At 40.8% G+C, this 144179-nt stretch overlaps 2 protein-coding genes across 3 annotated transcripts; both read right to left on the bottom strand.

The window, feature by feature from the left end:
• Positions 1-13862: 13862 nt before the first annotated feature.
• Positions 13863-88633, bottom strand: MSH2 (mutS homolog 2; the record flags this gene model as incomplete). Of its 2 annotated transcripts, XM_079721353.1 has the most annotated exons (16): positions 13863-14033; positions 15854-16029; positions 18048-18295; positions 19542-19746; positions 20855-21100; positions 24400-24497; positions 26907-27057; positions 28512-28635; positions 42796-42905; positions 61742-61941; positions 74029-74162; positions 74856-75005; positions 77305-77451; positions 78695-78973; positions 81892-82046; positions 88420-88633. In XM_079721353.1, 16 exons carry the CDS (start codon positions 88628-88630, stop codon positions 13863-13865), a joined length of 2805 nt encoding a protein of 934 aa, XP_079577479.1. The 2 variants fall into 2 exon arrangements, with proteins under 2 accessions (XP_079577479.1, XP_079577478.1); XM_079721352.1 differs by lacking the exon at positions 74856-75005 and having other exon boundaries at positions 88420-88630.
• An 11351-nt stretch (positions 88634-99984) lies between these two features.
• On the bottom strand, positions 99985-110842 carry EPCAM (epithelial cell adhesion molecule; the record flags this gene model as incomplete). Its single annotated transcript, XM_079720654.1, has 9 exons — positions 99985-100325; positions 101100-101144; positions 103079-103279; positions 104465-104566; positions 105605-105668; positions 106697-106762; positions 107915-108155; positions 108438-108545; positions 110767-110842. The coding sequence occupies 9 exons, from the start codon at positions 110840-110842 to the stop codon at positions 100284-100286; spliced, it is 945 nt and encodes a 314-aa protein (XP_079576780.1). The 3' UTR covers positions 99985-100283.
• Between the last annotated feature and the right edge of the window lie 33337 nt (positions 110843-144179).

Here is a 144179-nt window from a genome sequence, read left to right on the forward strand (position 1 = left end):
CATTCATTGTGCTTCAGCACAAAGAGATCCCCTTCTCCTCAGAGGCCTTTGTGGTAATGAGAACCAGACGCCCCTCTGAGCAGATAAAGGCCAGACCAGGGCGACTGGTGGAGTGAAGGCTGCAGTGTCGCCCCCTCAGCCAGGAGCTGGCCACCCCCATGCAAGGCGCGGAGCTGCCACATCACTGTTCCTGTTCCTTCCGCTTTCTCCCCTTCCCCCACCCCTCCCCTCCCCCTCCCCTCCCCTCCCCTCCCCCTCCCCTCCCTCTCTCCAGCGGCCATGTTAGCGGCAGCTGACACTTATTGAGGGCTCGCCAGGAGCCAGACGCTGTGCTCCGCTTTTCCCGAGTCATGTCCCTTCTGATCCTCGAAAGCCTCCAAAAAGAAGTGTGTGGACATGTGCCCTTTTCTTCAGCCCAGCACCCCTTCTTCACTTCCTTGCATCATGGTACTGCCCCCCATTTCCTCCAAGAAGCCCCACCCCCATGCTGCATGGTTCTGGGGGGCTGCCCTGGTAGCCTTTGCCTCACATCAAGGTGATTGAAATCCTTCCTGGGACTTTACATGTGGACCCTAAAGAGAGAGGCCCTCTTTTCTCTGGGTTGAGAGCTGTAAGGGTATGACCCTGTTGCTGTTTGCTGGTGGCCATGTCCTCCCCGTCACATGAAGGAACCTGAGGACGAGGCCAACACCCAGACAGGCAGGGATGAGGGAGGGAGGGAGGCCAGCTGGCACTGCTCCAGTTCCCAGCAGCTCCGACCCCAGATGTCTCTTTTTGTATAAATTGGTATAGGTTGGCTTTCTCTCACCTGAAAGCAAAAAAGTTCTGATTATTCGTAGATAAGTATATTAGATAAATTCTATTATTATCCTCAATTTAAAGCTGTGGAAGATGAGGTTAAGGTTCTGAGGTCCAGAGGCAGAGCAAAGATTTTTGCATGAATATATTTCATTCTAAATGAGTGCCCAATGTGGCCATACGCTGGATGCTGTGCAAATACAACAGTGGAGAAAGGGTTGTTCTTCTCTTAGAACAGCCTAAGGAAGAGGTGCAGTCACATGTTACTGATACAACCCCACTTTATTCAAATCCACGTATGCAAAGCCATATTTACGGTCTGCATGATGCTGCAAAACAACTCATAGCAGAGTTGCCCTAAACAGTGGATGCCTCAATAATTCACAGAAGCACGAGTCTCTTATGTCTCTTTTGAGGCCCATTAGGAGTTGGCTGTCATGGGTTTTCACTCTGGCTCAGAATGAAATCTGTGCATGAATCATCCAGGGACCCTTTGGTCACCAGCAACAGAAACTGCACTCAAAGTAACTTAGCCAAAAGGGAATTGGTTGGCTTGGTGACTCAGAGCCCAGGGGTGGAGCTGCCCTCAGAAACCCCAGGGACCACAACAACATGGTCAGCCTGCTTTTGCACCTTTCCCCCACCAACATCTAAGAGCTCTCCTCTCTCTGGATGTTGATTCAATTTTTCCTGCTGCTGCTGGGCTCCATGTGATGATGGCTGGGTGGGTGAGGGAAGATGAAGGGAGGGGAGGGGCACGCCCATAGACAGTTATGGGTAAGCAACATCCCAAACCATCTTGGAGGAAGGAGAGCTTCTCCTTCCCCAAATCTGTGTATAAACTCTAGTAGGAAGCTTGGCTCATTGGCCCACCTCTGTGGCCAGGAAAATGGGCCCTGTGACTGGCAGCCCCTTTTGAACTACATAGAGGGGCTTCACCAAGAAAGGTGGGGAGGGAAGGGATGGTGAACAGACAAAACATCAGACATCACCTCACTGTCAAAGTGGATTAGAGTTTGTGGAAGGCTCAGTGGAGGACGTCCAGTCCAGCCTCCCCGCAACAACACCCTGGGTTGGGGGCACACAGCTGCTTACCATCTCCATTCCTGGCAATTCCACTTCATACCACCTGTGTGGCCTTGGTTCCTTGGTTTCCTCATATCTAAATCCAGCATTTGAACTTGGCAGAGTTGTCTGAAGACCCTCCCAACGTTGATCATCCAAGGACTGTCACAGCAACAATACATGAAGCCCTCCTGGGAAAGGGATCCCTGCCACAGCCTGAGCCCCAAACTGTGCAGGAGCTGGTACTGAAGTAGCTAAAGCGGGGGGCTGGCCAAAGCCAGGACCAAAGGCCAGCCCTCGCAAAGATCAGGAAGCAGCTGGGCTTGGCATCGCTGGAAGATCAAATTGCTTGTGGGTGAGGAAGAACTGGCATCAGACTGTTGGAAGTTGTGAAGGTGCTCCAGGAACTCGGGCCTCAGTCTGCCTGGACTACTGGGGAGAATGTGGGGCCGGGATGGCAGGGATCTGGAAGCTCCAGGAAGGAACCAGAGAGAGTAAAAGCTACATGTATAGAGGAAGCAACTCAGCTTCAGGCCAAGGAGGTTGGGCCTCTTCTTACTTGGCTGTTGTGCTGCCAGGGCCCAGGTGGGAAGTACAGAGAACATCTTCAAGCTAGTAAGAGGCCGAGTCCCCAGGGCTCCCAGGGGATGGTGACCTGAGTTGTCACCTGGGACCTCTGGTGACCACAGAATCTGGGCAGGAGTCACCATTGGACTAGCTCCAGGGGAGATTGTGATGCTTCCATGTCCCTCGCTAGGTAGACAGAATTGCCCACCAACCCCTGAGACTCAGAGAAAGGGCTGCCTTTAAAACCTGTGAAGCCAGTTGAGAATAGGAGTCGACTTCACATAAGGAGGAACCAAGAGATAGATGTGGGTTGATTCCAAGTGGTCTGAGAGACAATATCATTAAGAGAGCCACAAAAATCTACTGAGAAAAGTCAGAAGAAAGCAGAAATGGCCTCAAAACACCCTTGGAGGTGACCCTACAGCCTCCGTCAGCAAGACTGTGGGAAGGAAGGAGTCTGGCCAATGACTGTAGGTCCTGAAATGCCCACTCTGCCCTGGAGCCTGCCCGCCACTGAGTGTCCTTGAAGCATGATGGCTTCCCCAAAAGGAAGATGGCACTTCCAGCGCTGCCCTTTAGAAAAAGGACACAACTCCGAGAAAAATGAAACTATTCTTTTTTCCAGCTCATTTATTTTCTGGCTTGTCAGTTCTCACACCAAGGGGAAAACTGGGAGAGTAGGGGAGAGAAAAGGATCATCTTAGCAAGTATTACGGTCTCTGGAAAGTCTGCAAACAAGGTACAAGTATAGCAATTACCACTTAGACCTGGTGCTCAAAAATCAGTTCAGGTTCATTATTTCCAACTAAGTTAATCAATCCCAAGAGGAGGGGAGGAGAGAAACAATTTCTGAATACACAAAAATTTATCATCCATTTCTCTTTTACTTAATGACCCTGTGTGAAGTGGCTCCACCTGGAACTCAGTGTCTGATTGAGAAGCTCTGTGGTCAGAGGTGCTGGAGGGTCAGGAGGCTCACCCTCCAGGACAGCTCTGCCACCAACCAGCCATGAGATCATCGGCACATCACCCGCCCTCTGCATCCTGTGGAGGGTCATCTTGTTCCACCTGTGCCAATGTTCAAGTGCTCCACTACCCTTCACGACAGCACAGAGGGAGAAGTATCTGCATGGGGCCACATTAGAGTCCCTGCTCCATGGTATCAGTGACCCAAGTCCCCAGGGAGCTCATGCTCTGTGCACAAGTCTTTCCTAAGAAACTACTCCATGCCTGCTGTGCTGAGGTCCTGAGTTTTTAGCTTAGTTGAGTTCAGTGGAAACAGGATTACAGAACAGAGTGGAGTCCAAAGAAGCTATTATTCGGGAAAGAGAAGGAAAGAACAGAAGCCAAGACACGCTTTGAGAAAAAACAAATTAAATAACAGTAAAAAATTAACATTTAGACAGGGTGGGGCTTTGAAGATGGTAGGCTGAAGAGGAAAGAAACATCATCATCCCAAAGCACCAAATCCTTGCCATTCCCAAAACACACTTTTCAAAATGAGTTTGGTCCAACTGCCCCCTATGAGGTAGGGAGGACAGCCAAGACTCCATTTCCTGGCTTTCTCTGTGTGGACACATGACTTAATTCTGGCCAAGAAGATGTAAATGGAAGCAATGTGTACAATGTCCATGATTCCTTAAAGCTAGGAAGAGCATCCTTACACATTCCTCCTTCCTGCTGCCTGAAATGTGGGTGCACTGGATGGAGCCCCAGCAGTCACCTTGGGCCATGAGGGGACCTTGGGAAGAGAAGCCAAGCACAGTAGAGACACAAGCTTCAAGAATCAGGGTCCCTGATGCTCATAGAGCCACCTTACCTAGTCTTCCTCCCTCCAGATTTCTTTCACATGAAAGAAAAATAACTTCCACCCTAATCTACTCATGTCTGATGATCTTTGTCGAGTCACTTATCTTCTCTACACCTCAGCTTCCTCATTTCTAAAATGAATAGTATTTACCTAATAGGTTGAGAATAAACTGGGTGCCAGACACATAGCTATTATTACATCTTATTGAAGCTACTATTTTTAAGAGCTTTATTGATATATAAACTTACATACCAGTTTGCCTGTGTATTCAACTCAGCATACTTATAGAGTTCTTCAATTATTACCATGATCTAATTTTAGAACATTTTTATCATCCCCTAAAGAAAGCTTGTACCATTATCAGTCACTCCCCATTTCTGCCTCTGCCTCCCCAGTCCTAGGTATGTTTTGTTTTTAATAGTAAATTCTCTTTAGTCACAATTGTAAGGGTGCTTGAAGATATTTTGTAATATTAGATAGTCCTTGATTTAAGATAAGACAGTCATTTTCAATTTAATATTGATTTTATCAAAGCAATATAGTTTTAAAAGATCAAATTGGAGCATCATGAGGTTTATAGTAAAAAATACCAGTCCCCCCTCTCAATGCTGCCCTGCTCACTTTCAGCTTAGAATCCTCTAGCATTTATCTCCATATTTTTAACATGCTTATACTACTATTTCTTTATTTTACAATTTTAGACATTACCTTACAGAAAGAGTGGCAGATTTATTCTCTTACACCCTTCATCCCAAATATAGTTTGTTTTACTATTTTTCTTAAATCACTTCTCGGTGAGTAAAATTCATAGTTAGGATAGGCAGTGTACTATCATGATACAGTTTTGATATTCCTGGAGTTAATAATCCTGCCCCCTTTCTTCTTTATTGCTCTTCCTTTGCAGCTATTATTAACTCACCCCCACGCTCCCCTCACTGCACTCAAACACGGCAGGTCCACTCGTCCCATTTCTTCCTCGAGTCCATCCTTCTGGGGATTCCCGTCCTCGACCTGGTTGCTTTACGGACTTACTTCAAGCTACTATTTTTCAATCTTGAAAGTTACTTCAGTCATAGCCAGTTCTGAAGGCAACAGCCTGCTTTATCTCATCCCCATTGCCCCCAAAACCTAGACTTAAGCTCATGGAGCTGAAAGAGGCTTGGAAGTGCCACTTTGGTCTGACCGCCTTGCCTTTCTTTCCCTTCTCAGGTAACCAGACTCCCCCATTCTATTTGCTTGGAATTCACTGGACCGTTTTTCTCCATGTCTGATTCTAGTGAAAGGGCCACCAAAAGGGTTTCAGGAAAAAGCATTATCAATGAATATTTCTAGGCCTCAACATACTTGGATGCTAAGATCACAGCTAAAAATGATAAAAATAAAGCAGCAAAGTGCTCTGTTGCTGATTAGAGAATTACGAGCTAGATTACTGACATGGCACTTTGAGGAGAGCGGGTATCACCTCAGGGTGGCTCTTTGGATGCTGGCTTAGACTAACTGCAACCAAGGCTTAAGCCCTTTTATAGTACCTATGAAAGAATCATTTGTTTTTAGGTTAGGGCATTCACCTTAACCCTACTATTCCCTGTACTCTGTACCTGCCTGGCCCTGAAGGTGTGGCATTTGAGAACTCTAACAACCCAAGCCCCTTAAATTACAGAAGAGGGGCAATCCAAGGAGGGGCAGTTTCTAGTCACACAGCTAAGTGGCCAAGCAAGGGCTAATCCAATTCAAGCAGCCTTCCTGACGCACCACATTGCTGCTCACTTTAACTCACCCATATCTTGACCTGTGCAGGCTTACTCAGCACTTTACTCACTAGGCACGAATTCAGAGCACAGCGGTGGAGAAAACCTCCGGGGTTATTCCCCACAGGCTGGATAAAACTTTCCTGGCTCAAGAGAGAACATACATAACACCTCCAAGTTAAGTGATCCGAATATCTGAGTGTGCCAGATGCGGTGTCCTGCTCCAAACACTGTTGACATTTAATTCCATCTCCTCATTTTGCAAGCTTCTGGCTGACTGTCTCTCTTCTCATTTAAACATAATCCTTTGTCCAAACGTTTCAATGTAATCCCTTGGCCAGATGTTGGCATTTGGTGACTGGTGAACTTCTGAAAGAATGCAGCTGCTTAGCTCCTGTTTCCTTTGGGGTATCAAGCCCCAGAGAGCAGCCATGTAGTTGCCATGAGCCAGATGGGCGGCAGGGCCCCAGGTGGATGCCTCTTGCTGTGTCCACAGCCCCGAGAGAAGCTTTCCACAGGAGAACCAGCTTCCACAAGAGAACAGAAATAGTACTTCTTAATGTCTGCACCACACCTCCCGTCTTCCTTAACTCCTGTTGCACTGCCGACATCACTCATTTGACACTAAATAATATTTAGAAAGATTAAATTTGTCACATGCGCATCTCAGATTCCTAACAATATTTTAAGCCTTTAAATGGAAAGAAAAAAGGTACGGATTTTGGAGACACACTGCTTGGGGTTCAGGCCCCAGCTCTGCCACTTACTGGCTGGGTGCCTGGGGCAAGTTACCCAACCTCTGAGCCTCAACGTTCTCATCTGTGAAGCGCAGGTAATAGAAGTACCCACCTTTCAGTATTGCTGAAGAGGACGAGTCTTTTGAGGAGCCCAGCACAGCACCTTGCCATTTGCAGATATTCACAAAGTATTTAATGTTGCCAAATTGTGCATCTACTTTGTAATATTAAGGATTCAATGTGTAAAGTCATTTTCATGATGGATTTGGCTGAGCCAAACAATGTTTAGCAATAAAACATCACATTAGAATTGATAATAAACATGAAGTCCTAATCATTATGTGAAGAAAAAATTGATAAAACACATCTTGCTAGATGGGCAATGCACCATAAAATTTCAGATTAGTGGCTGAACTGAAAGTAGTTGCATTGCCTTAATTAGATTTAACTATACTTAATGTGGTTTTAAAACATATCAAGATTATTCATAAAATTAAACTGACTGCTAATTCTAACAGATAAGTGTCAACAAAATTCTAGGAAATAAATGCAATAGTAATATTGTGATATTACAGGTTAATCCCTATGGTTTCATTTACTGGTTGATTCTGAACACTGAGGAATTCACTGCCATTGGTCTTTTGCTAGAATAAGAAATTGTCCACTGACAGAATTATCCTTTCTTCTAAATTTAACAATTTTAGGGAGTTTATAATTTTATCTCTTTGAGGTGAAGCAAAGGCAGCAGCAGTCTGGTCTTCTATTTACCAAGTCTAGAAATAGGATGGGAATGGTCCAGTGAAGGCCACCCAGCATCCAGTATCATTCATGCCACTGCTGAGTTCCCCACATAGCTGGATGAAAGATGTGTGTGGGCACTTGTTTGGACAAACCACACGCCAAGGCAAAAATATGCTAACATACATTGAATTTGGATCATGTTCTGAATGTGGTCTGACACAGGAAACACTGTTGCTTCCAGGACCGTGGGAAAGCTGCTGTGTCAAAGGCAAGGCGAGGGCTCCCCATTTTCCTCCTCAAAGAACAGGAGGCATTGCTACCTGCAATGAGACAGTGTCTGCAAGGGACTACTTCCTCTGGATACCCTGGCTCTGTACCACAATGTTCACAGATACCTGAAAGCTGGCCAAATAGGTAAATTCTGGAGCAGAATAATAAGAGAAAGCAGTGGCTCTGTCTATCAAGGGAAGCAGAGTGGGGAGAACATCAGGCAGGAAACTATTATTTTAAGTTGGGCTCCACTTCCAGTTTTAGTCGGAAAATATGTGCAGCATTCTGGGCACTTTCATCATCTCTCCCGGCCACACCCTATCTCCTTATCCCAAACACACTGACCGACCCTAGGACGGCAATAATAGAGATTTCCTTTGTATATGAAAATTCTCTTTACTCATTTGTTCTTCCCCATAAGCTGATTAACATGGTTTAATTTATTTCAGACCAGGCACTGGTTTTCCTTCTGACTATTCTGCACACCATCTTAATCAACAGAATATAACTAACAAGCTTAAAGAACCGCTCAGCACTGAATCAGCAGCTCATACCATATGCTGTGGGTAAAAACATACTTCCCAAAAAAGCTAAATGCAGAAAGACTAAGGATAGAAGATGCATTTAATACTCATGAAGTCTAACAGGATGTGCTTAGTATGTGGAACACTGAGATTTTACAGGGAAAAAGTTATTCTTTAAATATATCCTAAAACATCTTCCTTCTGTTCTAATTTTTACCCTCAAAAGAGTATTTTAAGGAAAAATATCTAACTACAAAAACAATTGCATCTTGGATGGATTCTTAGTGCTAACTTTTTTAAAATGCAAAAAAGCCATGTATTTTCTCAGAAACATGGTTATGTGGCCAAAAGATTTCATGGTAACAGTATGGTTGAGTTCTAAATCTTGGATAATATTTATAGATTCAGCTTTATTCTGGTATTATCCAAGTTCGTGTTTGAGTGGAGAAGGAAAACCAAGCCACACTGCAATTAGAGTTTTAAAACGCAACTTGTCTTTTGACAGGTCAGAAATTAGTTTATCTTTTGTTTTATATCTACCATTCCAAACTGGTTGCTTCATTAGCATATTCATGTAATAAGCACAGCTTAAGTCTGAAACATCTTAAACAACAGGTCTATTATGTTTTTTTCACTTTCAAAAACATCTTAGAACTAAACATTAAGTCTCTTTTAGAGAAATGAAAGCAGCCTGATTTATCAGAGCTTGAGAGACTACATGTTTTCTTAGAATCAACACCTCCCCGCCTCCATTTCTCGTAGCCCTAACAACTAAAACCATGGGCTGATCTCCATTTTATACATGCTTTTGTACAGCAATCTAAAACCACGCGCTCATAGCTAACCAGGGGATAAAATATTTCACTGGAATTTTAAAATTGCCTTTTTGAATTATATAAAAAAGTCTTCCGCTTATAAGCAGCTACATGATTTTGTTAAACCAATAAAAATGTCCACATTTAAATTTTTTCTCTGTTAAGTCTGCCTTCTACCCAAGCATTTGCTAGCCAGAAAAGAAAAGCTGATGTATCTTACTCTAAATCATCAACGATGAAAAAGAGCGTGGTAAATGAAGATGAGCATTTTAAAGGGCTTATTGGCATTAAATTTTCATCTGTTCTCATACCAAACTAAGCGCTTAACACATAATTGCAGAGTTTAGCAATAATCATAAAGCAAGCACCTGCATAACCACCACTCAGGTCAATAACCAGAATGCTGTAGCACCCCAGAAGCCCTCTAAAAGCCCCTCCCTGTCAGCACCGCCAACCACTCTCCCAACTTACATAGTCAAGTTCTTGCTTTTCTTTATCGTCTCACCCCCATGAATGCACCATTAAACAGTATTTTACCTATTCTTCAACTTCATATGATTGGGAGAAAAATGGTATTATTTGTTGTCTGTCATTTCTTTTGCTTACTGCTTTTAAGATTCCATCTATGTTATTCTGTGTAGTTATAGTTTGTTTTCATAGCTGGGTTGTTTCCAGTTTGGGTCTACCACAAATATTCTTGTATACCATCATTGTACAGTGTGTATACGTATCTCCACAGTATGCACCTAGGAGCAAAATTGCTGGGTCATATGTCTGTTTTCAACTTTACGAGGTAATTATTCTCACCAGCAGTGTTGTGCCACATCAACAAATACCACCAATAGTTGGTATTGTCACATTTTAAAAGACTGTCAATCTGATGGGGAGGGCAGAGTCAGGAGGGTGTAACCCAGAATAGTTTTCATTTTCATTTTTCTGACTGGTGATTGAAGACCTTTTCATGTGTATGGATCATTTATATTTCCTCTTGGGTAAAGTGCCTGAACTTCTTTTAAAACAAGTTTTGTTGGAGAAAAGGGAACTCTTCCCTACACTGTTGGTGGGAATGTAAATTGGTGCAACCATTAAGGAAAACAGTATGGAGATTCCTTAAAAAGCTAAAAATAGAGTTGCCATATGATCCAGCAATCCCACTCCTGGGCATATATCCAGAGAAAACTATAATTCAAAAAGATACATGCACTCCAATGTTCATAGCAGCACTACTTACAAGCGCCAAGACATGGAAACAACCTAAATGTCCAATGACAGATGAATGGATAAAGGTGTTGTATAGACAATGGAATATTACCTAACCATAAAAAAGAAATAATGTCATTTGCAGCAATATGGATGGACCTAGAGATTATCATACTAAGTGAAGTCAGACAGAGAAAGACAAATATCATATATCACTTACATGTAAAATCTAAAATATGATACAAATGAAATTATTTACAAAACAGAAACAGACTCATAGACACAGAAAACAAACTTACGGTTACCAAAGGGGAAAGGGGATGGGGGAGGGATAAATTAGGAGTTTGGGATTAGCAGATACAAACTACTGTATATAAAATAGGGCTTCCCTGGTGGCGCAGTGGTTGAGAGTCCGCCTGCCGATGCAGGGGACATGGGTTCGTGCCCCGATCTGGGAAGATCCCGCATGCCGCGGAGCGGCTAGGCCCGTGAGCCATGGCCGCTGAGCCTGCTCATCCGGAGCCTGTGCTCTGCAAGGGGAGAGGCCACAACAGTGAGAGGCCCATGTACAGTAAAAAAATAAAATAAAATAAAATACACAAACAACAAGCCCCCTACTGTATAGCACAGGGAACTAAACTCAATATCCTGTAATAAACCATAATGGAAAAGAATATGAAACAGAATATATATATATAAAACTCAATCACTTTGCTGTATACTAGAAACTAACACATTATAAATCAACTATACTTCAATAAAAATTTTAAAATTAAAAAGAAGTTTGAAATATAATTTACATTGTACAGTGTACCCATTTAAAGTGTATGCTTCAATGGTTTTTAGGTATATTCACAGATATGTGCAACCATCACCAATTTTAGAACATTTTCATCTGAAGAAGAAACCCCATATCCTTTAGCTATCACCTCCCTAGCCATCCATGCCCTGCCTGCCAGCCCTATGCTAATCTACGTTGTTTCTATACCTTTTCCTATTCTGGACTTTCACAAGAATGGAGTTACATATTATGTAGGCTCTTGTGCCTGGCTTCTTCACTAATATTTCCAAGGCTCATCCTAGCTTTAGCATGTATCAGTCCTTCATTCCTTTTACGGCCAATTAATAGTCCATTGTATATGGCTTCCCTGGTGGCACAGTGGTTAAGAATCCGCCTGCCAATGCAGGGGACATGGGTTCAAGCCCTGGTCCGGGAAGATCCGACATGTTGCGGAGCAACTAAGCCCGGGTGCCACAACTAAGAAGTCCTCGTGCCTAAGAGCCCGTGCTCCCAACAAGAGAAGCCACCACAATGAGAAGCCCGCACACTGCAATGAAGAGTAGCCCCTGCTCACCGCAACTAGAGAAAGCTCACGTGCAGCAACAAAGACCCAACGCAGCCATACATACATACATAAATAAAATTAAAAAAACGATAGTCCATTGTATGGATATTCTATATTTTGTACATCCATTCATTAATCCACTGATGGACATTTGGATCGTTTCTACTTCTTAGCTATTATAAATAATTCTGCTGGGACTTCTCTGGTGGCGCAGTGGTTAAGAATCCACCTGCCAATGCAGGCGACGCGGGTTCGAGCCCTGCTCCGGGAAGATCCCACATGACATGGAGCAACTAAACCCGTGCGCCACAACTACTGAGCCTGCGCTCTAGAGCCCATGTGCCACAACTACTGAAGCCTGCATGGCTAGAGCCCATGCTCCACAACAAGAGAAGCCACTGCAATGAGAAGCCCGCCCACCACAACAGAGTAGCCCCTGCTCGCTGCAACTAGAGAAAGCCCGCGCACAGCAACAAAGACCCAACACAGCCAAAAAGAAAAATTAATTAATTAAAAATATAACAATTCTGCTATAAACATTTGTGCATAAGTTTTTGTGTAAACATGTTTCTCTTGGATATATATCTAGGAATGGAAATACTGGGTCATCTGGTAACTCTTATGTTTAACTGAGGAAATGCCAGACCGTTTTCCAAAAGTGACTGCAGTTTTCATAGCAGTGTAGGAGAGTTCCAATTTCTCCACATCCTCAATACTGGTTTATCTGATTTGATTTTAGTATCCTAATGGGTGTGAAGCAGTAGCTCACTGTGGTTTTTATGTGCATTTCCCTGATAACATCTTGCATCTTTTCATTTGCCTATTGGCTATTTGCGTATCTTCCTTAGAAAATTATTCAGATCCTTTGCCTTTTAACTGGGTTGTCTTTTTGTTAATGAGTTGTATTAAGAATCGTGTCTGTTTAGTGATTTTTATAGTTCTTTCTATATCATAGATATAAGTTCTTTGATATTTTATGTGATACCAATATGTTCTCCCATTATGGATCTACAGTTGACCCTTGACCAACACCGGTCTGAACTCTGTGGGTCGATTTATACTTGGATTTTTTTCAATACATACTGCAACACTACATGATCCACTGTTGTTTGAATCTATAGATGCAGAGCTGTGGATATGAAGGGACTGTAAAGTTATATGTGGATTTTCGACTGCACAGGGGGTCAGTGCCCCAGACTGCTCGCTGTTCAAGGGTCAACTGTACTCTTAGAACTTTGTGATGCCTTTTTATGAAAATAAGTTCCTAATTTCAATATTGCTAAGTGTGTCAAACGTTATGGATGGTGTTTGTGACTTAAGAACTATCTTTCCCAAAGCCAACTTCATATTTCCTATATTTTTATAGTCATAAAAGTATTTCCCTATTTTATTTTCTACAGGACTACAAACACTAAAATCTTGGTAGTGTTGCTTTGTACATTTAGGTAAAAAATTCACTGGAGTTGATTTTTCTATACGATATGGAATAGGGATCCAATCTCGTTTTGTTCCTATATGAATACCCTATCATCCCATCACCATTTATTAAAAAGGCTATCCTTTTCCTTCCATATTCAGCAGGACCAGCCACTACACTCTTAACCTCTCCATCTCCCTGTAAAATAAAAGTAGACTAAATCAGCGTTCGCAATCTGAAAGATTTTGTTAAAACACAGATTTCTAAATCTCATTACAAACTGGGGGTGGGAGAATGGCAGATGGGCTGGAGGATCACACTAGGACCCTGGATTTATAATAAGTTCCTTGACTAACGCATATGCAGCCAACCTGGCTCGTGCCAACAGATGGACACTGTGGGGAAATCACTGGAAATGGGTTCCACGCTTCCTTCTAGCTTTAAGATCCCTTACTTTTTTACAAAGTCTCTGGGCTACTTGTTTCTTCCATACCATTCGGGAATATGTGTAAAAGTCTTATCACAAAGAAATACAACACATATCAAATTCTAAAAACTACGTGATTTTATTTATAAAATTCAACATATTGCCTACTATTGCCCATGTCCATTTAAGTATTCCTCAGTTACAGCTCTCATTTTTCAAAATAAAGATCTTTGAAAATATACTCAGGTAGAGCAAAGTATACTAAATATTTTATTAACTTGATATCCCATGGACATCAATTGCTAACACTATGGAAAAAGGGTTAATATAGAACAGTACAAAAGCATTACAGACAATAGCTTATCAATACTATCTTCATTCCATTAGTGGAATTTACTCATGTAGTTACCTTTATTCTTGAAATTATTTCATTTACAAAATGATTATTCTTTGCTATCACCTCAGCTTTCAGCTGTTTTAACTTCATTATGATGTTTTCTTCTGACATTTCAGTAAAGGGCACTTGCTTCACCTTGGATAAAAACTCTTGAATAATTTTTTCACCTTGCTGAAAAACATGTGAACGTTTCATTAGTCTTTAAAATGACTTTTCTAAAAGTCACATTAAATAGTAATGAATTGTCCCATTATAATTTCAATCTAAACACTCCACCCAATATTTAAACAACATTCTTTAAGTTTTAAGTGTGCACCATCTAGAATTTATACCAAAGGCCTTAGTTGACTGTATTTCTTCATAGCAAGTCATTAAAAGGATATTTATAAATATATTTTCAGCTGCTAATGCCAAAGAAACTGAATATTTTAGTAGTTCCCAAATCCCTCAGCTTTTATAACTGATATGTAAACTTAACCTTCTGGGGGGAAAAGAACTCAAGGTTTACAAATACTATAAGGTATAAACAGTCACTGAAAATTTAATACTCATACACACATGGGATGTTTCTTCTTTGTTTATTTTACTGCCTAGTTATCGCCATTCTAAAGAACGTGGTTATTACTTGCTATGTGACCCGTGGGCTAATTCCTTAACACACATTCCTCATCCGTAAAATGGGGACAATAATATTACCAACCACAGAGGGCTGTTGTGAGAATTAAAGAGTTAAAGAGTATAAAGTGCTAAGAACAGTGCCTGGCAAAGGATATAATGTTTATTACTGCATGTGAAGCTGAACTGAAAAGTCTGCTTTTTACCAGGGAGCCAGTTAGTAATATGTACCTTAGAGGTGAAAGTAGATAATCCAAATGATAAGATAGAGAAGAAACACATCTCTATTAAATAACAAGTGCCTCTTTTTCCCAAAAAATAAAATCTAGATTGAGTAACATCGATAATTCTGTGTTATATGTCTCCCTTAGCTTAAAATTTTTAAAAAATTCATTGTAATTAATATTATCAAAAGTATATGACTTCTATTCTAATTGGGGATCATTTACATAAAGGAGCCTACCTAATCCTGGATCATGGATAGCTGTGGGGCTGATACCAAGACCGTTTCATATCCAGGATGGCAACCTTCCCTACTTAAAACTATTAACAAGTTATAATACATATCTCCTGCTTGTATAGGTACAACAGATAAAACCTTATCTTTTAAGCCCCAAAACCATACTCATCATCTATTATTGTAACATCATCTATCCTTCAAGTAAGAACAACAAAAAATTCACCAGGTAAATGCTAACAATGTGACAAGAAGTTGTCACAATGCATAATCACAGTAAATGCTGCCAGGACCTAGATGTAAATTAAGATTCTTTTATTTTTGTTATTACAGAAAACTAATAATCCTTTAATTTTTAAAAAATTCACTGGGCATATGCTTATACCTTTCTGTGTGAACATCTAAATTTCACCCACCACTCAGAAGGCCTAACTTAAGATCCACTGCTCCCACAAGAACTGAAACATCCTGCCCACAGAGAGCTTTCCTGAGTAAACATTTGTCATAATTCTCCATGACATGCTCACTATTACTACCTCCCTGACTAGTTTCTAAACAACTGGAGGGCAGGAACTGTGTTCATTTCTTCATCATCTTAGCTAAGCACTGAGTAAATATGTAATTTAACTGAACTCGATCTATTTGTTTACAAGTAATCAAAGATGTGCATGGACCTCTATAACTCCTTTGAATTATGTATTTTAACCTACACTAATATTCCTATCCTCCTACTTTTGAAATCTGGTACTTGAAGTGCTATCTTTCAATTGTGCAGATGCGTGCAGTGGTGAAACCGAAATGATACAGATGGATTCTTTACCGTGCAAAGAAATGTAAGTGGAAACCAATAATGAATGATCAATAAGTAAACATTAGAATCATATAGGAAAAAAATAACTACAAAAATAATTTGACAAACCTCTCTTTCCAGATAGCACCTCTTTGCTGCTGGTTCCATTTCATCATATTCCTGTGGTTTACCAATATTCTGAAACTCCTCTAGTTCCAGGGCTTTTTGTTTAGCACACTCTATTACATGCCTGGGGAAATTAGCAAGCTCGGCAACGTGAATCCCAAAACTCTGATCACAGACACCTGTAAGAAATTTGAGGAGTGTGAGGGGCAGCGTAGGAAGACAGCAATTTATGCAAATGGAACTTACTTTCTCACTTTGTCATTAGGAAACTTAATTTTGTATTATTTCAAATACATTAGCCAAATGTTTCAGAGTAACTTAAAGAAATTTTAATTAAGCCTCCAGTGAAAAGTGATTATGACTTGGCACAGTGCTGTATTTTATCCTCGACAAATGTAGTAGGAAAAATAAAAATAGCAGAGAAAAGCCTTGACAGATAGTCCTCAAAAGCCTAGACAAATATCTGAATCGGAAGAAAAATTAATCAACACAATATCTCTGAGGTTTTCGCATTTCATGAGGGAGGAACTAAAGTACTGTGGAAAAAAAAAGATAAATGTAAAGTATCACTAATTAGGAGGAGTATTTAATTCAAAATGTATTTCAAATGACAATGAAATTTTTGACCCAAATCTAGTCTAGTAAATTTTTAGACTAGGTATGTTAACTTCACCCACATTTGCAGAAAATAAACTGACTTAAGACGTTCCTTCCAAATGTTAAATACCAGTGATGCTCACAGTGTTATCATGGAGCTCCCATTTTCGCCTCAACCGTAAATTTTCCTTTAGCCTAGTTATGTATCCCATGCATTCTGGAGCTGGATATTTTGCACAGCTTAGAGAAACAAAAATAAAATAGAAGCAAGTGTTTGATAAACATCCACAGTGAAGGAGGAACCTGTTCCTATCTTCTCCAAACTTCACCTCGTCTTTTTTAATACTTTGAACCCATTTCTTTTTTTTTTTTTTTTTTTTTGCGGTACGCGGGCCTCTCACTGTTGTGACCTCTCCCGTTGTGGAGCACAGGCTCCGGACGCACAGGCTCAGCGGCCATGGCCCATGGGCCCAGCCGCTCCGCGGCATGTGGGATCCTCCCGGACCAGGGCACGAACCTGTGCCCCCCGCATTGGCAGGCGGACTCTCAACCACTGCGCCACCAGGGAAGCCCTGAACCCATTTCTTTATCACACAAAACACCTTTTAAAAGCAAAACCTCAACTTCATGCTAAATGCCATGTCCAACCAAGAGTATCTATATTCTCTATCAACAACAACAATGCAAACAGTAACTCAGAAGGATTCCTAAGAAGCATTAGCAACAAAGAATCAAAAATAATCTCATTTATGTGCAACCAACTGATGCAGAAAAATGTATTCATGGAAAATCAGAGAGCCATCTGAAAAAGCTATTCTGATGATTGGTGAAATGTTAAAGCAATAAAAACTTTACAGTATGTTAATCTTATCAACGCAGTCATCTGATGAGCTGCCAGGTCCACTAATGACAAACTTTTCTCAAAGGATGAAATGCCAACAAATAAGTCATTCCTTACTTGATAACTACTAAAAATTTCAAGGTTTCTGGAAACCCCAGCTTTAAATGAACCTGTTATATAACACATTCTTAAAAATATAATCAGATAATTATGACAATTAAACAGTAACAGCTAGAGCCTCAGAACTTCAAAGCTTATTGTTACTATCAAGTAGCTAATTTGACAAGAAAACATGCTGTCATGGGAGGTAGAACAAAACCCCTGTGACGATGTTCCAAAGTGCAGATCATTCTTTCTGTGACCTTTTTAAAATGACTGGTTCTACTGTGACACACAGAAATATAGATAGGGCTTCCCTGGTGGCGCAGTGGTTGAGAGTCCGGGTTCGTGCCCCAGTCTGGGAAGATCCCACATGCCGCGGAGCGGCTGGGCCCGTGAGCCATGGCCGCTGAGCCTGCGCATCTGGAGCCTGTGTTCCGCAACGGGAGAGGCCACAACAGTGAGAGGCCCGTGTACCGCCAAAAAAAAAAAAAAGAAATGTAGATAACATACCACGTCCCTGTCCCCAGACTGTAAATTAAGAGGTAAATGTGTTCTGTAAAAACATCAGTAATTCATCCTAATGCAGAATAAGGCAATTACTAATGATTCCAAGGATAGGAACACCTAATTTACAGTACACCAGTGGTATGCACTCACCTTTCTTCACCTGATAAAGCATAGTTAAGGTCTCTTCAGTAGTTAGTGCTGTGACATGTAGATTATTAACAGTTGGTATCTGATTGGCCAAGGCAGTAAGTTCATGAAAATGGGTTGCAAACATGCAAAAAGCACGGATCCTTGTTGCAATGTACTCTGATATAGCCCATGCTAACCCAAATCCGTCATAGGTAGAGGTTCCTCTTCCCAATTCATCTATGATTATTAAAGAATCTTTGGTTGCAGACCTGAAACACATAATTACATGAAAATTTCCCATGATATAGCATGTGGTAATGCAAACAACAAAATTAAGGCAATACAACGGGAAAGATGTGCCACAAATGTAACAGATTATCTTAATATATACAAAAATTCAATAAGGTCAATGAAAAGCACTAAATTTCAGTAAGAAAATGGGCATGGACATGAACAAACAATTGACATAAAAGGAAACAAATGGTGAATAAATATTTTTTAAATTACCAATCTCATTAGCTGTAATCTAAGAATTTCCAAATAAAGCAGCTATCATTCATTTCTTAACAATGAAATCAGTCAAGATTAAAAAAAATAATACCACAAGAAGATGGGACAAGGGTGTGGTGACACGAACACTCACATACACGGCTGGTGGTCATGTGAATCTGTGTGCCTGCCACAGCCCTACCAACACCAGATATTAGCATTTTATTTTCTCTTTAACCAAGTGAAAGGAGGGGAACTTTTTTTTTAATTAGAGAATTTGACAGTTCTTCATGTGCTTATTGGTCATTTCTTTCCTTCTCCATGAAATGCCACTGACACCTTTTGCTTATTTCTTTAATTTTTTAAGTTATGCATATTAACTTATTGACTAATTACTGAACATTTGTATTGCTTTTATAATTCCCCACAAACGATAATCAAAGCATAATTTATTAAGGAGCTACTACTATATGCAAAGTACTTTAGAAGACTCCAAGAAATAGAAGGCATAGCCTCCCTGTCTTCAAAGAAGCTCCTAAAAATGAAATAAAGACAAGAGATTTCATAAACTCTAAAATTAAAAGCTAATAAATTACAGGCATGTCAAAGAGTTAGAAGAAACACCCATGACCTTCGGCACATGTGACAAGGAAAGTCATCAGAGAAGTAGAATTTCTGTCATTACGGGCCTATAAAGATTAGAAAGGACTTGCTTGGGTAAACAGCAGGGAAGGACCATTCCGGGTAGCGTGAACAGCGTAAGCAAAAGCATGGCAGTGGGGAGATTCATAAGGTGAACAACTACCAGAAACCTTAAGAAGACAACATTAAAAATCAAAGAAGCTTTCCACAACTATCGCCAATCACCCTTTTAAGATAATATAAAGTGCATAAAGCTCACAGGAAAACTATTAAACTAGATAAAAGATCACAGATGTTTTATAGATGAACCTGCAAATTTACTTTTCAAAGGACAGAGACATCCATATCCATTTCCATTTTCAGGAGACTGGGAAATGAACTCACCTGAGAATAGAAGCAGTTTCTAACATTTCAGCCATGAATGTGGAGACTCCTTTCAACTGACTGTCACCAGCCCCTACCCGGGCCAAGATGCAGTCCACCATGGACACTTCTGCTGACTCACATGGCACAAAACACCCAATCTGGGCCATGAGAACTACCACCCCAGTCTGGCGAATATATGTTGATTTACCTCCCATGTTGGGACCTACAAAACATGATATCAACAAGCAAGATTATTAACTTATTTGTGCTACTAATAAATTAAATATTACTCCTAAATTGCACATTGGTTACTAATTACCTAGGTCATGTGATATGACATACAAGAAGCAGACCACAGGCTGCCCAAAGGCATGAACAAAGTTCCTGCCTTATACTAGTCCCTGAAACGATGCTATTTTCTCTTCAGACAAACCTATGCTGTACCCTTCTTCAAGAGGACTCATGAAAAATATATCTTACCTATAATTTGACTATGGTCTAGAAAGAACATACAGACCACTTCCCCACAGCTCACAAAGCTGCCTGCAGGATAATTTTATGACATTCAGAAAAGCAGTACAGGCCTAACTGATTAATTAACTAAACACTGTAATTCATTAATAAATGCATCTATCAGAGAATGAATCAGTATGATCAAATCCTTCAAATCAAGTAAATTCCACACTAAAACCCAAAGACATGACCCTACTTTTGGAAAATGTGCAATTTACCAATTAATGGTGTTAGATTATATGAACAAGTTGAAAATCCATTTGGGGAAATAAAATACAATCACTGACTGCTTCCCAAACACATTTGCCCAAAGACTCCTATCATCCCTGCACCCTAACACTTTTATTTTCTAGAATCTCGTTAAGATCTCTCAAAACCCTTTAGTTTGAGACAAGCTACCTTAGTCTATACACAAGTCTACTTTTTTCGAGTTTCACATGACTATAGTATCATGTCTTTTAAAGAATTGCTACCCTAAGCTGAGGTCATTCCAGCACCAAATTCTGCTTGACTTTCAATGACCTCACTATTGAAAGGTTTGGCCCAAAGGTAAGCTTGGAGGATGAAGAGATGTTCATTTTTAAATGCACTGAACTCCTGGAACAGGGGTTTCATTCTGTTCACATATCTTCATTCATTCGTTCATTCGTTCATTCATTCATTCACATATTATTAATATACTACTAACTAGAATGAACAATGTTCTTTTCCTAACATCAAGGACTAGGATTTTCTTCATCAACTTAAAATATATTTCCACTCCAACATAATAAATGGGAAAAATGACCCGCAAAAAGCCCATAAACTAAGTTTTTTACCAGTAATGATGTGGAACATCTGTTTATCTTTTTCAAAGTGAACATCATTAGGAATAAATGCAACTTCATCTTGAACTTCAACACAAGCATGTCTGGATGCTTTCAGTATAATTCTCCCTTGTCCTTTCTCCAAAATGACCGGCCGTACATATGGAACAGGTGCTCCATTGGACACATGAGCAAAGCTGACAACAGCATCTAGCTGAGCTAACACATCATTTAGTGTCTGCATCGGTTCTACATAGCCTATATAAAAACAGAAAAGGTACACAGGAATATTGGATAAGAAAAAATACATATAAGTAGCTGTAAGAGTAAATTCAACCCTCCTCCATTTGGGAATTCAAAAACCATTTCCTAGTTTATATAATTTTTAAAAACTAACAGAGGTTTGCCATAACTAAACATGAAAGGAACACCTAAAACTTAACATGAGGTTAAAATGTGTTGTCACATTTTCCCTTACTATGAACAGATTTCAAAAATAGAGTATGATGCCCTCCCTTACCAAGATCCATTAAAATATAAAAGTGCATAGCTGCCTGGACTTCCCTGGTGGTGCAGTGGTTAGGAAGCCGCCTGCCAATGCTGGGACACCATTCAATCCCTGGTCCAGGAAGATCCCACATGCAACAGAGCAACTAAGCCCATGTTCCACAACTACGGAAGGCGGCGTGCCTAGAGCCCATGCTCTACAACAAGAGAAGCCACCACAACGAGAAGGCTGCACACTGCAACGAAGAGTAGCCCCCAGCTCACGGCAACTAGAGAAACCCGCACGCAGCAAAAGTTAACATCACCAATGATACGGCAAAAGACATCATGTGCCCCTTAATATGAATCCACAGACAACGGTAACGTCTGTGTATTCCAGACAAAACTGTATCACCTGAAAACAATCATGAGCAAACATCAGACAAACTCAAACTGAGAAATGTTCTACAAAATAAATGGACTGTTCTCAAAAAAAAAAAAGAGTGCATAGCTGCTTATATAAGGAAATGAGGTAGGTTAAAAAAAAAAGCTAACAAGAAAAAGCTTCTATGGAAAAGCTTTCATGATATATTGATAAGGTAAGAAAAGCAGGGTGCAGAGATATGTGAAGCACATTTCCAAATTTTAAGAGTCTGAAACCAGGATGGCATTTCACAATTATCCTAAGAAACCTGCAAACACAAGGTAATAAGATATAATGTGACTGTCAAGATTGTTACTTGAGGTTTTTTTCCCATGCAGTTAAATTTTAGCATAAATTTAGTTCCATAATTGTCTCTTAAAACACTTTCAACAAGATTCCACTCCGCTAGAGCAGTAAAACTAAAAGCTATTACATACATTAAACAGTCCCTGACACATGCTAGGCAAAGCATGATTAGGCAACAAAAATGGTCAAAATTTTCAGAATAGATTCTAAAATTTTAATAGGTCGGAGGGGCTGGTATAATAGACACATGGGTCACACGGAACTATCACATGGACATCAATGTGTCAAAAGCTTCAAAAGACAATCAAGAGAACACTGTTTAATTTTAGAAAAATACAACATTATGAGTTTAATCAAATGGCAGAAAATCTGACTAATCTCTGATTCCCTTGTTCCCCATAAAAGTGATAAAATATTTTTTGAAAATAAAAATTAACTTATGAATGGCCCAAAACAAATAATTCTTACTGTTTCACCACTTTTAAATTTATTCCTGTTTTACCTAACATATTAAAAAAAAGGGGGGGGGGAGAGTTCATCATACTACCGTACCATATAGCAATAGGAACCTGTGAGAATTACTTAAATATTAGTGGAGTACTTACATAATTACTTTAACTCATAAAATTTCTAACATACCAACAAGAATAGGTTTATAATAAAAGAAAACCAAAAGCCTCTTAATCAAGAGTCTATATTTGGTATCTCACAACACCTGGCTCTTCAGAGCATCACCTTTTCTGGTTTAAGAGCAAGATAATTACAAAAATGATCTATTACATTTTTAATAAAGATAGTTTATAATGTGTATATTAGACCAAGAAGAGGTTTCATTTAAATTCAAGGTGACTCCAAATACAAAACCTTCAATTTATTTATTTATTTATTTATTTATTTATTTATTTATTTATTTATTTTTCGGTACGCGGGCTTCTCACTGCTGTGGCCTCTCCCGTTGCGGAGCACAGGCTCCGGACACGCAGGCTCAGCGGCCATGGCTCACGGGCCCAGCCGCTCCGCGGCATGCGGGATCCTCCCAGACCGGGGCACGAACCCGCGTCCCCTGCATCGGCAGGCGGACTCGCAACCACTGCGCCACCAGGGAAGCCCAAAAACCTTCAATTTAAATGTTAAAATCTAGCAGCTTTAACCTACTAGGTACTTAATGAATAGTAGTTAATATTATTTTGGGGGAAGACTCCCAGTTTGAATATATGTAGTGTTTTTTAGGGTCCTTACAAATGCAATCTAGGCTAGGAACTTAATTCAACTAGAAGATTACCATGCTACAGCAATCTGATACCACCAAGCAAAAATGTAATCTTTACGAATCTCATTCATCTCAACACAAATATATAAAGTATACTAAAACCCTTTAAAAGTTTTATGTTTCTTTCTGATTTACTATAAAAATTCATAATAGTAAAACAATTTACAGAATTATACATGCTTATACTTTTTAAATGACTTACTACCCCTAAATAATCCAGCACACATAACCTGAGAACAAGGACATTTTCCTACTTAATCACTATACACACCCAAGAAATGTGACACCAATACCATATTATCTCATATTAAACTTTGCCAATTTGTCCCAATAGTGTCCTTTATAGCTAGTCCCCAATTCCAACCCCTAGTACTGGATCCAATCAAGGATCATCCTCTGCCTTTGACTGTTCTGTCACTTTAAGTATCCTTTTATCTGGAACAGAACCTGCCCATTCCTTCTTTGCTTCCATGACACTGACATTTTTAAAGAGTGCAGGCGTTAAAAAGTATGTCCCACAATCTAAATTTATCCAATTTTTTTTCTTCTTGTTACTATTCAGGTTAAACAATTTTTTTCTTTTTTTTTTTTTTTCTTTTTGAGGTACGCGGGCCTCTCACTGTTGTGGCCTCTCCCGTTGCGAAGCACAGGCTCCGGATGCGCAGGCTCAGCGGCCATGGCTCACGGACCCAGCCGCTCCGCGGCATGTGGGATCTTCCCGGACCGGGGCACGAACCCGTGTCCCCTGCATCGGCAGGCGGACTCTCAACCACTGCGCCACCAGGGAAGCCCCAGGTTAAACATTTTTTTCAACAGAGATATTGCAGGTTCAGTTCCAGACCACCGCAATAAAGGGAATATCAGAATAAAGCAACACACAAATGTTCTGGTTTCACAGTGCACATAAAAGTTACGTTTACACTATACTGTAGTCTATAAGTGTGCAATAACAAAAAAGTATATACCTTAAATTAAAAAATACTTTATTGCTAAAAAATGCTAACCATCATTTGACAAGGTAGGGTTGCCACAAACCTTCAACATTTAATGTATTGGTTCTATTAAATTTACCTGAAGAAATATTGACAATTTCTTTAACAATGGCATCCTGGGCTTCCTCATATTCGGTTTTATTTTTGGTATACTCTTCATTGAGAGAAGATAATTTACTGCAAATCAAGATAATGGTATTATTAAAAATATTAAAACATCTACTGGAGATAATGTGCACTATATAAAATATATCCAGAGTATTATCCTATAAAGCATCAAAACAATTAAAATCGAAATATCAGTAGAAAATGGGCAACTCATTAGATTAGGGGCGGATGTGGCTGGAATTCAGTGTATTAACATTTATGCTGTTTGGAATGGCCCACTGGCACCAATAGTATTCTTGCTATAACAATTATTCCCTTGAGTAAAATTCTGGTCTGTGACCTTTTCTAAAATATTTAAATGGAACCTAAAAAATAAAACAAATGAATGTATACAGCAAAACAGAAACAGACACAGATACAGAAAACAAGCTAGTGGTTACCAGTGGGGAGAGGGGGAAATTAGGGATATAGGATTAAGAGATAGAAACTACTACGTATAAAATAGATAAGGCAACAAGGATATATTGTGCAGCACAGGGAATTACAGCCATTATCTCATAATAACTTTTAATGGAGTATAAACTATAAAAATACTGAATCACTACGCTGTATTCCTGAAACTAATATAATATTGTAAATGAGCTATACTTCGATTAAAAAATAAATAACACACACACACCCACACAGTTTCTCTCATCACTGTAGGAAACGGTCTTTGATACTGAAAGTTGTCGAAGTAAGGTAAATGTTTTGAAAACAATCTTACTGAGCAATTTGAAGAGTAAATGAAAATTAAAGGTTGAAATAAAAATTGCTGGAGATGAGAATAGAGAAAAGATATTCACTGGTATCAAAGGAAGGGAATGAAATTAAAAACAAAAAGACAAGATGAGGGGGTCACAGAGGATACGAGAAAGAGGGGGAAGTACTTATCAGAAGGAGAGTATTAGTCAATCAAGGCAATAATTGTGAACATGATGCAACCAGCCAATGCCATAACATGCATATACAGCTCGAGAACAGTACATTGGCACAAAAAGACTATGAAACAGGCAACTGGAAAGAATTAAAGGAAGAAAAGAAAGAAGCAAAGACATTATAAAAGTGAGACTGCTGTGTGACGGGAAGAGCTGACAGAGAGAAAAGAAGAGGTGGACAGGAATCAGATTGTACAGGTTATAGTAAAGATTTAACATTTTTCTGGATGACAGACACTGGAGGTTTTTAAAGACAATTATATGATCTGAGTCAGATCCACAGCAAGCAATCTGTTGACAACAAGCAATGAATGAATGAACGAATGAATTTTTCACAACTTTTGGAACCACTGTGGTCAGTTCAAACTTTATATATATTTTGGCTTAGATAAGACAGAAATTTTGAGGTGTTATAATCATCTTCCAGTCACCCAGTGGTTAGTTATAACATATATAAATTTCTTGAATCAGGGATATAGTGTGATTGAGAAGCAGCAACTAATAAATTTGGCAACAGAAGATCCAGGTTTGAGTATCTATTGTTACTAGCTGTCCAATCCTGGGGAACTGGAGTTTCAGTTTCTCCATCTAAAAAGTGAGAGAACTGTAACCTGTCCTATTTATCTCAGAGAGTTGTTATGAGAAACAAACTAAACAGACCGACTGTTCTCATTACTAGGTTGTCTGAACACCTAGAATAATGTCTACATATAACAGATACTCAAAACACTTACTAAATAAATGGATAAAAGAGGATCATATATACAAAAGTTAGCTGTAAATACTAAGAATATTCAGGAGGGTGGGAGTAAGGCTGGCCATAAGTTCTAGAACAATACAGAAGAGAAAGGATAAATGCCCTCACTCTACCAGTCACAGAAGATTTATTTTTAAATAATTCTTTTTTCACCCATGAATAATCTGCCTCAGGAACTTCCGAACATCAGCAAGAGAAAACGCAGAAAAAAACTGGTAAGGTTTTTTAACATGGAACGCATTTTCTTTCTTTTTAAAGCTGTTGTCTAATGAATGGCCTTATTAAGGCTGGTAGACATCTCCCTAAACTAAATGATACATCCAACTGATATACCAGAATTTAATTGATCAAGAATAACAAAGTTTTCTCAGAAAAAATAAATGTGAAAATAACAGAGATATGAAGGGGAACTAACTCTAATAGATATGGAAACATAAAATAAATGTAATATAATGCATTTCACACTGATAAAAGGATGGTAAGAGACATACATGAAAGAATAATCTTAAAAATAGACCCAAAGTGCCATTTCAGTCAATGAGGAAAAAATGAATTATTTAACAAGTGGTGTTGGGATATCTGACCAACCTCTTGTAAGGGAAAAAAAAGCTTCAATCTTATCTTATGCCTTATATCAATTAACAATAAATACGGTAAAACTTCCTTATCATAGAACATTCACATTTCATCAGAGAATAGTTTCATGGGACTAGTAAAGACTTAATTTAACATAGGCTTACAAACCTGTTGGTAAATTTAACACCATTCTTCTGGATATCTACTGTACTGAAATTTTTATTATTACGAAGGACTTTTTCTTCCTTGCATGTTACGCGAAAATAATATCCAAATTGTGTGCTGGAATCCAGTTTTATCTGTCTGCCAGGATCCAAGCCTTCATGATCAGGAAAAAAACAAAAAGTATGTCATAGATATCTACAGCCATTTTCAACGTAAGTGTTTAAAATACTTAAATCTAAATAGTGAAAAATACACTTTTATTACATGACAGCATACCGGAAATTATTAATATTATCCAACTGGGAAAGATGCACATCCTACTTCACTCAAAAAACTACATGAAAATATTTAAATCCCCTTATTAATGTTAGCTTCTGATGTGGAGGCCTTTCTAGGTAAACCCAACCAAGGCTGCAGAGCACCAGCAGTGGGTAGCGCACACGTTCTAAGATGCTGTGGGCATGAGGGTAGGTAAGAAATGGTCATTGTCCTTGAGAAGTTCTGCTGAGCGTCCTCTAGTTAACCAAAGCATTTCTCTGGAACTAATATAGAGTGTAATTAAAGAAAACAAATATACTTTCCAAACAAAAACGTGAGACTCTGACAATGAAGCCCTAGAAAAATTAGGACATATACTTTGTGTTAAGTGTAGGAAGCTTCACAAAACAAGCAATGATCAATCAGCTAGACTTTATGCACCTAAGATTTTTGAGTTTTTATGTTTGTCCTGTCCTCATAATCTCATTCATCATTGTGATCTTTAGACCCTAAACCAGAAGAGAGAGATAGCATCTACAAACTTATTTGCTAAAGCATGACTATGGAATGTCAGAAGCAGCAAACAACTAAAGACAGACGTCACTTGACCAGGGAGCAAAGAGACATAGAGAGAACATGGAGAGATCTATGAAATGAGGAGGGTAAATTTCAGTATCCTTCAAGGCAAAGAGTCTTAAATCTAGGATCTAGTTCATATAAGGACTCTCCAAGGAAATTTGTAAAAAATTTTATATATGTTGATATGGGCATATACAAGAGTATTACTGCTCTGAGGGCTCTTCTGATATGCTAAGATTTATCTGCTCAACATACATGTGAGAGATGCTCAGAACAAAGAGGTTTATAAATTCAGAGCAAAAGAGAACAAAACAGTGTGAGACTTATTAGGGAACTGATAATCTAGAGAATTTAAATCTAGTAATTTTTTTAAGTTGACATTAATGAAGTGCTTGGGAACCCCAAAGGCAAATCAATGAACTGTTCCTAGTAGAATTAGGCTTATAGAGGTGGTGACATTTAAAACAGGTCTTATTTAAAAGACATGATGCAAGGGCATGTAGGATGATTTGTCTGGCAGGAACGTGGGGTCATCCTGGGATTAGGGAAATTAGTAAGAGAAGAATCTGAAGGGGAGGCCAGGCTCCAGATGTAAAGAACCCTGTATGTAAACTTTATGTGACTGTAATTTTATTCAGTAGAAAAGGGGGCTGGCACTTTAAACAAGGAAGTGGCATGATCAATTGTGTCTTCTAGGAAAGCAATTCTGGCTCCAGTGTGGACACTATGTAGACAAAAGAATTATTCAAACCTCCAAGAACCCATTCTTACCTAGATCTCTAGCTGCACTCATTAATGTTGACTGCATCTTCTTTTCTAAGTCATCCATTATTTCTCTTAATTCACTCAAGTTAGGATCAAATGAAGGTTTTACAAGGAATTCATGGTTTTCCACCTAGAGACAGAACAAAGAGTAGCTAAATTTTATCAATGATGGGTAAAGATGGAAGTCATGAAAGTATTTTTCTTATTTAATTTAAAATTCACTAATGTTTTGAGTTAAATGATTCACTATCCATAAGTTATTCAGTCACAACTATAAGGAGTTTGTATACATTAACAGATATAAAGAGCTCTGTTTATTAGGAGCTTAGATCTCTAGATATAGAAAAATTATTCATATGAAACATAGTGCTGATGATAATTTTGTCCCTAACAGTATTCATTATTTTTATTTATATTTTTCCCTAAGCAATGTTTAAAGACTGTAACAGAATGTGTAGTTTTTGCCCAAATCAAGGATCCATCTTAGGAATCTCGAAAAGTTAGACCTTGAAATCCCTTTTTGAAACAAAACGACTAAAACTTGAACAGACAAAATTATGAAAGAATATTTTTTAAAAAGAATTAATCCTATCCTTATAGACATTAAGAACTATTGAAAAGACCTAATTTTATGTAAAAATATGAGTCAGTTTTCTAAAACAAGATTTTTAAAAATTCAGTAAGTGAGATTGATATAAATTCCTCCCATTACTATCCACTTAATCAGAGCACACCTTCTTCACATACCAAAATTGAACACCACAATAAGGAAATAAAATCACAATACAGAAAGCTAGCAAAAAAGAGAATAAAACGTTTATCAAATAACTTTCTCAATTTAAACCAACACAAGATTTAATTATATAATATACTAAAATTTTAAATAAACCTAATTTTTTAAAAGGCAAAAGATTTATAAAAATAGCTTTGCAAAATATAAAAATGTAAAGGTTGACATTTTCTTTTATAAAACAGCACTTGTTTGCATGTATGAGAAAAACATCAAGTCATTAAATGAGCAGGCATAAAAACACACAACTCACAGATGAGAAAATAAGTAGTAAACTAAAGCCACAGAAAACTGCTAAAGCTCCATAATAATAAAACACATGAATTTTTTTTTTTTTTTTTTTTTTTTTGCGTTATGCAGGCCTCTCACTGTTGTGGCCTCTCCCGTTGCGGAGCACAGGCTCCAGATGCGCAGGCTCAGCGGCCATGGCTCACGGGCACAGCCGTTCTGCGGCATGTGGAATCTTCCCGGACCGGGGCACGAACCCATGTCCCCTGCATCGGCAGGCGAACTCTCAACCACTGCGTCACCAGGGAAGCCCAAAACACATGAATATTTAAGCAACCTTAAGGTATTATTCTATAGCTATTTTTTTTTTAAGAAAAAGGAAAAAACCTATCACGAAATACTAATGAGGCTATAGTGAAATTAGTATACTCATTCATTTCTGGTGAGAATCTAAGTTGTTATAACCTTTAAAAAAGAGAAAGCAATATGAGACAAGACTCAGAGATATCTGTTATACTCTGACATAGCAATTCTACTCCTGGGAATTCAATCTAAGGAAATAATGCAACAGAAGCAAACAACACAGGGATGAATAAAATCTCTACAGATTTATCTGTTACAACAAGACCTGGAAATAACAGAACATCACAATATTTGCACAATCGTACATCACTAGAATATTATACAGTTATTTAAACGAACAATGAAGATGATCTAGAAACAAGGACCAAGACTTATGATAATCCAAGGAAAAAAATAATGTTACAATGGTGGATTGACAGTGTTACAGCAGAACTGCCTTCTTCCAATGAAACTTAAAGAGAAGTGAGGCTGAGCCAGGCTTAGTTCTCATCCTCACTCCCACCTTCCAGAAATTCTCTGGTGAGTCAACAAAACCCTGAGAAATCTCACTAATAATCCCAACCCGGAGAGTAGAAAGTTGAGGGGTGCCCTTACATTTTCCTTCTGCAGATGGGGGAATACTATTCTGAAAATGCTGCTGGGAGACCCCAGTGAAGCAAGGGAAAGTGATGACTGAACTCTTAGTAAACACTCTTAGGCCACACACCAAATGGAGTATCCTTCAGTAATGCCTTACTCCTCCCAAACAATGGATAAGAAAATATACCACCCAACTAAGTGATCTAACCTAGAACTGAGGTATTCTAACAAACACCATACAATGACCTCTACGAGTTATCTTTCAGATTATCACCCACCTAGCTCCAGAAACACACACACCCATTACACCAGCCTACACAAAGGAAATGGAACAAAATAAACCCAGGCTTAGAACTCCAAAACGGGATAATGTAATCAAGAAACATGATAAAAAGAATAAAGGGAAGTTAGATCCTAGCAATATCATTAAAATACAAATAAATACAACATAACAAAGAAGAGAGATACCGTCGAATCAAATTACCTGTACTGACATAGTAGAAAAGACTTGATATAATCAGAGAGAATTCACATGAAAGAGATTAAAGTAATTAGAGAGGAGAAAATAAGTATGGAAGATACTAGAAATCTTCAAAAACAAAAGCAAAAACTCCACTATCCTAGAAATACTAGATAAAATATTATAAGCACTTTTTCAAATAAATGTATAGTTGAGTTAGGGAAAACTATGTCTGAGCTCCTGCAAAGTGGAGAGTCCCCAGCATAGAGCAAGGCCGGGGGACCATGTTAAAAACCTACTTCATGAGATATGGTAACAATTAGGGAAACCTGCCTCTATCAGCCTGGGCCCCTGGAAAAGGGAAGGCGGGGGCAGAATCTCCTCTCTGACAATATGTGACTAAAAGCCAGCCTTTACTATATATAAAATAGATAACTAATAAGAACCTACTGTCTGGCACAGGAAACTCTACTCAGTACTCTGTAATGACCTATATGGGAAAAGAACCTAACAAAGAGTGGATATATGTATATGTATAACTGATTCACTTTGCTCTACAGCAGAAACTAACACAACACTGGAAATCAACTATATTCCAATAAAAATTAATTTTAAATAAATAAATAAATAAAAGCCTGCCTTCACTGGGGTTGGGATTTCAAAAGTCTGCTGTATGTCTTAGCAGTGAAAAAGGCTGCTGGGTGTGGCCATTTCCGTTATCCCCTCCTTCTACAGTGACAGAACTGACAATTTTTCATGAGACAAGTAGCTACTAAGAACAAAGACTACATTTTCCAGCTTCGCTTGAAGCTGGTGTGGGCATGTAACTAAATTCTGACCAATAGAATGTGAGCAGGAATGATGTGTACCATTTCCAGAATGTGTCCTCCTCTTCCCCTTTAGTCCTCTCCCATTGGCTGGAATAAAGATAAGGTAGTAAGCCATCCTAGACCTTGAAGATGAAGGCAACACCCTAAGGATGCTAGAGAAGTAAAGGAGGAGACAGGGTGCAGAGACAGTGGGGCTGCCCTGCCAGCCCTGTGCTGCTATGCCCACACTGTCGTGATAGAAAATGAAACCCCTATTCCTGTTTAAGCCACTGTTATTTATTTATTTGAGGTTTCTTTTTCAACAGCTAAATCTCTGCCCTAACAAATGTAGAAAGCTACAGGCTGAGAAATTAACTTAAATGTGTTACTGGGTTAATTACATTTGTAGGGTATCAGGCAAAAAGCAAAAGCAAATTTTATCTGAGAGGATGTATGATTTGCACAGAAGGAACCCAGATAAATGAGACTTCATAATCTAAACATACGTAACAGACAAGGAAACAAGCCACCACGAGTAAGAGAGTCAAAAAAAAAAAAAGGTAAGACTCAGCAGAAAGAAGACACGGAGCAGATTTAAATCCAAGAAATTTTAGAGATGGAATATTAAGAATGGGAATGGAATAAATGAGCAAAGAACAAGATACTACTTAAAAAAAAAAAAGACTAGGCAGACTTAGAAATGAACCAAACAACTTCTATAAATGAAAAATATAATCATTAAAAAAAAAAACAAAACCCGGGCTTCCCTGGTCGGGCAGTGGTTAAGAATCCGCCTGCCAATGCAGGGGAAATGGGTTCGAGCCCTGGCCCAGGAACATCCCACATGCCGCGGAGCAACTAAGCCCGTGCGCCACAACTACTGAGCCTGTGCTCTAGAGCCTGCACCACAACTACTGAGCCCACGTGCCGCAACTAGTGAAGCCCACCTGCCTAGAGCCCATGCTCTGCAACGAGAAGCCACCACAATGAGAAGCCTGTGCACCGCAATGAAGAGTAGTCCCTGCTCGTCACAACTAGAGAAAGTCTGCGCGCAGCAACAAAGACCCAAGACAGCCAAAAATAAATATAAATAAAATAAATAAATTTATTTTTAAAAAACCCAATGGGATTGTTAAACAACATATTAGAGCTGAAGAATTAGACCATCTGAAATAATCACAAAGAGAGAAGCACAGACACATGGCAGAAAAAGAATGCAAAAGTCTAACACATGTCTAATCATAGCTTTAGAAAAAAAGAGTAAAGAAACACAATAGTCAAAGAGATAATGACTAATAATTTTCAGTTCTCTTATTAAGAAAACACAGCAGGGCTTCCCTGTTGGCGCAGTGGTTGAGAGTCTGCCTGCCAATGCAGGGGACATGGGTTCGTGCCCCGGTCCGGGAGGATCCCGTGTGCCGCGGAGTGGCTGGGCCCGTAAGCCATGGCCACTGGGCCTGTGCGTCTGGAGCCTGTGCTCCGCAACGGGAGAGGCGGCAATAGTGAGAGGCCCACGTACCGCAAAGAAAAAAAAAAAAGAAAACACAGCAAATCCAAATAGGAAAAATAAAAAAGAAATCCACTTTTGGACCCAGTGTAGTAAAAGGAACCAATATCTGGGATCAAAACTTGTAAACAACAATAGTGCAAGCCAACAGACAATGCAACACAACCTTACAGGTACTAAGGAAAAGCAGCTATCAATATGGAATTGTACACTCAGATAAAATATCCTTCAAGAACAAGGGTGACACCAAGCGGGGGAAAGTGGGGGTTCGGGGGTGGGATGAATTGGGAGATTGGGATTGACATATATACACTAATATGTATAAAATAGATAGCTAATAAGAACCTGCTGTATAGCACAGGCAATTCTACTTCACTCCACTGTACAGTAGAAACTAACACAACATTGTAAAAACAACTATACCCCAATAAAAAAAAGAACAAGGGTGAAATACAGACATTTTCCAACAAACAAAATCTGACTAACAGACTCCCCTCCACCAATAAAGGAACTCCTAAAGAATATCCAGGAAGAAGAAATGAACAGCAAAGAAAATGGTAAGCATATGGGCAAATCTTAACACTGACTATAGAGAAATCTAAGGGGTATAAAAAATAGAACTAAATTATCAGCCAGTAATGAAGAAATATAATCTGATCTAAGGTATTCTAAGGTCCTAGTGTTCTGGGGGAGAAGTAAGAAGATGCTGATAATGTTTTTGACTTTGATGAGTTATGTATACACATTTTTAAAAAAAATTTGTGAAGAACTTCAAACCAGTGCATGTGTGATAGGATACAGGAGGAGCATAAGAAGAGGGAAAATGGGTATTTTTAAAACCCAATCAACATAAAATTAAGAAAGAACAGGTAAGGGGAACCAGGAACGATAAGAATCACAAAATAATTTGGTAGAAATAAATCCAAATTACCACTTTGAAAAAAGAGATTATCAAATTAAACTTTTTTTTTTTTTTTTTGGCTGCTTTGGGTCTTCATTGCTGCGCGCAGGCTTTCTCTAGTTGCGGCGAGCTGGGCCACTCTTCGATGCCGTGCACAGGCTTCTCACTGCACTGGCTTCTCTTGTTGCAGAGCACAGGCTCCAGGCATGCAGGCTTCAGCAGTTGTGGCTCATGGGCCTAGTTGCCCCACGGCATGTGGGATCTTCCCACACCAGGGATTGAACCCACTGCCAGGCAGATTCTTAACCAATGCACCACCAGAGAAGTCCCTATCAAATTAAAATTTTTTAAAAAATTTTATTTATTTTATTTATTTATTTTGGCTGTGTTGGGTCTTTGTTGCTGCCGCGGGCCCCCTCCAGTTGCAGCAAGCGGGGGCTACTCCTTGCTGAGGTGCACAGGCATCTCACCACAGTGGCCCCTCTTGTTGCGGCGTGCGGGCTTCAGTAGTTGTGGCATGCGGGCTCAGTAGTTGTGGCTCGTGGGCTCTAGAGTACAGGCTCAGCAGTCGTGGCACACGGGCTTAGTTGCTCCACGGCACGTGGGATCCTCCCGGATCAGGGCTTGAACCGGTGTCCCCCGCATTGGCAGGCGGATTCTCAACCACTGTGCCACCAGGGAGGCCCTCAAATTAAATTTTAAAATAAATAAAATCCTGCTATAAGTTTTACCTAAACCAAAAAAACTCACAAAGGATGGGAAAAGATATACCATGTGAAAAACAAAAAAGAAGGACTCTGGCACTGCTTTCTTATTATCAGACAAAATAAATCTGAGGCAAAAAGCATTACATAATAATAGCATTACTATTATTTAAATACCCCTAAGAATGATAAAGGTTCAATTGCCCACACATACACAAAAAATGACAGCTCTGTGCCTTGAAAACATATGAAGCAAAAATGTACTGAATTTATGAAGACATCCACATTTCTCTCAGTAACTCAGCAGATTAAAATTAGCAAGTATCCAGACAATGTGAACAAAACAACTAAAGCTTTATCTAATGGACATATAGAGAACTCTGCAACCAAAATTAGGGAGCACTCATAATCCACACACACGGAGAATTTTTATGAAACTGACACATACCAAGCTTGGAAATTTAAAAACTTACTTCTAAACAAATGACAACCAAAGAACAAATAAATGATAATGGAATAAAGGACTTAAAACTAAGTAAGAAATTGTACCTCTCAAATCGTACAGGATTCAGTCAGCTAAAACAACACATTGAAAGAAAAGTATAATCTTAAGTGCTTACTAAAAAAGAAAAGGCTGGAAAAATAGTGAACGCTCAACTAAAGAGGCTGAAAAGAGACCAAAAATAGATGAAATATATATGTAAGAATGGAAATTAATGGGAAAAAAAAAAACCAAAGATACAAAAGAGGATTTTAAAGGTCGATTTAGACAAGTTGATCTCTAAAAAACAGACAAACTATGGAAAGGAAGAAGTGTCAAGGGAGGCACAAACAAATTATATTAAAAATAAACAAGAAATCTATCTGCAAATACAGCAGTCCTTTTAAAAATAATAAGCAATCACTATGAACAACTTTTAGCAACTGGAAAACTCAGAAATATATATCTACTAGAAATATATTCAGAATATAAATAGAACACTTACAACTCAACAACAGAAAGACAACACAATTTCAAAATGAGCAAAGGATCTGAAGAGACATTTCTCCAAAGATATAAAATGATCAACAGGGACTTCCCTGGTGGCACAGTGGTTAAGAATCCTCCTGCCAATGCAGGGGACACGGGTTCGAGCCCTGGTCCGGGAAGATCCCACATGCCGCGGAGCAACCAAGCCCGTGCGCCACAACTACTGAGCCTGCGCTGTAGAGCCTGCGAGCCACAACTACTGAGCCCGCGTGCTGCAACTACTGAAGCCCATGCACCTAGAGCCCATGCTCCACAAGAGAAGCCACAGCAATAAGAAGCCCATGCACCACAACAAAGAGTAGCCCCCGCTCGCCACAACTAGAGAAAACCCGTGCACAGCAACGAAAACCCAACGCAGCCAAAAAGCAATCAATAAAATTTAAAAATAAAATAAAATGATCAACAAATATATGAAAAGATACTTATCATTAGACACCAGGGAAATGCAAATCAAAACCACAATCAAATACAACTTTATACCAACTAGGATGGCTATTAAAACAATAAAACAAACAAAAACCACAGAAAATAACAAGTATTAGCAAGAATGTGGAGAAACTGGAATCCTCATATATTGCTGGTGGGAATGATAAATGGTGCAGGGACTATGGAAAACAGTTTAGTGATTCCTCAAAAAGTTAAACATAAAATTACCATATGACTCAGCAATTTCACTCCTAGGTATATACCTAAAAGAACTGAACAAATACTTGTACATGACTGTTCAAAGCAGTACTATTCATAATAGCCAAAAAGTAGAAACAACCTTTAAGTCTATCAACAACTGACTAGATAAACAAAATGTAGTATATACATATAATGGAATATTATTGAGTCATAAAAGAAGCCAGTCACGAAAGGTCACATATTGTATGATTCCATTTATAAAAAATGTCAAGAATTGGCAAGTCCATAGAGATGAAAAGTAGATTAGTGGTTGCCAGCATCTAGGGAAATTGGGAAAAGTAAGTAACTGCTAATGGATATGGGTTTTCTTTTGGTGGTAATGAAAATATTTTAGAACTAACTGGTAGTGGTTGCACAACAGTGTAAATGTACTAAATACCAATGAATAACACACTTTAAATTGGTTAATTTTATGTAAATTCCCCTCCAAAAAATGTAATCATTGGAAACAAAAAAAAGGAAAAATATATTTATGGATAGAAAGACTCAATGTTGAGAGGGAGGAGATATGGGGATATATGTATGTGTATAGCTGATCCACTTTGTTATAAAGCAGAAACTAACACAACATTGTAAAGCAATTACACTCCAATAAAGATGTTAAATTAATTAATTAATTAATTTTTAAAAAGACTCAATGTTGTAATGATATTGATTCTCCCCTAAGTTAATCATTAAATTAAATTAAATGCAATCAAAATACTTAAGACAATATTATTTATAAAGTTTAGAAATAACCAATAGCACATATTAATCAAATATGATGAAAATATTAATATTAATGAAATGCATGAAAATTATAATAAACACCAATTTCAGGATAGCATGTAATTCTGTGGAGGGATGTATGCAAACAGGACTTTATAGTGTGCACACAAATGTTGATTATATTAGTATGACAAGTATTTTATAATCAAAATTTTAAACTTTTAAATACCTCAAAACAGAGGAAAGTGGATGGAGAAACTAACAGGAGAAAGAATGTGGATAGAAAGAAGGGGAAAGGAAGGAAAAGGGGTGGGAAGAGAGAAGGAAAGAAAAAGAGGTCAAGGCCCAGAGGGGGCCAGACAGAGGAAAGGGGGAAGGTGAAAGTGGAAAAAGATAAGGGGTGAAGGAAAGGGAACAGGAATGAAGAATTCTTCAGGCATCCAGGCAGAGCAGATTACCTGGAATGAGGGGATGGGGAGGCAGGTGGGAGGACAGGGCGGTAGTAAATCAAAGTGATAACAGACATTTCATTAACACTGAATGTCAGAAGATAGTGGCGCATCACTCTCAAAGTTTAGGAAAGCTGCAACTGTAATAATGAAGATTTGCTCGAGAATAAAGCTAAAAGACAGATATGCTTATCAAGCATAAAATAATTCAAGGACTATAATATCCATCAACCTTTCTTTTTAAAAAACCCAAAACACCTGAAAAACAGATCTAGCCAAATAAAAGTGGAATCAAGCATTTTAAAGCCAGGAATGAAGAAGCCATGGTAAAAGGACATGGTAAGCACTGAATCCATTTACATATAAACATGAACATTAAACAGCCTGGAAATTGGAATTAAGGCTACAGATATGTTGCGCATATTTTAGACCTGGCCAGTGTAAAAATATAACTATTAATAAATACCAAGAGGTATGAAGGGAGTTCTACAGAAGCACATACAAGAGTGGTTAACTGCTCAACTTTCAGAGCAGGTAATTAATACTCCAAAATTGAAACATGTCCTTCAAAGAAATCTCCAATCTCCTCATATTTTTCCTAATGTGAGTTTCTTTAACCTATGTTTTAGATTATTTTCCCTCTCTTATGATGAAAAATTATTCATTTGAAGTTCAACAATTCCCTCCCATAATTTTTTTTTTCTGTTACACTGAAAACCATTAGGTTGGATCCTTTTTAAATTAGAAGTTATGTCTATAGTATGAACTCATTTCTCTATCTATGCATCTGTCTGTACATAACCATAAAAAGACCATTAGCTGTGTCTCAATGGAGGCACTACTAGGATTTTGAGTGGGACAATACTTTATTGTAAGGGACTAAAACATAAAATTTCAACATCTGTCCTCTAAACCTTCAATACTGCCCATACTTGAGAAAAGACTAAATGTTAGTAACAGTTATTTCTGGGTGGTAGATGTGGAGGATATTTTTAACTACCATCTCTCTACCTTTCTGCATTGTGTGAATGCTATTTTATATAGGTATCAGTTTTACAAAAACAGTGTTTTGTTTTTTATAGGACAACTATAAGAAAAAATGTCAACACTTTGACAGAATTCTAGATGGAAGAATATGAATACTTCCATTTTTTGTATCTCTTTTTCATTTCCAAGTACAAAAACTTTAAAGTATTTATATTTAATTTAAAGTTATAGTTAATTTAAAGTTATAAAGTATCTTTATAACTTACATATACTTATACAGTAATGATATATGAAATATATATATATTGTATGAGGATTATTCAATTGTGGCTTTTTAAAAACTATTTCAGGGGCTTCCCTGGTGGCGCAGTGGTTGAGAGTCCGCCTGCCGATGCAGGGGACACGGGTTCATGCCCCGGTCCGGGAGGATCCCACGTGCCGCAGAGCGGCTGGGCCCGTGAGCCATGGCTGCTGAGCCTGCGCGTCCAGAGCCTGTGCTCTGCAATGGGAGAGGCCGCAGCAGTGAGAGGCCCGTGTACCACAAAAAAAAAAAAAAAACTATTTCAATTTCTTCTGTCCCAGTATTTAATAAAAATTTATCTAAAGTCATTACTTTTCCAATAGTAGATGAAATATCAATAATAAGTGTATCTGAAAACTAAGATTCAAAGATATAATGGTCCAAATACATATAGAAAGGTTTAAAAATTTAATACATCTCACTGAATCACCCAATAAACAAATATTGTTTACATTTTTGTGAAAAATCATTGGTTTTTTTGAACCCTGTCTTGGGGTAGTTTTGCTCTACATTTACTTCAAAAATGGAAAACCTTTCTATAAGAAAGTAGCCACAAAAAACACCCAACACATTTATATAAAAAGCTAAGCCTAGGAAAAAACAAAAATTAACCCAACCACTCATATAAATGACTGCTCCTCTCATCACATGAATTCCTAAGTGCACAGGTAGAAAATATTAAATCATACATGAAACGATTGATATCCTCTTGAGGTTTTCTCAAAGTGGTTCTGAATCACGTGATTGAAATGCCTAAATTCACTACAAATATCTACAATGACAGTGAAGGGTTGAATTCACCTCATAACTTGAGCTAAGTTTAAAAGTTTGTAACTGAGAATAAAGACAGAATCTTAGGACACTCCTGGTGGTCTTAAAACAGTTATTTCCCTACTTCTCCCTTCCCAGTAGTGCTCTTATACTTTGTGTATCTCCAACTAGAGAAATAACCTACCCCTTGTACCTTAGGCCAAACATCACATTCTATTTCTCTGGCCACAATCATTGCTTAAATAGTCCCATCAAGGCAAACTTCAGGACTCTTTCTTGGAATATGGCATGAACTGCTCCTGGCAGGTAGCCATCCTAGAGCCAAAAGAGGAACCAGCCTTAGGTCAAAATTTAAATCACAAAAAAATAGAAGAGATCAAGAAACTAGGTCCTTTGGATGGCCTTACAGAGCTGCTGAATAAAGCAACTCTAAATAAAGCCTACCGTATCTCTAGACTTAAAATTTCATGAGCCAAGGTGTACTGAGAGTTTAGATTACCTGCAAAAATAAAGAGTCCTAATTGATATTAAGTTTAACCACAAGTAATCTACTCATGTCACTGTGGCATAAAAATTATATTGAGATGAAAGCATGAGAGTAGACTTTGTTTCTGAACTCTCTTATCTACCTAAAAGCAGAGCCTCCCCAAAGAACTCAATTGTCGTTAAGTCCTTTCCCAGGGAGTTTCACAACCAGGCAAGTCAAAACTATCATGTCTTCCATCTGTTCTCCAAAGAGCTCATTTATCTTTCCTAAAAGCCATTTGTTTTCCAATAAGTGCCTTTTCTCCCACTCCCCTTCCCCTAATATTCCCAAATTCTAACAGCTTCCTTGAGTCACATTTTTCTGTTACTCATAACAGCTTCCTTGAGTCACATTTTCTGTGTTCTCTTGCTAAATTTTTTTTTTGGTCAGTTTAATTACCAGTCCCCCAAACAATGAACCTAAGAAAGGAGAAGAAAAGTTTTCTTTCCCTACAAAGTGAACTACTTAATACTGTACTTTCAGATTTAAAAACTGGGGCTTGTTGTATCTAAAGTGACAGCAATGAAATTAGGACAAATGACCTCTTCTTCTGCAGTCTATATCCAACCAATTATTGCACTGCTTACCTTCGCAATCCACTCTTCCCAGACATTTATAAAATCTTATAATGCTCTAATCCCATAGCATCATTCAAGAATTAACACTGACTACTATTTTACAGTCACAGCAAATTCTAGTTTAACAGATATGTGTCAAGTATTTCAGATCAAAGTAAAAATCCTTAACCCACAATAAGGATAATACAATGAGAAAAGCACACCAGGCCGTTAACATTGTTCATCTGAAAAGAGGGAAAGAGAAATATCAAGGACAGTTATTTTTGACTCTGTATTTCTTTCCATCATTTCGTTTCCCTTGTTCTAATACTATGTGCTCCATTTATAAGTAGAAATGCACCAAATAAAGAAAAACACTTTAAAAATGTATATCATGGTATTTTAAATATCTTTCTGGAAAACTACCCACAAGCACACTAACCTACAAGCAAATGAAAAAAACTGCCCTATCACTGACAAAATATTACCAGAAAAGCATTTATACCTACACACACAGAAGACACACACACACAAACACACACACTCACACATTCATGTGCTTCTAAAATCCAAAGATTTTAAACAGGTGGATACTGCTGCCCCCTTCTTCCCAACAGGTGAGGATGTGGCCTTACCTGTGACTGGGCAGAGTTGGATATTTGTAAACATTCCTTTAAATGAAAGCAAGTAAATGTGTAGCTCTTGATGGTTAAAAAAAACTCTGACTAAAATAGAGGTGGGAAAGCAAGAATTGAACTTTTCCATGTCATTACACCTATTTACACACTTGAAGGAACCCAGAGGCCAGGCAAAGCTCTGATGAAATGCTGCAGTTGATTTTGCCCTTTGTGGCCAGCTTTATTAGAAACTTCTAAGTTGCTATCTCCATGCCTTAATATTGTGGGTCTCAAACTTAATCATGTATCAGAATCACCTGGTGGGCTTGTTAAAACAGATTGCTGGGCTCCCAATGATCTAGAAGTTGGGCACCTAAAATCAATCCACTAACAGCAATATTACAAAGGAAACAAGAGCTAAAACACAAGTTTTCCTAAACAAAGGATGAACGATGCAAGTTTTCTGACTGCTTAACCTACAAGTAAATGGAAAAGATTGCCCTATCACTGACAAATTACCAGAAAAGAGCATTTATACCTACACGCGTGCACATGCACACACACACACACACACACACGTAACTCTAAAATCCAAAGAGCACAGAGTAAACGAGGTTTAATTTCTTTAAATCTCAGTTAATGATCCAGTAAAAACAAAATAAATCAACATCATATATGGCAAATGTTAACTCCACTTAATCCAGTTATTAAGAAGAATGCAAAGAATCTAACTATTCTTTAATAAGAATAATGTAAGCACATATTTCCTGCATGATTATGTTTAACAGGAAAGTTAGTGTGTAGAAAATTTCAAAGTATTAGTATTTAGAGTCATGGTTAACTTTTTAGTATACTCCTACTCAGGAGATACACCCATACTCTAACCTCCTCCCCCAAAGACCTTCCCTACGTGGAAAATAAAACAAGAGAAGCTGACTTCTCTTACGTTCTATGTTTACCTCTATACCCTTCCCTTTTCCAGTGACTATAACTTTCCTTCTTTCTTGGAATTAAAACAAAACTCAGCTGGCATATGTGAAATCTTTTATTTATGAAATTTCCTTTAACCAGGCCACTTATGCCCAATATTCACTTCCTCAGTTAATCTTTCTTAATTTTCGTCCACCGAAATGATTGTTATTTTAAAAAAAGTTTAAAAACCTTTTCCCATCACTTAATCTTACATCCACTGTCTCAAAGGTGCCTTACAAAAGTGCCAAAATTAAATATTAAAAAGAGAAATCTGCAAAGTTTTCTGATGTGCCTTTGCTTTCCAAAACTATTCTGCCGCTTGTTTTAAAGAGTATATTGCATACCTGATCCATATCTAAAGTTGTTTCTATCATTTCCTGAAACTTGGAGAAATCAGAACGAAGATCAATAAGAGGAGTCATAAAAACTGCCAACAACAATGCCTGATGTTTTCCTAAAAGAAAGCAAAAAGTAAATAAATAAATAGGTCCTATATTAAAAATACAAAACTACAAATCATGAAAATTTGCGATAATGAGCAGCCTTTGATCCCAAAAGCACAAACTGTATAGCAGATCTCTGAAGTTACTACTCACTCAGGTATCTTAATTCAAATGTGTTTAGTACTTATATAGTAAGGGAGATGATCTGGCACTCTAATAAAACACTGCCTGCCCTGCATGTCTGCTAATCTCCTTCAGAAGAGGTACTATAGATGCAGAAACATGACATTAATTACAACCAAATGAATAGCGTTTCTTTTAGATTTAATAACCCAAAGTTGAAGTCATTAAAATAAAATATCTAACTTACCTTATAAATCCCTAATTTCCATTAATAATACAGTGTTCCAATTAACAGAGGTTAAATCAAGCCACAAGTGAATGGAACTTCACTTGATGCTGTTTAAGAGCACATGCTGGGGAATTATGTAAGGAGAAGTAAGTGAAGCAACAGAGTCTGTAGTGTGAAAGGCATGAGTAGAGAGACCTGGAAGCCAATCCCTGCTCTGGTATCTACTGGCTCTGTGATCTGGAGCCTCCTTTTCCTTGTCTATTACAATGGGAGTAATAATAACAGCTACCTAGAAGGTGAATAAATAAGACAACTATGCTTAGTATATATACAGTAGTTGACACAATAGAAGCTCAGCAATAGTTACCACGCATTATTATTGGTTATAACACAAGGATTTTCTTCTGATCTCCAATAAATTCCCTTAGGAGAACGCTGCAAGTGATCTCTAGCATACTGCATTTCACTCCAAAGCAATAATTCCCAACATTTTCCAGAAGTATTGGTAGCTCTTGATTGAGAAAATGATGAAAACGTTATGATGGCAGTCAGTAAAACTACTGTGAGAATTCATATTTTATTATTAATCATAACAGCATCTAGACATATTTAGAAAATAGTACATATGTGTGAAACATTATTTAGACAGTCTATAAACAACACTTTGCCCACATAATGTTTGTTGTGCTACAATGCCTGGTTCTTTATTCTGAATTAGCTCATATGCTATTGGTAAAGAGGAGAATGATGGCAGCAAAACATGGTGGTGGCACTGGTTCACAAATGATTTTTCCCCCAGCCCATTAATGTTTTGAAGAGATCAAGGGAAAGCTTTCACACAATTAAAAGTAAGCTTAGCAACATACGAAGACCTCAGAGTGGCTGGCTTAATGAACATTATACTTTCCACTATGTTAAGATATGTGGAAAGGCTGAGTATAGATGAAGAGTACAAAAACATTTGCCACTGTTTAAAAAGAAATTTTTTATTTAACTGAATTCTACATACCCTGGTTCAGAATTTTAACTTTGTTGAAACTGACATTTGAAGCAAATGACCTCAAAGGGCACCTCAAAGGAGGAAATAAGCCCCAGACTTTAAAGCTGCAAAGTGTCACTTGATGCTGGCTACAAATGCAATGGAGATTTACACAGGCGATTGTTTCTATTAAAGGTTGTTAATGCTTTTGTTATTAATCACTTAAAATTTTTCATATATTTTGAGGTCTACCTTATCTCTATTTTTTTCTGTAAGTTCTGTTTTCTAGCACATGACTTTGAAGAAGGTAAGGTTTTCCAAGAAAACACAAGTAGTATTATTACAGAAGTACCTGTATAAACTCCAGAACATGTCCTCTAGCCCCTCACACACAAAGGTCCACCTTGCTGCAGCTCTTCTAAGAGTTAAAGTCCCTTCCTCTGCTCACTTGTTCCATATCCTGCAAAGCCTTCACTAGCATCTTGAATTCCTTCCCCTACTTGTAATTTGTACTGAGCCCCAGTTGGCAATTTCCAACTGGGTTTTTTTTTCCCCCAATTGGTTATGGTTTTAATTAAAAATAACAGCTCTATTGAGATATAAATCATATACCAAACAATTCTCCATTTTAAAGTGTACGATTCAATGGTTTTTAGTATATTCACAGATTTGTGCAACCATTGCCACAATCAATTTTCAAACTCTGTCACTGCCCTCAAAATAAACAAGGAACCCTGTACCCATTAGCAGTAACTTACAATTTCCTTCCAACCTCCTGCCATTCCTCCAAGCCTAGGCAATCACTAAGCTACCTTCTGAATCTATAAATTTTCCTATTCTGGTCTTTTTATATAAATGGATCACATTATATTGTGACGGCTTTTTTTCACTTAGCATAATGTTTTCAAGGTTCATCCATGTTGTATCATGCATCAGTACTTCATTACTTTTGACTGAGGAACAATATTCCATTGTATGGATATGCCACATTTTATTTATTCATTCATCAATTGATGGGCACCATTGGGGTTTTTTTTTTAATCATTTCTGGTTTATTTCTAGTAACAAAATAACATACTTTTCAGTACGATTGTTTTTAATTACAGAAGTACAGAAACTAAAATAAAATCTTAATAACACTATTACCTAAAAATATGGAACATTTCACGAATTTGCGTGTCATCCTTGCGCAGGGGCCATGCTAATCTTCTCTGTATCGTTCCAATTTTAGTGTATGTGCTGCCAAAGCGAACATCACCATTGGGTTTTGATAAACTCCATCTTCCACTAGTTACCACAACCTAAAAAGCCTTACATGATCTATCCCAGGGTCTTAAACAAAGGTCCATAGATCCTTGAATTCAAGGTAGTACATAAACAAAGAAGTAAATCCCATCTTCATTTTCTCTAACCTCTAACTGGAATCAAGCATTTTCTTCCATTGTTAATGTAAGTAATAAACCACAGTAGTATCATCAGTACTTGTGTCTTTGTCATCAATTAAAATTCCAGATATATTTTCATATCATATTATAGTTTTTTGGAGATAACTTTTAACATTTAAACTCATTAGTTCAAAATTAAAGAAGTTCAAACTTCACTCAGATCATGTTATTTAATGCATTAATAAAAAGGACTTATTTCTCAAGAATTTCTTTTATATTTTGATAAGTGTATTTCAATATAATTGGCTCCCTATTTAACTCTATGTGTTTCATTTTACGCATTTAAAAACACTATTCTGACAAGTGGTTCATAGGCTTTATTAGAAGCCAAAAGGGTCCACAGCACGAAAAATGTTAAGAACCTTGGATAGGCCTCACCTCTCTGGCCTCACCTCCTAACAAGCGCCCTTATTCTCTATCTCTATGCTTGACAACCCTAGCTTCCCTTCACTCCTTCAACAAGTCAAGCTATAGGTACTTATACTAGCTGGCCCCACTAGCCTCCCCTAGATCTTAACAGTGAGCTCTTTGTCATCATTTGAGATTCACCTGAGACAGGAATTCCATAGAGAGGCCATCCTTGACCACCATATTCAGCATCTTCCTGGCCCAGCCAAGTCACTCTGTCACATCAAAATATTATGCTTTCTTTGTTGTACTTACTACTCTTTGAAATTCTTGCTCATTTATTTCTCTCTCTCTACCCTTCCACTGTTACTGAACCTCCATAAGAAGAGGGACCTTATCTGTCATATCTACCATTGTAGCTCCCAGAACAATGCCTGGCACAAAGTAGGCAATGGATAACTCTATGCTGAATGAATGACTTTATGAAGGGAGCAAGGGACTAATGAAGCAACCAATCACTGGTCATTAGTTCTGATACACACAACAGTCACCTAGGAAAAATACAAAAGATCACACCGGGAAATAACTGTTAAGCTGCTTCTTCTTTTTTTTTTTTAATAATTTTTATTTTTTGGCCTTGGCATGCAGGATCTTAGCTCCCTGACCACGGATTGAACCTGCGTCCCCTGCAGTGGAAGCACAGAGTCTTAACCACTGGACTGCCAGGGAAGTCCCTGTTACCTCCTTAAATGCATCAAAATGTGGAATATCTAAGCAATCAAATTCAATAATTTCTCTAAGAACTCCAGATTCATTGTCAGCCCCTAAAGATTCATTTAAACTCGCTGAAGATTTCATTTTTGAGGATGCTGCTGAATACTCAATGGAGAAAAGACAATCTTCTTCAATAAACAGTGCTGGGAAGATTGGATATTCACATGTAAAAGAATGAAACTAGACCCTTATCTTGCACCACTTAAAAAAATTAACTTGAAATGGATTAAATACTTAAATTTGTTAAGACCTGAAAACATGAAACTCCTAGAAGAAAACATGGGGGAGGGACTTCCCTGGTGGTCCAGTAGTTAAGAATCCACCTTCCAACGCAGGCGACATGGGTTCGATCCCTGGTGGGGGAACTAAGATCCCACATGCCGCAGGGCAACTAAGCCTGTGTGCTCTAGAGCCCACGTGCCGCAACAAAGAACCCACGCACCGCAATGAAAGATCCCACATGCCACAACAAAGATGCTGCATGACACAACTAAGACCCAACACAGCCAAATAAATAAATAAATATTTTTTAAGAAAAAAGAAAACATGGGGGAGAAGCTCCTTGACATGGGTCTTGGCAATAATTTTTTGGATATAATACCCAAAGCACAAGTAATAAAATTAAAAATAAACGAGTGGGACTACATCAAACCAAAAAGCTTCTGCACAGCAAAAGAAACAATTAACAAAGTGAAAAGCCAACCTATGGAAGGGGAGAAAATATTTGCAAAACATTTATCTGATAAGGCACTAATACCCAAAATAGATAAAAAACTAACACCACAACTCAATAGCAAAGAAACTCCAATTAATCCAATTTAAAAACGGACAAAAGACATTTTTCTAAAGAAGATATATGAATGGCCAACAGGTACATGAAGAGATGAAATGCAAATCAAAAACACAATGAGATAACACTTCATGCCTATTAGAATGGTCATCATCAAAGAGACAAGAGAACAAATGCTGGTGAGGATGTAGAGAAAAGGGAACACTTGAGCCTCTTGGTGAGACTGTAAACTGGTACAGCCACTATAGAAAACTGTATATGGAGGATCCTCAAAAAATTAAAAATAGAACTGCCATATGATCCAGAAATTCCACTCCTGGGAATATAACCAAAGAAACCCAAAACACTAACTGGAAAAGGTATCTGCACCTCCCATGTTCACAGCAGCATTATTCACAATAGCCAAGATATGGAAACAACCTAAGTATCCATCGATGGATAAAGGGATAAAGAAAATGTGGGGCTTCCCTGGTGGCGCAGTGGTTGAGAGTCCGCCTGCCGATGCAGGGGACACGGGTTCGTGCCCCGGACCGGGAGGATCCCACATGCCGCGGAGCGGCTGGGCCCGTGAGCCATGCCTGCTGGGGCTGCGTGTCCGGAGCTGTGCTCCGCAATGGGAGAGGCCACAACAGTGAGAGGCCTGCGTACCGCAAAAAAAAAAAAAAAAAAGAAAGAAAATGTGGCATGTGCACAGACACACACACAAAATGGAATATTATTCAGCCATTAAAAAAAAAAAAAGGAAATACCACCGTTTACAACAACATGAATGGACCTGGAGGGCATTATGCTAAGTGAAATAAGTCAGAGAAAGACAAACACTTTATTTTTTTAAAAATAAATTTATTTATTTATTTAATTTGGACTGTGTTGGGTCTTCATTGCTGCACGTGGGCTTTCTCCAGTTGCGGTGAGCAGGGGCTACTCTTTTTTTTTTTTTTTTTGCGGTATGCGGGCCTCTCACTGTGTTGGGGCCTCTCCCATTGCAGAGCACAGGCTCCGGATGCGCAGGCTCAGCGGCCATGGCTCACGGGCCCAGCCGCTCCGCGGCATGTGGGATCTTCCCGGCCGGGGCACGAACCCGTGTCCCCTGCATCGGCAGGCGGACTCTCAACCACTGCGCCACCAGGGAAGCCCAGGGGCTACTCTTTGTTGTGGTGTGCAGGCTTCTCATTGCAGTGGCTTCTCTTGTTGCAGAGCACGGGCTCTAGGCGTGTGGGCTTCAGTGGTTGTGGCCCCGGGCTCAGTTAGTTGTGGCTTGCAGGCTCTAGAGCACAGGCTCGGTAGTTGTGGTGCTTGGGCTTAGTTGCTCCACGGCATGTGGGATCTTCCCGGACCAGGGCTCGTACCCATGTCCCCTGCACTGGCAGACGGATTCTTAACCACTGCACCACCAGGGAAGTCCAGAAAGATAAATACTTTATGATCTCACTTATACATGAAATCTTAAAACAACAACAAAAACAACTCATAGTTAAAGGGATCAGATTTGTGGCTGGGAGGGGAAGGGGATTGGAGGAAGGTGGTCAAAAGCTACAAACTTCTAGTTACAAGATAAATAAGCACTAAGGATATAATGTACAGCATGACGGCTACAGTTAACACTGCTGTATGATACGTATGAAAACTCTTAAGAGAGTAAGTAAATCCTCAGAATTCTCATCACAAGGAAAAATTTTAAAAGAATGCTGCTATGTGCCTCAGAAACTGCTGCAATGTTTAGGTCAACAAGCATAAGTACTTACACTTCTGTAACAACCCAAAGCATAATTTAATCACTATCAAACACTTCATCATCATTTACTATGATAAAAATTATAACAAATTTCAGGATAAACTGAAAGCCCATAAGTCTATCAAGAGTAAGTGGTTCAGGGACTTCCCTGGTGGTCCAGTGGTTAAGAATCCACCTTCCAGGGCTTCCCTGGTGGTGCAGTGGTTGAGAGTCCACCTGCCGATGCAGGGGACACGGGTTCGTGCCCCGGTCCGGGAAGATCCCACATGCCGTGGAGCGACTGGGCCCGTGAGCCATGGCCACTGAGCCTGCGCGTCCGGAGCCTATGCTCCACAACGGGAGAGGCCACAACAGTGAGAGGCCACAACAGTGAGAGGCCCGTGTACTGCAAAAAAAAAAAAAAAAAAGAATCCGCCTTCCAATGCAGGGGACGCAGGTTTGATCCCTTGTCAGGGAACTACGATCCCACATGCTGTGGGGTAACTGAGCACATGAGCCACAACTACCGAGCTCATGCGCCACAGCTACTGAGGCTGCATGCCACAACTAGAGAGAAGCCCATGCACCGCAAGGAAATATCCCGCATGCCGCAATGAAGACTCCGCGTGCAGCAACTAATACCTGATGCAGCCAAAAATAAATAAATAAATAAATATTTAAATACTAAAAAAAAAAAAAGTTAAGTGGTTCATTAAATATACTCCTGGAATGATGCCCAGGCCAGCTTTAAATCTAAGCCTTAACTGGTATATTAATACCAGTTTCGGGACTTGTTTTCTCCATCTTGCCTATGTTCATGCCACTTAATCATAGATTGAGAGAAATACTATGGAGGCTAACCTTAGTGAATTTAGAAAGGTTAATTTTCAGGGGAACTCCCTGGCGGTCCAGTGGTTAGGGCTCAGCACTTTCACTGCTGGGGCCCGGGTTCTATCGCTGGTCAGGGAACTAGGAGCCTGCAAGTCGCACGGCTACTTGTCAAGTGGCAAAAACACCAATGAAAACCACTTTGGCATGTGCACTGCCCCCAAATAAAATGTTGCACTTTCTTGAAATACCACTTTAGAATTCTCCTTTTATGACATCTATCAAAATTATACTTTTGTGTGATTATTTGTCTAATGTCTGTTTCCCTCGCATGCTATAAGGGCAGAGACTGTTTTGGGGTCCTATCACAGCCTCAGCAGCTAGCAGTGTCAGGAACACAGTGAGTACTCCAAGTGTTTGCTAAACCTTCTCGCTGTTTCTGCTTCTCCCTTATCTTCCCTAACAACCTCTGGATACCAGTCCTTTGTTATGATGTAAGCAATGAATTAATCAATTTTTGCTAACATACCTTTATTAGTATAGACACTAAAGTAAAATAAAGAACACCGTAAGCTTTCAGGACCTCTTAAATAACAATGGTAAGACAAAGCATCTTGAACCCCTAGCATAACCATTCATCACTAAGTACTTTCCTATTCTTTTACTGCTTTTCAGTTTCCTTTCTGACACATTCTCTCTCCTACACTACGTGGTATTTTCTCATTCTCCCAAAAGAAGTTTCTGAAGGCCTATTACATGTCAGAAGTTCGGCTGGAATACTTGTTCCCTGGGGACATACCGTACACTCAGGTGTCAGGGAGAGATGACACAGTCATTAAACTAATTACAAAGAAGGATGGCAAGTATAATGACAGGGGAATACAGGGTGCTTTGGAAACACATGACCAGGACAGGAGTGTACTCAAATGTAGGAACAAGGTAGGTCTACCCAAAGAAATGACTTTGAAGGTGAAAATCTAAAGATGAAGACAACAAAGCCAGGTGAGACAGGAAGAGATAAATGTCTGACTCTAAAGGAACAGCACATACAAAGGCCAAAGAGTATGCAGTATATGTGAGATCCAGAGGATGTTCAAGTTCACTTGAACAGATGCAAAAAACAAATGCAGTTTGTTTTTTCAAATTGCAGACTTTTCTCCATCATAGATTTAATAAATCTTAGCGTTTTTCAGTGAAAAAATTGAAAAATGTCCAAGTACACTGTATTGTTGTTTCAGTTTTACATATTATTTCAGTTTATACAATTTATTATAAAATTATTTCAGTTTTTATATATACCGTGTATACATGTTGTTAAAAACAAGACACCAGGCCCCAAATGGAGTCGCTTATGCTAAGCCCCATGTCACCAAATCGAGGCTTACCTTAACTACAGTTTCGGCTCTCCCAGAAATGGAAGCTTAAACCAGCCAATCAGGAATCACCTGATCAGCACCAGTTAGGTAATACACCTGACAGACCCTTACAATCCCCTAAAGGAAAGTAACCTTACAATAACCAACCCGCTTTTTATAACTTCCTTGTTTCAGCTCCCTTCTGCCTATGAAAGTCTTTCATTTTGTACAGCTCTTGAGAGCTCCTTTCTATCTCCTGGATGGGATGCTGCCCAATTCATGAATTGTTCAATAAAGCCAATAAGATCTTTAAAATTCACTCAGTTGAATTTTGTTTTTTAACACTGCATAGACACACCCATGGGTATGCACTAAGTCAAATGAAAATATATATCTTACTGTGAGACATGGTCAAAAAAGTCTGAGAAACACTGGCAATGAGTCCTAGGAGGGAAAGGATAGACAGAGAGATAGGCAGAGGCAACAATTTATGAGGGGCCTGTCAAACCCCAGTCTTGTCTCTGCCCTTACAGCATGTGAGGGAAACAGACATTAGACAAGTAATCACACAAAAATATAAGGCAGTGAAATATAAGGGCAGTAAATATATAAAGGCAGTGAAAAACCCCTGAAGGGTTAACAACACATTTATATTTTTATTTATAAATATATTTACATATTGAGAAAGACAGTTGGCTGAAGCAAAGAGAAAGGATTAGAAAGAGCCAAGACAAGAGATAGTAAAAGCATTAGGAGGCTGACAGTAGTTCAGGTAAGAAATGCTATAGCCTGGACTAGGGTGCTGGCAGTGGGATGGAAAGGTGTCCGAGGTGAAGAATATATATGATGCGATACCAATAGGACTTAGTGACTAAGTGAATGCAAAGAGGGAGAGGAAACAGTTAAGGCTGATTCCCAAGGCTTAGACCACTGGGTAGATAATGGGGCCATTTGCTGAGAGAGAGAACACCAAAAGCAGAGTTTAGAAGGAGGAATTCAGAGTAGACTTTGAAACATAGGCCCATATGAGAAATCCTCAGTCAGAATTCCCATTCAGTGATAATCAGGTAGTCCGACCAGCAATGGTCCACTTTAGTCAGACCATGACTTCCCTAGCTCATCAGAATATCAGCCCACCATTCTGCCTCAATATCTGTAACCTGACGGGCCCCTCCAGGCACGAGCTTGCAATGCCCGGTCTTATTCACCACAGGCAGACACCAACCACACCACAGGCCCCCAACTTCCCACCACGAGAAGACTTTCCCAGATCTGTGTCTGGCAAAGTTGAGGTTGCTGGGTAAATTGGCTGTAATTGCACCTAAATTATTGATACTCACTGGTAAACGTCTTCTCTCTCAAATCATTTACATTTTATTTAATGTAACTGAGAAGTAACTGGAAACAGCTGGCAAAATAATTAAGGAAAAGACACTAAGATTTTCTAATCAAGTTAAATGAGCAAGTAACACTAAAATCAAAATGAACTATAGGAGAGTTCTGGGTAACAGACATGAGGTGCCTCCCTACACGTGCCCTCCCGACACTAACTCAGGTCCAAGGCCTACCACTAGTCACAAATCTGCTGAATCAGACTTTCCAAATAGAATATGACCGGAAAAACCAACCTAAAGTCTAAATTAATTATCAAGTTAGTATTAACATCCTTGTTCTAGTAAATTTTTTTTTTTTTTTTTTGCGGTACGCAGGCCTCTCACTGCTGTGGCCTCTCCCGTTGCGGAGCACAGGCTCCAGACGCGCAGGCCCAGCGGCCATGGCTCACGGGCCCAGCCGCTCCACAGCATGTGGGATCCTCCCAGACCAGGGCACGAACCCGTGTCCCCTGCATCGGCAGGCGGACTCTCAACCACTGCGCCACCAGGGAAGCCCGAAACTCATGTCTTTTTATTATCCGCAGTGGGAGAGGCCACAACAGTGAGAGGCCCGCATACCGCAAAAAAAAAAAAAAAAAAAAAAAAAAAAAGACATGAGTTTCAATTAACAAAGATTTAAAAATTTATTCTATGCCCATGTTCCCTTGACTAATTTAACGTAATTTCCTTCTATTATTAACTCCAACCTAGAAGTTTTATGAAGTACAATTAAATTTTATCTGACCCTTTAAATATATTTATGAAATGGATTTAAAAATTCATGTAAGTGGCAAAAAGCCTAGCAAGATGCTGCTAATGAAAGTTTACAGTATTCACACAAATATGAGGCTGGAGCCAAAACATTACCAAATTAGCAAAGAAGCCAACAGTTGAAGTGCAGTCAATCATGGTAAAAGATCAAAATAATTCAATCGCTCTAAATAACAACCTTTAGCACAAGGGCATCTCTGTTATTCCTCCACCACCAACAGCCGCCCTATAGTTTTGGTCTCTTATCCTCCCTCATGGCCCCTGCCCTCTCTTCCTTTTCAGATTCTCGGGTCACGTCACCCCTTTTGTTGAGCACAGCCACCTGTTTCCATTCCTTCATTTGCAGGTAATACTTTCCCTGACAATATACCTCATTTTCCTTTCTTACTATTGTCATTTTGACAAAACAGTAATTTTCTTTCCTATGCTGACTTTCTCTTCTGATTCCACTGATTAGTTATGAGTATCATTTTATACCATGCTAGTCTCTGTGAGATAACAGAAAGTGTACTGGTCTCTGCTCCTGGTTCCTGACACAGAGTTCCTAAAACGCTTGTAATTTCCTAAGTGACCAGAGTACTAGGAGCATCTCTTGTTCTAATAAGGTGACCCGAGATGAGCTCTTGAATGGGGGCTGGTCACCAGAAAGACCAGCCATGATTAGGAGCTTGGAATTTTTAGTTCTACCCCCCACTCCGCCGTCATCCAGAGAGGGGAAATTGATCAAGCGTACGTGAGGAAGCTTCCTAAAACCCCAGTAGTGGTGGCGGGGGGCATGTTCCGTTCAGAGAGCTTTCAGGAGGGCAAACACATCCACCAGAAAGGTGACACAACTCAACTCTATAGGACAGAAGCTCCTGTGCTCAGGAGCCCCCCACACTTGTCATATCTCTTCATCTGGCTGTTCATCTGCATCCTTTATCAATAAACTGTTAAGTGTAAGTTAAGTGTTTCCCTGAGTTTAGTGAGCTGTTTTAGCAAATTGATTAAACCCAAGAAGGGGGTCATTGGGATCTCCTCTGTAACTGGTTGGTCAGAAGTACAGGTAATACCTGGGCTTGAGACTGGGTAGAGAGGCTGCAGGGCACCAGGCTTGTGGGATTGAACCCTTAACCTATGGGATCTGATGCTATCTCCAGGGAGACAGTGTCACAACTGAGTTAAACTGCAGAACACCCAGTTAGTGTCACAGGAAATCACTTGTTGTGGGGCGAAACCTCCACACATTTGGCGACCGGAAGTGTAACTGATGAAGTTTCTGAGTGTTGTGCCTTGACCTCTTTTATCTCGTAAACTAGTTTTTATTGCAGTTTTGCATAGGGATGCATATGTTTCATTATAACAGAACTGGCTGTATGCAAAAGTGTAAAAGAATATATTGGTGGGATAAAAATGTTCTAATTGTACATTTAATAAATAAATAATACTGATTTTACAATAGTAAAAATAGTACTAATTGTTGGTTGCCATAATTTAACCTCTATGACTTGACACTAACTGGGTAAGTCAATTATACTTCCATGAAAAAATAAATAAAATTAAGAAAAGAAATAAAAAACAAAAGAATTTAAAGGGCAGTTTTACACATGTTAAATTAAATTAAATGTATAGGAAATACAAAAATACTACAATAAATAATGCATTTTACCTCACAAAAGACATTAAGTTTGCTTGTGGAGGTGGACTTCCAAAAGGCTGCAGCTTGTAAGTTACTGTGAAATGGTGAGTCCTCTGAAGTGCAGTGCAAAGCTGTAACACCACATGCAAATGAGTGTGGCTCATGAACACACGGTGGATGTTTGAGGTGTGTGTCTGTGTACATTTTGTGTATGCCTACACTGCTCAGTTCAGCTGGGTGCAATTTTCTGCATTCACCCAGTGTTTCCCATGGGCAAAATGTGCATAAGCAACACAAAATTCACATTATGCTCAAATTGTTTCCTAATATATGAACTACATTAGAACAAGTCTTGCTTGTCAAAGAAAGTGTTAAGCTTAACTGACCTTCTATAATTTTGCTTAAAGAATGAAACAACATAAAGCAAAATATTAATAATGATTACCTCTGGATGGTAGAATAATTACTACAAAGAGTTTACCTTGCTTTTATAAACTGATAAAGATGAAATTTAAAGAAAATATCTCCAAAATACAAAATCCAACCAGATCTTAAATTGCAGCTTTATAGGCTAAAGTTTAAAAAGTGCTACATTAGTAAAGCAGATTCCTTTTCAGAAATGCCAAATTGCTTTCATATTCTTATCTTCTATTTAGAACGAAACTGAGCAATCAGGTTAAAAGGGGGCATTATTGGGGCTTCCCTGGCGGCGCAGTGGTTGAGAGTACCCCTGCTGATGCAGGGGACACGGGTTCGTGCCCCGGTCCGGGAAGATCCCACATGCCACGGAGCGGCTGGGCCCGTGAGCCATGGCCGCTGAGCCTGTGCGTCCGGAGCCTATGCTCCGCAATGGGAGAGGCCACAACAGTGAGAGGCCCGTGCACCGCAAAAAAAAAAGGGGGGGGGGATTATTATTAGACTAACTTACTATGTTATTTAGGGTTAAAAAGCAATGGAGATAAGCAGAAGGTGCTATGGAAACCAGAAAACTGCATGAGGAGGGCAGAGAAAGCTTCACAGAAAGGGTGATATTTGAGCTCAATCTTAAATATTAGTAGGGTTCCATCACATGGACAAGGTAGTAAAGGGCATTTAAGACAAAGGAAAAACATGGCGAAAAGCACAAAAAATGAGAGCAGTCTGGAGAACCAGCACAGTGAGGAGAAGAGTAGGTGAGGGAGTATAAGGGAGGCTGACTGAGAAGTAGCAGCCAGCCAGGCACAGGAATGGGTCTTCTTCTGGTAGGTTATGGGAAGCAAATTAATGTGTTCATAACCAAAAGGGAAGAAATGATATGATCAGACGTGCTAAGAAAGATTACTATGGGTTCATTGAGGAGGATGCAATGACCAGGGGAGGGAAAATAGCACATGTAAGGTTTTTAAATATACTGAAACAGAAAAGGATGATTACTTGGATGTGGGCAGAAGGAAGGGTTACATACCTCAGTGTGATAGCTGTTACAATATAATTCATCAACAGAATCTAGATACTTAGAGTTGTTTTAAGCACTATCAGAAATATGCTCCAAATGCAGAATACCATTGTTTTAGGTTGTGCCTCAATTTTTTAAAACAATTTTATTGAACTATAATTTACAATGTTCTGTTAATTTCTGTTATATAGCAAAATGATTCAGTTACACATATATATTCTTTTTCATATTCTTTTGCATTATGGTTTATCACAGGATATTGAATATAGTTCCCTTTGCCATACAGTAGGACCTCATTTTTTATCCATTCTATATATAATAGATTGCATCTGCTAACCCCAAACTCCCAATCCTTCCCTCCCCGACCCCCTTCCCCCTTGGCAACCAAAAGTCTGTTCTCTATGTCTATGAGTCTGTTTCTGTTTTGTAGATAGGTTCATTTACGTCGTAGTTTAGATTCCATATATAAATGATATTATATGGTATTTGTCTTTCTCTTTCTGACTTACTTCGCTTAGTTTGATAAACTCTGGATCCATCCATGTTGCTGCAAATGTGTGTCTCAACTTTTCAATTTTAAAAGATATGAGGAATAAGGGAGGCCAAGTACATTTTTCAAATAGCCTTTTTTTTTAAACAGGAGAAAGATAATTTAGAGTAGAGCTTTTATCTCTCAATGCAAATCTACTTTCTAAACTGTTGCTGCCCTCTGCTGTCTCTGAATTTACTTTTTTTCATTTTTTTTCCAGTAATAACATTAAAATAACATTAAACCTAGAGTTAATCAAAACCAAAACATCACAGGATAGCAGAATACACTCAATTTCTAGTAATATACAAACATATTTTTTTAAACTTTTAATGATTTTACTTTTAAGGAGAGTGCATCTGGCTTTTCCTCATAAATTAGCCTCAGTTTTGACTTTCTCCATGAAGTCAGTAGGCTAAGGAGCTATGCTGAACTCTGCAAAATGCCATTTTAAACTCAAGAGAGGCACATGAAAAGATGCTCAACATCGCTAATCATCAGAAAAATGCAAATCAAAACCACAATGAGACATCACCTCACACCTGTCAGAATGGCTATCATTAAAAAGACCACAAATAAGAAATTGTTGGCAAGGATGTAGAAAAAAGGGAACCCTCATAAACTGTTGGTGGGAGTGTAAACTGGTGCAGCCACTGTGAAAAACAGTATGCAAAAAAAAATAACTAAACATAGAACTACCATATGATCCAGCAATTCCACTCCTGGGTATATATCCGAAGAAAATGAAAACACTAATTCAAAAAGATACACAAATCCCAATATTCCTATCAGCATTATTTACAATTGCCAAGATATGGAAGGAACCTGTGTCCATCAACAGATTAATGGGCAAAGAAGGGGGGGTGGGGTGTGTGTGTGTGTGTGTGTGTGTGTGTGTGTGTGTGTGAATGGAATATTACTCAGCCGTAAAAAAAAAAGGATGAAATTTTGCCATTTCCAACAACATGGATGGACCTGGAAGGTATGATGCTTAATGAAGTCAGACAGAGAAAGCCAAATACTGTATGTTATCATTTATATGCGGAATCTAAAAAATAAAACAAACAAATGAATATAATAAAACAAACAGATGCACAGATATAGAGAACAAGCTAATGGTTACCAGTGGGGAGAGAGAAGCGGGGAGGGGCAACATAGGGGTAGGGGATTAAGAGGTACAAACTACTATGGGTAAAATAAGTTACAAGGATATATTGTACAGCATAGGGAATATAGCCAATATTTTATAATAACTTTAAATGGAGTATAATCTATAAAAATACTGAATCACTATGTTGTACACCTGAAACTAATATTGTAAATCAACTCGAGAGATTAGTTAGGTTCCCAGTGACTAGGATACACCTAGATTCTCCAATGTTCCATGTTATTGAAAGAAAATACATAGCTCTTAGCACCACGGAACTTGGAACAGTCTTCCTCCTTTAATATTTTCTAGGCTGGGTGATTTCAAATACCTTAACTGGACATCAGTTATCAAACTGACAATGTAAAGCATTTGATTTACATAATGTTATGATATCTCACAGGTCTATATGTGATGATGTCTAATGTTATGATATCTCACAGGTCTTATATTAAGTGTATCACTGAAAAAGTAGGGAATTACTGACTTGTTGAAAACTCTCAAGTACATTAATCCACACATATGCAGAGAGGTTCATGAAGAGAGCCAAGCCTTTCAAATCCAATTCCTAACTTCCATGCTTATTTCAGGGAATAAGAAAGATTCCCCAGAGAATATGCAGAGCAATATTTCTTACCTTTTTTTTTGGGGGGGTGGTTTACAGATACTTTCAAATATCTGATGAAACTTGCAGATCCTTTACCCCTCCAAAAATACAAATACACAAAATTTTGCATTAAATCTCAGGATACTTTCAAGAACTCATTCAAAACTCCCAGGTTTAAAGTTTCAGGTATTGAGTGAAAAGGGGGCCAAAAATAGAACTGGGGGTTGTGGGGTGGGCGTGGGGTGACTACACTGAAGAGGATGGCAAAAAATAGAAGGATCCAGCAATTCCAGTTCTGGGTATATATCTAAAGGAAACAAAATCATTATCTCGAAGAAATATCTGCACCCCCCACGTTCACTGCAGCATCATTTACAACAGCCAAGACACGGAAACACCCTAAGTGTCCACCAGCAAAGGAATGGATAAAGAAACTGTGATACATATGTACAACGGAGTATCCTTCAACCATAAAGAAAGAAATCCTGCCATCTGCAACAACATGGATGGACCTTGAGGGCATTATGTCAAGTGAAAAGAGTGAGACAGGGAAAGTCAAATACTTTGTGATCTCACTTATATGTGGAACCTAATAAAACCAAACTCATAAACACAGAACAGACTGGTGGTTGCGAGAGGCAGGGGGTGGAGGAAATGGGTGAAGGTGGTCAAAAGGTACAAATTTCAAGTTATAAGATTTAAGTCCTGGCAAGGTAATGTACAACATGGTGACTGTAATTAAAAAACAAAAACTAAAACTGTATTGTATATTCGAAAAGCTGCTAAGAGATTAGACCTTAAAAGGTCTCTTCATAAGAAAAAAAAAACTACGTGAGGTGACGATGTTAACTAAACTTATTGTGGTGATCATTTACGTAGTATATATATACATATTAAATCGTGTTGTACACCTAAATTTATACAATGTTATATGTCAATTATTTCTCAATAAAACTGGGAGGAAAAAAAGCCTGTCACACTCACCAGTGAAACCTAGTAAGATAAGGACTGGACCGTGTTCACTGAATTCAGCAACAAGTAAGTCACTTAGCAAATGCCATTTCAGTACAGTGGTCAGGGCTGAAGCCAGTGGAGTGAATGGAATATGGAAATGTAGGCTTTCAGAAACTTCACTGAGTATAAGTACAAGAGGAGGACACAGGGACAAGGATGGCTTTTTTACCTCATGAGGGAAGAGATGTGAGACAAATGTTTAAAACAGCTGATGTTAAGTGGTAAGAGTAAATTGTTTAGAGAGCCTATCTCCATGATTACACCCTGATTACATCCCTAACACCAGTCAATCCCCTTGTGCTTCCAACTGATCCTGCTGGAATGAGGCCAGAGGAGACAGAGTCAGAAAATCGTAGCAGTAGAAGATATTCATTTACAGGATGAGGAAATTGAGGCACAAAGGAGGGAAATTAAGCCACACTAAAGAAATGTGAAACAGAAAAGATTAAAGACCCATTTTCTTTAATTCCACTTTGGTGGAACTAAATTCTACGGCATTTAAGCCTCATCAGTCTGAGGAGCCTTGATTAGAACAGGAATACCTTTTATACAGTGGTACTCTGAAACGATAAGCAGTTAGCTATTCTTTTACACTCTGTTAGATAAACAAGAGGAAAGGTTACCATAAAATTTAAATTAAATCTATACTTATTTTGTACCAGTAATCATAGTTTTTTTTAAGTCTGCCTACAGAAAAAATCATAAAGCTTTCTCATAATATTGAAAGGTTTGTTTTCCATAGTTCTAAGAGATGTTGATTTTTAACTCTGAAACTTAAAATGCTTTATGTATTAGACATATAACTTTGTACTTACTAAAATATTTGTTGTAGAAACTTATGTTCACTTAAAGTTAAAAACTATGCTTGTAAGAGCAAGTTGATTTTATCCACCAATACTATATTGATTAACTAATATATGACTTTGCTTACTTTACTGTAGTAACTTCCCTCTGACTTCAGCTGTTACCACCAAGACCTTCTGTCTTAACTTTCTTTCATAGGTGTACTGGAAACATTAATTCCCGCAGGCCTGGAATTAGCCTCCGGTGTTTTCTTAAAGTTCCTGCACGGCGATGGTCAAGGCATGAAACATACTAATTGTGTTGTTTTGTAATCTCTAGTCCTAGGAGATTCAAGGTGGTTCATTCAGCTTAGCACCATGTAATGGATGATTTGCACCTGCTCTCACTGAGGCCCCAAGAGGGCTCTGCTGCAGAAACTAGTTACAGAACAGGAATACGCCCACAAGACCAGCAAAATATTAAGAAGCCCAGCAATACAGTTTTAGGCTCCCTGGTTCCAGGGTGTTCTGCATACAATAATGGTCCCTGATCTGAGAAGGTGCACCTCACCAAGGACCTTTTTATAGGTACCTGCACCTGACCTCCCTGGCCCCCTTGCTGTGACAGCCTTTGGCTGTGATGCATTATCCTTACTTTAGTGCAGCTGCTAGACTGTATCCTTTTCCCGTAATAAACCATATGTTTGTAAGCACTGTCATTTCGGGTCCTGTGAGTCAAACCCTGTTCAACTGCCACTGTTAGTGCAAGACACCTATTAATAAACCTCGTAATCCTAATATTCATTTCTAAAAAACAAAAATTCTAAATTGTCTCATGACTTCTGGCTTCTGTGATACAGCCAGAGGGCAATACAAACCTATTAAGAGAACTTAAAGACGAGTCACTAGAACCAACTTTAAAAGGACAGAACATTTGCTAAGTATATTGAGAGTGAAGGAAAACAAAAACAAAATCATTTTATTACCTTCATATTTTTCCAGAGCCTGAATAACATTAGGGAGTTGATTTATACCCTGATAGAGTCGGTAACAATCTTGTAAGTTTGCTGCTTGTCTTTGAAATTTCTTGGCAAGTCGGTTAAGATCTGGAAATCGACGAAGTAAATCTTCTTGTAAACTCTGCCTCAATTCTGCATCTTCTACAAAAGCTTCTACTAAATTTAATCTGAAATAAATTATACTAGAATTAATCTTAAATATTTTAGTATGAAACTAAAATTTGTCAACTAGGTGCATGTCTCAACTCAAAAACTCCATGTAAGAAGCTTGAATCTATTCTGAAATGTTAGTTTTTTATAGAGGATGGAAAGCTCCATAACACTGTGATGTAAGCAGTTTGTGATTAGTTAATAACCAAATTAATGTTTAGTTAAGTAGTATCATATGATACTGAAATATACCCAATTTTGTTTGCCTTTCACCAAATTGACATTTCTTAAATAGAGGAATCTCATTATTGGGATTGTTGATATTGACACATTACTGCACATGGAAACAATGATCTTTAATGAAACAGAATTACAATTCAAGAATGTTGCCAAATTCAATACTTATTCTATCAGAAAGTCTTATAAATTCAGAATGTATTCTAAAATTACCTCATGATAGTACAAAGCCAAAATGATCTTTAATAAAACAGAATTACAATTCAAGAATGTTGCCAAATTCAGTACTTATTCTATCAGAAAGTCTTATAAATTCAAAATGCATTCTAAAATTACCTCATGATAGTACAAAGCCAAAATTTTCTAATTAAAAAACTGAAATAAGTTTATTGCTTCACAAAATCAATAAATAAAATCTTAGCTTGTTTCAATAACTATAAAATACACAGCTAATATTGCTCTTGTAATTTATTGGAATCAGTGGCTTTCCATTTTTTTCCCTGTAATCCACAGCAAGAAATATAGTTTTACATCATGACCCAGCACACACATGCACAGATACTGTAGCGGGCAAAATAAGCCACCTCAAAACATGCCACTCTAGTGTCCATAAGGACTACTTTGGTCCTTAAGGACTATTTTTAGTTGAGGACAATTGAAAAGGAGCAGAAAGAAGGAAAGCTCTTTGCCTTCTCCCTATTTGCCCGAAAGCAGGACATAAATTTACCAAGGTGCTCCCCCTTCCTTCTTTACCAGGAAGGACAACAATTAATCTCAACTTTAGATCCTTAACAGCCTGGAAATGGCAACAGAGGAACCTACATAACCCTACCAGCTAGCCTTTATCTACCTTTAGTGTCCATACATTTCCCTTCCCACAATTTGTAGCCCTAGGAACTCAAAGTCCTTTTCCTTTGTCTTGTCACTTCTCTGAAAATTTATTGTTCCTTTGCTAAGATGCTATATAAGCCCAAGTTCCAACTAACCCTAGAGTTACTCATCTCTGAGTGCTCCCACATGTAAGCATAAACTTCTGTTTGTTTTTTCTCTTGTTAATCTGTCTTTTGTCAGTCCAATTCATAGGGCCACAGCCAAAGAACTAGGAGAGTAGTAGGAAAAAGAAACTTTCCTCCCTGACAACATATAATTAAAATAGGTTTTGCAAGACAAAACTTAACTCCTACTATATGTGGTGCACTCTTTTATCTTTCTATTGTATTTAACTTTTCAAAAATGCTAGTTATCACCTGCTACACTAACTTCACAACCCACCACTGGGGCACAACATGCAGTATGAAAAACTGTAGTAGATGGTATTGAAGTAATAGCTGAAAGGTAAACTTTAACATTCAAAGGTAGGGGAAATGGTGTGGGCACAGAAGACAATCCTAGGTTTAGAACGCTATCAGACGAACAACCGTTTTCCTTACATATGTAAACTATATGAGTAGTAAATTAATCCTCAAATTGCACAGGAACAGGAAAAGGAACCAAATCAGCTTTCTAAATTTCTTAACTATTTACTGATCTCTCCATCAGCATTTACAATTCCTACATCATCATAACGTTCATCTAGCATGTCATATGAAGGGAAAAATATGCTGCCCCTGTAGTAATCATATAATGACTACAAATATTAAAGCAAGATTTTGCAACCTTGGTATGTGGCAGCCTGGATGGGAGGGGAGCCTGAGGGAGAATGGATACATGTTTATGTATGGCTGAGTCGCTTTGCTGTGCACCTGAAACTATCACAGCATTGTTAATCAGCTATACTCCAATATAAAGTAAAAAGTTAAAAAAAAAAAAGATTTTGCAACCTTGGCAACATTGACATTTAGGCTAGATAATTCTTTGCTGTGAGGGGTTGTTCTGTGCTGTTTAACAGCATCCCTGAATTCCACCCACTATACTCTTTCCAGAGTAACAACCCAAAATGTCTCCAGACACTGCCAAATGTCCCAGAGGTGGCGGGGGAGGGGAGGACAGCCCCAGGCTGGGCCACTGGTTTAAGTGACCTTGAATCACTTTAAAAGATGAAAATAAAGAGAAAAATAACAAACTCTATAGAATGTCAAGATAATATTTAGGGAGTTGGTAGTAGATATATTTGTTGTAGCAAATGCCAAATTAGTGGGGAAATAATCTGCTACCAAGCTTGTATTACGAACCAGTCACAGGTTATATAAACAGAATTATTCAGGCACTTACTGCTTAGGAAAAGATTTCTATGGCTTGTACTCTAGATTTTAAAAACAAAGCAAACAAAATTGAGTAAGAGATGCAGCCAAATCACAGCAAATTCGGGCCTTCCTAGCTAATCCTCTGGCTCTAACTGGGCTTCTCCAAGTTTGATCCAAGATTACCCATATTAAAATCACTTGGAGGTGGAATACAGAATCCCCAAGGTTGGGGCCCACCTATGAAACTGCAATGAGCTTCTCAAGCGATTCTTCGGCCCAGAACAGTTTAAAAAAGTGAGTTCTAACAATCACAAGAAATTTCTGAGTTCTCACGATAAAGCAGGAAGAGAAGTTTAAGGGGGTCAGGAAAAGGACGAAAGAAACCTGATGCTGGCTTCACCTACCTCATCTTTCTTTTCCTAAAACTCCTTAGGCTACTCTCCATAAATGGTAAGTATCCATAGAGAAGACATCTCTGATCTAGAATCTCCCTATGCTTCTTTCCTGTTCCACCAAGTGTCTTATCACTGTTTCCTCTCAAGCTGACCACAGAATCATAAGTAACCAACATTGTTCAAGGGCATAAAGTTCCACAGAATAGAGAGCCCAGAAATAAACCCACACACCTACGGTCAATTAATCTTCAACCAAGGAGGCAAGAATATACAATGAGAAAAAGACGGTCTCTTCAGCAAGTGGTGTTGGGAAAGCTGGGACAGCCACATGTACATCAATGAAGTTGAAAACAGCCTCACACCACACACAAAAATAAACTCAAAATAGCTTAAAGACTTAAACACAAGACATGATGCCATAAAACTCCTAGAAGAGATCATAATTTTGTAAAACATTTTCTGACATAAATCCTACCAATGTTTTCTTAGCTCAGTCTCCCAAGGCAATAGAAATAAAAACAAAAATAAACAAATGGGACCTAGTCAAACTTAGAAGCTTTTGCACAGCAAAGGAAACCACAAACAAAACGAAAAGACAACCTACAGATTGGGAGAAAATATTTGTAAACAATGCAACTGACCAGGGCTTAATTTCCAAAATATACAAACAGCTCATACAACTCAACAACAAAAAAACAAACAACCCAATCGAAAAATGGGCAGAAGACCTAAATAGACATTTCTCCAAAGAAGACATACAGATGCCCAATAAGCACATAAAAAGTTGCTCAACATCACTAATCATTAGAGAAATGCAAATCAAAACTACAATGAGGTATCACCTCACACCAGTCAGAATGGCCATCACTAAAAAGTCTACAAGTAACAAATGTTGGAGAGGGTGTGGAGAAAAGGTGGGAATGTAAGTTGGTGCAGCCACTTGGAAAACAGCATGGAGGTTCCCCAGAAAACTAAAAATAGAATTACCATATGATCCAGCAATCCCATTCCTGGGCATATACCCAGACAAAACTAATTCAAAAAGATACATGCACCTCCTATGTTCACAGCAGCACTATTCACAAGAGCCAAGACATGGAAGCAACCTAATGTCCATCGATGGATGAATGGATGATGGATGAATGGATGAATATATATAATGGAATAATACTCAGGCATGAAAAAGAACAAAATAAAGCCATTTGCAGCAACATGGATGCAACTAGAGATTACCGTACTAAGTCAGTCAGAAAGAGAAAGGCAAATACCGTACGATATCACTTATATGTGGAATCTAAAATATGACACAAATGAATCTATCTACAAAACAGCAACAGACTCATGAACATACAGAACAGACTTGTGGTTGCCAAGGGCAAGAGGGATTGAGTGGGAGGTTGGAGTTAGCAGATGTAAGCTATTATATATAGAACGGATAAACAGCAAGGTCCTACTGTATAGCAAATGGAACTATATTCGATATCCTATGAGAAACCATAATGGAAAAGAATATAAAAAAAGAATGTATATACATATATATAACTGAATCACCTTGCTGTACAGCAGAAATTAACACATTGTAAATCAACTGTACTTTAATTAAAAAAAAAAAAAAAAGCATAAAGTTCCAGAAAGAGTATTAAGAAGTAAAACAGCAAGGGAACACATAGCACAAGGCAAGATACACAGCCCCCTCAGTCTTTGGCCTGGATATCATTAAAAGTCTGATAATGGACTTCCCTGGCGGCACAGTGGTTAGGAATCCGCCTGACAATGCAGGCAACACGGGTTCGAGCCCTGGTCCGGGAAGATTCCACATGCCACGGAGCAACTAAGCCCCCATGCGCCACAACTACGGAGCCCACATGCCACAACTACTGAAGCCCGCGCAGGTAGAGCCCGTCCTCTGCAATGAGAAGCCACCGCAATAAGAAGCCCATGCACCGCAGTGAAGAGCAGCCCCTGCTCACCGCAACTAGAGAAAGCCCGTGCACAGCAACCAAGACCCAATGCAGCCAAAAATAAATAAATTTATTTTAAAAAAAAGTCTAATAAATTGCTAGTTTCACAAGTCTATTCAACATGCCATTTCAGAAATAATTATAGTATTAGTTTGTGTTCTGGCTAACAGAGGTTTTTTTAAAAAAGACTGCTCTACTGTTTCCATGACAATCCCACTTTCAAATCACAATTTCAGAAGTACCAAAGTTAGTGTTGGCAAAACAGAGTATACCTGTCAATCCTACTCAAAATTACTCAGCTGTCACAATTTGATACATTAATTCAAAAGTTGACTGGAATACAAGATAATTTTTAGGGTAAGTTAATCTCTAAAATTCCAAAGAATAAATTATAAAATTAGTCATGAAATTTTTGATATTTTAAAATCACCATTCTGTTCTTTAAAACCAGCACTTCTGATCTCTCACTGTAAGAACAGTTGACTGGAATTTCATGACAGCTTATTTATATGGCTGAGAACACATCTGGTACCTAAATACAATTACAAGTTTTTGAGCCTCTTCTTTATCTGTTCTTCACATGGTTTAACGCAGACAGAACCACTCATTTGATACATTAAATAGCAGATAATCTGCTACATAGGCTTGAGAAAATTAAAAAAGAAAAAAAAGTATGGCAAAATGTAAGAGAAAGGAACATGCTTTCAAGGAATTTTCAATCTAGTGGAGAAGGACATGTTGCATCTTACAGTTAGTGCTGAGTAACAACCAAGATACAAAATGCAATGAAATGTGGTACAAGTAAGAAAGCAGAGAATTCCTATGGGAGCTGGGGAACCTCATTTTGGGGTATTTCATTTGCCTATACTCTAAATAGTTGGGATTTAAAGAGATAGGATCTTGAGGAAAATACTTGGGAGGGGAGGGTGGAGCAGCAACAGCAGAGACTTGAAGGGAGAACAGTACAGAATGCACTGGAAGAAAACTGAAGCAGAGAAGGAATAGGGAAAAAAACTATAACCAAGGCAAAATGGAAAGGTTGCCTTTGGAAAGGAAAGAGCATTATTTCCTCTTCTGAGAAAGAGCCAGGGAGTAAAAGACTGAAAATACAGGTACATTTTGAGATTATAAGAATCAGGGAGGAGATCATCTGCTTACACGTAGGAGGCAGCTGAAGGGAAAATAAAAAATGTTAGATTGGGCTTCCTTGGTGGTGCAGTGGTTGGGAGTCCGCCTGCCGATGCGGGGGACACGGGTTCGTGCCCCGGTCCGGGAGGATCCCGCATGCCCCGGAGTGGCTGGGCCCGTGAGCCATGGCCGCTGAGCCTGCGCGTCCGGAGCCTGTGCTCCGCAACGGGAGAGGCCACGGCGGTGAGAGGCCCGCGTACCGCGGAGAAAAAAGAAAAAAAAAAAAAAAAAAAAAATGTTAGATTGGTCACTGAAATGAGTCATGTAACAAAAGTAATACCAGGCAGCAGTGAAAACTAGATAGCCTGAAAGTACAGTGGGTCCAATCAGCATTCTGTGACCTTCTCCAGACACTTTTAATTGAGAAAGAAAGCTAAGGAGAGAGGGGCCAGTATGACAAAGGACCAATGGGGCAAGAAATTCTATGGCCCCCATGAAAGCACTGGAAAGAGGGCTGCCTTTGTGGTGCAGACTGGACAGGAAGGCAAATAAAATTCAAAGGGACTAGCACATCAGCCCAGAGACCAGAAAAAAGGGGTTTCCACTAAACTTGATTGGAAGCAGAGAAAAGTGGTGGAAAAGCAGTAGAGTGACAGCCCTCCTGTTCTTCCTCTGAGGCCAGAGCAATGCTTTGCTGTTTTAAAGAAACTGCACTCACTGTATGACTTCCAGACCTCTGTTTCCACAGAATACAGACTACTAACTAAAGACATCCTTGCACAAAAGGATACTTAATATAATCTGGAAAGAAGTCTAGGTCTAAGTCTTAATATAACCCTGGAAGTACACTGCCTCAAGAAGCATGATATATTATCACATAAGCATCACCACCATTTCTACATTTATAGGAACCACTTTTTTTAAAATAAATTTATTTATTTTATTTATTATTTTTGGCTGTGTTGGGTCTTCGTTGCTGCGCACGGGCTTCCTCTAGTTGCGGCAAGTGGGGGCTACTCTTCGTTGCGGTGCACGGGCTTCTCATTGTGGTGGCTTCTCTTGTTGTGGAGCACAGGCTCTAGGCATGTGGGCTTCAGTAGTTGCAGCACGTGGGCCCAGTAGTTGTGGCTTGCGGGCTCTAGAGCACAGGCTCAGTAGTTGTGGTGCACGGGCTTAGTTGCTCCACGGCATGTGGGATCTTCCCAGACCAGGGCTCAAACCCGTGTCCCCTGCATTGGCAGGTGGATTCTCAACCACTGTGCCACCAGAGAAGCCCAGAACTACTTTTATTTGGAGATATATATTTCTAATAAGATTGCTACATTAATAATATTAAATGTCATAGAAAAAGAAATACTCAGTTTTAAACTAGAAGGCAATAAGAATACCAAATTCAACATATGCAAATGACACCATCAGCAATTTCACGAGTGAACTATTTCATATGCTAACATATATTCAACGTTCTTTAAAGAATTCTAACTTTGAGGGGCTCCCCTGGTGGCACAGTGGTTGAGAGTCTACGCCTGCCGATGCAGGGGACATGGGATCGTGCCCCGGTCAGGGAAGATCTCACATGCCGCGGAGCGGCTAGGCCCGTGAGCCATGGCCACTGAGCCTGCGCATCCGGAGCCTGTGCTCCACAACGGGAGAGGCCACAATAGTGAGAGGCCCGTGTACCGCAAAAAATAATAATAATAATAATAATAATTCTAACTTTGAAAAAACATGGGAAAATTACCAAGGCTTCAGATGAATCTATGGAAAGACAAAAAAACAAAAACAAAAAAACCCCAGAAGATTAAAAGTAATAGTAACAGTCCTAGTGTATGTGCAAACATGAGGACTCTTTGGACCTATCAGAAAATAAGTGCAAAAATAGTAATATGGACAGTGTTCTTATAATTCCTAATTTGATTGTTAGATAAAGCACAAAAGGAAGAAATGCCCAGAAACTCACTCCTAAAAGGTAGTAACATATCAATTCTCATTGGAGATTAAAGTATTTAAGCCATTAGCTAAAAAGTATTTGTAGTCTCAGTGCAAACAGGTTTTAATGAATGGAAAAATGAGCATTACAACACATAAAGCAATTCCATGGATATAACTTAAATAAAAGCCAAAATAGTACATTTCACTTCTGATGTTAATCCAACTTGGATCAAATTAAATACAATTGACAGAAACAAGAAATACAGTACAGGGACTTCCCTCGTGGCGCAGTGGTTAAGAATCCACCTGCTAATGGTCCGGGAAGATCCCACATGCCATGGAGCAACTAAGCCCATGCATCACAACTACTGAGCCTGAGCTCTAAAGCCCACAAGCCACAACTACTGAGCCCACGCACTGCGACTACTGAAGCCCGCAAACCTAGAGCCCGCGCTCTGCAACAAGAAGCCACCACAATGAGAAGCCTGAGCACCGCAACGAAGAGCAGCCCCTGCTCGCCGCAACTAGAGAAAGCCTGCATGCAGCAACGAAGACCCAATGCAGCCAAAAGTAAATAAATAAAATAAATTTAAATTTAAAAAAAGAAATACAGTACAGCATTTAAGGGCATGGGCTCTGGAGTCAGGCCAGCCTGGCTTTAAAGCCAGCCTCCATCACCACACAGCTAATGAACATGAGATGCTTAGCACAGTGCCAGGCAACCTGTCTTCTCTTCCTCCTAAGAGCCTGACAGTAACTTAAAAGTAATCCTATTTTCATCATCGTTCCTGAACCTATCACTGGGCTATAGTCCTGGACAAGATGTATGCATCAAACTCAAAGATCTAGTCATAACTGTCCCTATGTCTGCTCTAATAAAAATAGAAGAAAAAGAGAAATCTTTGCTTCCCTTAACAGAATTCACCGCACAACCACACACTTTAAAATTAACTCCTCACTTACTGTTTAAGAGGATGGAGTAGAGATTTCCACTACTTTCTCTGCTAGAAAATCATCCCAAAACAATGACAGTAAAAAAAAAGAAAAAACTGGGGACTTCTCTGGTGGTCCAGTGGTTAAGAATCCGTCCTGCAATGCAGGGAACTCTGGTTCGATCCCTGGTTGGGGAACTAAGATCCCACATGCCGCAGGGCAACTAAGCCCGCGCGCCGCAACTAAGACCCGGCGCAGCCAAAAAATAAATAAATATTAAAAAAGAAAAAACTTGATTCAGTGTGTAATCCTGAAGATCAATCTTAAATGCTTAGAGAGGGAGCTAATAGACTTGCCCTGAGAACCCCAGGAAGGCATTAACCAGAAAGCATGAGGTATCACAGCAGGTGGAATTGAGAAATGGTGATAAAAAAAGGAGACTGTCTCAGTGAAAGTCTGCCTTAAGGAGTATAACTTTTTCTTCTTGGTCTGTGGAATTTCAGCATTTGGCTTTGAAAACCACAGGCCTTAGTAATTGCTGGTTAAAAAAAAAAATTTCTCCCCAAGATAAAAAGGGGAAAATATTTCCTCTTATCTTAGTAGATCATATTTTGACTTATAAAGCCTTTCTCGCAAATGTTATTTCTAATTAATAAGTCTTATAAGGCCACCAGATTTTGGAAATTATTGCTATGTCCTATGAAAATAACCTTTACTTACAGTCAAAAAAATTAATTTTGATATCTTGTCTTCTAAATAATTTGTTATTCTGGTAATAGTATGTAAGGTTTTTGAAGGGTTTAAATACATGCAGGCTCTAGTTGTTAAGCCAGAAGAGGACCACTGACATGTGCCCTGTTCCCACAAGCCCAAAGTTAAAAATAAAACCAATGACCTAGATCTTGGGAATTATTTAAATTACCTAATATTTCTTTTAAGAAACAACTAAAAGATGAGGGAGAATGGACATAAACTTTTACTTGTTTAGGCACAGGCTTTCCATGGTAGGATACTCAAGAAACTGATTAAGACAAGTTGCTCCCAGGGCAGGTGTTGGCAATTCACATAGAGTACAATAAGAAATGTGTCCCTGGAGCTGTGCAGAGGCCCTGAAAAAAAGTACTGAGAAACTGGAAGACAACAGTAAGAGACTCATCACTGTATATCCTTCTGTTCTGTTGGACTTTTGACACACGTTAATGTAGTTACTGACTCACAAATAATTAAAATAAAAAACTGTAAGCTGCCTTAATTACTTGCAAATATCCAATCCTTCCTATTTCTTATTTTAAGTTACTAAATTCCACTTTTCTTCCCCAAAAAAACTGCCTTCAGAAAGTTGCCTTAGCATTTCAATTTTTGCATTTTCAATGATATATCAACATACCCATGAATCACTGACCTCATGAGTTATTTTTATTTTAAGACCCTTGAGAATCCACAGGATCAATACTTTGCTTGGTAGTTATCTGCAGGGTGTCTTATGATACTGATCAACTATTTTACATTTGCCTGGCATACACAGTCCCAAACAGTCGAGGGATCACCATGCTTTATACCATCAGAATTCAGTAGCTACTCAACAAATTCTTGAACAATTTGACAACATCAAATCTATAAAAATACTGACTCTCTTTTACCTATCCTGGCAATATATCTTAATTTACCAAATCGAAAACATGAGGTATAGGGACTTCCCTGGTGGCGCAGGGGTTAAGAATCCGCCTGCCAATTCAGGGCACACAGTTTCGAGCCCTGGTCCGGGAAGATCCCACATGCCACGGAGCAACTAAGCCTGTGCACCACAACTACTGAAGCCCGCGCGCCTAGAGCCCATGCTCTGCAACAAGAGAAGCCACAGCAATGAGAAACCCGCGCAGCACAAGGAAGAGTAGCCCCCGCTCGCCACAACTAGAGAAAGCCCACATGCAGCAACAAAGACCCAACGTAGCCAAAAAGAAATATAAGTAAATAAATAAAGTAAAAAAAAAAAAATTAGGTATACAATAAGGTCACATGAAATAACCTAATTATTGAAAAAGGTAAAGTATATCTAGTCAATAAAATATTATGTACTTATTAAAAATGCTGAATATGAACATAAAACAACACTAAAAAATGCTTATGATAACGTAAGCACAAGTGGGAAAAAACAAGGGCACAAAACTATATTAGGATTACAATTATGTTTTTAAAAAGACAATCAAACTTAAGAGTGCACTATAGAAAATTATTTTATTTATATGCAGTTCAAAAACAGGCAAAACTAATTAATCTATGATGTTAGGATAGTAATTACTCTTGAAGTAAAGAGAGGTAGCAACTATCAGGATAATTGAGGGGAGTTTCTGGGATGCTAGTTATGTTGTTTCTTGACTTGTGTGTTATTACCAATGTGTTCACTTTGTGAAAATCCATCAAACTGCACATTTAGGATTTGTGCTCTTGTGCACAGTATACTTCATTTAAGTTTTAAAACTTGTATCTAAAACAAAAGATAAAAATAAAACCTACTCCGGGCTTCCCTAGTGGCACAGTGGTTGAGAGTCCACCTGCCGATGCAGGGGACACAGGTTTGTGCCCCAGTCCAGGAAGATCCCACATGCCGCGGAGCGGCTGGGCCCGTGAGCCATGGCCGCTGAGCCTGCACGTCCGGAGCCTGTGCTCCGCAACGGGAGAGGCCACAACAGTGAGAGGCCCGCGTACCGCAAAAAAAAAAATAATAGTAAAATAAAACCTACTCCAATGCTAATTATATTAGGACAGCAGCATTATATAACTTTTATTTCCTCAATTTTAAAGATTTTCTGAAATACATTTAGGCTGCCTTAAATCCTTTCTAGAATAATAAAGCATAAGTGCTTCCTATGTGCCAGACCTTGTTCAAAGTACTTTATACACATTAGATCATCTAATCCTCAGAAAATCATCAAATCCTCATAATAACCCTAAGAAGTAGGTGTGTTATTACTGTCATTTTAAAAGGGAAGAAACTGCCACACAGAGGTTGAATAACACCCAATATAACACAGCTCCTAAGTGGTAGAGCCTTAACATGAACCAAGGTCATCTGGCTCCCAAGCTCATGCTGAGACATTATCCATACCACCTCCGTAATAAAATTTTACTTTTTCATAGTGGAGGAAAAAAAAAATAATTAAGAAAATAAGTTATTTAATCAATCTAAATCATTACTACTATATTACTTTATTAGCTTTCTGTGAAGTTAGATGCTGAAATATAGGTGCAAAATTGCATGTTACAATAAGGGGTATAATCATATGGAGTGACTGGAAGTTACTCAGAGCTTACAAAAGTATATACTAGTAATATACCTCTCTTCTATTCTGTTCTTGTCCATGAGAGGCTGCTTAATCCACTGGTTAACCAGTCTTTGTCCTTGAGGGGTTTTGCATTTATTCAGCAATGCAGCCAGAGATTGAGAGCCAGTAGTATCTTCAACGGAACCCTAGTGAACAAAAAATAAAATAGAAAAATGGCACGCTCATTAGTGAAAACTTTACTATGCCATGAATAATGATTAAGTAATTTGGGGAACAAGAACACTTAACACTGGGAATTCTCTGGCAGTCCAGTGGTTAGGACTCTGTGCCCACACTGCCGAGGGCCTGGGTTCAATCCTTGGTCGGAGAACTAAAATCCCACAAGCCACGCAGCCAAAAAAAATTTAAAAATAACCATCCCCTACACTCCCCAAACTTGTAAAAACAAACAAACAAAAAACACTTAACATTCTTCAAATATTAAACAGAAATGTACACAAAGGTTCCTCATCCGAAAATCAAACTTTCAACCTGTTAATCTGATTTTCTGCTGTATATTTTTCCCCAAACCAAAACCACCAAATTACTGCAGTTCTAGACATAAAACTTCTTAGAATGTAATTTTTTAAAAACTGCTATTAATACACAAAATTATTCATAAAACCAGGACAAATACTTTTTATATAGCTTGCAATTAGAAAAATACAGTAATTCAAAACTATCTATTTTAAGTATAATATTTCAAAATATTTAAGCTCCTTAGTAAGAGTCTTTTTTATATATATATATATACACACACACACAGAGAGAGAGAGAGAGAGAGAGAGAGAAACATTTTTAACCACTCAATATTTTTAACCCATGTATTTTTTTTTTACCTGGAAAAGGTTAAGGGCTCTGACTGCTGCAATATCCAATTTCATGTACTGGCTAAAGTCAAAAGTAGTCAGTTCAAACTGTCCAAAGTTTGAATCATCTGATAAGAGTTCTAGAAACTTGATTACTGCACACAATGAAGAAACTGCAACCTAAGATTAAGAATTTAAAATAAGAGATGACTATCACTAGAATTCCAGAGATTTTTTAAAAAAAACAAATGGCAAGATGAAAATAATTTCAAACACTATCATTTTCCCTGTTCTTTCCCAATCCAAACCAAGAAAATCAGACAAAGTTTAAATAAACCTAAGACTAAAAAACGATTTTCAGAAAGTGAAAATTTACTGTAACAGCAACATTATTTATAATAGCCAAAAGTAGAAATTATGCAAATGTCCACCAAGAGTAAAATGGATACAGCCTGGCATGTTCACATTGTGGAATACTACACACAACAACAGATATAAGCACAAACAATCCACAACAACATGCGACAATATAGATAAATCTCACAAACATGATACTGAACAAAAGAAATCAAACACAAGAGCATGAACTGTATGAGTCCATTTATATAAACCTCAAAAATAGACCAAACTAATCCATACTGTCAGAGGTAAGAAGCAGGGTTACCCTTGGTGGAGGTAACAACTGGAAGAAAACAAAAAGGGTCTTTACGATCCTGCTACTCTTCTGTTTCATGGGTGCTGGTCATGTGGGTACTTATAATTTATGAAAATTTAGTTATACACTTATGATATACGCACTTTCCTATATGTGTATTTAAATAAAAAGTTTAAATAAACTGCCTATATTACTACTATAACATAAAATAAAGAGGCTAAGGACATCAAACTGATAGCCCAATGACAAGTTCTACTTATACTCGATACCAGATTCATTGTGAATGTGCATATATTTCCTAATTGATAACACAGTCATCTATCTGCCTCTGCCAAACTCTAACAAATATATAAGGTTGTCACAAGAATCTCCTGCTACGTCACAAGGCACAGATGATAACACCTTTTAGTAGCTCTAAAAGCTTCTTCCCATTTTCAACGCTGAAGTAAGTTTCTCTAATACAGATCTGCCTTGACTTATGATGGGGTTACATCCCAATAAACGCATCATAAATGTAAAATGCATTTAATACACCTAACCTACTGAACATTGTAGCTTAGCCTCACCTACCTTAAATGTGCTCAGAGCATTACATTAGCCTATAGTTGGGCAAAATCATCTAACACAAAGCCTACTTTATAATAAAGTTGAATAACTCAAAATTTATTGAATACTGTGCTGAAAGTGAAAAAGAGAATGGTTCTATGGGTACAGCATGGTTGTAAGTGTATCGGCCATTTAACCCTTGTGATTGCGTGGCTGATTGGGAGCTGCTACACGCTGCCCTGCCCAACATCACAAGAGAATTGCACTGAGTATTGTTAGCCCAGGAAAAGGTCAAAATGCGAAGTATAGTTTCTTCTGAATGCATATCACTTTCGCACCATTGTAAAGTAAAAAAAAATTGTAAGTTGAACCACCATAAGTCAGGGAACGTCTATATTGGGATTATTGCTCATACACAACTGCTTCTGATTCTGTCACACAAGAAAAGTAAAACAGGTAAACTTAGTTTATAAGGATCAAACTATTATGTGATAAGCAATCACTGCAAGATCATGATAGTAATAATAGTCTCTGTTTACTGTAGTTTGAAATCAATTTTCAAAATTATAAGCTAGAGCTTGCTCTTATTTAAATATACAATTCTTCATTTTACTTATCAGTGATCCACAAATAACCTGTCAAGAGTTTCTAATATTTTACCATAAAAATACATCCCTCAAACCATACTTGCCTCAAAGATTTGAAAAACTGAAGATAAACTTCAACCACTGAAAAATCCCATAAAAAGTTACATTGTTTGCATATTCATTTCTACACTGAACATACATAACCAGTGCCAATTTTTGAATTGTTTAAATGTAACATTTATTATGCAACTATTATGCACTGTATATACTTTCACCCTTATTACTTCCTAATCTCCACAACGATCCTTTAAGACAGATAGTGAAACTGAAGTAATTTATTAAAACCCCCACAGCTCGTACATTATAAAACTTTGATAGGTCTTTTTCCCCCTAAACAACTAAGCTACCTCACCTACTTCGGTGACAGTAATCAGGCTCTTTCAGGTGAAACCAATAAAACAATAAACTCTTCCTTACCCCAAGGATATATATTGTGTAAATATAATGAAATTATATTTAAGGTTATGTTTAAATTTTTCTAGTCAGTCCTTGAGTTTTTCACAAGATTCTTCATAGATTAAAATAAGCTTAAATATCAGTGATCCAGTTTAGGCTTTGAGATATAGATGACAGAAGTAGCCTTCTAAAAAGTCACTATTTAATGATAAATTCACATTTGTAATCCACATACCTGACTCTCCATTTCTGGCAACACAGCACTATTCATCTGTTCTCCCTTTTTGCCTTTCAACAACCGGTTGAGGTCCTGATAAATATCTTTTGTGGAAAAGTCAGCTCTTTTTCTTTCTGTGATCAGAATTCCTCCTCTCTGAATAACCTATTTTACAAGAAATATTTTAAATTACTAGGAGAAAAGGAACAAGAAAAGCAATAAGGAAAGCTGTATCACTGACAAATATAAAGTGACAACAGATTAACAAATTATTAACCCACATTAAATTTTTATACAACATGCAAGAAGACATTGGTAATATATGTATTAACATGTATTTTTAAAATCTGTAAATCAAATTTTCATGGAAATTTAAAATTAGGCTCACATAAAGCTTTCAAAAAATAGTCTCAATAGTAAAAACTCTTAACAGAATAATACTTGTGGAAAGTTCCCTAAATACTATTTATACTAAAAATGCCCATCACAGATATGCTAACTCTCAAGTAGTTCTTATTGTATTTGAGGCTCATGAGAAGAAAAGAATCCTTGGGGGGAATACAACATCCCTTAAATATCTAAATAATAAACCATATATCTATACAAATAGCAAAATCGAACTTTGTTAAAATAAAAGAATCAGTAAAATAATAAGAGGCTAGGGCTTCCCTGGTGGCACAATGGTTAAGAATCCACTTGCCAATGCAGGGGACACGGGCTCGAGCCCTGGTCCGGGAGGATCCCACGTGCCATGGAGCAACTAAGCCCGTGCGCCACAACTGCTGAGCTTGCGCTCTGGAGCCTGCGAGCCACAACTACTGAGGCTGCATACCACAACTACCAAAGCCTGTGTGCCTAGAGCCCGTGCTTCACAGCAAGAGAAGCCACCGCGATGAGAAGCCAGCGCACCGCAATGAAGACCCAACGCAGTCAAAAATTAATTAAAATAATAATAATAATAGGCTAAAGTTCCACTTGAACTATTAAAAATTAATCCTGAAGAACTACAACTTATTTGATATATCCAGGCTAAATACAGTCATAGTTTTTTTTCTTTAATGGCCCTAAATCACCTCTTCCCCACCCTGCACCCCCCAACTGTGAAAGCACTCCTTTTATCAATTGCGATCCCTTTAAAATGGCACTGAGTTACTCTTTTGGAAGGCGGGGGGAGGGGGGATGATCTGAGGTAGAACAAGTCTTAAGAAACAGCTCCTTCTGAAGTCCTAATAAAGATACAAAGTTTCTATCAAAGACAAACATCAAGACATTCCTCAAAGCCCTGTTGTGATTAGATTTAAAAGGTTTTGACTTAAAATTTTTTTTCCTTAAGTAAAACAGTATTATGTTAATTTAGAGCCATTCCTAGCCTTGGATTCTCCTCTATCTCTACATTCCATTTCCTTACCTGCCTCAGTTTTCCCATGTCTCCAGCAGTCTCTCCTCCTGGTAAAACACATTCCTTTGGTCCAATCTGAATCAGGAGAGCCTCCAGATTGGAGAACTGATCATTATCGGGAAACTCACACAGTCCTAGCTTCCTCTGTATGGAGTCAACATACCCAACTCCAACCTGTCTTTGGCCATCAACTGTAGACATTTTAACACCCACAACACCAATGGAAGCTGACATATCGTTGTTACCAAAGAGAATGTCTTCAAACTGAGAAAGATTACCTGGAGAAGCCTAAGCAAAAATAAAGAAAAATTTTAAGAAACTGTTGAATGTACTTTAAAACTTTACTAACCAACAGAAATTACCCAACCTAGATGAATTTTATTAATTAAACGTTTTCTTACCAAAATAAATTACTTATAACCATATAGTCCAATTAATATTACCACATTTTCTATAAAGTATCCTCCCTACTTTTCCAATTAATTTCAGAACACTTGGGCACATCTAAAAGTAATAGTATCAAAAGCGATTTTCAGTTTGAAATTTGGCATCTAAGTTTACACTCACTCACACAATCATTGAGGTACCCAAAGTGATAACCCTTCTCAATGGTATACCTAAATTTCTACACTCTGCCAAACTACCTATTGGTTGCACATAATCAGAATTTTCACTGAGTAGTTATACCACATAGAAAAACAGTATCATTAGCTTAAATATTAACCTTGGATAGACATCTCTCTATATCAATGTATTTATTTGTAAAATGCAGAGATTCTTCTAGATCAATGATTTCCAAATAAAGGGTCTTTGACCAATTTTGTTTGTTTGTTTGTTTTTGGCTGTGCCGGGTCTTAGTTGCAGCACGCGGGATCTCTGTTGCCACATTCAGGATCTTTGTTGCGGCATACAGGATCTTTAGTTGAGGCATGTGGGATCTTTTAGTTGCGGCATGCGGGATCTTTAGTTGTGGCAGGTGGGATCTAGTTACCTGACCAGGGATCGAACCCGGGCCCCCTGCATCGAGAGTGCGGCATCTTAACTACTGGACCACCAGAGAAGTCCCTGACCTATTTTCAAAATTTCAAAAAGATTAGAAATCTCTTTAAGACTGTACAAGGTAAGTAAAGGGTCAAGTTTCTTTGCTTTTGGCTCCACCTGTGTCAAGCTGGTGGGTAACAGTACTTCAACATGATCAGAAGCTAACAGGTTGCTGTTAACGTGAGGCATTTCTGGGGCAACTGATGGACCACGGTATGAAACATGAGATAGTCAGAAATAGTCCAAATGCACACAGTGACAAGCCAAATTTAAGCAACAAGTAGCCATCAATAGTTCTCAAATGTCTTTAGCATCATAATCATGATAATCATTTATCTTTTCCCAATATGGTTCTGAATATCCTGTAACTATATATGGATTATTGATTAAAATCTGGATCAAAAATGAAATGGAGGAAGTTCCCTGGCGGTCTAGCAGTCAAGACTTCGCACTTCCACCGCAGGGGGCTTGGGTTCAATCCCTGCGACCAAAAAAAAAAAAAAAAAAGAAATGGAAAGCTAGTATTACCTGATACCCAAATTTAAAAAGCACTGATTCAATCACAAATGTGAACATATTTTCACATACATGCTTTGGATTTACACGCACAGGTTATGCACACCTTAAAAAAACTCTCAAAAGTAAACTAGAAGCTAGCTTATCAAGTAAGATCCCGCAAGCCGCACAACAAGGCCAAAAATTAAATTAAAAAAAAAAGTCAATTATAGAGGTCAACTATCCCAAATATCACTAATACTTTACAATAGAATCAATAAGCTAAAAATTAAAAGATAAATCAGTTTTAGCAGTTTTAGATCTGAACTTCTTAAAATAAATATCAGGATGAAGATACTATCTTTTAACCTGACAAAGATACATATTTGAAGATTTTTTTCCCCCTGATCTAAAAGGTAGGGGTTAAAAACAATGCATCTCAAAGGATTCTGATGACACGAAGGAGTGAGGTGTGATGGGCTGATAATCCAGTTAATCAGCTGAACTCACGATCCCACATTTTGGTGTTGTTACTAACTGAGCTCTGTGAAGAATGAGATAGAAAAACATCACTTTGCGGTACCCCTCAATTTTCTATTAAAATCTTTCAAAATGTAGGATAAAACTATAAGTCCCACTTTTCTCAGTAAAGTAGCAACGAAAATTCCAAGGAAATTCCATAATAAAGAATGATAAATGCTCTCAGATATAATCTTCAGTAAATGTCGACATTTACAAAGGCGGGGGGTGGTGACAGCAGGCAGTATGGAAGGAATATTGAAGAATATTCTATTTGGGGCAGCACCAACATCAAATGTTGAAATGTTGTATTAAACCTCACAAAAAAACTTTCACAGGGCTTTCACGTCAGAAAACATCTTAAAAACCTTCTAATTTTACTGTTTATAAAGAAACAGATACAGGAGAAGGCTGGGAAATTTGCCAAGGTCATGCAGAGGGACAGAGGAGAAATGAGATCAGCCAAATACAAGCCCAGAACACTGTCCCGCCTTACCACACATTTATTCCCTTTCAAGGATAAATCTCACCTCCCCAACATTTTAACCATTATCCAATATTTATGTGAAGGTATTGTGTGTGAACAAACAGAAACATGATTTTACAGACTAAAAATAAAGATAGTCCTTAAATAAAACAAAATAGTACCCCCATCTCCATGAAGGCATTAGAAGCACGTCAATAAGCCCTTCTAGGCACACCTAGGAATATGATCAGCATTAAACAAAGTTCCACACTTCTAAAAAATTAGTCTAATGAAAGAGAAAGGAACATACAAATATCCAAACATATTAAAAACGTGTATAAACAGATATTTGGGATATGTAAATTTGTGTGATATTACTTCAAAAACAGTAAAATCAAATCTTCTTTAATGCTGGTATTCAACTTTATTTAAAGGCTATTTATTATTTAGGTTTTAGGGACAGTGACAAAGCTCAGAGTATTCATACTCATAATAAGGATTTACTGAATTTCTGAATTGCTATTAAACTGTGATTTTAAAACCCACATGCTAAAGAATATTAAAGTTTCTCACAGCATTTTACTATCACAACCTGGCTAAAATATTAAACCAACACAGAATTCTCTCATGTTTTTATTTTGTCCACTCTTAAAAACACAACTAAATTTAAAAGGAAGATAATTACCTTAAATGCCAAATACCAATCATTCTCCTTGGAGGCCTTATTTCCAGCTCTATTCTTATAAACTTCAACTCTGTACTGACGAACTAGAAGAAGATCTTTTACAAAAGACTCAAAATTCATTTTACTAAGCACAACACTCTCCAGAGTCTTTGCTCCTAAAGAAAAATATTAAAAATACATGTTACGGATTTGAGGATTTGAAGTCATAAGTGTTGAAGACCTAACACAAAGCCTCCCCCCAATCTATGTTGTTTTCCCAGTAATTCATTCACTCAATAAACTATTTATCAAGCACCTATTACATGTCCTAGAGACTTTAGTAGATGAAGGGTATACAATGGTGGATAGGAGACTTGCATTTCACCACTGTCCCCTACACATCCAGTTCACCACCCAAGTGTTATCACTTTATAGAATATATTTCCAAACATAGTCTAGGCACACACAAGCAAATATAAGGCATTGCTTTTCTCCTTTTTTTTTTTTTTTGCGATATGCGGGCCTCTCACTGTTGTGGCCTCTCCCGCTGCGGAGCACAGGCTCCGGACACGCAGGCCCAGCGGCCATGGCTCACGGGCCCAGCCGCTCCGCGGCATGTGGGATCTTCCCAGACCGGGGCACAAACCCGTGTCCCCTGCATTGGCAGGCGGACTCTCAACCACTGCGCCACCAGGGAAGCCCGCTTTTTGCCTCTTTTACATAAATAACTGCACACTATACACACTGTACTGTATCTTTTTTTTAACTTTGATATAGTATTTTGGAGATTGTTCCATCAGTACATAATTAGCTTCTTTCTGTTTACAGCTGCAAACGTTCCAATGAACCTAAGGAATTTCTATAATTTAGCCTTTTCCTGATGGACCTACGGGTTGTTTCCAATCTTTGTTATTACAACAGTGTTGCATGAATAACCTTGTATGTGCTTCACTCTCCAAACATCTGAGTGTATCTGTGAGATAAAGTCCTAAAACTGGATTTTATCAAAGGATGATATGTGTGATTTTTATATATATTGCAGACTATCTCCCTTGGTTGGCTGTACCAATTAACACTACCACCCGTAAAGTATGAGTGCATCTATTTCCCCTATCCAGTCAACCGAGTTTTCGAACTTCCTGGCCTTCATCTTACATCACTGGTTCTCAACGGGGGACGATCTTGCTCCCTTAGCGGACAACTGTCAATGCCTGGGGGGGCATTTAGGTTGTTACAACTGGGGAAAGGGAATAATAACAGAATCTAGTAGGAAGAGGCAGGGATGTTGTTAAATGTGCACAGGATAGCCCCTCACAGTAACACATTAATTCTTCGGTCCAAAATATCAATAGTGCCAAGGCTAAAAAATTGTCTTAGATGGAATATAGTGTTTCACCTTAGTTTTGATTTGTAAATAACAATTTCTTTACAAAATAAATAAAATCACCCACATCATCAAATGGCATTAAAATTCAATTTTCATATAATATAGGTAATACAAATTATTCACTTAAAGGTAATTCAGATTATACTTGTAGATTATTCTGACAATTCTGGATCTTATGAAAGATTTAACCTAAATTTAACAGTAGATCATATCAAGTACAAATATCAAATACAAATAAGCATAAAGATTAATTAAATGACATAATACAATTGTTTTGTACAGCAAAACACAGCTGATACTTTCAATATCAGTTCACTAGTTATAAGTAGTAGACAAGAATCCACGCTGCCTGTGTGCCACAACTACTAAGCCTGCACTCTAGGGCCCGTGCACCACAACTACTGAGCCCATGTGCTGCAACTACTGAAGCCTGCACGCCTAGAGCCCGTGCTCCACAACAAGATAAGCCACCACAATGAGAAGCCCACGCACCGCAACAAAGAGTAGCCCCCCTTCGCCGCAACTAGAGAAAGCTGGTGCGCAGCAACGAAGACCCAATGCAGACAAAAAAAAAAAAAAAAAAAAAAGAATCCCTCTGCTGTCACAGACACCCTGAAAACTGGCTCAAATCTTGCCTCTTTAAAGTTATTCCCTAGAACATTCCTTAAGATCTAACCTAGGACTGGCAAAAAATATCTACAGGGACCAGGCAGGATCTAATAAGCAGAGAAAGCCAAAGGAAGAACAACACAACTGACAGATGAAAAATGACTTCAAATGGTGGGAACTGTGGCAAAACAAGGAAAGCACATCAGGGTAAAGAAAAAATCTAGACTCAGTAGGTCAGAGGGAGCAGCCACTCAACTCCAACCCAATGCTAATTTGCCCAGAGTTTCCAACTGTGCAGAATTTTCAAAAGAAGCTCAAAATCTGAATTTTTTCATGAAACTACCCAATCTTTAAAATATAGGCAATTAATTCAAACTTTTAAGAAAACACTATTTAGGCCACCAGTTTTCAACTCGGCAAGTTCAACACAGCCACATTTTACAGACTTGAATATACTGCTGTTTTTTACCTTGCATTTGGAAAGCTGCGTGAAAATTATGTTTACTGTGAACGTTACTCATTCAGCAAAGCCTGTACTAACATTCTCAGAGGCATAAGCGGGATCTAAGACCTATCCAGGCTGCAACAGACTCATATCTCCCAATTAAGACTCCCTCAGAACCAGAACCTCAGTGGAATGGTAGGCCCCATTTAAATTATTTCCTGTTTTTGCCTAGCACATAGGGTGAGCAACTCATCCCATTTTGCCCAAGACTCCCCAAGTTTTAGTACTGAAAGTCCAGCATCCCAGGAGACGCCCCCCTCCCCGCCGGTCAGTCTCAAGCAAACCAGAATGATTGAACACACTATCAGCTTATCCAGCTGAATTCTACATAAGTAACATTACTCATATGACAAAATATTATCATTAAAAAAAATTTGCTCACAGAAAGCACTAAACCAGAGTTAATACAAAATTAGAGATGAATTTCTCCCAGAGACACTTATAAATGCCACTGTAAGTATCAGTCAGCAACTTCCAGTAAATACAGCAATGAATTTCAAAACAGTGTTATATCATCCTTTAATTTAGAAGACAAAATAACACTGGTCTGGCACCTAATTCAGAAACAGGTCTTAAAAATCATCAGCCCAGGGCTTCCCTGGTGGCGCAGTGGTTGACAGTCCGCCTGCTGATGCGGGGGACGCGGGTTCGTGCCCCGGTCCGGGAGGATCCCGCATGCCGCGGAGCGGCTGGGTCCGTGAGCCATGGCCGCTGGGCCTGCGCGTCCGGAGCCTGTGCTCCGCGGCGGGAGAGGCCACAGCAGTGAGAGGCCTGCGTACCGCAAAAAAAAAAAAAAAAAAAAAAAAAAATCATCAGCCCAACAGGATGTACCAGCATAGCTGTCTGGCCAGCACTGGGTTTTTAAAGCATTTGAATTTGAATGCTTAGCACACGTGAACAAGCACTCTCAGATCCACAAGCCCCACCACTCCCTATTACTTATACCTGACTATTTGCACATCAATGTTATCTGCCAGGCCAAGGGCAGAGGGATCCAGAGCAACCCTCAGTCTTTTTCTAGACACACTCAACAGGAACACAGGAACACATTCACAACAGTGCTGATTTCCTTCTTCCTTTCTTTTTTTTTTTTTTTTTGGTCACACCACGCAGCATGCGGGATCTTTCCCCAACCAGTAATCAATCCTGTGCCCCCTGCAGTGGAAGCATGGAGTCCTAACCACTGGACTGCCAGGGAAGTCCCCAGTGCTGATTTCTTAAGAGTGGGTGGGTGAAGAGGTAAATGAGGTGATTCCCCTCCCCACCATGGCCTCCCCTACTTCCTCCATTACTAATCTCCAGATAGGTTGCCCAACCATCAAGATTATCCTCCAGGCTTCCCTGGTGGCACAGTGGTTAAGAATCCGCCTGCCAATGCAGTGGACACGGGTTCGAGCCCTGGTTCGGGAAGATCCCACATGCCACGGAGCAACTAAGCCCGTGCGCCACAACTACTGAGCCTGCTTTCTAGAGCCCGCCGAGCCACAACGACTGAAGCTCGCGCGCCTAGAGCCCGTGCTCCGCAACAAGAAAAGCCACCGCATTAGAAGCCCGTGCACCACAACGAAGAGTAGCCCCCCTGCTCGCTGCAACCAGAGAAAGTCCGCGCACAGCAACAAAGACCCAACGCAGCCAAAAATAAAAATAAATAAATTTATTAAAAAAAAAAAAAAAGGTTATCCTCCGAATATACTATTTCTCTCAAAGGAGTGTTTGTGACACACTGGATGTTCCTGGTGAAGAGCTTGGCTGTATGCTTTAAGTCTGAAAGCTGGGAAGTAAGACTGAAGGGAAACTGGAAGAGAAAGCTACCCAGCCTCCACGTGGCGCAGAAGAAAAACCTCAGGTTGATACAAGATTCTCCTCTTCAAGAATAATTTGGAGCCCCCATCTTCATTCAGCTGATAATGTGTCTGCTTACATGTGGGCACTGTGCCAGGTGCTGGGATTCAAAGGCAGAGACTGGTTAAGACAGAGTTCCTGCCCTCTAGGAGTTTTCAGTATATTGGCATAGAGTAAAATAAATGTTGTGTCTAGGGTAAGGAGAAGGTCCTAGGGCAGGGAACACGTGAGAGGGGCAGCTAACCAGGAAGCCTTAAGATGGGAGTTAAGAAAGGCTTCCAAGGGCTTCCCCAGTGGCGCAGTGGTTGAGAGTCCGCCTGACAATGCAAGGGACACGGGTTCGTGGCCCGGTCCGGGAAGATCCCACATGCCGCGGAGCGGCTGGACCCGTGAGCTATGGCCGCTGAGCCTGCGCGTCCGGAGCCTGTGCTCCGCAATGGGAGAGGCCACCGCAGTGAGAGGCCCGAGTACCGCAAAAAAAAAAAAAAAAAAAAAAGCTTCCAAGAGGAGATGCTTCTAAGCAACTTCCTTTTTTAGGGACTCAGATTCCTTATCTATAAATTGAAGCTAGGTACTAACCCACCTCACAGGGCTTTATTATAATAATGTTTTGATAATTGTTGAAAATAAGAGAAAAGTAGCTAAAAGGATATGAATAAGCCTGAATGCCAAAAGAATGAACCAAAGAGAGAAGAAATGATCAACAGAAAAGCCATCTGTGAGAAGAGGAGAGGGGATCCAGACCACAGCAAAAGGCTCATCTCTTCACGGGCACAACAGGGAAGGAGAGAACGGGTACAGACGACATTCAAAGTATTGGTTAAAGAAACAGCCCAAATATCCATCACCTAACGAATGGATTAAACAAAATATTGTATATCCATACAATGGAATATTTGGCAATAAAAAGAAATGAAGTACTGATAACACAGATGAACCTTAAAAATGTTAAGTGAAAGAAATCAGTCACAAAAGACCAATGTTATAGGCAAATCTAGAGAGAGAAAGCAGATTAGCAGTTGCCTGGGTTTGGGAGGACTCAGGGGAAACGGAAAGTCCCTGCTAATGGGTACAGGGTTTCTCAAGGCTCAAGTGAAATTTAACCTCTCTTGTAATGCCTCTTCTGATGGCTCCAGTCTTTGGCAATCCTGCCTCTGCCTCTTTGGCAACTTGTTATGGAGCATCCTCCATAGGTCTTCACCTGGAATTGGAATTACTTCTACCTTGCTCTCCACTAGGGGGAGCTCTGTGAAGGTGGGGATACTGCCTTTTGATCTAAGTACTCCCAGTGTCCACAACCCTGCCCAAGGCAGCACTCAATAAATGTCTATCTAATGAATGAAACATCTTTTGTCAGTAACCTTCCATCTGCATATGGCAGAGGCAGGACTAAAACCCACAACTCCTTACTCCTCCTATTATGTTCATTCCTAGGAGTCAGGGATAAAAGAGATTAACATAAAACTAGATGTTCAGAACATCTAACTACAAGAGAGCGAGAAGTTTGTAGCTTTCCAGGGAGAGATGATGCTAGAGAGATGGGGATGGGTTACCGAGGGCACTGAATGCCGAGTTGAGGCACAGACATACATGACTAGCTCAAGGCCACACAGCTGGTAAGTGGAGGGGCTGCGACTTGAAGCCAGGCAATCTGGCTCCAGTTCGAGGTCCTGACCACTTGGCAATACTGCCTATTAACAGTAGACACTATAGGCCCCTGCGCTGAACAGCGATATAAATCACGTTCGCCCAACAGGCAAAATCACGCTGGTGACGTAAAACCGTCTCCCCAACCCCCTTCTATTCTAAATCTCAATCCTGGACTGGCGTTTGTGATAAAGGGGTTTGGCGGCGTTTGTGATGATATCCACAGCGCCAAAGCTGGAGCGAGAAGCAGACACCCACGCGGACTGCAGCAAAATTAAATAGAACAATGTGTTAAAACGCCTCGCACGAAGCCTGGCACGTAGCGATCGCTATTAGGTCTGATCCGGGGCAGCTCCGGAGGGACAGACTCAGGGCGGAGGCAGGGCAGGGGGCGGGTGGCGCCCCACTAGGCCAGGCAGGGGCCGGAGCACGCGCAGTGCCCCCACGAGACACCAGCGTCCCCGCCCCCCGTTGTCTCCCTGCCCGATACCCTCCCACTTCCTGAGAGGAGCCAACTCCGCGGGGTCCTCCCCTGAGCCCGCGCCGTCCCCGCCCTCACCTGCCGGCCCCATGTACTTGACCACCCCCTGGGTCTTGAACACCTCCCGGGCGGCCAGCAGCGCGTCCTCCCGGTGCGCCGTATAGAAGTCGCCCCGGTCGAAGAGGCGCACCGTGGTGGTTGGCTTCTCCGGCATGCCCTGGAAGAAGCGCACGAAGCCGACCTCGGCCGCGCTCTCCAGCTGCAGCGTCTCCTTCGGCTGCACCGCCATTTCGGAATCTCTCCGCCGCCTGCCTGACGGAACTGCGCGACCCCGCACCCACTAAGCTGTTTCCCGCCTCCCCTCCCTCGCCCCCCGTGCGGCGTCCGGCCTCTGTGGAGACACCCAATCAGCATCCAGCGCTGCGTTTCTGTGGGTGGGAGTGCGTCACGACAGCCAATCATAATCGGACGCGGCCCAGCTTCCCGCGCACGCTGGTGATTCTGTCCACTGCGCATGCTTGAGCCTAGGTCGCGGGCCGCCCCGGCAGACACCCGTCCTTGAGAGAATTCAGTTCTCTGGGTCTTCTCGGTTGCACTGGTGTGGGTCCCAGGTGTATGGTTAGCTAGTTTAGGAGACCAGGTGGGAAGTTCTGGCAGGTTTTGAGTTTGTTATGTACCCGGAAGAAAGAGTGAAATCAGAAAGAAACGTGAAAACAAGGAAAAACTAGCCTTCCTCCCTATCACAGTATTTGTTTAACCTGTGCCCCTCTCTCTCCGACTGCCTCACTTTTCGTTTTTAAGCAAACTGCCTGCATCAAGGTTACACGTTTCTTCTCCACAGCCTCCGTCCTGGCCAGATTCTCGTATTGTCCACTCCTTGAATGATGCATTCATTCAAAAACAGAAGGCCTGCTATGCGCCAGACTTCTAGGATCTGAGGATCACTAGTAAAGAAGAGAAAAACCACTGCCTTTGTTGAACTTACATTCTAATGAATGGATTCAGATAATATCCTAAGTAAATTTATAATAAGTAAACTGTTAGAAGATAAGTGTTTAGATAAAAAAGATGGGGGGGTTGACTTTTTTCTTTTTTTTTTAATGTTGAGCAAAGACTTGAAGGAGGTCAGGATACGTCCTGCACAGTTACCTGCCTTACAAAAGGTATTGCACTCTCCTGTTTGCTCACCCTTCCCCCATAAAAGCAGCCCCAAACCCTGATCCAGCAGCAGAATTACCCTGGGGGCTTTTCAAAGGTGTTCCTGGGCCCCACCCACACATAATGGGTTGGAATTTCTGCAGGTGGGATCTTGGGATCTGGAAGAAAGCTCCCTGGACATTCCTGACAATCAGCTCAGTTTAGAAACCACTTAATTCAAATAGTTTCAGAAGCAGAGAAAATTTGAACCATCTGACTGCTGACTACGTCTCCCACTTCCTGTAGTGCTCCCTCCTCTCACACCAACTCTGTGATCTGGAGCAATAAACTTCCCCTTACCTTTCAATACCTGTGGCTCTAACACAGACTTGTCCCTGTGCTCTGGAATGGCCTTGCCCTGCCCTTTGTGTAGCAAACTACTGGTCATTCTTCAGTCCTCAGGCCTGAAGGATGCCCAGTCCCCCCAGGTGTAATTAGTTGAATTATCTTCTGGAGTATCATTTTGTTCATATCTCTATTATATTTGCTGCATTGTTTTAGAAATATATGTTCAGGGACTTCCCTAGTGGTGCAGTGGTTGAGAATCTGCCTGCCAATGCAGGGGACACAGGTTCGAGCCCTGGTCTGGGAAGATCCCACATGCCGAGGAGCAACTAAGCCCGTGCGCCACAGCTACTGAGCCTGCGCTCTAGAGCCCACAAGCCACAACTACTGAGCCTGCGTGCTGCAACTACTGAAGCCCGCGAGCCTAGAGCCCGTGCTCCGCAAGAGAAGCCACCGCAGTGAGAAGCCCCACGCACCGCAACAAAGAGTAGCCCCCGCTCGCTGCAACCAGAGAAAGCCCGCGTGCAGCAACGAAGACCCAACGCAGCCAAAAATAAAATAAATAAATAAAATAATTAGGGGGCTTCCCTGGTGGCGCAGTGGTTGAGAGTCCGCCTGCCAATGCAGGGGACAACGGGTTCGTGCCCCGGTCCGGGAAGATCCCACATGCCGCGGAGCGGCTGGGCCCGTGAGCCATGGCCGCTGAGCCTGCGCATCTGGAGCCTGTGCTCTGCAACGGGAGAGGCCACAACAGTGAGAGGCCCGCGTACCGCAAAAAAAAAATAATAATAATAATAATAATTAATTAATTAATTAATTTTAAAAAAAGAAATATATGTTCACCTGTCTCTCTTACTAAACACCTGGAAAGAACACAGATGAGTATTTACATTTTTTTATAGTTAATAATAATGGCTAATGTTCATCAGCATTTATTGACTTTTAAATTTTTTACATGTGCTTACTGTTTTAATTTTTGCAACTCTATTAGGAACTATTGTTATTCTTATTTTACACTGAGGAAACTGAAACTTGGAAATGTGAAGTAGTTTGCCCAAGATCCAGAGATAATAGTAAGTGATGGAGCTAGAGTTCAGTCTCCAGATTCTGTAAGTTTAACCATCTGTGCGCCAGAGGGGACCTGGCACATAATAGGTACACAGGAAATTTTTTTTTTCTTTTTTTTGCGGTACGCGGGCCTCTCACTGTTGTGGCCTCTCCCGTTGCAGAGCACAGGCTCCGGACGCGCAGGCTCAGCGGCCATGGCTCACGGGCCCAGCCGCTCCGCGGCATGTGGGATCCTCCCGGCCCGGGGCACAAACCCATGTCCCCTGCATCGGCAGGCGGACTCTCAACCACTGCGCCACCAGGGAAGCCCCCAGGAAATGTTTTTAAATGAATGAACTGTGTATCACAATAACCACTTCTATATGATAACCTGGCCTTGAGTGTCATCCATTTCTCCCCTTTCCTAATTCACATTCTAAATAGTTCAGAGGAAGGCAAAATAGTAATAATAACTACCTCCAGGTTTGATGTTAGGATCAAATGAGGTAGTAGCTTTGAAAATATTTTGTTATCTTTTGTAAAAAGCCTTTATACTATTATCATCACCTTTCCCCCCACCCAGACTGTCTTTCACTTATTCATTGAATTATTTATTTGTTTATCAATTGAGTCTATTAATTCTAAAAATAAAGAGAATACCTGGACTTGCCTGATCTATCTAGAGAGTTAGGATCTGGATGTGTACTAGAGGGCAGTTCAAGGTAATGGAATATCAAAACATAAGCTTCTCATGGCAATTTAAGAAAGACAGAGTTTACAGGGTGGAGATAGAGAGCCTGACGTGAGGCGGTTTGGTTTCATCTAGGTGAGGGCAGTGGATTTTTCTCTAGTCTTTAAAGATGAACAAGATTTTTAAAAATCCGCTTTAGATCATGAGCTATAATATTTGTACAGTTTAGATGCATAGCTCTGCTGATACAGATGGATCTCCAGAGTGTGAACCTAGTACAAGGAACATAACCATGGCTGCTTCTGGGCAGGGGGACTAAGGCCAGCAGCCCGAATGGGAGCTTTTTCTGCATGTCCTTTTTTTTTTTTTTTTTTTTTTTCTGCGGTACGCGGGCCCCTCACTGCTGTGGCCTCTCCCGCCACAGGGCACAGGCTCCGGACGCGGAGGCCCAGCGGCCATGGCTCATGGGCCCAGCCGCTCCGCGGCATGTGGGATCCTCCCGGACCGGGGCATGAACCCATGTCTCCGGCATCGGCAGGCGGACTCCCAACCACTGCGCCACCAGGGAAGCCCCTTTGTATGTCCTTTTGTTCTGAGAAAGAAAATGTGTCTCAGACCTAAGCCTTATAGTCTGATGTCATTAACTGCTCCTTTTGGGGAGTTACTACCATTTCTGGTAGACTAATGGGCATAAAGTCTAGAAATTCATCTAGAGGACTATCAGCCTTGGCAGAGGACAATGACCTTTCACCAGACTTAAAAGATAGCTAATGATTTCAGACACTCTTTACTTTGAATCCAGGCTAATAATAACAATGATCCTAACAGGCTTTTTTTCCTCCAAAATGCCAAAATGTCTTCGAGAAGAGGGACCTTTTAATTAGCCTGCTTAGAGAAAAGCTTGAAATAAAACTTTGAAATGTGCTTGTAATCAATTTGCCCAAGAGGTTTTTGTTTTGTTTTGTTGTTTGTTTGTTTTTGTTGTTTGGTGTTTTTTTGGCCATACCATGTGGCTTGCAGGATCTCAGTTCCCGGACCAGGGATTGAACCCAGGCCATGGCATTGAAAGCCTGGAATCCTAACCACTGAGCTGCCAGGGAACTTCCTAAGAGTTTTTTTTAACAATATCTTTTCTTAGGCTTCCCTGGTGGCGCAGTGGTTGAGAATCTGCCTGCCAATGCAGGGGACACGGGTTCGAGCCCTGGTCTGGGAAAATCCTACATGCCACAGAGCAACTAAGTCCGTGCACCACAGCTACTGAGCCTGCGCGTCTGGAGCCTGCGCTCTGCAACAAGAGAGGCCGCGACAGTGAGAGGCCTGCGCACCGCGATGAAGAGTGGCCCCTGCTCACTGCAACTAGAGAAAGCCCTCGCACAGAAACGAAGACCCAACACAGCCAAAAATAACTAAATAAATTCATTTAAAAATATATATATATCTTTTCTTTAAAGCCATGTGCACATATTAAATGTTTATGATAATTTTGAAAGTTATGTCAAATAGTTGTCTTATAGAAATTTTTTATATTTTCTAGTCCTACAGAGGAAACTATGAATTTCTAAAAATAACAGAAAAGAGGGATTTTGCAAAAATGGAACACATGGTACAATATGATTGATAGGGTGCAATAAAATCATTACCACCAAATGGGTTTTAATTTTCTCATATTTTCCAAATTCATAATGACTGTTACCTATTTATAATCAGAGTAAGTAAGTATTGGGCAAAAAGGCACACGTACCTAACAAAGAGGCTCTTCAAAGAAGTAATAATTAAGATTTTTAAACAAGCAAAAATAGAAAAGTGTTTAGTAAATTTTAAAGTGTTTAACTTAATCATTTTTGTTGGGTTTTTTTTGCGGTACGCGAGCCTCTCACTGTTGTGGCCTCTCCCGTTGCGGAGCACAGGCTCCAGATGTGCAAGCTCCGGACACGCAGGCTCAGTAGCCATGGCTCACGGACCCAGCTGCTCCGCGGCATGTGGGATCTTCCCAGACCAGGGCACGAACCCGTGTCCGCTGCATCGGCAGGCGGACTCTCAACCACTGCGCCACCTGGGAGGCCCAATTAATCGTTTTTTCTGTAACATCTTTATTGGAGTATAATTGCTTTACAATGGTGTGCTAGTTTCTGCTTTATAACAAAGTGAATCAGCTATACATATACATATATCCCCATATCTCCTCCCTCTTGCGTCTTAACTTAATCTTAGAAATAAATTATTGCTAGCTCAGGGAGTTCCTTGGTGGTGCAGTGGCTGAGAATCCACCTGCCAATGCAGGGGACATGGGTTCAAGCGCTGGTCTGGGAATATCCCACAAGCCGTGGAGCAACTAAGTCCGTGCGCCACAAGTACTGAGTCCGAGTGCTACAACTACTGAGCCTGCGCTCTAGAGCCCGCGAGGCACAACTACTGACCCCACGTGCCACAACTACTGAAGCCCACGCACCTAGATTCTATGCTTGGCAACAGGAGAAGCCACCGCAATGAGAAGCCCGTGCACCACAACAAAGAGCAGCCCCTGCTCGCCGCAAGGAAGACCCAATGCAGCCCAAAATAAAATAAATAAATAAATTTCTAAAAATAAATAATTGTTAGCTCAGTTTTCTATGATAATATGCCAATGAGAAATTCATATTCAACACTAATTTTGCCACCACTCTAGTTTCTAAAATTTTTGTAATTTGGTTGTATTATTCCATTATTAAAGAATGACAATAAGTAACGTGCTGTCAACCATGTCAGCAGCTGCAGTTTCAGAGAAAGGACAACTAAAAATGGCCCCTGGAGCTGAGTATTAAGACATCTTTTTCTTTTTTAAACAGCTTTATGGAGATATAATTTACATACTGCATAATTCATCCATTTAAAGTATATAACTCAATGATTTTTGGTATATTAACAGGGTTGTATAACCATCACAACAATCTAATTTTAGAACATTTTGTCACTCCAAAAAGAAACTCCATACAATTAGCAGTCACTCCCTATTTCCTTCTCCCCCTAGTTCCTGGCAACCACAGATCAACTTTCTGTCTCTATAAATTTGCCTTTTCTGGGCATTTCATGTAAATGGAATCATACAATATAGGGTGTTTAGGGACTGGATTCTTTCTCTAAACATGTTTTTAAAGTTCATTCACATCATAACATGTGTCAATACTTCACTCCTTTTTATTACCAAATAATGTATTATTGAATGGCTATACCACATTTTATCTATTCATTCATCAGTTGGTGGACGTTTGGATTGTTTCCACTTTTGGCCATCATGAATAATGCTGCTATGAACATTCATTTACAAGTTCTTATGTGGACAAATGTTTTGATTTCTCTTCGATATATACCTAGAAGTGGGACTACTATATCATACTTTTAATATATATTTAGCTACAGTCCTCATGTTAAACTATAACCCATATGTTTAACATGCTATGTTTAACATTTTGAGGAATTGTAAAACTTTTCCAAAATGCCTGCAACATTTTACATTCTCTTTAGCAATGTATAAGTGTTCCAGCTTTTCCACATCCTCACCCACACTTGTTGCTGTCTGTCTTTTTGATTCTAGCCATCTTAGTGGGTATGAATGGTATCTTATTGTGGTTTCGATTTTCATTTCCCTAATGACTAATGATATTGAGTATCTTTTCATGTGCTCTGTATGTTCTTCTGAGAAAATATTCGCAAATTATATATCTGACAAAGGACTCGTATTCAGAATCTATAAAGACATCTTACATCTCAATAATAGAAAGATAAATAACCCAGTTTAAAAGTGGGCAAATGATCTGAAGAAGTCATTGGTTTTTGAGAAAGCTCTTTGGTTGGTTGATGTGGGCAACAGAAGCTCTATGGATTGAAAATTTCATTCTGAAAACAAAATGTGCTAGTTCTATTTAAGAAGTTTGTTAAGAACGGAAAAGAGATAGAAATGGCAGCTTGTTAGGGAAGCAAGGTCAGTGGGAATTTTTAGAGGGGTTGGGGAGCCATGTTTTAGGATGATGGGAAATAACTGAAATTATGTTGTATCTACAGAAAGGGTTGTGTTTATTGAGGAGGGAAAACTTTTTCTCTACTCTCTTAAGTTCAGTTACTGGTAGTATGTGAATTAAACTAATAAAAGACAGATTAATGGGGGAAAAGGCACAATTTTTATTAATATATACATGCACAGGAGTTCACAGAAAAGTAAATATCAAAGAATCAGTTAGACTCAGGGTCTCATATATCCTCTTAACAAAGGAAAGAGGGTTTGGGCTTCCAGAGATGACAATTGTGGGGAAGTAACCAGGAAATATATGGGAGAACTAACGGAAGATAAGGGCTGTTGCAGTAAGGTCTAGTTATGCAAACTCATCTCAGTGTCAACTCTCTCTCTCTGGTGATGGGTTGGTGGGGGCGGGGGCGGGGGAACACCTTCACAAAGGGAAATTTCTGCCCTGATTTTAGGCCGATAAGGGGAGGGCAGAGAACTCTTTCTGCATCTGTTGATTCTCAATTGCCTTTAGCTCAAAAAAATCCTTATGCCAAAGTGGCATATTTGGGGGTAGCATATCCTGATCCCCTTCATGTTGAAAGAAGTAGAAAGAGCTGAGACTAAAGTGTTAAGAAAGGCTTCATGAAAGGGAATCTTAAGCTGGGCCTTGACTAAGTAGAGGATATTCCAGATGTAAGAAAGAACATAAGAATATAACCTTTAACACACCATTGTAAAGCAATTATACTCTAATAAAGATGTTAAAAAAAAAGAATATAAACTTTAAAAATTGTAAATCACTATGTTGTACACCTGAAACTTATATAACATTGTACATCAACTATACCTCAATTAAAAAAAAGAAAAGAAAGAACATAAACAAAGACATGGTCAAGCCCAAGCAAAATATAAAAGGACTGGGGAACAGGAACATTTGAAGAATGGGAAGGAAAATCTTGAATGCAGCAAAGTTGGATATATTGAAGTATAATGGGAAATAAGGTAGATTGTGACCATTTTTGTTGTTCTGGGAATAATACACAGGAAGGATTGAGAGCGAAGAGGAAGGAAGCCAGAAATTACATCTAGGCAAGTGGTAAAGTTTTGGAGCAGGGTATTGGCAGTGGAGACAAAGGAGGAACCAAGAGAGGCCAGGCAGAGTGACCATAGCTAGAGGGCTGGGATCCCACCCGTGGAACACGCCTGTGGCTGCCATTGGTCTCACCCCATCGCTGCCCTTGAGAGTTTTCTCAACTGTTCTTTGTTTTCATCACAAGATTCCAAGTCCTAGGTGGAGGTGCCTGTGCCCTGATGCTCAGAGCAGAGGGAGGATAACCACCCTTAAATTTCTGCAGAGGGAGTTGGAGAACTGGCTCCCAATACCACACACAGGATTCTCCCCAAATGGAAGAGGAGATGGATGCTGGGCAGCCAAAAGGGGAAACGGCACCCAGTGCAGGGCCAGACTGGCAGGGGGAAGGGGCAGAAAAGTGCTAGGATCAACTTTAGGCAAATAATTCTGGGAGCAATGTGGGATTTGGTTTAGAAAGGGAATAGACTGGTGATGAAGAGATCAGTGAAAATGTGTAAGAGAGGCAAATTAGAGGCAGATTTATTCCTGAGGGAGAATCTCAGGGCCTGATGACTAAAAGAATGGAGAAGTTAAGAGAGAAAAAAGAACTTGGGACTTGGTACCTGGTTACAATGCCATTAACTGATTCTGAGAATATAAGAGTTCACTAGGTTTTTGGAGGAAGATGATGAGGTCATTAAAGGCTAGTTAAGTGAAACATAGTTTAGGGTAGAACTCAGGGTGAATTACAAGAATGGAGATGGTATTTCTGTTATCATCAGGACTTGGATGGTAACTAAAGCAAGGGAAGGGAATGATGAAATCCTCCCAGAAGAAAAAGGAAAAAATAGAAGAAAGGATAAATCCTGGGAACATCAGTATTTCAGAGTCAGCAGAAGAGAAAACAAAACAGAGGAGAGTAATGCCAGTGAAGCCAAAGAAGAAAATCTGTAGGCAACATACTGGGGTAGGATATGGGGCAGTCATTGTGGTGATAAGCTGTGGAGAGATCAAACGATTCAATACTGGGGAAATTGGCAATTAGCTGGTCAGTGTTGACTTTTGGCAGGAGTAGCTTCAGAAGAGGTAGAACAGAAACTAGAGGGCACTGGGTTGAAGAGTTACTGATTTAATTACCTCTTAGCTCCAAATTCACCCTTAGTGCATGCTCTGAAGCTTTGTCGGTAGAGGGCGCTGAAGAGACACTGCAAGAAGAAAGGGTATTGTTTCCCCTGTGGCACCTGCTGCTTCCCCAGTGCCCAGCTCCTGCAGCACCCAGGGCTTCTGCAGCCCTGGACAGCAGATGGCAGCTTCCTGGAACACCAAAACTGCTACACCCAGCTATAAAAGGCAGCTTTATACAGTGCCGTAGGTGTCGGCCAGGACACCTCCCTATGAGGAGCTATCCCTCAGCACCCTAAAGCAGGCGTCAGCAAACTTTTTCTGTAAAGGACCAGAGTAATAGTTAGGCTTTGCATTCCACTGGCCCGGTCTGTTACAATTACTCAACTGCCCTTGTAGTGCAAATCAGCCACACACAACACATAAACAAATGAGTGTAGCTGTGCTCCAATAAAATTTTATGGACACAGATTTTTATTCCATGTAATGTTCACATATCATGAAATGTTCTTTAAATTTTTTCAACCATTTAAAATGCAAAAACCATCCGTAACTCCCAGACTGTTTAAAAACAGGTGGTAGACCAGGCTGCAGGCTACAGTTTTATGACTCCTGCCCTTGAGAGCAAATTTTTCCAGCAAGTTCCACAAGAGAAATTTTCAAAAAGTTCTGCCAGTGCAGCACCACAGCAACTTCTCTGCTCTTTATCAGGCCACAATGCCCTCTCCCACAAGGTCTGGATTCCAGCCCAGGGTGTGGGGCTTGGCAGAAGTAGAGGGCCTCTTCTCTGGGTGCTGTCTCAGCCCTGGGGTGGTGGCTGCTCCTTGTATCTGCTATTCTGTCTTTAAAGTTCTCATTACTTTCTACTACTAATTTTTGTTGCTGTGTGACAAATTACCACAAATTTAGCATCTTAAAACAATAAACATTTATCACCTCACTTTCTATAGGTCTGGAGTCCAAGCAAAGCGTGACTGGGTCTTTTCCTCAGGGTCTCAAGACTCCAGTGAAAATGTCACCAGGGTTGCTCTCATCAGGAGCTGAAGTCCTCTTCCGAGCTCACTGCTTGTTGACAGAATTCACTTCCATGGTTGAGGGACTGAGGCCCTCAGCCACTAGGGTCGGCCTGCCATTTCCTGATAGGTGACTCTCTCCAAAACACGGCAGCTTGCTTTAAGGCTAACAGGAGAGCACGTTTATTTCTGCTTTTTGTCTCTTACTTCTAGGCACTCTTTTGTAATCTCCCTTGAGTCAAGTGATGAGGGATCTTAACTGCATCTACAAAATCCCTTCACCTTTGCCATATAACTTAATCTCAGGGGTGATAGCCTATCATATTCACAGATCTTGCCCACACTCTAAGGGAAGAAATTACATACAGCATATATATCATGGGTAAGAAATCTTAGGGGCCATCCTAGAATTTGCCTACTACAGAAGGGATAAAAATCATAGGTAAATGTTTAAATCTAGTTTTTATATTTTCTTTAATGTTTTCATAGTGTTTAAAAATTTTTCCTAAGAAAAGCAAAATATTTCAGGATACTTTAACTTCATATAAAATGTGTTTGTACCATAATTATTCAGTTGAAAAACTGGTGCTTCTAGTTCAACCAACCATGGAATTCATGGTTCACAACATTCTCCATCAATTCTGCCTCAAGGTATTAAGTGTCTGTCAAAACGCCACTTTGACTAAAATAGAATCTTAGATGCCTGCAGAATAAAATTGTTTGGTTTTTCTGTGTAGATGTTACACACTACAGGGACTTCCCTGGTGCCCCAGTGAGTAAGACTCCGTGCTCCCAATGCAGGGGGCCCAGGTTCAACCCCTGGTGGGGGAACTAGATCCTGCATGCCGCTACTAAGAAGTCCACATGCCACAACTAAAGAGCCTGCGTGCTGCAACAAAGACCTGGCGCAGCCAAAATAGATAAATATATATTTTTTAAACATGTTATTAAAAAAAAAAGAAGTTACACACTACAGGTTATAAACTTTATATTGAATATACATGATTATAAGGACTCATGCAAATTCTAATTTGTAGCTAGCATTCAGAGCATTTCTTAACCTATTATTTGTATACTATGAAATTTGATTCAATATGATTCAAATGAAGTTAGGAAACTCATTTTTTAAGTGTTTTATTTCATAGTTCATAAAAAACATTTATATGTACACGACTCAAAGTAGACAGAAAGGCAGCTATTTAACCACAAACAGACAAGACAGTAGTCACTCAGACTCTACTGTGGAAGCATATTTAATGTATACCCTTCAATGTTAGGCATAAATAATTCAAACTATGCAGTTCAAATTCTGGGTTTTATATCAGATCTGCATATATATGACACTTGCGGTCAAATTTTAAGATTAGTAAAGTCAATTTCAACTGCTTATATTTTGAATACAGGTTTAACTGTTACAAATATATGATGTTAACTAACACAATAGTGGTCTTCAAAGATCTTCTCTTTGCCCCACGTTCATACGTTTGTAATGAGTCTGTTTGCTAATTTCCCTTATAGTTACTCTTCAAATTAGTGTTATGCATTGAGTTCCCTATGCATTTCACCCATCTCCTTTATCTGAAAGAGGGAAAAAGAAAAAATTAAAATAATTTTGGACCCAGTCTTTTGTTCATTCTGAAACTGGCTTAGAAAACAAAAAGCAAGAAAATTCTCCACATTTATGACTTATTTAAATTTTTTTAAAAAAAGGTATATTACAAGGAAGCACACATTAAGTACATGATCCAAATTGCTTTTTAGAGATAAGATGGCCAAAGTGACAGGGGGAAGTAGCAGGTAAGCTAAATCTTTAAGAATGGGTAATATTTTTGTTAAATGTATACCATTTTTAAATATAGGAAGAACCAATTCATTTTCTATTACGAATCTTTTACTTTATGGGTGAGGAAACTGAAGTTTAGAATTAAATGATTTGTCTGAGATCGCACAACTAATTATAGGCAGAACCGAGACATGATGATGACAACTACTGCGGATGGCAAACATCTTGCTGTGCGGCAAGCATGGGATCGACACTTTACACAGATTACTTTATTAAATCCTTACAATGGGTCTGTACTATTATCCCTGTCTTACAGATAAAGGAAACATGGAGGCTTAAGGGAAGTTAAATAACTTGCCCAGCCAATAAGTGGTCAGAATTCAATATATCTGGTCTGCTATGGAACTCGTGAAAGAAAATTTAGCATTGTGAGACTCTCCCTAAGACCCTAAGGACTATACTATAAAGGGACTCAAGTGTAATTGAGACCTGTCAGTGTCTGGAAGGTATAGGGATTATTAGGAGTAAGAGATTAAAACAAGGGCCTTTTAATTAAATAATCCACTTACCTCAGCTTTCTCATATTTTGCCATTCTTTTCTTTCTGGAAACAACCTATATGGAAGAAAAATGATTACTATTTGAGGACTGCTACCCAAACAAAAAGTTAGTTTAAATTGACACATATGCTTTTTTTTTTTTTTTTTTTTTGCGGTACGTGGGCCTCTCACTGTTGTGGCCTCTCCCGCTGCGGAGCACAGGCTCCGGACGCACAGGCCCAGCGGCCATGGCTCACGGGCCCAGCCACTCTGCGGCATGTGGGATCTTCCCAGACCGGGGCACGAACCCGTTTCCCCTGCATCGGCAGGCGGACTCTCAACCACTGCGCCACCAGGGAAGCCGACACATATGCTTTTAATGAACACAATTCTGATATGAACAAATTTAATTTTAAAATCTATCCGTAGACATTGTTTCGCAAATGCACTGAGAAAACAATGAATAATCTTTTTAGTGAAATTTAACAGCTTAGTGTGCATTCTTCCACATCTTTTTCCATCCTAATACAAATATATGAACATATGCATACAAGTTTTAGGGGGTCTCAAAAAAAAATGGGATCATGCAGAGTATCATTTCCCTCTTTGCACAGCCTGTATCCACATCACAGGAATCCTTCCAGATCAAAAGCTATAGATTGAACTCCTTTTTTTTTTTTTGAACTCCTTCTTTTTAATAGCCACTTTACTCCATGGCATGGATACCCCCCAGTTTACTCATCCATCCTCCTCTGGATGTACACTCAGGTTGTTTCCAGATTCACCCTTACTAGCAACGCTGGAATATACGACTTTGACCATGCTTCCTTATGTACTTGTGCTTTCATTTCTGTAGGACAATTAGATTTCTACCTTTGTGTTTATCTGCCATGTGGAATTCCTTTTCTGTAAATTATCTATTCACACCTGTTACCACTCTTTCTTTAGTTTCCTAATCATTTTCTAAGAACCCTTTATATAGTATGCATAATAATCTTGTTTTATGCATCGTGAATATTTTCCCCCAGCCTATCATTGACATTTTTTTCACTTTACAGTATCTCTGCCATATAAAATATTTAATTTCAATGAAGTCAAATATATACTTCTTCCTTCATGGATTCCAGATTTCCCACCTTACTTGGTTTCTTTTACCACAAGGTTGTACAACATCTCCTAAATTAATTTTGAGACTTATCTTATTCTTTAACATTTTGAACTATAACCCATCTAGAATTTGTGTTTGAACGTGGGTGTACTGCCCAACTCCTTTCACGCTGCTGTGCTTCAAAACGTGCTATTCACACACAGTTGAGCAATACTGCCAGCCCTGGTGGGGTGAAACAGGAATCCAACTTTTGTTTTCTTCCAGATGGATAGCCAAGTGTGATAATGCTGCTGAACTGAAAATATAACTTCTCATATACCATCAAATCTATTTCTGAATTTGTTGTGTTGGTAAAATTTCCTGATGCTGAAGTACCCTTACATATCTAGAACAAATGCTGCTTGTTCAGGTGATACAGTCTTCTTCTGAAGCACTGCTAAGTTCAGTTTACATTAAATCTTTTATTTTGAACTGTTGCTTCATATTTATCCCTTTTAATTCTTTTTTATGCTAACATTAGTTTGTGTTCTGTAGTTTCATCTTACTGAATGGTTTGGGAATTCAGGTTATTTTGCACTAACCCTGGCAACAGTGTTGAACTGCACTCCTGTGTGCAGTGAGGACAACTGAAGGGTGTTTGCTATTTGATAGCAAGGTAACCAACCTGTGAGGTGCTCAGCTACAAGCTTTTCTCAGATCAGTATCCTTTCTTGCTTCATAAGGTTGACTATTTTATAAAAAGGGACCGGAAATGCAATAGATTCATTCAGCATAAAGGATTACAAAAAATGAAGACTTGGTTTCATTAACTTGTTTTGGAACACGGTTGTGGCTTTTTCATATTATCACCTTTTCTTCAAAGAAGAGACCCTGAAATGAAATTTTACTTGTCCTATGCTCACCAGCACAACAATTCCAGCAGTAATTGCTACTGCCACAACCACAATGACAGCAATTATACCAGCTTGTAGACCCTGCATTGAAAATTCAGGTGGTTTTTCATCAACATAGTAAATTGAAGTTCGACCAGGATCCAGATCCAGTAGTTCCCCATTTACTCTCAGGTCCATCCTTTTGGACTGGAACAAGGATTCATCTTTAACCTACATTGAGAAGGAGAAAAGCATTTTAAAATAGTTAAGAAAACCTACCATGGCCACATAGAATTACGTGCCAATTACGTACCAAAAGAACTGCTGCCAAGAATCTTTATGGTTTTGGTGATAACAATCTCATCCATTGAAACATAAGAAAGAAAAAACCAAAAAAACCCCACCACTTTAATGACAGGAAAATTTCAAACATATACAAAAGTAGAAAGAATAGAATAATGAGATCCCATGTACCTGTTAATGCAGATTCAATAACATAAACACGTGGCCAACCTTATTTTATCTACTCTTCCTTCTATCCTCACACCCCCAGCCTCTCCCAGCCTGGTTTTTTGTTTTGTTTGTTTGTTTTGTGGGGTTTTGTTTTGTTTTGCTGCATCGCTTGGCTTGTGGGATCTTAGTTCCCTGACCAGGGATCGAACTCTAGCCCTTGGCAGTGAAATCACGGAGTCCTAACCACTGGACTGCCAGGGAATTCCTTGGCCTTGTTATTTTGAAGTGAATCCCAGATTTCATCAGAAAATAGCTCACTTTAGGGACTTCCCTGGTGGTCCAGTGGTTAATACTCCATGCTTCCATTTCAGGGGGCACGGGTTCGATCCCTGGTCAGGGAACTAAGATCTCCCATGCTGTACAGCACAGCCAAAAAAATTTTTTAAAAAAGAACAAAGCCTCAGTGCCCCTGTGGTTACTATCAAGTGGTCTAACATACACGTAACTGAAATTCCAGGAGATGGGCTCAGGAAAAAAAAAAAAAGAAGAAAATAGCTCACTTCAGTATATTAAAGTTTAAACAAACATTTTAATCACACCAGTTACACAGCATTTTTTACATAGTCTCTTGTTAATGGAAATTATAGTAGGTGAAGGCTACACTCACAAACTAAATAACTGCCAAGGAGGTAATAAGAATCATAGAAGAGAAGATATTCTAGGCAGAACAATGTGATAAAAAGGCATAAATATACAAACAAGTAAGAAAGGGGTTTAAGAAAGGTGACTGTGAACGACAAGGAGGACAAAATTAATTGCAGCATGAGAACCAGTTGGAGAACAGTTATTCACACAGTTGATCTAAAAGTAGAGAAACAGGTGAAAGATCTTGAATCCACTGAGGCATGATAGACAACATTACATTTCTAAACACAAGAATAAAATGAGGAAGATTATACTCACATCTTTTTCAAAATAATAAGCCACATCAGCTATGTCCACATCATTCTGAGTTTTCTGAGAAGAATTTTGTACCAGGTCAATAACGATAACATCATTCTCATACTGGGGGAAAAATGGAAAAATACAAATTAATATTACTATAACCAAAACTGTATGAAAATATCATTGTTCAATAATCAGAATATTCAGTGTTTGATTTTCTGTAATCTGCAGGTGTCAGTGTTTCTTGCCATTAGTGGATAATTGGGTTTATCACTAATAATTTCAAAATCTTTGGGAGGTTTTAAAAATCTATCCAAAGGAATTAAAATAGCAATGCAACCAAAGATAATTATAATTTTCTCTTCAAAAGAGAATTTTTTTTTTTTGCGGTACGTGGGCCTCTCACTGTTGTGGCCTCTCTCGTTGCGGACCACAGGCTCCGGACGCGCAGGCTCAGCGGCCATGGCTCACGGGCTCAGCCGCTCCGTGGCATGTGGGATCTTCCCGGACCAGGGCACGAACCCATGTCCCCTGCATCGGCAGGCGGACTCTCAACCACTGCGCCACCAGGGAAGCCCCAAAAGAGAATTTTTAAAAGATTTTAAACAAGATATTAAAGTACCTTATTTGGTTAGAACTACTTTAATGCTAAAATGCCAAAGAAATGCAATCCAAAATGCAGTGGCATTTACCATGTTCTGTTTTTAGGAAGGAAAAGTCTGTCCCTACCAAAAAGTCTTTTAAAAAATGACAGCAATTTTCTGCCTTGAAAGAGTTCCATCACACTATTCAAGCATTTTTCAACCAAAGCTGAAAGAGTTAAGGAAGGGCTAACTGGTTAAAGACTAGCTCCTGAAACCAGAGAAAACAGGACTACGTAGCATCCTAAGTATTGCCAAAAACAACCACAGAGAGAGGTTTTCCAAGGTGTGAAGACTGGCATGTGTTAGAATAGTAAGAGACACTACATTTTCTTTAAGGGTAAACTGAGGTTTTCAAAGACTACGGAAGGAAAACAATAACAGGGGATTTGCAGGATTAAGTGCCCAGGGCTTAAACTGTTATTCAAATGCAGTTTAACCACTATCAAAAATCATTCCCAAACCAAACTATCCGACCAATTTTCTGTTAAAGCTCACTTGCTAAAAAAAATCTCACCAGAATATTTGTGATATATTTTGGATCCAGTTGATATCGACTTGTGATTACCTCCTTGAGTGCACTGTAAATAAAAAATTTTATGCCATTTTACAACTATCATCATAATAATTGATGCAAAAACTGCTGAGTTCTAGTTTGACTAGAAACAGGATATTTACACAGTATCCAAGTATCTACCCACAGATTATACTTATTAATTACAAAAAGGAAAGTGGTAACTCCATAGTAGAGAAACCTGGTGGACACCACCCTGACCACAGTTAACATTACTAGTAAAGGGACAAGCTGATGTCGTGCGCCTCCCAGTGTGAGGTACTGAGACAGACACAAGATCACTTTAAGTAGCTTTCCTATCAAAAATGAATTACCTGTATTTAATTATGAGGAAACATGAGACAAATCCAAAATTGAGGGACATTCTATAAAACAATTTGCCCATACTCTTCAAAAATATCAATGTCATGGTTTATAATTCAAATATTAATTAAAAATTTAAATTTTATTGGAAAAACAAAGACAAAGAAAGGCCAAAGCAGTGTTCCATATTTAAAGAGACTGAATAGTCATAACAACTAAATGCATGATCTTAGACTGGGTCCTGGGTCAGAGGGGAAAAAGTTGCCACAAAGGACATCGGGAAAACTGACACAATGTGGTTTAACATTAAATTTCCTGAATTTGATAACTGTATAGTGGTTATGTAAGAAAATGCCTTTTGTTCCTAGGAAAAGATACACCACAGTATTTAGGGGTCAAGGTGCATGACATCTAGAACTTGCTCTCAAATGTTCTGGGGAAATAATATTTATACATGCTCAGATAGATATAGAAAGTACACACACATATGCATAAACATATAAGAAGAAAATGTGGCAAAATGTTTACTGGTAAATCTGAGTGAAGGGTACTACAGGAATCTGTACAATTCTTGCACTTCTATTTTTTAAAAAAAGTTTAAAATATTATTTACAGTATCTTATTTTTCAGAAATATGAAAACGCACTGAGACTTGTTTTAGCTTATCTAATGGTGTAGGAGGGAAGTTCTGAGCACCAACTGTGCAAACATAATGCATTTAATAGCACTTACGCCTGCAAACTTTGAACATCATAAGGTTTTTCTCTTGTCTTGTGTTTTAGTTCAATGATGATCCAGCTATAAAGTAAAAAGACAGTATTGATTGACCATAACAACTCAGCCTTTTATATTATTTTCTTAATATGCTAATACCCAAATTCCCAAGTGGAATTACAGGAGAATTAACAGAAAAAGGATCTATACAAAAGATATGCCCTTCATTTCTTCCTTGGCCCTCACACAAATCATTCATAAAGAACTCAGGCTTTCTAACATGGACCCTCTGGCCTCTGGTCACCACACTCAAGATCACATATTACGTGGGCCTCCCTGGTGGCGCAGTGGTTGAGAGTCCGCCTGCCGATGCAGGGGATACGGGTTTGTGCCCCGGTCCGGGAGGATCCCACATGCCGCGGAGCAGCTGGGCCCGTGAGCCATGGCCGCTGAGCCTGCGCGACCGGAGCCTGTGCTCCGCAACGGGAGAGGCCACAACAGTGAGAGGCCCGCATACCGCAAAAAAAAAAAAAGATCACATATTACATATTCAAAACTAAATTTAATTAAATGAATCCAAAAAGCATGAAAACAAGTAATATATAGGCAGCTAAGGCTTAGTTGGTCATGTTGGGTCACGTTCATGGGAAGAGACAAAAAGGCACTGAGAGAAACAGAAAAGTGGCCACAAGGCTCTCCGAAGACAGAAGTGGAGAGAGTGCCTGCCTTGGTCTTTCTAGTCCTTTCCAATAAAATCTTTTTGGCTTAATCTAGCTGCAGTGTGTTTCCATTCCTTTCCATTACATAATCCCTGAAACAATCATACCTCGCTCTAAGACACAATAAATGAGCAAATATATACATAGCTTAAATCATTCATATACATTTAACACTAATCGTATTTTAAAATACTGAAGAGTGTTAAGTAAAAATATATTAAGGAAAATTATGTTTAGTATGCTACCATAAGAAAAAAATTTAAAAATAAGAAAAACTACATTGCTAGCAAATTCACAGAAGATCTCTGGAAGGTTATGGCGTAAACTGATGACATCAGTTCTACGGAAGTAAACTGAGTAAATGGGGGATTGAGATGGGATGGGGGCTTGTCACTGTCCACTCTCTTCTATCTTTTGAATTCTAAGTCACAAAATCATATTACATGTTCAAAACTAAATTTAATTAAACAAATCCAAAAAGCATGAAAACAAGAAATTTATAGGCAGCCCGACTCACAAGGTCCTCACTGGCTCGGAGCAGGATATTTCACTGTCCTTATCTGTTCTTCTGACCCCAGCAGTGTTCACACACCAGCACGTGGAGGTGCCATTGCACTGCTTGGCTTTAAAGAGCCCCTTGTCGTCACACTCGGGATCATAGAGCCCGTCATTATTCTGGATAGCGCCCTCTGGTTTCACTCTTCTCCCATCCTTTGAGCCAGTCATTTCTGCCTTCATCACCAAACATTTGGAAGCCACTGAAAAGAAAGCATCATGTCAAAGTGAAAAATAACTGCAGTTGTATGCTTAAGGAAAAAATTTAATTTACTCCAAACTTCCAGGGCCAAAGATTACCGTAGACTTATAAGTTCCCAGGTTCACTTTCTAAATCATAAGAAACTTCAGAGATGAGATAATGTTGACAAAATAACATGATTCAGATTTAAGCCAATTAAACGCTTCTCGACTCAAGACAAATCAATTAAAGAAGTATAAGTCAAAATAAAACTTAAAGGTAATGAGGATAATATTCTACTCACGTTTTGTGCAAATGACGGAATGTTGTGTACCGATTGAAGTACACTGGCACTGACCATGCGCATTCACAGAGCAGTTTGTGGTCAGTTTGTAGTTTTCACACACACATCCTGCAGGGGAAAAAAATCCACTTTAAAAATGAGGATCCAACTATCAACTCCGATGGTGGACCAGCTAAATTACGTTCTGACAATAATGTCCAAGTTAGGGCTTCCCTGGTGGCACAGTGGTTGAGAGTCCGCCTGCCGATGCAGGGGACACGGGTTCGTGTCCCGGTCCGGGAAGATCCCACATGCCACGGAGCAGCTAGGCCCGTGAGCCATGGCCGCTGAGCCTGCGTGTCCGGAGCCTGTGCTCCGCAACAGGAGAGGCCACAACAGTGAGAGGCCCACGTACCGCAAAAAAAAAAAAAAGTAAAATAAAATAGATAACACGGACCTGCTGTATAGCACAGGGAACTCCACTCAATATTCTACAGTAACCTATATGGGAAAAGAATCTGAAAAAGAATGGATATATGTATAACTGAACCATTTTGCTGTACACCGAAAACACACTGTAAAATCAACTAGATCCCTATATATAATAAAAATTAAATTTAAAAAAGTACCAATTCTATGATCAGTGAATAACTCACATTACCTCCCTCTTCCCACCCCATTTTCTTAATAAGAAATGTTTCTTGAGACTTAATGGGAACATATTCAACCCTTGGACAATTTCGTATCTTAGAAAAATTATACTTTCAATTGAATTTGGAGGTACCTCCGGATGTGCATTTCCTAACTAAATTAAATTCTAGAACCTGATTTTGAAAGTGCTATTAAGCAGCCCATCCTGGATATTGATGTCAATTTAATAGTTATATCTTCGACTATCTCAAAAGTTCATTTTAACTTCAAATGGCAAGCACATCTAATTTCTTCGTCTAGCTAAGAGAGTGCAATCTTTAAAAACAAAAACTAATTATGACAGACCAAAGAATTTATATATTGCTCCTTCATATCTCAAGTTGGCTTTAGTTTTTCCCTGTTTAAATTAAAATCAATACGAACCACCTATATAATCTGTCCAGCACTAAACTCAGTATCGGGGTCATAAAAAGAGAAAGTATAGTGCCGGTCCTCAAGGAGTTAAAATCTTATGCAGCACTACGCTATACCTGCTCAGAGCACATATTTATGCCTAAATGTGATATTTAAAAGTGACCAATCAGACTTTCTGAACATACTCCTACAGCAGCTATCATCACTTCAAAGCAATTTAAAATTAAGTATTTGGTCTCAGATTGAAGTTGAAAAAACATGAGTTGATTAAACTGCATTATTTTGAAAGTGTAGTGAATTAGGCTGAGCCCTGCTGGTGAGACTACAAAAGCCTTTCCACGAAACTTTGGCTAACTGACACTTCGCGGCTAGCCACGACCTTACAAATAATCAAGAGATGGCAGCCAAGATGTTTATTCCAGAGTAAGAAAAACTGGAATCAAACTACATGTCCAACATTAGGATAACGGTGCGACCTTCCAGGCTATAGATTGTTTTGTACCATTTAAATCATGCTTTTCAAGACTAAAGGAAACGGAAAACTCTGGATATTATGTAGGGGGAAAAAATCAAGACATAAAACCATGTGTTTAGGTTCAGGGTAATGTTTAGAGCAATGTCTAAAAGAAAAATATACCCAATTATTAATTACAGGATTTTCTTGAAGTGGTTCCAATATGACTTTTTTTTACTCTTTACGATTATCGATATATCTGGGTTCCCTACAATAAACTTGGCATTATTTATATGATCCTTAAAGAGAAAACATCCACACACCTCGTTGTCAAGGCCCTCCTCCCCGCGCACAGGTGCGTAGCGGCCCCGGAGGCCTCACCGCAGCCGCCAGTCCCCGCCCGAGACCCACATCCGGGGCCCACCGCAGGTGCCCGGGGAGGGGCGGGGCCGCAGGTCGCAGTCGCAGAGTCCCCTCCCGGCCCGGGCAGGTTTCCGCTTCGCCAAAACCCCAAGTGCGCAGGGGCCGAAGGAGGTGGGCGCGTCGAGGCGGCCGCGACCGCAGCCACTCTGCTCCCCGCCTGCCCCTCCACCCCTGCCCCGGTCCATTTCCCGAGAGAGGCGCGCAGAGCGCCAAGCGAGGCTGCTCCCTCCGGCCCGCCCGAGTGGGCGCCTTCCCGCTCCCTCCCACCCGCACAGAGCCTGGGCAGCCCCGCGCCGTCAGTCTCCGGGCGGAGAAGCGCGGCCGCCCGCCCCGTCCCCGCAGGTTACGTCTAGGGCGCCGAGGGCCGCCACCCCTTGGTCCTCCTAACCCCCCAACTCCGCTCCTCACCTTCCTGGGCCGCGGCCACCGCCGCCGTCGCCGCGGCGAGCAGGAGCCCGAACGCAAGGACGTGGGGGGGCGCCATGCTGCGCGCGCCGAGGACAAGGGCGCGAAGGGCTCGAGGCGGGCCGGGGGCTCGCGGGAGGGCGCGCGGACAGAGTAGGCCGCCGGGAGCCCGCTGGCCGGCGGGACGGCGCGAGGCCTGGGACGCGCGGGTCCGCGTAGGGAGGACGACAGCGAGGTTCCCGGGGCCGGGAGCACGGTGCGAGCTGGCCGGCGGACTGCGCGCTTTGGACGCTCGGCGGGGCGGAGCAGACCTTCCAGACCTGGCGGCCCCGCCCCCGGCCCCTGCCCGCGGCAGCTCACCTCTGACGGCCAGTTCTCGGCTATGAGTCACAGCCGGGAGGCGGGGGGAGGGAACAGACTCCCCTCCCCTCCCCCACTCGGAACGCGGCCGTTGGGATACCACCCCCTCCCCAGGTGTGCGCCGGGTTCGCCAGGTGCTTGCTCCTGCGGCTGGTGGGGGCGGGAAGGGTGGGACCCTGGGTGGCCACGGAGAAAGTTTGAAAATACTGAGACTTCCTTTTTACCGGAGGGAGCACGACTCTGAAACGTCGAAGAAATTGGACTTGGAGGAAAGAGTGAGGGGGCCGGGAGGATGAAGGCGGAAGGTAAAATGGAATACAAAGAAAAGCGGAAGACCGTCCCAAGCACAATAAAAAAAAAAAGACCTTCGAGCTTTACCTGTACGTTTAATTGTACTCCTTTGAAACTAGAAAAAAAGGAGAATCTCCCTAGCTCTCGGGATGACAAACTCATGTGATCTTTATAATTATTCTCAATAATTCTTTTCTTTTTCTTATAAGCCTTTTTAGCACTTGAAGGTGTTCCCATAGAGCGAAATGCTGGAAACTGAGATTACCAGGGTCGATTAATATTAGAGAACAATGTTGATGAGTACTTCGAAAATATAAGGAAGTAGAAACGAAGGACAATAATTTATTTCGGTGCAAATGAATTCAAATTACAACACGCTGTTGTTACACTCTTAAGTGTAGTGACTTGAAGCTTTTAATAATTATTAAAAGTATTAAGTGGGGCTTCCCTGGTGGCGCAGTGGTTGAGAGTCCGCCTGCCGATGCAGGGGACACGGGTTCGTGCCCCGGTCTGGGAAGATCCCACATGCCGCGGAGCGGTTGGGCCCGTGAGCCATGGCCGTTGAGCCTGCGCGTCCGGAGCCTGTGCTCCGCAATGGGAGAGGCCACAACAGTGAGAGGCCCACGTACAGCAAAAAAAAAAAAAAAAAAAGTATTAAGTGTTTTTAATGGTATTTTTGTTAGCTGTAATATTATGACCTGTTTTTAAAAGTCTTTTTTTTTTTCAGTTTAAATCGTCGGAGAAAGTTCAAAAGAGGAAAAGTGAATAGGCAATTTAAAGATTCAACTGAATTTGATTAATTTTTACAAATGTATATCAAGTCATGGATTATGTTTTTACTGAGCAATAATTTAAGTGCGTTGTATCCGCCTATTGCTAGTTGATTAATGTAAATAATAACTTTGTTGCAGTAAATACCAGTATAATGTGAATTTTAGTTGGACGTTAAATAAGTTATTTAACTATTTAATTATTGACATATTAAGGAAATCCTATCAATATTTTAAATCTGTAAGTCTGAGCTAGACCTAGTTCTGGAACTTTGTGATCTGTTCAAAAATTTCTTTAAATGGAAAGAATAGTACTATCAAGTCAGGAACAACTATCAACCCGATTTTTGTTATCTTCTGCATTTTGGATGTTTTCAGAAAGTTACACACTGCCAGCCCCCAAACTACACACACTTCTCCCAAGAATAAAACCGGTTATTGTGGCTTTATTTGCAAAATGTTCCATTGCCAGGTCTAAATCTGTTACCTACCTAATCAAGAAAAACCTCATCTTTTTATAACTTGACGGCTGTTTATTAAATGGTTCATTTCAATAATGTGAATTGAATAAACATGATTATTAAATAAATGACAAAACACCACACTAATCCGACTCATAGTATCTGAGTATACATCCAAGATATTATTTATTTTTATAGCTCTTTAACACCTTCTCAATTTGTCACTGCTCAAAATTGCTCTCATTTTATGCTTTGTGAATCTTTTTTAGTTCCAGTGCCATATTTAAGAACATTTCGTAAAATCTTGGTAAGATTTCCTACTAAGTATATTCTTTAAATTGTTCTTAAAATTTACAGGTGTTGCTTTTTAATTTTCACAGTAGTCAGTTTGATATATATTTGACTAAGAAAAAATATGACAATATTAAAAATTGTATTTAAACTTTTCTGACCAAACTCTTGCAGTCTGTCAGTTAAGAACCCAATTAAAAAACCAACATCAAAGCTAAAGAATGGATAGAAAAGGAGAGAAGCTAGTTAAGAAAAGATATAATGGGTAGTGCAAAGTATTGCTAGGTTAGGGATTTTGGTTGTGACTTTCTCTTGAATGTTAAGAGATACTTCTAAATCAAAAAGATAACATGTTAAATATAAATAGTATAGGAGAAAAGTTATCCTGTTCCTTAAAAAGGAACAATTAGGGGTACTATTTAAGAAAATTACTTATTTAATATTCTATAGTATAGTTTCTTCACATAGATTTTAGAGTATGTGTGTGTGTATATGTGTGTAATATGTAAAATTTAATGAAACCTTAAATGGGATGAATGTTATTCTTGCAGATGGCTAGAGGAGAGTGTAATGTGTAAACATTTGCTATAAAGGGCCACTAGTTCTTAAAATTTTAGTTATTTCATGAATAATACATTAGTAGAAAACAAAAGTACATTATATAGAATGAAGAATGAAAGCTCTTTTTGACCACTATTCAGCAAACCCCTCTCTCTCCTAGATAATCCTTGTTAACTAACAGTTTGGTATTCATATTACTTGTTCATTACTTCTCACATATCCTAAAGAACCTGGTTTCATAGGATGTACTCCCTGCAGAGTGGGAGATATTATTCATCATGGTTTAGGTTTATAAAAATAGTCTGTATATTCAGAGTCCACCTTAATACATATACATATGTGTGTATAATTTTTTATCAAGTGTCATTATGTTTGTCATTAAAGTAAACTTTGTCTCCAAAGCAAAATGCCTATCCCCTACCGTGAAAAAACCCTTTTCATATCTTTCTACCCCTGAGATTATTTTATAAAATACAAAGCACCATATAATAAGCACTTAGTATACTATTTAGTACATTAATATCAATATGTACGTGCTTTTTAAGTGATATCTATTATAATTAAAATAATACAGTAAAGTTTTACTTTTATCAAAGAAATGCATGTACATAGTATAAAAGTCAAGTAGTACTATAAAGTTTAAAATAAAAAATAAGAGCTTCCTTCCTGTCCTGATTCTTGTTCCTTCAGAGGCAACCACTTTCTTAAGGTGTCCTTCATCCCCAGCATATGGTCTGTCTTGGTGAATGTTCCATGTGCACTCGAAAAGAATAACTTTTGTGAGGTGGAGTGTTCAGATTGGTTGATGGTATTTTTCAGGTCTTGAAAATTCCTTTTGATTTTGTGTCTACTTCTATCAGTTGTTGAGAGAAGAGATCCAGCCTTAGATTATACCATTAATGTTTTACTGTACTTGCTTCATCACATAACTATCCATTTATCTACTCATCTGTCTTATTATTTTGATGCATTTCCAAGTCAACTGCAGGCTTCATTACACATTTTTCTCTAACTACTTCAGTACGTATATCATTATGTAGAGATCAGTGTTTGCTTAGAGGGTTTTTTGGTGTGGTGAAAGAATAAGGAGAAAAAAAATGTAAGTGTAACATTAAATGAGTTTGACAAATTCATGCACCTGTGATATGGACTCTTATCAAGATAAATATAACCATCATTTTCAGAAAGTTCTATTTTTCTCTTTCAAATCATCCCTGCTCCTTCCAAATGCAATCCCAATTCTGATTTTTCCACCATAAATTAGTTTGCCTAGTCTAGCACTTAAGGCCAGCTTCATGGGTATACAACCTGCACCGTCATATAGGACCCCATGCTTAGAAGGGCCCCATACTTGGTATAATGCTCTACTGTAACAATATTGAAATTCTTAATATTTTAATAAGGAACCCATATTTTCAAATTGTACTGGGCCCTGGAAATTATGTAGCCAAGGCAATGAGAGAAATAAGGTAGTAACCTGAGAGGCATGAGGGCTCAGGGAAGGGTCTTATTAATCCGAGGGATAATATAACATGTTTCTATGATGATAGAAATGATCCAGGAGAGAGGGGAGATTGACCAAATAGGGGAGATGAGGAATAACTAGAGGAGGGACAACATTGAGACAGGGAGAGAGGAGAGAGGATGGGACCCAGAGTGGAGGGGTGAGCCCTTGAGAAGAGCAGGGACAGATTTCCTACCGTAACAGAAGGATGGAGGCAGATGCAGATATACTAGCTAATGTGGTGGTGGAGAATGAAACTCTTCTGACCATTTTATTTTATCAAGGATGTATGAGGTGAGGTCACCAGCTGCAAAAAGGGTATGAGGATGAGGAGATATGTGTTATTTTAAATTTTATTTTGAAATAATTTTAGATTTTATGAAAGAGATGAAAATATGGTATAGAGTTCCCGTATGTTCTTTCCCCAGTATCCCCGAGTGTTAGCATCTCACATAACCATAAGAAGTTAACATTGGTACAATATTATTGACTAAGCTGTTGACTTTATTGGGAATTTCCCAGTTTTTCCACTAATGATCTTTTACTGTTCCAGCATCCAATCTAAGGTCTCATATTGCATTAAGGCATCATATCTCCTTAGTGTCTACCAATCTGTGACAACTTCTCAGTCTTTCCTTTTCTCTCATGACCTTGACACTTGTGAAGAGTATTTTTTTTTTTTTTTTTTTGCGGTATGTGGGCCTCTCACTGTTGTGGCCTCTCCCGTTGCGGAGCACAGGCTCCGGACACGCAGGCTCAATGGCCATGGCTCACGGGCCAAGCCGCTCCGCGGCATGTGGGATCCTCCCAGACCGGGGCACGAACCCGTGTCCCCTGCATCGGCAGGCGGACTCTCAACCACTGCGCCACCAGGGAAGCCCCCAAGAGTATTTTGTATAGTACAGTTTTGTGGAATGTCCCTCAGTTGGGGTTTGTCTGAGGTTTTCTCATGAGTAGTCAGAGGTTATGTGTTTGGGGGAAGAATGCCACAGAGGTGTTACACACTTCTCATTGAATCATATCGGGGGTACAAGATATCAACATGATTTATTACTTGGATCATTTGTATAAGGTGGTGTCTGCCAGGTTTTCCCACTGTGAAGTTGCTACATTTCCATTTTCATACTCTATTCATTTGAGTCACTCTATCCAGCCCACACTCAAGGGGAGGGAAGTTAAGTATCACCTCCTGAATGATGAAGTATAAAAGAAACTGTGGACAGATGTTAAAGCCATCAGGGCTTCCCTGGTGGCACAGTGGTTAAGAATCCGCCTGCCAATGCAGGGGACAAGGGTTCGAGCCCTGGTCTGGGAAGATCCCACATGCCACGAAGCAACTAAGTCTGTGCACCACGACTACTGGGCCTGCGCTCTAGAGCCCGTGAGCCACAGCTACTGGCCCGTGTGCCACAACTACTGAAGCCCACGTGCCTAGAGCCCATGCTCTGCAACAAGAGAAGCCACTGCAATGAGAAGCCTGTGCACTGCAACAAAGAGTAGCCCCGCTCGAGGCAACTAGAGAAAGCCCGTGCAGCAACGAAGACCCAACGCAGCCAAAAAATAAATTAATAAATTAAATTAAATTAATTAATTTAAAATAACCATCAGAGTTAGGTTTTTTTTGTTTGCTTTTTTTTTTTTTTTTTTGGTTGGGGGTGACCATGCCACGTGGCTTTCGGGATCTTAGTTCCCTGACAAGGGTTCAAACCAGGACCCAAACCAGCAGTGAAAGCACCTAGTCCTAACCACAGGACCACCAGGGAGTTCCCTAAAACCATCAGAATTTTAATAGATATTCTGGGGGAGATACTTTGAGGTTATGTAAACATTCTATTTTTCCTTAAAACTTTGCAATGTGGGAGATTTTGAGGAAAAATGGAGAAAGTCATTTTAGAGTGGGAAAGTGAACTTTCCCAGAAAACTTGATAGTATTTGCCAGGCAGTATGCAGTGTTCATTTGAGGTTCATGATCACCAACTCAAAGTGAAATCTCTCAACTACTTTGTGTGATTTCCTCCAGCAATGACCAGCTGCTTGGGTGCAGGCTCTGAGAAGTTAGGAAGTTGGGTTCAAAGAGAATGGGATATTTCAGGCCAATATGACAGAAGAGAGAAGGACAAAATTGTTAGGGAAGATGTTTGCAGAAGTGGGATGAAAATGCTGGGCCAAGGGACCTATGCAGGGTTTGGAAGTGAAGACGAGAGGAGAGAAAAGCAGCTGCCAGACAAGGTTGAAGAGCTGTGACAATGGGAGTCCTTGAGTAAGTGATCTGGAAGGACAGGAGGTGATAGGAGGGACTTCAAAGGAGCTGGATGTTTAGAAGGAGGAGAGGAAAGAAATAATTTGGAAAAGGCAAGCAGCACACCTACTATACCCCATGGCCCTTGGGTGCCTGGGATATGAATACCTCCCACCTGAGAGGGCTGCTCGGGAGATGAGATAATCAGGGACTACCAGTTTCACTTACTGCCAGGAGATGGAGGGAATGTTCAAAGAAGAGGAGGTTACCAGGATGTTTGATGGTGAGGGATCTGGAGTTGCAAAGGGCACAGTGGAAGAGTTCAGGGAGGGGCAGGGAAGGGTTGGATCAGATTAGGCGATGAACTCAGGGATTCTGGGATGAGTGTCCGGTGTTGATGCTGGGTCTCCTAGAGGGCTTGTTTTCCTGGCAGTGACTGAGGCAAATGAGATATAAAGCATGACAGGATTAACCTGACAGGTTTTTGGAGGGAGATGGGAAATCAGCCAGAGATGTGTGGATTTTGGATAGTTAGCAGGAAGGTCCAGGAGCTTCAGAATGACTGCCCACCCCCGCAGAGTGTAGTGGTGGTGACAATCTTATGGAGAGGGGTGGCTGTGGTCTCTTGGGAGAGTATGGTAACACAGGGGCTATGGAGTGACCAGTCTTAGCTCATAACCACCTGAATGATTGAGTCATGATCATTAACAAATATTGGGCATTTACTTTGTGTATGAGTTAATTCAACAGTGTAAAAAGAATACAGTGTTCTTAAAGACAGCTGAGAGAGGAATCAGTTGGTTCCAGAAATTGTATTCTGGCCTAGACCGAAGGAATTAAGAGTGTAACAAACAGAGATGGACCTTAACCTTTGCCTTATCAGTATCAGAGAGGGGTGGGGTCTTTATGATGGGTCATTTATGGTGTTGGCAACAGCCTTGATGAAACCTGAGAGCTTTTTTCAGTGTTTATGTTTAATGACATCTCTGAAGCAACCAAGTATACATACGCAATTGTGAGGAAGTTCCCTCTCCTGGTAACTGGACAGGGCCCAACAGGATGGTGGCCCTGGGTTCTCATGTTGCTGGTTGAGAATGAATGCATTGGCAGTTTACAAAGCATGATAAGGAAACAACAAAGTATAAAAATGCACACTTAGGGCTTCCCTGGTGGCGCAGTGGTTGAGAGTCTGCCTGCCGATGCAGGGGACACGGGTTCGTGTCCCGGTCTGGGAAGATCCCACATGCCACGGAGCGGCTGGGCCCGTGAGCCATGGCCTCTGAGCCTGCGCGTCCGGAGCCTGTGCTCCGCAACGGGAGAGGCCACAACAGTGAGAGGCCTGCGTACCGCAAAAAAAAAAAAAAAAAAAAAGCACACGTAGATTGCTTTCCTTTCTGGAATCATCTGTATGTCCCAATAGGGACTCCTGAGATGTCCCTAGAAAATCAAGGTGTGTGATAAGAATGAACTAAATGTCACAAACTTCATTTCATTGGTACTCCTACTCAGGATGAGTGCATTACCAAGTGTCACAGTCCAGCTAAACCACATACAACATACATCACTGTATATAGTACTGACTCAGAATGTACTCGGTTTGATAATGTTCCAGGGAGTCTGGGCTGTGCCCTGTCCTAGGGCTAAGGATCAGCAGTCACTGAGGACCGAGTAAGAGGGAGAATGATTGCCTTGAGCTGGCAGAAGGAAGTGAGAGGAGGAAATAAATAATTTGGATAGAGGAAGGGGGAGGGAGGGCATGTCATCTCTTTGTTGGTTCCCTGTTTGTAAAAAACAAGAGGGGGAGGGCTTCCCTGGTGGCTCAGTGGTTGAGAGTCCGCCTGCCGATGCAGGGGACACAGGTTCGTGCCCCGGTCCAGGAGGATCCCACATGCCACGGAGCGGCTGGGCCCGTGAGCCATGGCCACTGAGCCTGCGTGTCTGGAACCTGTGCTTCACAACGGGAGAGGCCACAACAGTGAGGCCCGCGTACCGCAAAAAAATAAAAAAATAAAAACGGGTACTTCCAGGAGTTTGTAGGGAAGTCTTGTGATAAAGTAATGACCACATTATCATTTCCACAGAAGATTTATTAGGTGAACAAGCAGCAGGTTATAATAAGGGTGGTGTGATGATGGTGATGATACAAAGTCCTGTAGAGAACAAATCTACAGTTAGCATTTTCCCCTGTGGTCAGCTGCTCACAGAACTTGCTGGAATACAGCTAGGAGCTAATGCATGGTGAGTTGAGTCACTTACACAGTTGGAGTACTGTTAGGGACCAATTTCTATCTCCTCTTTGGTCAAAAAGACAGCCCAGAAAAAATAGCATGCGGGTCTAAATGCTGCGAATAGTTCAAAGAATATCTCAGACTGATGAAGTGTTAGTAAGCCATGTGAACATGGAGGACATCACGCTCTGCTTCTATCCTTAGGTCCAAAAGGCTTTGTAGGAGAAAGCTGCAGGTGTGTTGAATGGAGATGGCTAACCCGTGGAATTTCACAAGTATAGATAAGGACACAGCCGTAGCTCAGCTTATATGGCATCCAAGCTAGTTCACCCCGTAGAAATAGGTCCATCTGAAAGCATAGGTAAATTCATTTGGGGGCATAAAGTGGGGGCAAAAATGCGAAAGTTGGCCAATGAGTAAGCCTTAAGGGGATCCAAAATTACCTAATGATATTTCAGAACCAATTGGAGAGGAGGGGAGGGGAGATTAAAATGATTCTGTTTTAATCAACAATCAAACTGTGGGTCTCCATTGTGCTTCTGTGGAAATTCTGTGTCAGTAAGACAAAATTCTTAGGGTTCTCAGTCGATGAGTTTCCAGCTTCAGTGGCGAGACATATACCCACACCGATAACTCCAGTGTGTAGAATTAATAGGATCTGGATGGGTCTGGCTACTACCCAGTTCTAGCTCATTGTCAATATTAATGAAACAGGCTGTTTTCTCTTTCTCGGCTTATTTTTTTGGATTCTTCTTCCCCTCAAAAGTTTTCAGAGCCTTATTTGGCTCCTGGTCAGAAACCTTCCTTAGTGGTTTGTTAATTCAGCTGACCATTTAGAAAGGAAGAGAAGAGAAAATGAACATTCAGTACACACTCACAAGGTGCGTTCTTCACATTATCTTATTTAATCTTCACAGAGACTGTTTCACTTATTTCCATTTTACAAGTGAGAGAACTGGTTAAACAAAGTTAAGTAACGCCCAAAATCTCGTTAGTGAATGGTGGTGCTAAGGCTTGACCCTAGGTCTATGACACCAAAACCTATACTCTTTCCCCACGTCATGTAGCTTCAGTGCTATCAACCCCAAAGCTTATGTCTTGGTTGTCAAAACTTAGAGAAATAAACATTTGTGTATCAGATAAGCTCAGGCACTTAATAACTTTGGATTAATTCCCAAAGGAGCTTGTAGTTAGGTGTTCATCTTTACAGGGGGCCTTCATTCTTTAAAATAGGATGTCATACTTTCTAACTGAGAGGCTATACAATATTTTGTACTTTGCTTATTTCTTGTAAAAATGCCCATAAGAATGAACATAATAAAGCAGCCAAGCCCTTACAACCATTGGAACCCTCCCTGTCTGCTTCCTGCTGGAGCTTGGTAGAGGAGAGGACCCTGTCTGTTAGCCATGATCTTTCCACTCACTTTGGGATGCTGCTGACTTCTGACTCCTACCCCACCCTAGCAGGAAACCTATAGAAAAAAAAAAAATTGGAATTATATATGTGGAGGCACTTGAGCATAGGTATGTTGCACATGGGCAGGTATGTTTATGTACACATGGCTGAGAATTCAGAAGCTATATTGGTTGTGGGTCAAGGGCCACACCACATCGACCCATCTCCCCATGACTCTTGAGGGCTTGAGTTAATAAAGCCCCCTGGTTCCCTCCTAAATTGTTTCTCCTCTGCTCTCCTGCTTTGGTTCTCTTTGCAATTGCAATGAAATCAGCACTTATTTCTGAAAGTAGAACAGCCTGCAAAGAGCACTGACCCAGCTTCTAGTCACCACTCAGACAACGCTCTGAGTGTACCCTTGGACCAGTCATTTGTGCCTCTTGGTCAGATGGGAATTCACTCTAATACTTGGTTCATACCCAGCAGCGCTGTGTTAGTTTGCAAAGGCTCTATGCTATAGCTCCATTCGGGAGATGTACTCTGGCCCAGTTAGGCATTCCCGGCCCCACGCCACAGGTGCCCAGCCCAGTGGACTCCTGCTCTATGCTCCACCCCTCCTCTGTCACAGACGTGGTGGGGGTACTCCATGTAATCTGCACCCCAAAGTTGGATGCTAGGTTCTCTGACTCTTTCCCTGGACACAATCCTAGGCCCAAACTCCCTGCTAGGAAACTATTAAAGACAATGTGCTAGTGAGTGACATCTCCAAGGTTAGATATTTACATTTTAATTCAGGCCTTCTGGAGACAATTGGTATCCAAAAGAGGCAAGTGATGACAGGAATCTTAGGCATAGAAGCATGTCTTTGAGGGAGGTGTTTGAGGTAGCATGGTTTTTCCGTACCTGTCAAATCACCGCCCTGAAGCACAGGGCTGGCTTGGCATTCAATTGTAACTTGTGGGCTTCCCTGGTGGCGCAGTGGTTGAGAGTCTGCCTGCCGATGCAGGGGACATGGGGTTCGTGCCCCGGTCCGGGAAGATCCCACATGCCGCAGAGCAACTAAGCCAGTGCGCCACAACTACTGAGCCTGCACTCTAGAGCCCACGAGCCACAACTATTGAGACCACGTGCCACAACTACTGAAGCCTGCTCACCTAGAGCCCGTGCTCTGCAACAAGAGAAGCCACCGCAATGAGAAGCCCACGCAATGAAAAAAGAGTAGCCCCCGCTCTCCGCAACTAGAGAAGGCCTGCATGCAGCAATGAAGGCCCAACACAGCCATAAATAAATAAATTTATTTTTAAAAAAAATACGTTGACAGATTTGGGATGAGAGAAATGTCCTAAAATTAGATTGTGGTGATGGTTGTAACTCCATAAACTTACTAAAACTCATTGAAATGTATGCTTAAGTTAATTAATGGTGTGTAGATTATACCACAATAAAGATGCTTAAACAAAACAAAACAAAACAAAAGAAACTCCCTGAACCTTAGCCCTAAGATCTGTGCACTTTATTGTTTGCAAATTGTATCTCAATTTCAAAAAAGTGAAAAGTAAAGGAAAATGGTGTCCTTAGAGCTAATGACAGACGAATAAGCAACCAAAGAAAACATATGACATGCCGTTTCCTTATATCTGCCTACCGGGCAGCTTTCGAGAAACTGACCTCATCAATGGACATCCTCACTCTAAGATTGGAAAAGGATTAGAAGAGCCTGCAACTCCAAGATTCCTCTCCATCGGCCAGAAGAGAAATCAGAGGGGAAGAGAGCAGGTGGGAAACCAGTACAAAACCACTAATAAAAAGACTAGGCAGATAAACTCAACATCGAGTTGTAGAACTGGGATTTTTTTTTTTTTTTTTTTTTTTTTTTTGCGGTACGCGGGCCTCTCGCTGTTGTGGCCTCTCCCGTTGCGGAGCACAGGCTCCGGACGCACAGGCTCAGCGGCCATGGCTCACGGGTCCAGCCACTCCGCGGCATGTGGGATCTTCCCGGACAGGGGCACGAACCCGTGTCCCCTGCATCGGCAGGCGGACTCTCAACCACTGCGCCACCAGGGAAGCCCAGAACTGGGATTTTTATTCTTTTTCTCCAAAATTTAATTTCATAGTCTGTTCAACAGAAATATGATTTCTAAACTGCATCTCACTCTCAGTGTGTGTGTGTGGGGGGGCGGCCGGGAGGGGGCGGGGGAGAAGAGAGTGAGAAGGAGAAACTCACAAACACTCCAAATAACGAATATCATCATAAATTTGAAGCTAGAGGAAATAGTTTCACCATACCCAGAGGAAATGGATTCCACGGCCATGCAGGGACCTGAATCTCTGTTCTGCTTTCCCAACCTGTTCTACTATGGTCTCATTATCATGACGTTTGCATTTTTCTGAACAACATCAAATAACAAAAGATCTCCTTTCCCACCACTTGGCTTTTCGGTGACACTCATTTGCACAGTTTCTCTTCTGTAACGAGTCGGCCGGGGCACAGGGAACTTAAGGCACAAACGCTCAGATCAGTGGCAGGGAGAGGAGGTTTGCCCAGAGCTCCCGGGAGGGTGGGAGGGGAGACCCTGAGGGTAGGAGAGACCTGAAGGGAGGGGCGGGGCTCAAGCTTGTCATGAAAGTCTTTCTCGTCCGCTCTCTGGTCTCAGAACGGCGAACAGACTGGAGGAGCAGGGACCCTTAAGGATCCTCACAGCCTTTACAGTCTTAAGTCCTCTTACCAGCTTGGGTTAATTTTTAACTTCCTTGGGGTGAGATAAAAAACAATGGCAGAATCTCTCACCCGAGGGCTGGTTTCTACAGCTCTTTGTCCTCAAGTCTCCTCCCGTCTCCTTTGTCTCCAGGCAGGCTGGGGAGGCTGAGAGAAGGGTCACGTGGCACGAATGGGGCCGTGTGCCTCGCAGTCCCCTGGGATCCCTGCGGAGACCAGGATTCCTAGTCTTTCAGGCGGCGGCCCCCTTTTGTCATTTTCCTTTTCCTTTTTTGTCGATGTGGCTCTGTGTCCACAACCTTGGGATTCCCTCATCCTCCAGTATCCAATTTCATAGATTTCACTGTTTTAAGGTCAGTGGAAACTTTTTTAAAGAAGCAACGTCAAGCTAATATATCCTTACTACAGAAAGAAAGCTTTGTTCTATTTCTCCATAAAACTGCCACTCACTAGTAGTTCTCAGATCTTGAAAGATGGGCGCCTATTTACTTGTAGGAAATGCGTGAGATCAAGGTGTTTTTTAAAAACAACCAGTCACTCAGGATCCTTCCCTTCCCTTTCTAGGATGATATCACTATTTTTAAGTCTCCTTCATATATCACCCAAATAACTGAGGTATAAAGAATTATCTTCCTGGGATGTTGTTTTTACACTGGTGAAATTGCATGACACGTATTTCATTAAAACTTTTTCCCCTTTTCATGACTGAGATGTCAAATCTTGGAGTCAGCCTGGGTAATATTATACAGGAAAATGGCCCTTCACCACTGTACACCCCTGTGCTAAGGGACCTGGGAGATGTCAGATAAATATTTATGAATGAATGAAGAACAGTGGAACAAAAGAGGAAGCTGGTGATATCTAAAATGGGAGGATTCCTCCTAGACTAATCAAGAATTGAGTGTCAATAAAGGTACACCTTTTCCTTTTCACTTAGCTAATTACTGGGGAAATTTTCAGAGAAAAATATTATTGGACATAGAGGAAGTTTTAGGAAACTGAAAAGCCTTTAGACCCCAGAACTGCTGGGATCCCAGGCCGTACAGTGCAGACAAGGCAGTGGTATTGAACTTGGTCCATCCTGCTCACAGGCTCAGAGTGGACACAGCTACTGATTATTTTAGGTCTAGAAGAATTAAGTGGCTGCAATATTCTCACCTTAAAAAGTTGTCATCAACCTGGGGAAGGGGTAAAGGGGGCTTGGTGTTTAGAACCCAACCAGTCCTGACCACCACTTTCTGCTCTGGGCAAGAGGGAAGACAGAAACATTTGGTAAAGTGTTGCCCATCGCATCTCTCCCAGACTCCTGGCTGCTCTGGGGAGATAGTACTGGTTGCTCTGTTGACCATACAGACCTAAGTCCAAATTCTGTCTGCGTCCTGAGGTGTAGAGTCTGATAAAAGAAAAGTAGACACTGTGGGGCATGGTGTTAAGCTGTAAAGAAAACTCAGCCAATTCATTTCAACCTTGGAGATTTAGTTGAATGAGAGCTGCTCCTGTGAAGACCAAAGACAAGGGGATTGGGGGTGGGAGGCAATGGCGGCAAAGTTGCACAAGGAAGAGGGATCCATGGTTCAGGACTGGTTGGTCTCATGGGAGCCTGGCATGGCCAATTGCTGGGCCTCAAGTGCACTTGCTGAGGCTGATAGTACAGTTCCAAGTTCGCCATCAAGTTGCTTTTCTGCTGATACTGACCCATTTTTTTCTGGAAGCAGTCACTCTGGGTCCTTCTTTAGGAGCCCTGACTGCCTGTGATCTTATACTTTCCAGGCGCAGCGTCCTGCAGCAGGCAGGTCCAAATGCACAGGCTCAAGATATTAAAATTCACTTATCAAACACTCAGCATTATTGATATTTGGAGCTGGATCATTGTTTGTTGCAGGGGGGCTGTTCTGTAGGATTGTAGGGTAGTAGGAGATTTTGCAACATCCTGGCCTCTAGACACTAGATGCCAGTAGCATCCCCCAAATGTGACAATCCAAATGTCTCTTGACATTGCCAAATGCCCCTCGATGGCAAAATTGCCCCCAGTTGAGAGCCACTGCCCCAGACAAGTTACCTTCAGTGAAATTCTTCATATAGTCTATTGTGATGATTGGTATTAGTTCATCCAGCTACCAGAACAAAACCAAGAAACTTAATGTCAGTACATGCTGAGTTTAAGAGTCCTCCTGCCCAGTTCTACCTTAGATAAATCTAAGGGTCAGTCAGCTTGGGGTCCCAGGCTTTAGAGGGTCCTGCTCTAGGCCTATCCCAGCCATGTCCCTTCCCATGGGACAAGGGACCAACAGGGCCAAGAGAATATGCCCACTGGAGCCTTCACCTCGCTTCCGGACCACATTCTGGCACGTCAAAATTCCTTTCTCAAAAGGGTCAAGTCTGCTTTCAAGGCTGACATGGTCTCTTCTCTGGGTCCCTTTTCCAGACTCTGGGTCCCTTTTCCAGACTCTGGGTCCCTTTTCCATGTGGGCCATGCCACTGAAGAGGCCCACCTGGGGCCAAGGAGTGTCACTTATTGGCAGTGTGGATGGAGCTCGGACCAGCAGGCTGTATTCTTACCCTGGAAACTGCAAATGTCAGACAAGGGCCTGTCCCCTCCTCCTTACACCACCAGCTCTCGAAGAAAACATAGTTGTTAAGGGGTCATTCATTAGCAGCTGCACATCCCCCATACCTCCTCCACTTCACCACCTTCCTCGTCCTCTGCAGAAGGTGGTGAGGAAAACTGAATGTGAGTGGAAAACCAGGTAGAAAAAGAAGAGAAGCTTCCAAGAGCCCAAAGAATTGCCCCCCGATCAAGCGGGGGCTGGACAGCTTTATACCTCTCCACAGAGCGGAGAGCACTACCTAATTGGTGGTGAAACACTTCCCAGAAAAACACCAGCATTCCTGGTAGATTTGCTTTCCTCTGTTGGTCTCTGATCAGCTCATAAGACTGGTATCTCCTCTGGGCTGTGGACTCCACAGTCAGGCATTATTTGGTGACATCTCCTCCTCCACCTCCGCCTCCTCCTCTGAGGAGGGGCTGGCTGATCGTCTTCCAGGTGGAATGAATCACTCTCTTGATTTGGAGCCTCTACAGCCTGTTAGTCACACTTTGATTAATCACTCATGGATTCCATTACACCTTGCACTCAGACGAGTCCTGTTAGAAAGAGCTCCTCACAGACAGAGGGCATGTGACTCCTCTGGCTTTTCCCCAGTGGGCCTAGCACAGGGCCTCACACACAGCTGCTCAGGCCCACTCACTGAATCAGTTAACTTTAAAATTCGACCTGGTTGGCATTAAAGTCACTGAGTTTTATGGGAAAACCAGTCTAACCAGTTCCCTCCTTCATGGCTCTTAGATCCTGAGGCTGGTTTATTTTGTCAGCTTAGAGCCCTGCTTTCAGCATTCTCTTCACACCTGGGCCCCCAGAGCTTTTTAAGCTTATAAAGACTGGGGACTGGACTTCCCTGCTGGTGCAGTGGTTAGAATCCGCCTGCCAATGCAGGGGACACGGGTTCGAGCCCTGGTCTGGGAAGATCCCACATGCCGCGGAGCAACTAAGCCCGTGTGCCACAACTACTGAGCCTGTGTTGTAGAGCCTGCGAGCCACAACTACTGAGCCTGTGTGCTGCAACTACTGAAGCCCGCACGCCTAGAGCCCATGCTCCACAACAAGAGAAGTCACTGCAATGAGAAGCCCACACACCGCAACAAAGAATAGCCCCCGCTCGCCACAACAAAGACCATGCGCAGCAACAAAGACCCAACACAGCGAAAAATAAATAAATAATTTTTTTAAAAAAGAAAATGTATTAAAAAAATTTTTTAATGTTAAAAAAAAAGACTGGTGACGTCAGGGAAAATAAAGTTTTAGAGATTATATTAGTTTTCAAGGGCTGCTGTACAAAGTATCACAAACTTGGAGACTTAAAATAATAGAAACGCAGAGAAAGACAAATATCATATGACATCACATATGTGGAATCTAAATAAATGATACGTATTTACAAAACAGAAATAGACTCACAGAGAGAAAACAAACTTGTGGTTACCAAGGGGAAGGGGAGGGGTAAGGAAAAACTGGGAATTTGGGATTAGCAGATATACACTACTATATATAAAATAGATAATCAACAAGGACCTATAGTATAGCACAGGGAACTATATTCACTATCTTATAATACACCTGAAACATTGCAAATCAACTATATTTCAACTTAAAAACAAGAAAAAAAATAGAAATGTATTCTCTCATGGTTCTGGAGGCTAGAAGTCCAAAATCAAGGGGTGAGCAGGGCCATGCTCCCTCTGGGGATCATAGGGGAGGGTCCCTCCCAACCTCCTCCAGCTTCTGTAGTGCTGGCAACCCTTGGTGTTCCTTGGCTTATAGATGTAAACACTCCATTCTCTGCCTCCACTGTCACATGGTATTTTCCCTGCGTGTCCAAATTTCCCTCTTTTTTATAAGGACACCAGTCACTGGATTTAGGGCCCACCCTAATCTAGTCTGACCTCAACTTGTTTACACCTGCAAAGACCCTATTTCCAAATAAGGTCACATTCACAGGTACGGGGGGTTAGGACTTGAACATATCTTTTTAGGGGACATAATTCTACCCATTACAGGGATAAAAGAGCTTAATTCCCACAGCCTTTGGTAAAACTCTGTCTTGGAGCATGTATGGCTCTAAGTCGATGTGAGTTTGTTCTCCCATCTTCTCTCTCCATGTGAGGCTTTGCCAGCTAGAACCCATGATTTGAATCCCAGCTCCATATGTGCAACCTTGGCTAAACCACGTATCCTAGAATACTTTCAAATGTTACTATACACCTCCATGTAAAATTTAAGTACCTCACAACAAAGTATTTCCATTTCTTCTCTCCCATCCTTTAAGCTAGTGTGATCACACATTTTACTTCGACGTATGTTATAAACCCCATAAGACATTGTTATTGTTTTTTACTTCAAATAGTATCAAACTTGGGAAAATTTTGGTGATTCTTTTTTGTTAAATTTTATTTTATATTAGAGTATAGTTGATTTACAATGTTGTGTTAGTTTCAGGTGTACAGCAAAGTGAATCAGTTATACACATACATATGGCCATTCTTTTTCAGATTCTTTTCCCACATAGGTTATTACAGAATATTGAGCAGAGCTCCTATGCTATACAGTGGGTCCTTGTTGATTATCTGTTTTATATATAGTAGTGTTTCTTAAATTTTATTTTATATTAGAGTATAGTTGATTTACAATGGCGATTCCTTTCTTCAGAATTTTTTTTGTGCCTTCCCTTGTTTTGGGGAGGCTCCAATTATGTTAGATCACTTGATATTGTCCCACAGATCACTGAGGCTCTGTTCAGTTTTTAAAGTCTTTTTTTCCTCTGCTCCACTTTCGTTGGTTTCTATTTCTGTGTCTCAAGTTCAGTAATCTTGTTTGTTTGTTTTTTTTTGCAGTATATAGTCTACTGTTAGTTCCATCTCTAGAAGTTCCATTTGGGTTTTGTTTTTTTTAAAGATTTTTTTGATGTGGACCATTTTTAAAGTCTTGAATTTGTTACAATATTGTTCTGTTTTATGTTTTGATTTTTTTGGCCCCGAGGCATGGATCTTAGCTCCCTGACCAGGGATCAAAACCACACCCCCTGCACTTGGAAGGCAAAGTCTTAACCACTGGACCACCAGGGATGTCCCCCATTTGGGTTGTTTTAAAGTATCTTCCATTTCTCTTCTGTGTGTTCATGTTTTCATGGAGTTTCACTCCTCATGTATACCCTACAACAAAGATTCAAGGGGACCCCCAAGCCGTTTCTCCTTTGTAACCCCACCCTCCCTGGAATTCAGCCCCACTAATTCCACTACTCTCAGTCCCCAGCCCCTGAACTCTGATTCTCTCCTCAACTCAGCAAGACCACTGGGCTCTCCCTGTGCCATGGTCTAGCATGTGCCTCCAGGCAGAACCAGGGCAACGGCAGGTCTCACTTCCTTTGTTTCCTTCTCTTAGGGATCACAGACTTGGGCTGCCTGTCGTCCAACGTCTAACAACATGTGTCTTCTATATTTTTGTCTAGTTTTCTGGTTGTTTACAGTGAGAGGGTAATTCTGATTCCTGTAACTCCACCGTGGGCCAGAAGTGAAAATTCTGGGTAAATTACTTACCTCTCTGAGCCCAAGTGTCTTCTTCTATAGAACAGAGCCAATGATTTGTATATCCCAGAGATAATGTGAAGATTAAATGCGATAATACATGCTTATAGTAGTAGCTGCCGTTTGCTGAGTGTTTAGTATGCGCCAGGCCTCACCCTAAGTAACTCATATTAAGTATCTCACATATATTTGAACTTCACAACAACTCTGAATGAAAGACATTATTAACCCCATTATATAGATGAGAAAGTTTAAGTAAATTGTCCACGGTCAAATACGTGATAAAGGCAGACCTGGAACCCTTCTTATTTCAAAGTCCATATTAACCTATGGGTTATAAGAGCTTGAGGCAGTGCCTGGCACATAGTAGGAATCTGAGAATTCAGGTGTTAGATTCCCCCTTTATTATCCTCCCTGATACCTGGACACTCAAGGGCTGTAGAACTGTAATAGATGCCAAAGTTTATACCGGGAAATCCAATTTCTAGTATCGAGTCCTTTCTCTCCGCATCTCCCTCAGGATATTCTCTCTTAAATAGCTCCCAAATCCATCAACTTTCTTTGCCTCCTGTGCCACCCTTCTGGTACAGGGGACTGTCCTCTGCCTGACTTCCCTGCACCTACTCTGGTCTCTCTAACTTATTCTTCTCCTCGTAGGCCAAGAGATTCTTTCAAAACGCAAGTCTAATTAGGTCTCTTTACTATTTAAACTCTTTAGAGAACCGTTAGAAGTCTGAAAGTCACAGGATATGTATGGTTTGGCCTCCACCTGGTTCTCCAGCCACTTCTCACACTGCACTTGCCCTCAGTCTCCTGGCCACACACTGTCCTGTTGTCATTTCCCTAAATATGCCATCACGCATCTGGGTTCTTACCTTTCCTCGTGTGTCTATATAACGAATTGCCATTCTAATAAAAATGTCTAGGTTGTTCTCATTTCTGTTTTTAACCTGAGACTAATCTCCTAGGGCTTGCAATGCTTACATCTGGTTGGCCATCTAGGCAGGCTATTAAGTAAGCCTTGGTCCTTATGCTGACACCTGCCACAGAATCACAATGTTCTAATTTGCCTCATTAACTTGATAGGAAAACATTGGCTCCTGAGTGAGGATTATCATCCTGCACACGCAAGTTTCACAAAATGGCCCTAGAATTATCAACTCAAAATGTTTCTAGAAAGCACAGATTGATGGCCATGATTAACTCTTTTCTTATACCAGAGAAGGCCTGGAAGTTTCTTCCAGCCTGTTTGTTCCCAGATAGAATGAATCTGCTCTTCTGCCTTCAGGGCTGCTGTGGGACCTAATGAGACAGGGTCCATAAATGGCTTTGACCTCCTTGGTGAGAGCCAGTGCAGATGTAAATATTACATGCTGAAGTTTGAATGAGAGTGTGTCTTAAAGTCTGGCATGACCCTTTCAAGCATGCAGTGTTGCTCAATGGACTGGGACTATTGAAGTGGCCCATTAAAAGTTCATGAGAGGGCTTCCCTGGTGGCACAGTGGTTGAGAGTCCGCCTGCCGATGCAGGGGACACGGGTTTGTGCCCCGGTCCGGGAAGATCCCACATGTCGCGGAGAGGCTGGGCCCGTGAGCCATGGCCGCTGAGCCTGTGCGTCCGGAGCCTGTGCTCCGCAAAGGGAGAGGCCACAACAGTGAGAGGCCCGCGTACCGCAAAAAAAAAAAAAAAGTTCATGAGAAAAACATGGAGAGGGAAGGTAGCTCCTGGGAGGAGGGGGCGTGGAAAGCTTCATGAGGGTTCATGGGTTCTTTGACTGTCCCCTCGTCAGAGTTTAGCCCAGTGTGGAATATACAGGAGCTGCTCTGGGTAGAATGAGCTCAGGATCACCTGCAAAGGTTATCAGAGGTGATTCTGTGCTCAGAATAGACAACAGAGAATGCAGCCTCCGTGATGAGATCACCTGGGGTTCTGTGAAAGAGACAGTATTTGGCAGAGGTGGTGGCTTCCCAAACCTGGCTGGGTGTGTCTGGCCCTGTATTATCTGGTTAGATTCAAGGTTGGCTTCAGTGAGGGGTGAAGAGGAAGCTACGTATGTGGTGGTCTCCTCCACTTAAATATGTCTCTGCCCAAAGCTAGGAGTCCCACTTTTAGACTTTAATTCCTTTGTGTATTTTCCCCTTGTTACAATGTGAACACATTACGTTTAGTTACAGGCATGGTTAAGAAAGAGTTTGGAAGCCATGACTGTCACCACTATTGGAAAACTGGGTCCGGAGCTAGGAGGCAGGACCTCCGGTTAGAGCAGCAGGTGCTTCAGGGCCCAGAGATTCAGATTCAGACTCTACTTAGCTTGACCTGCCTTCAAGGTATGATTGATGTCAGGTGTGCTGGGAAAGCTCTCTGTCCCCTGAAATGTTTTCCCCATGTGCTCACTGATGCCTGACATTCCTTTTAACAGGGAGCTAAGACTTGCATTACAGAACTAAACAGCAAGCTTAAAATGATCGTGAGAGGAGAAAGAGAGAAGAGAGGGTATACATGACATTGAAGGAGACAAAGAAGGTCCAGTTCACCTTGGCCTGGCAGGGCAGGGGGTTGGTGATGGAGGCGTGTAGGATGGTGTAATTTTGCTCAAGGCCATCCAACGAAGAAAATTTTTTTCCCTCATAACAGCCACAGAATCATTCCAGAATTTCTTTAAGGTTTCCGAGAACTGGGAAACAGAAGAAAATAAGACCTTTTCTTTTAGACAAGTAACTAAGAATGTGAGGGGGCTCACATTCTTTGTCTACATTCTTTAATAGTTCTCAGACTGCCCCTTTGAAACGTAGTACTCCCCTCTGCTGGCTACAGTGGGCATAGTTCATCAAAACCAAAGAGAGGGCTTCCCTGGTGGCGCAGTGGTTGAGAGTCCGCCTGCCGATGCAGGGGCCACGGGTTTGTGCCCCGGTCTGGGAAGATCCCACATGCCGCGGAGCGGCTGGGCCCGTGAGCCATGGCCGCTGAGCCTGCGCGTCTGGACGCAACGGGAAAGGCCACAATAGTGAGAGGCCCGCGTACCGCAAAAAACAAACAAACAAACAAACATGACTCCCAAGTCCTTTTCCCACAATCTAGGGAAGACTGACGCATTGACCCTCCACATGAGGTGGGAGAGAAATCAAATGTGGAATGGTTTTCCCATCACCACGCCCCCTCAGAAATCACCCCTTAGTGTTTTTTGGGTTTGCATTTAAACAGGTATATCTAGCTGCTCCAGCCTGTGCTTAGCAAAATAGGTCACATTGGTATAAATGTTCAAACAACAGTGGCTCCAAACCCCACCCACCTGATTGCAGGGTCTTGGCCACCTCCCAAAGCCTCCCTCAGAGCCTCGGCAGTGCTCTCAGGGGCTAGAGACACATGGTCTGGGGCTGTGGGCACCAGAGAGAGTCCGCCGTGCCCTTCTCGCTGGCTCCTGGCTCTACAAAGGCTCTTGGCCAGTTAAGCCCTTTGAAGGGACTTTCCTGCTACACTGCTGACTGGGGCCCAGGCACTGCTGATTCTCCGCTCTGACGCAGCTGCCATTCTGGCTGGTGCCAGTTTGTGTGCAGACATAGTAAGAAGGGGCCCAGCAGAGATTTGGGATTTATTCAGATATACTTGTATGACTAAATAACTCAACTTAAATGCTCTCATTTGCCTGGTGTTATGTTTGGGTATTAAGCTTCCATGCTTAGGGGCTTTCTTTCATTCTTGGGAATTTCCTACAAATCAATTCTGAAATCACAGTGAAAACTTCCCTAGTATTTTCTCTCTATTTCTTTGTAATGTTTAACTCAAAATTTGCTTTGCTTTTCTTCAGAGGCCTTCAGAACTTTCCATAATGAAGAGTGGATGCTATTCATCAAATCCCTTAGGTTGAGAAATGGAGCCTAAAAGAAAAGATGTTCCCAGCACGACTCTCCAATAATCAGTGGCGTTAAGTACTAGGGTTAAATTTCACCTTGGGGGGCTTCCCTGGTGGCGTAGTGGTTGAGAGTCCTCCTGCCAATGCAGGGGACACGGGTTCGTGCCCCGGTCCGGGAGGATCCCACATGTAGTGGAGCGGCTGGGCCCGTGAGGCATGGCTGCTGAGCCTACGTGTCCAGAGCCTGTGCTCTGCAAAGGGAGAGGCCACAGCAGTGAGGGGCCCGCGTACCACAAAAAAAAAAATAAAAAAGAATTCACCTTGGGGAGAAAAAAAGAAAGTATGTACGGTTTATAGAGCTTTCTCAAAGTACACTGGGAAACATGAAACAAGGGTCTGATTTCAGAGGCTGGCAAATGGAAGCATATCCAATTTCTAAAAGCAAATAAAATGCAAGTTATTACTTGTGACACAAACAACCCAAACTCCCAAGACCCTGAGGTGCTCTTTAGCCTCTGGAAGAATCTGAGGAAGTGGCAGTGATGCTTAACTACACCTCCTCAGGCCCTCGTTGGTGTTTTATTATTAGAGTGGGGAGCTTCATGCCTCTCCTAATGCCAGTCTCAGAACCCATCTCAGCTCTGATAGGAGCAAGTGGGGCAAGAGACTTTGCTGAGAGCCCAAACTGAAAGATGTGTGCCTTGAAAGTCGTAGCCATGGGTGTGTAACCATTGCAGTCACAGCAACACATGCTCAGAAGGGCTCTGGGCTCAAAGGGGTCCCACAGTTGGGGTTAATGCTCTGTGGCCACTGTCTTGAAGCTTTCACCTTTAATCACTTTAAGAAGTATTAAAGAAGATAATTTTAAGAATACTTTCACCATTCTTAATGACATTATCTTTGAATTTTATGTTTTGTATGTGAAGTCTGATGGGCCAATGAAGTGTATACTCGGGCTTGGAGCCTCCTGCATACAAGGTCTGCTTCTTGCTGCCTCTCTGCCTCCCTGCGATGGGTCCTTGGCTGTCTGTTCCCTGCTCTCTGCCTCCCTGGGCCCTGCCTGGCTTCCTCCTCTCTGCTGCCTCCACCTGGGTACAGGCACAGGGAGAATTGCGGTTGAGCACGTGTGCCGGGCAGTACCTCGGGGAGAGGCTTAGTGGCAGCCGTCCCTACCCTGGGCTGTCAGTGCCACAGTGCATTTGACAGGTAGCAGCAGAGGTGAGCCTCTCACCCACCCCTGATCCAGGTACCAAGCATGTCCTGGCACAGAGGTTTAATCCTCTGGGGCTTTCCCACCCACAGCATGGCATGTCAGTCTGGTGGCTGGAGGAGGAATCCCAGAGCTGGAGCAGTCAGGGGGCAGCCACTCCCACCCCACCCCAGTGCCTGTGAGGGTCTACACTCATTTTACAAATATCCCTGTGTCCAAGGAAGAAGCAGAACATTATAGAGCAAATAAGAAACACCATGAGAAGGTGAGAGAGACCATGGAAGAAAGAAAAAAGTTTCATATTTAGTGACTTTAATGGCACTTTTCCTCTGCTTTTTTTTTTTTTTTTTTTTTTGCGGTACGCGGGCCTCTCACTGTTGTGGCCTCTCCCGTTGCGGAGCACAGGCTCCGGACGCGCAGGCTCGGAGGCCATGGCTCACGGGCCCAGCCGCTCCGTGGCATGTGGGATCTTCCCAGACCGGGACACGAACCCGTGTCCCCTGCATCGGCAGGCAGACTCTCAACCACTGCGCCACCAGGGAAGCCCAGAATGCCCTTTGTTAAAAAAACAAACAAACAACAGTACTTATTAATGCCTATTCATTCTTTGGTGACTTCCCTGACTCTTGTCTACCAGGTGGAGGGGTAGACAGCCCAGAGCCACACGGGCCCACCTTCAAAAGCAGTGGACATTTAAATGTGTGCTATATGCACAGAGCCTAGGGGCAGCACCTCAGCCAGCAGGGTGCTTGTGAAGCCCATGGCAGCACCAAGGAACACACATATCTTGTCCTGGGTGGAGTCAGCACCCTGAACCTTTCCTTCATATCTTTGTTACAGTCTATAATTACATATCCGGGTGATTGTCTGGTTAATGTCCTTTCTTCACTTAATAGTCAGCTACTTGATGGCAGGGCTTTTTTTTTGCTTTTTGCTAGCCATTGTATGTACAGCCCAGTCTGGAGCCAGGGGCCTGGATGGTGCCCGCTATGCTACATGTTGAATGAATTCCTTCCTTCCTTGTTTTGCTGAGGGCTGCCTGTCTGTGCAGTTGGCATTTTGCTTTAAAACTCACATAATTCTTGGGGGTGGGGTGGGAGGGCTTGGAGGTCATGGTCATGTCTAGAAAACTGTTCCCAGGCTACTCAATGTTACGTTTTCTTCCTAGCCCACGGTTCCCATTGGGTTTGAGGTCCTCCAGTACTGGGGACAACTGAGCCTGTCACTTGCTGGTCAGGATGAGAAGGTGGCTCTCGTGAGAGGTATGTGCTGGGTGGGCATAAGTTGTCAGCTCTGACAGTGTAGAACTAAGGAGACTTCTAACCTGTGGGACATGGGGTGGGGTAGGATCAGGGCCCTGGCACCGGGCAGACCTGTCATTCCTCTGTTTAGCCACTAAGGGGCACTGTTGCTCCACAGGGAAGAGCCAAGTTGGCGGGAGCTGACCCCAGTGGAGTAACCAGGTGAAAGGGATGACATTAGCTGGCATTTCCTCAGCACCACTGATGTGCTAGGCACTATGAACGCTCTAGCTCCATAGTCATGAAAGAGAGGGATGATGAAATCTATTTTACAGACAAGGTAAAGAGGTGAACAGGATCAGAGAGATTGAATGACTTTTTCAATGGCCGAGCCAGCATTCAAACTCAAGTCTGCCTAAATTGAAAATCCAGGGCCTTCCCATCCCTCCCCTCACACCCACCTGAACTCCCTCAGTCATGATGCCAAACCTCAGTCAAGCTTGTTCTCATAGCAGCCACCTACCAGGGCTGCTGCCCACGGCGCAAACTTCTCTCACTCAGCTGACTCCATTTAGCCAATTTTTATTATCCAGATTAACACAGGGACCACTGACTGGAGTGTAAAATTTTAAATTGGGTTATTAAAATGGTTTATTTGAATCCAGAGACCATTATTCTGTGTGTGTTTTGGGGAGGGGGAGAAAACAGATTTGCCCTTCCAGAGCCCTCTCTCCTGGTCTCATTCTGCAATCCCTCTTCCTCTAGCCACACCAGCACTCACACAGCTGTCAGACAACTTTCCTGAAGATTTGATCAGATGCCTCTCACTACTGTCCTTCAGTGGCCCCTGTAGCTTCCAGGAGAAAGTCCCATTCCTTAGCCAGCGCCCAAGGTTTTGCCTTCATGAGCTGGAACCTTCCTTAATCCCCCTTTACCCCAACTCACTCACAAGCATGGGCCCTCAGCTCCAGCCCCTGAGCCCAAGCACCTTCGTGCCCCTCAAAGCTGCAGTCTCCCCAATGCAAGCAGGAACAATGAGACTTCCCACCAGGTGGTTGTGGGGATGAAATGACACCTGTAAACCTGCTGCCAAAGTGCTGACTCACCTAGCAACTCATTAATATTCCTTGCCTTCCCTTTCTCAGCCCTGGGAAACGTGCAAGGACAATGCAGCCTGCAAAGACAAATTTAGATGTATAATGAATGCTCCATACAGGGCCATCCCTGGGTAAACATTTCCAGACCCAGGCAAATGTCATCAGGGGTGGTATTTTGCTCAAGCCGATGCTAAGGAAGGCATTTCCTGTACAGTTTTTTCTCCTGTGCCCAAGGTGAGCTCCTAGGTGATTCAAACACCATCTGGATGCTAAACTCCTTGAGGGCAGGAGTAGGGTTGTGAACCTCTGAGTATCTTCTCAGGCCCAACACAGCACCAGGTCTTTATTGGCGTCTCCAAGAATGCTAGCTGGCTGATTAATTTTTGACTGGGTGTGTGCAAACCTGGAGGGTCAGGCAGGTTATTTCGGGGCATCATTGTCTGAAACAGAAACACCATTGTTTTAAGAGCCTGTTGAAGCCCAGAAGAAATACAGTACTTCTTCCTGTTGCAGAAGCTGATGGTTTAAAACCACAGGGCTTTATTTCTTTTTAATTAATTTTTATTGGAGTATATTTGATTGACAATGTTGTGTTAGTTTCTACTGTACAGCAAAGTGAATCAGTTATGTATATACATATATCCACTCTTTTTTAGATTCTTTCCCCATAGAGGTCAATACAGAGTACTGAGTAGTGTTCCCTGTGCGATACAGTACGTCCTTATTAGTTATCTATTTTTTGTACAGTAGTGTGTATATGTCAATCCCAATCTCCCAGTTTATCCCTCCCCCCGCCTTTCCCCCTTGGTAACCGTAAGTTTGTTTTCTACATCTGTGACTCTATTTCTGTTTTGTAAATATGTTCATTTGTACCTTTTTTCTTTTTATTGGTCAAGCCACATGGCTTGAGGGATTTTAGTTCCCTGACCAGGGATTGAACCCTGGCCCTCAGCAGTGAGAGCAAAGAGTCCTAACCACTGGACCACAAGGGAATTCACTGTACTATTTTTTTTTTAGATTTCATATATAAGCGATATCATATTATATTTGTCTTTCTCTGACTTACTTCACTCAGTATGACAATCTCTAGGTCCATCCACATTGCTGCAAATGGCGTTATTTCATTCTTTTTTGTGGCTGAGTAATATTCCATTGTATATATGTACCACATCTTCTTTATCCATTCATCAATTGATGGACATTTGGATTGCTTCCGTGTCCTGGCTATTGTAAATAGTGATGCAATGAACACTGAGGTGCATGTATCTTTTCAGATTATGGTTTTCTCCATATATATGCCCAGGAGTGGGATTGCTGGATTATATGGTAGCTCTATTTTTAGTTTTTAAACGAACCTCCATAGTAGCTGTACCAACTTACATTCCCACCAGTGTAGGAGGGTTCCCTTTTCTCCATACCCTCTCTAGCATTTATCGTTTGTACATTTTTTGATGATGGCCATTCTGACCGGTGTAAGGTGATACCTCATTGTAGTTTTGATTTGCATTTCTCTAACAATTAGTGATGTTGAGCATCTTTTCATGTCCTTTTTGGCCATCTAAAGCCACAGGGCTTTAGGGCTTCCCTGGTGGCGCAGTGGCTGGGAGTCCGCCTGCCGATGCAGGGGACGCAGGTTCGTGCCCTGGTCCGGGAGGATCCCACATGCCACAGAGCAGCTGGGCCCATGAGCCATGGCCACTGAGCCTGCGCGTCTGGAGCCTGTGCTCCACAACAGGAGAGGCCACGGCAGTGAGAGGCCCGCGTACCGCAAAAAAAATAAATAAATAAAGCCACAGGGCTTTAGACCAAGAAAGCCATGAGTCTGACCAATGAGTCACTGGATTTGAGCACATTGGACTGGCTGGGCTGCCCATGCTCGGATGCGGACATCGGCAGGACCCACTCCTGGGATTCTGAGCATCCGAGGGTAGCCTCAGCCCACGCTCTCCTCCTATTTCTCAGTTTAATCTTCTTATTCTGAGGTTCAAAGAGATGTAAATGACCCTTAGACAAAGCCTAGGTTCCAGAAACTCTCTAAACCAGGCTGACCAGGATCATGGAACTCAGCCTCTTCCAGGAAGGGTCCCACCGGATCAGATGAGAAGTGGGGATTCCTCAGCTCAGACTCGCTTGATTCCATCCAATCTCAGTCTCATCCTCAGGGTTCCAGCCTCCCCCCATCCACTGCCACATTGAACCTATCTGTTCTGGGTTTGCATGTCAGGTAAATTTTCTGATCAATATGCATTTGCCTACTCCTATACCATGACTAAGGCAACTTTGATATTGGTTGGTCTGCTTCTCCCAATCTCAATTCATCAAATGCCCTTTGAACATTGTAAAGACGTTATATGTAGATTACTTTTGCTTTCAGTTATCTCAGAAACTCTTTTTTTTTTTTTTTTTTTTGCGGTACGCGGGCTTCTCACTGCCACGGCCTCTCCTGTGGCAGAGCACAGGCTCCAGACGCGCAGGCCCAGCGGCCATGGCTCACGGGCCCAGCCGCTCCGCGGCATGTGGGATCTTCCCGGACCGGGGCACAAACCCGTGTCCCCTGCATCGGCAGGTGGACTCTCAACCACTGTGCCACCAGGGAAGCCCCAGAAACTGTCTTTTATATGGCATTTAAACTATCCGGGTGGTCTTATCTACTTTACCTCCATTAGAGCCACAGGAAAAACTGACTGCTATTATTCCTGTAAGAGATGGGGACTCTCAAGAGACTTGTCCAAGGTTACCCTGAAAGGTAGTGATGGGCAGGACCTCTGGCTCTGTGTCAGCAGCCCTCCCAGTGAGAGTTCTATCCACCCTCTGTAGTACCCCCCAAAGGGTTACATGCAAATACATAGCTGCTGCAGCTGGCAAAGATGAAGCAACCATGGGAACTCCCACATGTGGGCAGGTGGGTGTGGCCAGGGACAGCCGAACCAGGCAAGGAACTCCGGAGTGGAGGCTGCTGAAGGACTGAGATTTCTGAGTCCCTGAAAAGCTCCCCAGATGCCAAATATCTTCTCTGCCCCCTGAAAGTTTCTTAATAAGGAATAAAGCCTTGCAAATCCCAGCTCTGCTCTTTATTGGCTGTGTGAATTTGGACAGCACACCTGGTCTCTCTGAGACTGTTTAATCATCTGTTAAATGGAGATTTAGATAACACCTATTTTATAGGGTCATGAGGATTAAATTTTCAAATGGGCTTAGCAGCTGCCTTGCTTATATTGCTCAAGTGGCTGTTGTTGTAAATGTGCAGATGGTGGTGGTGTGTTGTTTTTTCTGTTTTCTTTTTACTTCTCTGAGTTTTTAGCAAATTAACATGCACTGCTGTTGTAGTAAAAAAGATGTTTTTTAATAATAAAAAGTGTAAATATCCAGACACATAGGAAAAGGAAGATATGATTCAAATTTATACTAGGACTTAAATAAATGAGGGCAGAGCCTTTCCAGAGAGAAAAATGGTAGAATCTGCATTTATTGAGCACCTACTACATGCCTGATACTCTGTGTATATTTTTGTTTAATTTAAATAATGATCACAGCAACCCTAATCAGCCAAGTGTTATTATATCAGCTAAGTGTCATTATCCCCATCCTATAGATGAGAAAGCTGAGGCTTTCATGGATTTTGTATCTGACCCAAGTGCACACAGTTCACTGGGAACTGAATCCAGATTTGTATGATTGCAAAGTCTGTCGTCTTTCCAATACCTTTTAAAAAACATATTTTTAAAATTTATTTTTAGCTGCGTTGGGTCTTGGTTGCGGCCCGTGGGCTTCTCTCTAGTGGCATGCAGGCTCCAGAGTACGTGGGCTCTGTAGTTTGCGGCATACAGGCTCTCTAGTTGAGGTAAGTGGGCTCAGTTGCCCTGCGGCATGTGGGATCTTAGTTCCCCGACCAGGGATGGAACCTGCGTCACCTGCACTGGAAGGCAGATTCTTAACCACTGAGCCACCAGGGAAGAGTCTCCAATAACTTTTCGAATTAACGGGAAGGGTAGACTGGGAATGGGATGAGGGTGGGGTAATTGAGGGAGGGAGCATGGCAAGCAGGGAGCCAGGGGCACTGGACATGGAAAAAAGTTCAGTGAGCACAAAAGACGGGGGAAAAAAGCAGAGCAGTGACGGAAGTATCTCAGAGCAAAGTTGCCCAATTTCACAAATGTTCAGATGGGCTCTGCCCCATTTCAGGAAGGTTAATATCTGTAGCTGCGATGATTCTGTTTAATTTTCTTTTTTTATTTCACACCCTGTCTTTGCAAAGCTGTGAATGTGGGCAAGGGAGCCTGTGTTGCTTGGTTTACAAACCAGCTCTCAGCCATGCTGGATCGCTGGGAGTGGGCACGCTTGGCGGTCTGTCCCGTGACCCATGACCGGCCTATCCTTGCTCACGAGTCATTTGAAGCTGCATGAGCTTCTGCAGAGGCTCCTGGAACCTCCTCTGTCTCCCCGACCCTTTCCCATGTGCAGTCCCTTCATTTCAGCTCAAGCGAAGGTCCAGGTCCAGTGTTTTCTTTGTCAGATAAATTTCATTTAAAGTAAGTTCCTTTCAGGTCAGGTTTAATTGTTCAAGTTGTTCTTTGCCTAAGAGTGTGCAGCTGAGGGACTGCTGACATCCAGAATTCACCTGGATTTGTACAAAGGCACAGTATGGACCGGCAGCATCCGTGGTCACGTCACAAGTTTATGGATTTCCCTGAAACGCGGAACTGACCCATCTGATTATAGATATTGAATGAAGCAAGTTCACAGTTCTGCCATCTTCTAGAGAGGTCAAGTGACTGGGCCAGAGTCATATGGGCTCCAAGAGAGGACTAAAGCCCAGGCCTTCTGATTCCCAGACCTATGATGTCTCTCCTGAACTACTTACTAATATCCTGCCCCTTTTCTCCACCTAAAGGCACAGAGAAAAGAGCTGGAAGAAGAGGGTGATCCCGATGGGCAGGAGGCCCCCGAGGCTGTGGCTATTGCTGCTGAAGTCAGCCAGGCCTAAGTGCAGAAACTAAAGGGTTAATTCTGCAGACCCAGGGAAGCAGCTGGAGTCTAGGCCCAGGAGGCAGGAAGGGGGCTTCAGAGAGAGCAGCTGTTAGCATATCTGGTGGGAGCGGCCCTGTCCCCAGGCCCTGAGATCTCAACCCTGACTGGATGCTGAAATCACCTGGGAGCTTTAAAAATGCTGATGCCCAGGCCTCTGTTCCAGGGAGTCAGGTAGCTGGTCAGAGGGGGCGGAGTGGCTGGGTGTATTTTCAAAGCTCTTCGGATGATTCTAGTATGCAGCCTGGGTTGAGCATCACACACTAGCCGGTGAGCTCCTGGAGGAGAGACACCCTGGCTTTTTCATCTCTCGTCCTTCACACAGCAGCGCTTTGCAGAGAAAGGCTACACACAGGTGTGCAGAATTGAAAGATGTAAGACTGATAACACTGAGTGATGGACCTCCAGGTGACATATGATCACAGCCACTAAAAATGGGGCTGAAGAAGATGTAGTGAAATGGAAGCACGCTGATTCGTATTCTGTAAAAATAAATACACATGTAAGGGAAAAAGACCAGAAGTTTAAGCGTTGAAGGGTTAATGTTGGTTATCTCTTGAGTGGCTAAGTTATGAGGGAGGGTGTGTTTGGAGCAGACTGCCTGTGTGAATTCATGTCAGTCACATGTCATTCAACATCTCTGTGCCTCAGTCTTCTCATCTCTAGAACACAGGTAATAATGGGGCCAACCTACATCGTAGTTTATCAAAGGAAAACAGATACAAGCTTTAGAAAAGAAAAGAAAAAATGTACTTGCAAAGACTGCAAGAGTCTTTGCTACATAATTTGCTACAGCAACTAGAAAAATAATATAGCTACCACATTTACATTAGTCTGCTCATTATTTAAAAAAGAAGAGCAGCCCCCTCAGGCAAGAATGGGGAGGTCTGACCCCTGTAAAAATCCAAGGGGAAGGAAAGCTGCATGAGGAACAGCCTCTGGGTGGGGTTTTTATTTGCAAAGGGAAATACAAGGTGTGCCCCTCATGTGTATATACATGAAAATTGAGGATCATAATACATGACATTCAGTAAATGATATATTTCAAAATCATTATCATACCTCACCTTTCTAAAGAATTATTTATCTAAATTTATAGATCATAGCTTAGAGCTGAACCTTAGCAGTCATCTGGTGTCACTGTTTTCCAAACTTGCCAGAAGATGAGAATCCACTGCGGTGCCATTTTTTTTTTTTTTTTTTTTTAAATTTTTGGCATGTGGGATCTCCCCAGCCAGGGATGGAACCCATGCCCCCTGCGTTGGAAGCGCAGAGTCTTAACCACTGGACCTCCAGGGAAGTCCCTCCACTAGGGTTCTTGATTTAAAGATACAGATTCCAGCCTCCCCCCATGTCTAATCCAGGGAAGGGGCCTGGGAAACTGCATGAGAGTCCCAGGTGATTCTGTAACAGGCAAGCTTGAGAGATACAGACAGGTCAATCCTCGTGTTTCAGAAATGAGGAAATCAGGCCTAGAGAGAGGGGACATCCTGCTCAAGTTGGAACTGGTCGGTCACTCAGGTAGAGCCAGAAACAACACTGAAATTTCCCAACCCCTCTAGGTTGATGAAAGTTTTTTGCACAGTGCAAAGATTGCTTATGATGTTTAAACTCGGGATACAACAAGACACAAAACATAAAAGCAAACACCAGGGCAGACACCTGTTAGGAGTATCACATGCACCTGGGATGAATTAATTATCATAACTGATCCCCAAACTCAGCACTGAGCATTCCGGCAGCTACGTCTGCAGGGAAAACAAGTTGGGTGATTCCATTCAAGGGGGCAATAAAATGATGCATAATAATTTTATTTGATAAGAAAAGCTTTTTCCTTTAACAAACAAAATTGAAAACCCCCCAAACCTTCACTCCCCTGTTATGGCTGTTACAGGAGAAAGGGGAAAATAAAAAGGGAGAAAATGGCAAAAGGAGAGATCCACCCCCCTCAGTCAGAATTAGAATCCATTCCATGTAATGGATCTCACATGGGCTATCTGGAGTTTCAACCCTCTCAATAGGCCATAAATAACTATG

The sequence above is a fragment of the Hyperoodon ampullatus genome (genome assembly GCF_949752795.1).
Source record: "Hyperoodon ampullatus genome assembly, chromosome: 15".
NCBI classification, from domain to species: domain Eukaryota; kingdom Metazoa; phylum Chordata; class Mammalia; order Artiodactyla; family Ziphiidae; genus Hyperoodon; species Hyperoodon ampullatus.